The following is a 136479-nucleotide window of genomic DNA, read 5'->3' as shown; positions in this document are numbered from 1 at the left end:
TAAACACAAAGAAATCATATTAAAAGCAGCAAGGCAAAAACAACAAATAACACACAAGGGAATCCCCATCAGGATAACAGCTGATCTCTCAGCAGAAACTCTACAAGCCAGAAGGGAGTGGCAGGACATAATTAAAGTGATGAAGGAGAAAAACCTGCAACCAAGATTACTCTACCCAGCAAGGATCTCATTCAGATTTGATGGAGAAATTAAAATGTTTACAGACAAGCAAAAGCTGAGAGAGTTCAGCACCACCAAACCAGCTTTACAACAAATGCTAAAGGAACTTCTCTAGGCAAGAAACACAACAGAAGGAAAAGAACTACAATAACGAACCCAAAACAATTAAGAAAATGGGAATAGGAACATACATATCAATAATTACCTTAAATGTAAATGGACTAAATGCTCCCACCAAAAGACACAGACTGGCTGAATGGATACAAAAACAAGACCCATATATATGCTGTCTACAAGAGACCCACTTCAGACCTAGAGACACATACAGACTGAAAGTAAGGGGATGGAAAAAGATATTCCATGCAAATGGAAACCAAAAGAAAGCTGGAGTAGCAATTCTCATATCAGACAAAATAGACTTTAAAATAAAGACTACTAGAAGAGACAAAGAAGGACACTACATAATGATCAAGGGATCAATCCAAGAAGAAGATATAACAATTGTAAATATTTATGCACCAAACATAGGAGCACCTCAATACATAAGGGAAATATTAACAGCCATAAAAGGAGAAATCGACAGTAACACAATCATAGTAGGGGACTTTAACACCCCACTTTCACCAATGGACAGGTCATCCAAAATGAAAATAAATAAGGAAACACAAGCTTTAAATGATACATTAAACAAGATGGACTTAATTGATATTTATAGGACATTTCATCCAAAAACAACAGAATACACATTTTTCTCAAGTGCTCATGGAACATTCTCCAGGATAGGTCATATCTTGGGTCACAAATCAAGCCTTGGTAAATTTAAGAAAATTGAAATTGTATCAAGTATCTTTTCCGACCACAATGCTATGAGACTAGATATCAATTACAGGAAAAGAGCTGTAAAACATACAAACACATGGAGGCTAAACAATACACTACTTAATAACGAAGTGATCACTGAAGAAATCAAAGAGGAAATTAAAAAATACCTAGAAACAAATGACAATGGAGACACGACGACCCAAAACCTATGGGATGCAGCAAAAGCAGTTCTAAGAGGGAAGTTTATGGCAATACAATCCCACCTTAAGAAACAGGAAATATCTCGAATAAACAACCTAACCTTGCACCTAAAGCAATTAGAGAAAGAAGAACAAAAACATCCCAAAGTTAGCAGAAGGAAAGAAATCATAAAAATGAGATCAGAAATAAATGAAAAAGAAATGAAGGAAACGATAGCAAAGATCAATAAAACTAAAAGCTGGTTCTTTGAGAAGATAAACAAAATTGATAAACCATTAGCCAGACTCATCAAGAAAAAAAGGGAGAAGACTCAAATCAATAGAATTAGAAATGAAAAAGGAGAAGTAACAACTGACACTGCAGAAATACAAAAGATCATGAGAGATTACTATAAGCAACTCTATGCCAATAAAATGGACAATCTGGAAGAAATGGACAAATTCTTAGAAATGCACAACCTGCCAAGACTGAATCAGGAAGAAATAGAAAAGATGAACAGACCAATCACAAGCACTGAAATTGAAACTGTGATCAAAAATCTTCCAACAAACAAAAGCCCAGGACCAGATGGCTTCACAGGCGAATTCTATCAAGCATTTAGAGAAGAGCTAACACCTATCCTTCTCAAACTCTTCCAAAATATAGCAGAGGGAGGAACACTCCCAAACTCATTCTACGAGGCCACCATCACCTTGATACCAAAACCAGACAAGGATGTCACAAAGAAAGAAAACTACAGGCCAATATCACTGATGAACATAGATGCAAAAATCCTCAACAAAATACTAGCAAACAGAATCCAACAGCACATTAAAAGGATCATACACCATGATCAAGTGGGGTTTATTCCAGGAATGCAAGGATTCTTCAATATACGCAAATCAATCAACGTGATACACCATATTAACAAACTGAAGGAGAAAAACCATATGATCATCTCAATAGATGCAGAGAAAGCTTTTGACAAAATTCAACACCCATTTATGATAAAAACCCTGCAGAAAGTAGGCATAGAGGGAACTTTCCTCAACATAATAAAGGCCATATATGACAAACCCACAGCCAGCATCATCCTCAATGGTGAAAAATTGAAACCATTTCCACTAAGATCAGGAACAAGACAAGGTTGCCCACTCTCACCACTCTTATTCAACATAGTTTTGGAAGTTTTAGCCACAGCAATCAGAGAAGAAAAGGAAATAAAAGGAATCCAAATGGGAAAAGAAGAAGTAAAGCTGTCACTGTTTGCAGATGACATGATACTATACATAGAGAATCCTAAAGATGCTACCAGAAAACTACTAGAGTTAATCAATGAATTTGGTAAAGTAGCAGGATACAAAATTAATGCACAGAAATCTTTGGCATTCCTATATACTAATGATGAAAAATCTGAAAGTGAAATCAAGGAAACACTCCCATTTACCATTGCAACAAAAAGAATAAAATATCTAGGAATAAACCTACCTAAGGAGACAAAAGACCTGTATGCAGAAAATTATAAGACACTGATGAAAGAAATTAAAGATGATACAAATAGATGGAGAGATGTACCATGTTCTTGGATTGGAAGAATCAACATTGTGAAAATGACTCTACTACCCAAAGCAATCTACAGATTCAATGCAATCCCTATCAAACTACCAATGGCATTTTTCACAGAAATAGAACAAAAAATTGCACAATTTGTATGGAAACACAAAAGACCCCGAATAGCCAAAGCAATCTTGAGAACGAAAAATGGAGCTGGAGGAATCAGGCTCCCTGACTTCAGACTACAAGGCTACAGTAATCAAGACAGTATGGTACTGGCACAAAAACAGAAAGATAGATCAATGGAACAGGATAGAAAGCCCAGAGATAAACCCACGGACATATGGTCACCTTATCTTTGATAAAGGAGGCAGGAATGTACAGTGGAGAAAGGACAGTCTCTTCAATAAGTGGTGCTGGGAAAACTGGACAGGGACATGTAAAAGTATGAGATTAGATCACTCCCTAACACCATACACAAAAATAAGCTCAAAATGGATTAAAGACCTAAATGTAAGGCCAGACACTATCAAACTCCTAGAGGAAAACATAGGCAGAACACTCTATGACATAAATCACAGCAAGATCCTTTTTGACCCACCTCCTAGAGAAATGGAAATAAAGACAAAAATAAACACATGGGACCTAATGAAACTTAAAAGCTTTTGCACAGCAAAGAAAACCATAAACAAGACCAAAAGACAACCCTCAGAATGGGAGAAAATATTTGCAAATGAAGCAACTGACAAAGGATTAATCTCCAAAATTTATAAGCAGCTCATGCAGCTCAATAGCAAAAAAACAAACAACCCAATCCAAAAATGGGCAGAAGACCTAAATAGACATTTCTCCACAGAAGATATACAGACAGCCAACAAACACATGAAAGGATGCTCAACATGTTTACTCATTAGAGAAATGCAAATCAAAACTACAATGAGATATCATCTCACACCAGTCAGAATGGCCATCATCAAAAAATCTAGAAACAATAAATGCTGGAGAGGGTGTGGAAAAAAGGGAACACTCTTGCACTGCTGGTGGGAATGTGAATTGGTACAGCCACTATGGAGAACGGTATGGAGGTTCCTTAAAAAACTACAAATAGAACTACCATATGACCCAGCAATCCCACTACTGGGCATATACCCTGAGAAAACCATAATTCAAAAAGAGACATGTACCAAAATGTTCATAGCAGCCCTATTTACAATAGCCCGGAGATGGAAACAACCTAAGTGTCCATCATCGGATGAATGGGTAAAGAAGATGTGGCACATATATACAATGGAATATTACTCAGCCATAAAAAGAAATGAAATTGAGCTATTTGTAATGAGGTGGATGGACCTAGAGTCTGTCATACAGAGTGAAGTAAGTCAGAAAGAGAAAGACAAATACTGTATGCTGACACATATATATGGAATTTAAGAAAAAAAAATGTCATCAAGAACATAGGAGTAAGACAGGAATAAAGACACAGACCTACTAGAGAATGGACTTGAGGATATGGGGAGGAGGAAGGGTAAGCTGTGACAAAGTGAAAGAGCGGCATGGACATATATACACTACCAAACATAAGGTAGATAGCTAGTGGGAAGCAGCCGCATAGCACAGAGAGATCAGCTCGGTTCTTTGTGACTGCCTGGAGGGGTGGGATAGGGAGGGTGGGAGGGAGACGCAAAAGGGAGGGGATATGGGAATAAATGTATATGTATAACTGATTAAATTTGTAAAATTAAAAAATAAATAAATAAATAAAGAAGTTAAAAAAAAAAAAAAAACTAAAAAAAAAGAATTACCATATGATCTAGCAATCCCCCTCCTGGGCACATATCTGGAAAAGATGAAAACTATAATTTGAAAAGATACATGCACCTCAATGTTCATAGCAGCACTATTTACAACAGCCAAGACATGGAAGCAACCTAAGTGTCCATCAACAGATTAATGGATAAAGAAGATGTGGTACATATATATACAATGGAATATTACTCTGCCATAAAAAAGAATTAAATAATGCCATTTGCAAGAACACGGATGGACCTAGAGATTATCATACTAAGTGAAGTAAGTCAGACAGAGAAAGACAAATAGTATATGATATCACTTATTTGTGGAATCTTAAAAATGATACAAGGGCTTCCCTGGTGGCGCAGTGGTTGAGAGTCCGCCTGCTGATGCAGGGGACACGGGTTTGTGCCTCGGTCTGGGAGGATCCCACATGCCGCGGAGCGGCTGGGCCCGTGAGCCATGGCCACTGGGCCTGTGCATCCGGAGCCTGTGCTCTGCAATGGGAGAGGCCACAACAGTGAGAGGCCCACGTACCTCAAAAAAAAAAAAAAAAAAAAAGATACAAATGAACTTACTTACAAAACAGAAACAGACTCACATAGAAAACAAACTTATGGCTACCAAAGGGGAAAGAGGGAATAGAGGAGTAAATTAGGAGTATGGGATTAACATATACACACTGCTATATATAAAATAGTTAACCAACAAGGACCTACTGTATAGCACAGGGACCTATATTCAATATCTTATAACGATCTATAATGGAAAAGAATCTGAAAAAGTATATGAAAATACCCTTAACCTCACCAACTGAATGCCGAAAAGATACCATTTCATTTTCTTAAGACTTGGGTTGGTTGTACACTTGAAACTAATACAACATTGTAAATTAACTATACTTCAATTAAAAAAACCCAAAAAAACAAAACTTGGGTTGTGGGAGACAGACTGTCAAACCACTTACTGGTGAAACTCTGGAGCAGTGAGTAATCTTCCGCCCTAAGGTACAGGAGGTGGTTCTTACAACCACTCTAGAGGGTGACTGCACAAGACTGCTCACATTACGAGCCAGCAAAGCACCTCCCCCAGTGAGCAGGAGCACAAACGGTAGAATGCATCAGAGTGTGTTTGCAGAAGCACTATTTGCAACAGCAAGAAATCAGAAAGGACAGGTCAATGAGTAGGTAAATGTTGGTATATTCATGGAATGGAATACTCTGCAGCAGTTAAATGAATAAACTACATTGTATCAACATGGACAAATCACACCTCAGATTTGTGGGGTTTTTTGTTTTGTTTTGTTTTGTTTTTTGCGGTACGCGGGCCTCTCACTGTTGTGGCCTCTCCCGTTGCAGAGCAAAGGCTCCGGACGCGCAGGCTCAGCGGCCATGACTCAGGCTCAGCCGCTCTGCGGCATGTGGGTTCTTCCTAGACCGGGACACGAACCCGTGTCCCCTGCATCGGCAGGCGGACTCTCAACCACTGGGCCACCAGGGAAGCCCGCGCCTCAAATTTTATTGAATGGAAAAAGCAACTTGCAGAAGGATACCCACCATATAAACTTTATACATTGTTTGAAATATGCAAAATAAGTCTCTGTATCTTTTAGGAATGTAAACTTCTGTCATTAAAATAATACATGGGAATAATGAACATTAAATTCAGGTTAGTGGTTACCGTGGGGGCAAGATTGCAGGATGGGACTGGAGAGGCGGTACAAGGGGCTGCAAGCATATTTTTATTTATTTATTTATTTATTTATTTATTTTGGCTGCTCTGGGTCTTAGTCGCGGCACGTGAGATCTTCCTTGTGGCATGCGGGATCTTTAGTTGTGGCATACAGGCTTCTTAGCTGCAGCATGCAGACTCAGTTGCTGCATGCATGTGGGATCTAATCCCCCAAACAGGGATCAAACCCAGGCGCCCTGCACTGGGAGCCTGGAGTCCATGCAATCATATTTTTAAAGGTAGGGGGTCAGTCATGAGTGTTCATTATTTTAAAACAATTGTATGTATGGAATATTCAATATTAAAACATGTGTATGTTCATACAATACATATATATGTCATATATATATATATATATATATATATATATATATGTATATGGAAACACCAAAATCTCAGGAATTTTTACTGCTGAGTAAGAGGATTGCTGTGGGTGATTTTTACTTTTCTTGTTTACACTTGTATGCATTTTCTAAAAATATCTTCTAGAATGTTCATCTTTCTGATTATCTGAAGACAGTGTTTTTTGATTAAAGGAATGTTCTATCACAAACAGACATGATGTTTCCTTTTCTCCAGCACTGTAACCCTGGCTTCGGTTCACCACTCAGGGCCGAGCAATAGCTCAGCCAGTTTACAAAGGCTCTGCTCCTTCCACACAGCCTCCGCCTGTTTGCTGTGGTTTCTGCACTTTCCACAACCAGGTGGACCTGGGAAATGTTCCCAAGCGTTCCCGAATTCCCTGAGCAGTGGGCTGGGCCACACGCAGAACTTCCTGCTCACAAGGACCTGCCAGCCTGTGGCCAGAAGGGAGAGTGTGCAGGAGCCCTCAGCCCAGAAGAAAGAGGAGACAGTGCGACAGAGAACAGCTTCACTTCGTTATTGGTTACACCGGCTGCAGCTGCTTATGGTGTCTATTTCCCCCAGTACGTGAGACTATAATAGATCCTCTACACTTAAAACTAAACCAGCGTTTCACATGTGTGCTTGTACGCGTGTGCACACACACCAGGAGGAAGTCTAGACTGCTGTCTGACAGGGTGGCCATGAGCCCTGCAGCCTTGAGCTCGCCTGTGCTTCCCTGAGCCGAGGCGTGCCATGAGCACAAATGCGAAGTGGATTTCAGAGACTTGGTGTGACTCAGGATGTAAACGATATCACTCATAACTTTCAAAATATTGATTACATGTTAAATGATGATAGTTTGGATATATTGGCTTAAATAAAATAATTGTCAAAATTAATTCCACCTGTTTATTTTTATTTACATCTTTTCCTTTAAATGTTTCTTGTTATCAGATGTAATGTCACGTGTTTGGCTCATGTTCTAGTTCCACTGGACGGAGCTAGTCTGGAGTGTTAATAATAGTGCAAAGTGCCAGCAGGATCCCTTGTGGGTTGTAAGATCACAGGCTTTTGTTGATATTACCGTTTTGCTTCTCTGTATTTTCAACTATTTTACAATGAACTTTATTACTTAGAAAACAAAAGTAAACCACTTTTGACAATTTCAGGAGAGGATTATTTCAACATAGCACCAGAAGGCTTGTGTCATGGAGTAGGTTCTGCTACGACGGGACAGGTTGGTTGAGGAGGCCACCTGGTCACTTGCTCAAAACAGCCATTCCTGCTTTTCTGGCAGTGTGGCTGACTGAATATTTTATTGCTGAGAGTGTAGTAAAGTTTCTTTTGGCTTCTCAAATTATTACTGTAATGGTATGTAAACTTTTAGGATTATAGTCAATCTGGGAAAATCTTAGTCAAGCTTCTTTCATCTCTGAGCTACAGTGTCTTAGGTTTCCCTGTGGCCTGGCCACCTTGGGTCACCTGGGAATGGGTGGGTCTCTGTGTGCATGGCCTCTATCTGGCACATCACAAGATTCATGTCCTAGTGTCAGATCTGTGAAGAGCCTAACCCTGTCCCCAGCTCGCCCACGTGACTTGCTGGTCACCAAGCATCGTAAGTCCATTCACAGCTTCTCTTTGAAGTTTGCCTCTTCCTTTTAGTGAATTCTCTTGTGACGAGATGAGAAGAATTCTGTGACAAGTCACTTACTGATGCTGGGATAATTTCTCTTGATTCTACTGCTTAACTTTATTGCTTTTGTTTCATATTTGATTGATTTTTTTAATTTGAATTTTCTCACAATTCTTTAATAAATAAATTTAGATATAGTCAAAGAAGGTGCCCTTAATATTTGTCCAAATCAGCATGTGCAATATTTATTTTGCTTCAGTGGAACATTCCAAAAACGTCTTTCCAATTGCAATTAAAAATGGATATTCCTGGACTTCCCTGGTGGCACAGTGGTTAAGAATCCGCCTGACAATTCAGGGGACATGGGTTCGAGCCCTGGTCCGGGAAGATCCCACATGCCGCAGAACAATTAAATCCGTGCACCACAACTACTGAGCCTGCGCTTAGAGCCCGCAAGCCAAAACTACTGAAGCCTGAGTGCCCAGAGCCCATGCTCCACAACAAGAGAAGCCACCGCAATGAGAAGCCTGCGCACCGCAATTAAGAGCAGCCCCCGCTCGCCACAACTACAGAAAGCCTGAGTGCAGCAATGAAGACCCAATGCAGCCAAAAATAAATAAATAAATTTTTGAAAATTAAAAAAAAATTAAGTTGCTCCACATTCTGTATGTAGAGGGCAAAGCTGAAGAATTAAAAGGAAAAAAAAACCCAGCTCTGGAACAATTAAACATCTGTATGTAAAAAAGTGAAACTAGACATAGACCTTACACCTTACACAAAATTTTTTCAAAATGGATCTTAGACCTAAGTGTAAAATACAAAACTGTAAAACTTCTATAGGAAAACAAAGGTGGCCTTGGGTTTAGCAACTCATTTTAGATGCAACACCAAAAGCACAATTCCTGAGAGAAAAAAATCAATAAAAATTATTGACTTTATTAAATTATGGACTTTATTAAAATTAAATGCTTTTGCTCTGTGAAAGACATTGATAAAGGAAAGAAAAAAGTCACAATTAGGAGAAAATATATGCAAATCACATATGAGATAAATCACTTGTATCTGAAATATACAAATAACCCTTAAAACTCAACCAGGAGAAAATAAAACTCCCCAATTAAAAGATGGACAAAAGATCTGAACACACATCTCACCATAGAAGATGTACAGATGCAAAGATGAAAAGATGCCCAGCACCATATGATTAGGGAACTGCAAACTAAAACAACACCTGAGATGCCCCTACGCAGCTGTTAGAATGGCTGAAATTTTAAAAACTGACAGCAACAAATTCTGAAAAGGATGTGGAGCAACAGGAACTCTCATCTGTCACTGGTGGGGATGCAAATGGTGCAGCCACTTCGGAATTCAGTTTGGTGGCTTACAAAACTAAACATACTTTTACCATTCGATCCAGCAATCGCACTCCTTGTTTACCCAAAGGAGTTGAAAACTTATGTCCACACAAAAACCTGCACATGGATGTTTAGAGCATCTTTGTTTATAATCATCAAGAACTGGAAGTCCTCAAGATATTTTTGCCAGGTCAATGGATAAACAACCTCTAGTACATCCCTAGGGTGGAATACTCTTCAGCGATAAAAAGGGATTTGTATCGAGGAATCTGAAATGCATCTCACTAAGTGAAAAGGCAAAACTACAGAGATGCCAAAGAGAGGAGCAGAGAGGGGCAGGACTGAGTAGTGAAGTACAGGGGATTTAAATTTATTTATTTATTCTTGGCTGCATTGGGCCTTCATTGCTGCGCATGGGCTTTCTCTAGTTGCAGTGACCGGGTGCTACTCTTTGTTGTGGTGCTCGGGCTTCTCATTGTGGTAGCTTCTCTTGTTGTGGAGCATGGGTTCTAGGCACATGGGCTCAGTAGTTGTGGCTCAGGGGCTCTAGAGCGCAGGCTCAGTAGTTGTGGCTCACAGGCTTAGTTGTTTCATGGCATGTGGGATCTTCCTGGACAAGAGGTCGAACCCATGTCCCCTGCATTGGCAGGAAGATTCTTAACCACTGTGCCACCAGGGAAGTAACCAGGGGATTTTTAGGGCAGTGAAACTGTTCTGTATAACACTAGAATTGTGGTTATATGACACTATACATTTGTCAAAACCCATAGAACTTTAATGTATGCAAATTAAAGAAAAATCATTTAGGAGGTGGAGGACCCCAGGAAGGAAGGCAGACTGTGACAGGAGAATGTACCTGCCTTACAGTGTGTGAAGCCCCCTCACGGAGGGGCCGGATGAAAGGTGCTGACCTCAGTCACTTTGGAAATGAGTGGGGTCTGTAGGCCTGAAGCCAAAGGATGTGCACACAGCACTGGGCTCTAGTGGTGAAGTTGTTTCCCATGGGGCATGGGTCAACAACCGTCTCCCTGCTGTACACGTGCGCTGGGATTGAACAGGAAAGTACACGGATGGTGGGGGCCGGGAGTCTCACCCCGGAGGAGTGGGAGGTTACAGGCGACCAAGGGGAGAATGATCCGTGGATAACAGATGCTGGTTGGAGACATCAGTGAGAACTCACGTTCGTTTAATGTAGAGACAGGTGGTTACACACAGAAATATTTGTACCGTGTGTGTATGCAAGGTTGGCACGCACATATCTTGTTGTTCTGTCGGCCGAGAGGGCCCAGAGGCTACAACACCCCAGCAACAAAAGCACACCCAGCTAGTTGGTCATCACGTAAACTCTGGTGTGAATAACAGACTCTCCTATTACTCAGAAGATGTAAGGATTTAGAGTCTCCATCGCAGGAATCCAGGACAAAGGCCAGTCAAATTCTTTATTATTCAGCAAACACAGGTGATAGAATTAATAGAGACATTCAAATCGTCATTTATAACTTCCAAATGGTCAGAAGAGAAGTAAACAGACACAGAATATGAGAGACCTAAGAGAAGCTTCTAGTGACAAACTAGAGTCTGAGGCGAATAATGCACTGAACAGGAGCCGGGGAGATTAGACATTCCAGAAGAAAAGGTAAGTGGAGCATCGGGAATGGTAAGAAGCTGAGTGCTTTAAAAAAAAAAAAAAGTTTACTTATTCCTCTTAATTTCTTTGAAATACACAGTACTGTTTAAGATAAAAATTATTACATTTTCTCATGGAGTTTCTTATGTGTGTATATGTATTACCTATGACAACTAAAAGTCACAAAATGGGGGTAGACATAATCCTATACAGTTGTTAGTTTTCCACATTTTAAGTGACATGTTGAAATATGAACTCTGCAAATCTGAAAAAACTTAAAGATGCATATTTGAAACCATAGAGCAAACACTAAAAAAAGGAAAGACATATAATTAAAAGGCCATTACATAAATAAAAATGTAAAAAATATTTAAATAATCAAAGACAAGGCCAGAATAACAAATGAAAAATAAGAGCTTTATTAATTAAGCTATATCAATAATTACATTAAAACACAATTATTTTAGGCACGGTTTGGCTGAATTAATTTTTTAAAAAACCCACAATACTTGGGACTTCCCTGGCGGTCCAGGGGTTAAGACTTAGGCTTCCAATGCAGGGGGTGTGGGTTTGATCCCTGGTCAGGGAGCTAAGATCCCACATGCCTCACGGCCAAAAAACCAAAACATAAAACAGAAGTGATATTGTAACAAATTCAATAAAGACTTAAAAAAAATGGTCCACATCAAAAAAATCTTAAAATAAATAAGTAAATTAATTAATTAAAAAAAAAAAGAAACGGTAAGTGGGCTTGAAGACATAGCAATAGAAACAACCAAGGATACGACATGGAAAGAAAAAATGGAGAGCGCACCAGTGAGGTGGAAAACAATTGCCAGTTACATGTACAATTGGAATCCCTGAAAAAATTCCGGGGGGGTGTGGATTGCTTGAAGAAATAGCAGCCAAATTTTTCAAATTGATGAAAACTATAAACCCACAGATCCAAAGGTGCTCTTTCAACACCAAACACAAGAAAAGGAAAAAAAAAATGGCACTGAGGGCTTCCCTGGTGGCGCAGTGGTTGAGAGTCTGCCTGCCGATGCAGGGGACGCGGGTTCATGCCCCGGTCTGGGAGGATCCCACATGCCGTGGAGCGGCTGGGCCCGTGAGCCATGGCCGCTGAGCCTGCGTGTCTGGAGCCTGTGCTCTGCAATGGGAGAGGCCACAACAGTGAGAGGCCTGCGTACCACAAAAAAAAAAAGACACTGAGGCAATCATAATCAAATTGCTTAAAACCAGTGATAAACAGAAAATCTTAAAAGTGGCCAGAGAAGACACATTGCACACAGAGGCTCAGTGACAAGGAGGAAGGCAGATTTCCTGTTGGAGGGACAGTGGGCAACTTCTGTAAAGTATTGAATGAAGAAAACTGTGTCACCCTAGAATTCTTTACTCAGCCAAAATGTCTTTCAAAAAGAAGGCAAAATAAAGATATTTTCAGATGAAAGCATTCATCACTAATAGATCTGCACCATGAGAAATGGTAAAGGGAGCCCTGCAAGTGGAAGAATCAGGTCCCAGGTGGACTCTGGGCCACAGCTCGGGGGGCATGACCTTGGCGGGGTGTGATCTCACGGGGGCAGGATCTCAGGGGGCATGAGCTGGGGGAGGAGGGGGGAGGGGGGAGGGTGTCCACAGGCAGGGACAGGGGTGGCAGGAGCAGACGTGCTCCCTGGTTCCCCATGGGGGTGGGCGGGAAAGCACTCAGTCATCCCATGAGAACAACAGCACCTCCTGGCACAGCTCACTTCATTGTGCTTCTCAGTTATGGCGTTCCTCACAAATTGAAGGTCTGGGGTGACCCTGCATCCAGCAAGTCTATCAGTTTCATTTTCCGAGCAGCCTTTAATCACTTCATGTCTGTCGTCACATTTGGTAATTCTCACAATGTTTCAGCCTTTCTCATTATTATTATGTTTGTTATGGTATCTGTCATCAGTGATCTTTGATGTCCCTACTACAACTTGTTGAAGGCTCAGAGGATGGTGAGCATTTGGGGGCAATAAAGTATTTGTTAAGTAAGTATGTATGTTGTTTTTTAGACATGATGCTATTGCACACTTAATATACTACAGTATAGTGTAAACATAACTTTTCTATGCACTGGGAAACCAAGAAATCTGTGTCTCGCTTTATTGTGACCTTCGCTTTAATGCGGGGTCTGGAACCAAAGCCGTAGTATCTCCGAGGTCTGCCTGTATAGGTTCTTTTTGTAAATGCCTTTTATTAGTTTGAGGAACTTCTATTCCTAGTTTGCTGGAGGTTTTAATAAGGTTGTTGGGTTTTGTCGAATGCCTTTTCTGAATCTATTGAAATGATTACATGTTTTTGTCTTTTAACTTGTGAATATGTATTACATTTTGTCATTTTAGATGTTGGACCAGCCTTGCATTCCTGGGTTAAATTTCAGTTGGCCATGATTTATTTATATTTATATTTGTGTCATGTGTCGTGTGTGTGTAAATGCAACACACCTAGAACAGCCTCGACAACTCTGAAAAAGAAGACTCAAGTTAGAGGATTGCAATACCTGACTTCAAGACTTGTTATGAAGCTACAGGAATACAGACAGCATGGAGCTGGTGGAAGACGGAGACACAGGTCAGTGGAGCAGAACAGAGTCAGAAACAGATCCTCACACACACGTGCAGTTGATTTTCGACACAGGTATAAAGCAAATTCAGTGAAGAAGGATAATTTTAGCAATAAATAGCACTGGAACGAGAGAATATCCACACAAAAAAATCTCCAAATCTGGCATCACCTACAAAAATTAATTCAAAATTTATCATAAACCAAAACGTACACCTAAAAGTATAAAAATTCTATAAGAAAAGAAAGGAGACTATCATCACGACTCTGGGTGAGACAAAGAATTCTGAGATAAACACCAAAAGTGTGGTACACAAAGGAAACAAGCCAATGAACGGGGCTTTATCCAGACGCGGAGCTTCCGCAGGTTGAGAGGAAGGGGCCGAGCCGCGGCTGGAGGGAGGCTGCAGCCGCACCTCAGGCACGGGCTGGCGCCCCTGCACCCACCTTGGTCCCGAGGGCACAGATGGGAGATACCCCCGCCCTACACGTCGGCCTTGTCTCAGAGTCACCCTCGAATGTCTTCCTCAGCCCACGGAGCCCCACCTGCTCTGCCCACCCCCCAGGTCTGGGCCCCCAGGCCCTCTGGTCTCCTCAGGGGACACAGGGACGACAGCCCGGCCTCCCGTGACTGCAGCCTGCGCTCCCATCCTGGTGCCTCCCCATCGTCTCCCAGGGGACAGTGTGGGTGGCCCAGCACGGCCGGAGACCAAGCCTCGGAGCCAAGGAGGTGAAAGGGACAGCTGTCAGACCCAGGCACCTGCTCTCTGCCCTTCTGCTCCCAGAGCCAAGGCCCCCAGAAAGGCAGGCTGAGGCTTCGGAGTGGTGCTCAGGGGCTGCAGGCCCGGCCCGAGGACCCCCTGATGGCCCGAGGAGCCTGCCGGCCTCTCAGGGTCCTGTTCCCTAAAAGCTAGCTTCCTCCATCGAGGCCTCTTCATGCAAAATCAGTAAGAAGAAAATGGATAAAAGAAAAATGAATCAACAGAAAGACAAGAAAATGGAACGAACACTAAAGTATCTTTCTGGCCCACCTGAAAAAAAACCCCAAGGGATCTATTTGTTTCCGTCCCTCTGTCCCCGTGGATGGCGACACACAGTCACACGTGGGCCGAGTGCCCTGCGCAATCTCTGTGGGCGGCAAGGCCCTGGCAGGCGTCTGCGATCAGGGACCCAGACTTAGAGCAGAAACAGGGCTAAGTGTGCACACACCCGCAGGTACCTGCACTTGCACACACACATGCATGTACAGACACCTGCAGGTACCTGACAATTTGTAACAAGCACCACAGACAGGGGCTTAACAGCAGACGTTCAGCTCCCATTTGGGAGGCTGGCATCCCAGATCCAGCGCAGCTGGGAGGTTTCACTTGGGGGTCACTCCTCCCGGCTTTCAGGAGCTGCCAACCCACCCCACCCCAGGCTCTCTTCCCGTGAGGGCCTTCCTGACCTCATCTTACCCTCATCGCCTCCAAGGGGCCCTGCCTACAAACACCATAACATTGGGGGGCAGGGCTTCCACATATGAATTCTGGGGAGACACGCGCAGACACACATGTGCTCACACACGCACGTGCATGCCCACACGTATGCACCCTCCTACACTGACTGCTGTGTCCTCCTCCTAACAAATGACTGAGAACAAGCCCTTTCCTAAGAAATTCTATCTGGGTGCTATCACCACAGCTGAGCCTGGCCTTAGCCTCCAAAACGCTCCTGAACTTGCAAGAGACTGGGGTCGTGTCAGGGTCTCATAAAAGGGGCAGAACGAACCAGCCTCCTTAACCTCCACGCGGACTCCTTGAAGGACAGGCTGCCTCCGCTGCGAGGGCGCGGACGCAACCCCCAACCCTCAGGCACCGTGTGGTCCTCGGTGACACGACACCCTCAGCCTAATTCGCCAGGAGCCCTTGCGTCCGATGACTGATTTCAGGACAACCGGAGCCGTGACCACAGCGGCAGGTGGCACTGTGACCTACCCCAGTCACAGGACAACTGTGGTCCTGAGCACACAAGCCACGCCGGCCACTCAGAAAACCACGAAGCAAGGACCAGAGTCACAGCACACTCTTGAGTCAGAAACCAGTGTTTCTCAGATGAGATGGATTTCTGCAACAAACGGCGAAAACTGACGCTGTGTTAACGTAAACGCAGCAGTCATGGCTCTGCCACTCAGCCTGCACGGGCTGGACCTCTGCCTGCTTTCCTCCCCTGTAGGCCTGAGGGCTCAGGAGGGCTCTCTGTGAGTGGAACGGGGGTGCAGCTTCAGGTGTAAAGAGCTCAACCAACCAGAGGGAAGCGGGGGCGGTGGAGGGGCTGTGGGTGTGGACGGTGTGGGAGAAAGGTGTGTAGGGCAAGCAGGGCAGCTGGCAACCAGAAAGGACCTCTGGGGGCACCATACGCACAGGGTGCCTGCGTTGAGTTTCGCGCATGCCCCGACCCTCTCCTCCATCTTTCGATAAGATCTGCATTCCTGGCCGAGAATAGAGTGCCCGACTCCAGCACAAAGGGGACCTTCCTGCCTGGGCCCAGTGTCGCCGTGGGCCCTCCTAGACCTGCTCTGTAAGATGGGACAGAACGCCCTGTGGACTCTCCCAGATCTGAGGCCACCCACTCCCTTTGGCTGCCGAGCGGCGGTGCCTTTTGGGAGTGAGCAGACCAAGGATCCCTCCTCAGCAGAAGCCACAACAATAGAAAGTTTCTCAGTCTCAGAAGAAGAAAGGAAGATAGATGAGAGTTCTCGGAGGGAAGCTGACTGCAAACTGATGCAAAAATGGAAACCGATTTTTTTTCTGATTATAAAAATCCTACTATTACTTTACAAGAAGATCAAACAACTGATGAATAGGCTTGATTGCAGACAGAAATCAAGAGGACAGTCCAGGGCTGCCCCTGGCGTGTTCATCAGTTGGAACGAGACTATATCACAGGTGAGCTGAACATGCGTGGAGGTGGGCATTGTCAGCCTGCTAAGGAGTCAGACATTCTAGGAAAATAAATGAATAAATAAAATGAAAGAAGCTCCATGAAGGGAAAGTTTCACCCTTAAGGAAAAAGAACCCAACATACTTGGGATCTGAAAAAAATAAGACAATCCAAAAGGTAATGCCCCACTAAAGACAACCAGGTTAGTGGTCTGAGGCCGAGGCCGGGGTGCGTCTTCTCTGCGCACACGTGCAGCCCTCAGCCACGTGTGCCAGACTCGCAGTAACTGCTCGGAGATACTCTATACAGACCCACAGGAAGGTGTATGCCTTCTGCCGAGGCAACTGGATTTAACGCTTTTTTATATCATTGGCATTTATAACGTGTTCTTGGTTATGCCCGTGCATTTTTGAATCACTGTAAATTCGGGAAGTGCTCTGTCAAGTTTCTTCCGTGTACGAGCTCCCACTTTCCTGGGAAGTGACGAGGCTTTGAAGATCTTCAAGGATTTGTGGACAAGGCGCTCTGAGCCATCAAGGCCGTCAAGGCCCTCGTGGTGCCGCGGCCTCACTCCTCCTCACGATCGGATCTGGGAGGAAACCACCTCTCTTCTCTTATTCTCCCGTCTCCATTAATTGAATCACCTGACCATTCAAGAGCCTGTCCGTGACTCTGTTTGACATGCTCTCTTCCTCTTAATGAACGGGGTGATCTCAACATTCTTCTGCTGTATTTCGTGCCTCAATGTCTTAATAATTTCTGTTGATTTCAACGCTCATCTCCAGCACTGTTGTTTCATATTTCATTATCTAAAATTTCCCCCAGTTCTTTCACAAGTAAATTCAAGGCGGGGGACTTCCCTGGCTGGTCCAGTGGTTAAGACTCCGTGCTTCCAATGCAGGGGGTGTGGGTTCGACCTCCGGTCGGGGAACTAATATCCCACATGCCACACAGCACAGCCAAACGATAAATAAATAAATAAATAAATAAACAAATTTAAGGAGGCAAAAGTCGATGTCCTTCATATTTGTGCAAATCGGGAAGATATAATTTTTTAGTTATATTGAAATATTGCAAAACATCTGTCCAAATGCAGTTAAGATGGCATATTCCTAACTCAGGTCTTCCACAGCCAGATGCCAGGTGATACCCGCAGCTGCCTGTGCTCCTGGCCACAGGGGCGCATAATAGGGAGATACTGGAGTGGGAAGAGGCTGATTGAGTTAAAATGCTTTGTTGTGACAAATCTTACAACACATGTTGAAGAAACCCACTGCTAGGGTCCCTCCTGACACCTGAAGGGGCTTAGGTGAGTGAGGGGTGCCAGGCTCCACACTAAATTGGCACCCTCTCCCAGCCCCCGGCCCCTCGGCAGCTGACCCTGACCCCCCAAGGAGCTGTCATTAACAGCTAACTCCTGTTAATAAGGTGTCATTAACAGCTCCAGGAAATCCTTGTGTCTCTTTTCTAGTCTTCTCCCCAAGAGGGTGGGGTATTTCAGCCTGCATACCTGGTGTCTATTCTGAGTTGCTAACTCTAAATCAGTAACTCCTACATGCAAAGATAATGTGGTCATATCTATTCTCAGGAATATTTCTGTGCTTCCCAAGGGCTTGGAGTATAAGCCCAAGTACAGGTTGCATTTCATACTCTTGAAGAGGGAGGTGGCCCCATTTCCTGGGATGGTGGAATAGAGGGTTCAGGTCAACCCTCTGCTGAGAAATAAAGAGCTGGGAACAGTATCAAGACAAAACCCATACACCTCTTAGAACTCCTACCAAGACAGTGAGGAATTGTGGGGCTAAGGCCCAGAAGAGGGCTCAGTCTGAGAGACGAGTCACCAGGAGTGTCTGTTGATTTGGAGACAGCAGCTGTGAGGCTGAGAAGCTGATCAAAACTTGCTACAGAGCCCAGGGGCTGTGGTAAGAAGGGTGGCCAGTGAACCCTTTAGGTTCGGGTTGAACCCTGGAAGAGCTACACACTAGAGCTAGAGTGAGCAGGAAAGAGAAACGCCCCCGTAAGAAGCAAAGATCAGCTTCAAGCGATCCCAACCCCTGTCAGGATGAAGGTGACCTGACGATTGCCTGTGCTCCTAGCCTGGCAGTCTGCTCCAACAGAAGATAATATCATCAGTGAGTCATCCAATCATCAAGTTCTTTATGATTTCTTAAATATAAAATGTGCAACAGTCAATCAAAAGTAACCAGGCATTATCAGGAAATAAGATGTGATGAAGAAGAACAGGCAATAGAAACAGACCCAACAGAGGTGCAGATAATGGAGCTATTAGACAAGGACTTTAAAAGAAATACACTTGGACTTCCCTGGTGGTGCAGTGGTTAAGAATCCTCCTGACAATGCAGGGGACAAGGGTTTGAGCCCTGGTCCGGGAAGATTCCACATGCTGCGGAGCAACTAAGCCCATGTGCTAAAACTACTGAGCCCGCGAGCCACAACTACTGAGGCTGCATGCCACAATTACTGAAGCTTGCGTGCCTAGAGCCTGTGCTCTGCAACAAGAGAAGCCACCTCAATGAAGAGTAGCTCTCGTTCGCCACAACTAGAGAAAAGCCCGCACACAGCAACAAAGACCCAACACAGCCAAAAATAAATAAATAAATAAATTTATTATTAAAAAAAAAAAGAAATACACTTAATGTACTCAAGGAGTGAAAGGCAAGATTAACAGATGTGGGGAGGGGGAGACCTGGGAACAAAAACAAACAAATGAAAATTCTAAAAGAAATAAATAGAATAACTAAATTCAAGGACTCAATGGATAGTTTTGACAGCAGATCTAAAGATAAAGAGAGAATCGGTGAACCAGAAGGCAGGTCAAAAGAAATTATGTAGATCGAAACAGAGTCAAAGGATATAAAATCTAATAAAAAGCATAAGAGACATGTGGGTACAGTGGAAAGATCAAGCATATTTATTTATTTATTTATTTATTTATTTAAATAAATAAATTGGGTTGGGTCTTCGTTGCTGCATGTGGGCTTTCTGTAGTTGCGGCGAGCCGGGGGCTACTTTTCCTTGCGGTGCATGGGCTTCTCATCGTGGTGGCTTCTCTTGTTGTGGAGCATGGACTCTAGGCACGTGGGCTTCAGTAGTTGTGACATGTGGGCTCAGTAGTTGTGGCACATGGGCTTAGTTGCTCTGTGGCATGTGGGATCTTCCTGGACCAGGGCTTGAACCCGTGTCCCCTGCATTGGCAAGCGGATTCTTAACCACTGCGCCACCAGGGAAGCCCTCAAGCATATTTTTAATTGATTCTAGATGAAGATCAGAGAGTGAGGCATCCAACATATCTGAAGAAATAAGAGCTGAGACTTTCCTGAAACTGATGAAAGATATCAAGCTACAGATTCTAGAAGCACAGTGAGCAACAAAAAGGATAAATACAGGGAAAAACACATCCAGGCACAATATAGTAAACCTGCTGACTGAGAATAAAGAGGAAAGCTTTAAAGTACCCAGGAAGACATGTCATCTTCAAAGGAGTGACAATAAGAGTGACAGAAAGTATGGAAACCAGAAGACAATGGAATAACATCCTCAGAATGCTAACAGAAATAAATGCCAACCTACACATCTATACCCAGTGAAAATGTCCCTGAAAAATAAAGAATGCACAGAAAAATTTCCAGAGAAACAAAACCTGACAGAATCCAGTTTCCTGGATAGAAGTTTGAAAATGCTAGGATTGAAGAGGGACCAAGTTTGATCCCTGGTTGGAGAACTAAGATCCTGCAGCCATGCAGGAAAGAGAGAAAGAAAGGAAGGAAGGAAGGAAGGAAGGAAGCAAAGGACTCAACCAGGTGAATCAGGTAAGTTCAAAAATAACAAGAATGACATAACTTCCAGTGAATCCCAAAGGGCCCTCCACTGTGGCCAGCAGATGTATGGTGGTAACCTGCACCCTCAACTTTGTGGGGTGTCTTAAAATTGACAAATACGGGTGAGAAAATGAGGGGAAAGGCACTTCCAGACCTTCCTTCCCCTCCTCAGGTGTTTTATTCAGCTTTCAATTTTATGTCATTTGGCTGGGCACCACTTGTTTCATTCAGTCTGTGGACACCTGGCCACACCCCTCACCAGCTCCAGTCCCCGCAGGTAACCCTCTCTGGCCTGGCCTTCCCCTCCCGAGTTTCCCTCCATCAGGGATTTCTGTCTGTTCTACTCATTGTTGAATCCTCAGGACCTACAACACAGCCAGGCACACAGGAGTTAATAAATATTTACGAAGAAATGCATTTAGGTGAGGCACGAATTGTTAACATTCAATGACAATATTAGATGAATGAAACATCACCTATAGATTACAAACGTTGCCTTAATTAACAAAGTTGCCACTTCCGAAACCAACTGTCTGTCTGTGTCTGTGTCTGGCTCTCCAGCTCTAGTTGTCGGTGCTCGCAGAATCCCGACACTCAGACTTTGCTCCAAGTCAGAGAACCGACCCGCTGCCCGCCACGTTAATGTCACGGCCCGGGCCCTGCGAGACCTCATCCTCACCGGGTCCGACTTCCGAGGCCCACCTACGGCAAGCGCGGGTCCGCCCATCAGTTCCAGCCGGGCTGGAGGCGGTGAGGGCACCTTGCGGACCACCGCAGGCCCCGCCCCACCCGCAGGCCCCGCCAGCAGGCCCGCCCCTGTCCGCCCGCCCACAGGCCCCGCCCCTAGAGGCCCCGCCCACCGCCTGTTGTCGCGCCGCAACGAGGCCCCGCCCCACCGCTGGTCCTGACACTGCCCCCCGGTCGGAAGTAGGCCGTCTCCCTCCCCGTCAACAGGCCAGGGACGGTTCGTTGTCGTGTCTAGGTCAGTCACTCCCTAGGTGCGTCATCGCGTGGGCCAAACAGACGGCCGACCGGTCCGGGGTCAGTCCTTACCTGCGCCGGTCTTGGTCGGGCCGCGCGTGGACGCACGCCGGGTGCCACTGAGGCCACGCAGCCCGGGGAGACGCGCGCTCGCCAGCGGGGGGCGAGGGGTCCGCTGGGCCGGGGGCACGCCCACTCCGCGGGCCTGTGGGGCGGGTCCTGTCGGGGGCGGGTCCGGTGAGGCGGGTCCGCGCGGGCGGAGGCCGCGGCACCGCCCAGGGAACGTCGGCGCGCTCCGATGACGTCAGGGCGTCCGAGTTCGCCTCTGCGCGTGCGCGCCGCCGCCGGCCGTCCTCCCGGGGCACGCTGGGACCTCCGGCGCGGGGCCCTGGTTCTGCGCCAGGGTGGTCTGCGTTTTGGTGGTCCGCCCTTTGGCGCCGAGCAATCTACACCAGCAAGGGCTGGCTCAGCCAGACTTTCCTTCTCAAATTGAGTAACCCTCGACCTTATTCCCCAAAAGAACTGATCCCCAAGAAGGACAGACAGCCCTGGCAGAGAGCACTGGCCCCGGTGGCGCCCACAGGGTGCTGGGCCTTGGGATGGCCATGTGTCCGCCCTGCAGTCTGTCCCGTTAGGTCACCCGAGTGACCCGGGGGAGCTGGGTGGGCAGCTCCTGTGGGAAAGAGAAGGACATAAGTGGGACAGCACCTCGAGGGCCGCGAGGTCGGGTTGTCACAAGGTCTGGCTGAGACAGTCTAAATGTCAGCTTGTGGAGATTGGTTGAGTAGATTGAATACACTCGAACAGTGACACACAGTGTGCCCACTAAAAGTTAGCTTCCATACATATGTATTCACGTACGTGTATATTCGTGTATACATATCTATTCTTAGGTGAGAAATATAGCAGCTCCCTAATTCATTAGTTTCTTACTGCTACTGTAGTAAGTTGCTACAGACTAGATATTTTACAATTCTGGAGGTCAGAAGTCAGAGATGGGCCTTAGGGGGTTAAAAATCAACGTATCCACAGAATGGTTCCTTCCAGAGGCTCCAGGGGAGAATCTAGTTCTTGACCTTTTCTAGCTTCTAGAGGCTGCCTGTCTCCATCTTCAAAGCGCAGCCACTCCAACCTCTGCTTCCATTGTCACTTCCTCTCTGATTTTGACCCTTCTGCCTCTCTTTTAAGGACCCTCAGGATTACATTGGGCCTATCCAAGTAATCAAGGACAGTACCCCCATCTCAAGATTCTTAACTTTGTCGTATCTGCAGAGACCCCTTTGCCATCTATGGTAACTATTGACAGGTTTGGAGATTAGGATGTGATCATCTTTGGGGGCCATTATTCTGCCTACTATTGCTTATATTTCATTTTTATTTTTAAAACTGTGTATTGCGTGTACAGGAGGAGTAGGGGCAGATATACAGGTGCCAGATCATTTGTCTCTGGAAGATGGGCATTCTTGGGCCTTTCATTTTTTTTCTCTCTCTTCTGGTTTTTCTACAAAAAGCACATACTGCTCCTGTGATAAAAATCATGTTAAAGTTGGTTGGCATGCCAGTGCACCCAGAGGCCTCTTTCTGACCTCTCCCCTCTCCCTGCTGCATCCTCACCCACCCCAGCCTGCAGGAGTTTCTGCCAGAAACCCAGCACCACGCTCATTCTCCTGCATCAGGGTGGGGGAGAGCTGCTGTCTTCACTCGACAACTTGTCAACTTGCACCTGCTCTGCGGGAGCTCATGGTGTTGGGCGGGTGTGGGTGTCTGTGCCTTGGGGGCCCAAACCTGCGAAGCCACTGGTCTCTCCAGGACCCCTGGCCCCACGTTGGTGGCCCTGAACCCCTTACAAACTACACAAGCAAGGACTGGCCCCGCTGGATATTCTCCCCAAGTTGAGTAACCCTTCCTTTATTCCCACAACCAACCAGCCCCCAGGCAACTGGTCAGCTCCCTGAGGTTTCTTTGTTAAATTTAGAGATCTTGGTTGGTTTCAATAACTGACCATCTGGGCCACATGTGCTTTTCTCTTCTGCTGTAAATTCCCGCTTTGATGTTTTAAATTTACCAGTAGTGAGCCTGCGAAACCCTAGGCCGCCAACCTTGACCCCAGTTAAAGCAGAACCCTAGCCGCCTGCCCCCAACCCCCTGCCTCCTCCCCACCTTGCTCTGTGGCCCCAGGTATGCCATGTGCATTCCAACACATGTGAGTAATAAACCTTTTTTTTTCCCCCAGAGTTTCCTAAGGGTCTTTGTTGAAGGCTGCCTTGCAGTCACAAAGGCAAGTCCAGCCACGACACTGGTTATGGCTAGGCCAAGAGGGGCGCAAAACAGGTGTGTTATGAAGCTTTTAACCATCTTCCTACTGGTAGACATTTAGATTGTTTCCAGATCTGGACAGTTGCAAAATGCTGCAAAAAGACATTTTGAACATGTCTCCTAAGCTCATGCATGAATATTCCTCTTGATCGATACACAGAAATGCAGGGGTGTGTAGTGTTTTACATAAGCCAAATGCCATGCTTGTTACCCGAAAAACGTTTTGCCTTGTGGTGAGTGTTGAGCCAAAAGACACAGCCAAGCCAAAGATCCGGAGAAGGAAGGATTATTTCTTGCTGCAAGTAAGGGGAACACGGGATCTTCTCCAAAGCAGTGTCTCCCCGCAGAGTCCAGGGTTTATTTGACTGAAGTCAGGAGGGTCAGAAAAGGTCATCTTCACCCCTTAGATTCCGGTTGGTCTGGTGGTTGCGGCTTCAGGCTAATCGTCACCATTGAAACAGAACCGGGAGTCTTTACAACTGGTACATTATTTTTGCTGTTGTTACTTCTCTTGTCTGATTACAGTCGTTTGTTTCTGCGTTCTTTTGTTCCCTTAAGATCATCAATTACTGAGACCTGTTCAAGGGCAAGCATTGTGGCCCAGCTTAGATCACAAAACGGCTTAGGCCAAAAAATGGCTTCTGTTAAGAAAGCCATGCCTGGTTCTCTCTCCCAGGAAACCTACCGTATCTGCTTACACACTGACGCATTTCATCACAGCCAAGACAGATAGTTTCCATCTTTTCCTGTGTGGCAGCAGAACGAAGTGTCTCAGATATTCGATTTCTGTGCTTTAGGAAACTCCCACGTCCAGCCTGCTGGTGGGAAGGCGTAGAGAAAGCCCCGACGGCCTCTGTCTCCTTGGGGGTGGTCGGGGCTCCCCGCGCCTGCGCCCGCATCTCCGCCTGGCGCCCCCTCCCCGCAAGGTGGCCTGCCCCCGTTCTGGGCGACAAAGTGGAAAATCAAACAGGGACGTCAACTTTTACCCCGGAGTTCAGCGGAAAGCGGCGAAGGCTTAACTGTGGGCGCAGGCTTGGCGCGCGTCTCAGAAAAAGGCCCGGGGCCAAGCCGGGGAGGGATGGAGGGTTGGCGGGCGGGCCCCTCCCGGGGTCTAGTGTCTTCCAGCCGGGGTTCGATGGGCGAGGGCGACCTGGCGCGGGGCTCTGGGCCCGCCCGGCCCCCACTCTCCAAGGCCCCGCCCCAGGACGTGACCCCACCCACTGCCCGGGCGGAAGACGCAGCTCGGCCCTCTGGTCTGCGGTGGACGCCCCGGAGGTAGGTCCGGGGTCGGGGCAGAGCGGGAGCGGGCCGGGGAGGGGGGCGCGGCGGCCCCGCGGCGTTTTGGGGGTCCCCCAGCCGCTGACCGCGTGGCGGACGGTCCCCGGGCCCGAGAAAGCGCGGGAGCCGGGGGCGCGGGGAGCCCTCTCCGCGCGGCATCTGAGCGGCCCGCCTCTCCCTGGAGAGGCCCCGGCCCGACCCCGCGCTGACCTCCGACCCCCGACCCCCGGACACATGCGGAGCCTTGGGCGGGCGTGGGGGGCTGCGGCGGCCCTGGGCGGCCCCGCGCGGACCCCGGCGCGCCCCTGCTCCCCGCCACCCCCCGCGCCTCGCAGAGGTAACCAAGGTGCGCTGGTAGCGGGCGCCGCTCCAGGGAAGGAGAGACGAAGGCGCACCTCCTGTCTTCCGGCACGGTCTTGCGCAGCGGCCTGTCCGGGCACTTGGAAGCATTAATTAGGGGCCGTTGTTGAGATCCTGGACCCGCGACTTGGGTCCTGGGGAGCAGCCCAGCTGGTGGGGGTCCTGATTGCCAGGGAGGCCGTGGGCCGGACATGTGCTTGTTCCTGTCCAGATCAGGCACCCTAACTGGGGGCTTGTGAGGAAGGCTATACACGCGGCATCTTTGCGGGATGTTAACACTTTTTCATGGGTTCTCAAAGGGATCCGTGTCCTCTGGAGGCTAAGACGCCCACAGGCCAACCAAAGGGATACTCTGTGTCTAGTCAAGTCTGGGGGCTTGGGGGGCGCAGCTGCCGGTATCAGTTTCCTACTCTGGAGAGGCGAGTCCCCTAATGTCACACTGGATTCGGGGAGGGAACAGCCCGGGGAACGGTGTCAGGGCCGGAGATCCTCAGGGGCCCCTCCCCTGATCGCTCTCCCGCGACGACTGAGGGTTCTGAGTCAGGATTTGGGTGGCCACACCCTGGGCTGGGGGTGGGTGGCAGGTCTGGTTTTGCTCACGTGCTCTGGCCAGTGGGCTGAGCGGCCTCTCCCTGGGATGGTCCCTCCCTGTGATGGTACAGGAAGTGGCCAGTTACCCGTGCCCTCGTCTCAGTTTCTTAGCAGGCCCCTCTGCTGGGACGTGCACACTTGAATCTGAATCTTACCTGATCCTTGGCCCCAGGGCCCTCCCAGAAGGAATGTAACTAGAGCCTTTGCCTGGGCTGGCCCTCCTCCCCGCTGTGGGCTCGAACCAGCGGGGGCCGGCAGGGGGCATGCCCTCTTCAGCAAGGCCGGGGCTGTGCCAGGCACGGACACAACAAACACGAGTGAAGCATTGTTCTCAGGAATCTGGGGGTTTCGGGGAACCGGGAACATCACATGGTTCTGAGTCATCCTGTCTCCAGAGACCTGGAAAGGCATGGCTTCCAGGCGCGGGTGTTTACTGAACTTTCTGTTCCTCTTGACTGAAAGCCCGCTCCCTGCCCCACTCCCGGGCACCCCCCAGCTCATGGCTGCCGCTGAGTTCCTCTCCTGCTGGCCCCCCCCTTCAGGGCCACAGTCGGCATCCGCCCGGGGCTCTGGTTACTCATTTGTTCAGGCTCTCTGTGTGGCCCTGGTGAGGTTTCAGGACCTGTGACCTCCCATCCCAGACTTGCTGGCCAGAGGCCTCCCTCTTTTCTCAGCCTGCTTGGTGAGCTGGCTTCTTTGTGGGCTGGTCCCTGGGCTGAGCCGGGGTTGGGCAGAGGACGTGCCCTGTCCAGAGTCTCAGCTCCCAGAAGGGGCTCATGGAAGCAGGCACCCCGGGTGGCTACCCATGAATGCACCATCCAGAGCACAGGTCACTGGACCTGGGGTCCCCACCCCACCTTCTCTGTCCTGGCCAGGGCACTTGTGGCTGGCACCCCTCAGGAACTGCCAACTGACCACCTGCCAGGGCTGCTTCAGGGCAGTGAGGCCTCAGGTGCTGGCATCCTGGGCGGGTCTGGCTTTGTGGATGCCGGCCAGGTGGGGCTGTGCGCTGCCTTCCTGTTCTCGGAGGGGAGAAGTAGGCTGAGTCGGCAGGGGCAGTTACCGCAGCACGGCACAGATTGGGGCCCCTGTGCTCTCCTGGCTGGGGTCTGTACACCGTCCGGGCCCACAGGCGCCACCTCCGCCGCACCCCCCCCCCCCCCCCCCCGTCCTTGCTGGCAAGGCAGAGGCAGGGCTTCGGGTGGTGAGCGCCGGTCTCCCCTTCCTCGGGTGGGAGGGGCCCGGGGGGCTGGGGGATGAGAGCAGGCTCTGTCCCCGTGGCCACATCCCCCAGCTCTGCGGTCCGTGGCAGTCTTTGCCCGGGAGCCCTCTCCCATTTCTGCTCCTGGAGGCTGACATGGATAAAGGTGTTGAAGAAGGGAAACGAAGCAGGCAGTGAGGCTGTGGCTTCTGCTGGAATGTCCCCTGGGGTCCTGTTTGGACGTCTTCCGTCCACTGGGTCTCTGGCCTGTCAGACCTTGAGAGTTTGGCTGAAATCCTCTCCTTCTCCCCTGCCTGTGTCTAGGCAACACCTCGCCTCCCACCATGAAGCTCGACATCCAGTGTGAGCAGCTGAGTGACGCCCGGTGGACAGAGCTCCTGCCTCTGATCCAGCAGTACGAGGTGGTCAGGTAGGAGAAGCCATGCCTGCGTCCCCGGGGTCATCACCCCGCAGCGGGTGAGGGCTGCTCCCAGGTCACTTCACTTACAGAAGCATGATGTAAATTTTGTATGATTTTCACGTGCCATAAAGTGTGACTCCTTTTGTATTTTTTTCCAACCGTTCAAATGTAAACCCATTCTGGCCCAGGCCTGGTGGGCAGAGCAACCTGGCCCAGGGTCTCCTCCGCTCGTCCCCTTCCCCTGGGCACGCAGTTGCCGCAGCCGGCTCGTGTGGGCACTGCCTGTCCTCTGCCCCTGCCGGGCTGTGGGCTGGGAATCCAAGTCCAGGCTGACTTCTGCTGTCGAGGCCCTCAAACCCGCAGGTTCCTCAGGGCTCACAAGCAAGAGATGAGTGCCTGCCGGCTTATCTTTTTTTTTTTTTTTTTGGATTTAAAAGTATTTTATTTTTGAATAGGTAAGACATATGGTACACAATTCAAAAAGACACCAAAGGGAATACAGTGAAAAGTCTCTCAGTCCTGTGCCCAGTCCACTCTGTTGCCCTCTGCATCAACTACCCTTGTTTCTAAGAATTTAGCCCACAGGTATAATTCCGTAGATATAATGTGAAATAACATATGCACAAGAATGTTCATTACAGCATTATTTTTAATAGCAAAATTTTTAATAGGAAACAACGGAAATACCCATTCATAGGGGACTGATTAAATAAGTTATGATTTATCTGTTCAATGGAGAAGTATAAAGTTATAAAATAGAATGAGACAGCCCTTTATGTGCAAGTATGTATTAAGTAAAAAAAAGTGCAGAACAGCATGCACAATATGCCATTTGTGTTTCTAATACAAGGAAGTATGTGTATATGCATAAATATCTTGGGAAGGGCGAGCAGGAAGGCGAGGGCTGGGAGGAAGAGCAGTGGGAACAGCGTTTAAGAAGGTGCAGTGCCCGAAGGGTACACTGAGGAATGGTGAGCTCTCCGAAGTACGGCGTGTGCGGCGGAGCGGCAAGGGCGGGGTTAGCAGATATCCAATTCTTTTCCCCCGTGTCAGACAAATAGCAATAGCAGCGTAGGCTTCACTTTGTTGTATAACCTTCCTTTTTCCCTTAATCTATTTTGGAAATCTTACCCAGGCATTTAGAGCCACTTTTTTTTCTTATTAAGGCTCCATAGCAATTAATTGCTTCTAACCTTTGCTATTACAAACAATGCTATAATAAATAACTTCTTACATGTGTCATTTTACTTTTTTTTTTAACATCTTCATTGAAGTATAATTGCTTTACAGTGGTGTGTCAGTTTCTGCTTTATAACAAAGTGAATCAGTTATACATATACATATGTTCCCATATCTCTTCCCTCTTGCGTCTCCCTCCCTCCCACCCTCCCTATCCCACCCCTCTAGGTGGTCACAAAGCACCGAGCTGATCTCCCTGTGCTACGCGGCTGCTTCCCACTAGCTAGCTATTTTACGTTTGGTAGTGTATATATGTCCAAGCCACTCTCTCACTTCGTCCCAGCTTACCCTTCCCCCTCCCCGTATCCTCAAGTCCCTGCTTATCTTTCTTCTTTTGAACTTATTTGAAATAGTTTTATGGAAGGTTTATGGAAGAGTCACAAAGACAGTGCAGGGTCCCCCGTGCCCCGTCGCCTGGGGCGCTGGTCAAAGCGAAGAGCCCAACACGGCTGCCTTGACTCATGTCACTGGCTTTTCTGTGCGTGTCCTCTCCTGTTCCCAGCTCGTGCGGGACCCCCCACGGCATCATGGCCACGTCTCCATGGCCCCTCCTGTCTGTGATGGTCCCTCCGTCCCTCCTTGTCCTTGGCCGCCTGACTCTGGGGTCTGCTCACTGGGGCTCAGGTGAAAGTACCTCTGACGTCTTCTCAGGGTTGAGTCACACGTTTTGGCCGGACAACACAGAAATGACGTTGTGTCCTGCCTGGCGTATCGTATTGTGGGAGGTGTTGTCACAGCAGTGCCACGTGGTCACCCCTAATGGTCGCCGTGACCACCTGATGCGGGGTGCCTGCCACCTCTCAGGGTGACACCCCTTCAGACTCTGCTCATGTCCTGTTTCTCCTGGGACTTTTTGCCTGTTGATCTTCGCAGCTGTTGGGGGGTTTTTTGCCAGAAGTGTTCCTGGGACTCTGCCTCACTGGGGTGTTTACTTTTTTCATTCCTTCCACATTAATCACGTGTCATTCTCTGAGGAAGAGCTGGCTTTCCTTCCACCTGTATTGACTCAGTGGTTCACTTAATCGGTGGATGTGATCCTGGGTCAGGGTCTGGCACGTTCCACGCTGGCCTCTCCGAGCCTCTTCAGCTGGGCTCTGCCCTCGAGCTGCCGCCTCCAGGTTTGGTTTCTCTCCTGGGGGTGGAGGGGCACTTGTGCCCGCTGACCGTGTCCCGGGGAAGATGCGGAGATACACGTCCGTATAGGTGCCAGTATCTTAACAGTTTTCATGAGACGATCCACGCGCTTTTGCTCTTTCATTTTAAGATGTGTTGGTTGTGACCCACCTCGTCGAGTTCTTGGCCCAAGAACGGGTCACAACCTGCTGTGTGAAGTGACTGAGTGTCCGTCTGCAGGCTGGACGACTGTGGCCTCACGGAGGTGCGGTGCAAGGACATCGGTTCTGCGCTCCGGGCCAACCCCTCCCTGACGGAGCTCAGCCTCCGCACCAATGAGCTGGGCGACGGCGGCGTGCACCTGGTGCTCCAGGGCCTGCAGAGCCCCACCTGCAAGATCCAGAAGCTCAGGTGAGCCGTGCTGGCCACTCTTGGGCTCTGGGCCCTGAGGCACACCTGAGCCCTCTCGGGGCCCCCGCCTCACGGGCCCCGCCCCACCCCGCGTCCCCTCCTGCAAGGCCAGCTGCCTGGCCTCCCCGTGGGGGTGTGTGTGGTGGCAGTAGTTCTGTGTCCGCCTTGCTCGGGCTCTGGCAGACGGAGGGGTGGCTCGTCTTGCGTGGGAGCCGCAGCCGGCTCCTGGGGCCCACTGACGGCCACGTGTCCAGCCTCCAGAACTGCTGCCTGACGGAGGCCGGCTGCGGGGTCCTGCCCGGCGTGCTGCGCTCCCTGCCCACCCTGCAGGAGCTGCACCTCAGCAACAACCCGCTGGGCGACGCCGGCCTGCAGCTGCTCTGCGAGGGGCTCCTGGACCCGCAGTGCCACCTGGAGAAGCTGCAGTGAGTGTGCACCCCACCCGGGGCCCCGAGGTGCCCGCGCCCACCCGTCCCCTGGGTTTCGGCTGTCTGCCCTGGGCAAGCCCCCTCCCCAGCTCATCGGCTGCAGGGAGCTTCGAGGAAGGGCTCTTCCCTGAGGCTGGGGCTGTGGCCTCTGAAAGCAGCTGGCAGCTGGCCTGTGACCCCAAGTGAGCACACAGATGGGGTCAGCCACAGAGGGAGGAAGCCGAGCCAGAAAGCCCCAGCTCGGGCTGGGTGTCTTTCTCCTGGGTCTCTGGGCACCCGCCACCTGGGGAGATGGCCCCTCGGCCACTGCCATGCTGTCACCGCCTGGCAGCCGTCCGGTCTCTGCAGGCCTCACGGCTGGGGTGGGAAAGGAGACCCAGACAGGTGCCCCCTGGGCCAGGCCGCGTTCCTGCAGCCGAGGGGCTGACTGCCCGCCCTCTCCCAGGCTGGAGTACTGCAACCTGACAGCCGCGGCCTGTGAGCCCCTGGCCGCGGTGCTCAGGGCCACACAGGACCTGAAGGAGCTCGTGGTGAGCAACAATGACATGGGCGAGGCTGGCATCCGGGCGCTGTGCCGGGGCCTGGCGGACTCTGCCTGCCAGCTGCAGACACTCAAGTAAGTTCCGGGCTGGGGCTGGGGGGCAGGGCGGGGGCTAGGGGGGCGCCCCAGTTCCCAGCGCCTCTCGTGCCCCCAGGCTGGAGAACTGCGGCCTCACGGTGGCCAGCTGTAAGGACCTGTGTGGGATCGTGGCCTCCCAGGCCTCGCTGAACGAGCTGGACCTGGGCAGCAACCCGCTGGGCGATGCAGGCATCGCGGAGCTGTGCCCTGGGCTGCTGCGCCCCAGCTGCCAGCTCAAGATCCTCTGGTGAGCCGGCCTCCGGCTGGGCAGACAAAAACCCGGGGGCGGCAGGACACGTTGGGAGCCTCTCTGTGCTGACGGGGGACTCACCTCCGTAGGCTCTGGGAGTGTGACATCACCGCCAGTGGCTGCAGAGACCTCTGCCGCATCCTCCAGGCCAAGGAGACCTTGAAGGAGCTGAGTCTGGCGGGCAACAGTCTGGGTGACGAGAGCGCCCGGCTGCTGTGCGAGAGCCTGCTGCAGCCGGGCTGCCAGCTGGAGTCCCTGTGGTGAGGGGGCCGCGCGGCGCCAGGGGATGGGAAAGCCCGTGCAGAGGACCCTGGGTGGCCCGGGGGGGACAGCGCCGGGGGCTGGCGAGGTGCAGGTGCCCTCGGGGGGCGGGGGAGGGGGGTGCCAAGGTGGAGCCACCCAAGACGGGCAGAGACTCGGGGGAGGGGGGCTGGCGCTCAGATCCCCAGGGGCCTCCCGGGGCACCCCAGAGGCGTGGGCCCTGGTGGCCCCAGTCCCCGGTTGCCGCCCGCAGGGTGAAGTCCTGCAGCCTCACGGCCGCCTGCTGCCACCACTTCGGCTCGATGCTGACCCAGAACAAGCATCTCCTGGAGCTGCAGCTGAGCAGCAACCAGCTGGGCGACTCGGGCGTCCAGGCACTGTGCCAGGCCTTGGGCCAGCCCGACACCACGCTGAGGGTGCTCTGGTGAGCCTGCTGGGGGGCGCCCCGTCCGCCCGGGCTGAGGGCGGGGACAGCTAAGACTCAAGCCCGCCCCCCCCCCCCAACCTGCTCTCCATGATCTGGCGGCGGCCTGGGCCCTGGTCGCACAGCCACCTGGGGACGCACCCTCCACCTGACCTCGGCCTTGCCCTCCGCCCAGGCTGGGGGACTGTGACGTGACGGACGACGCCTGTGGAGGCCTGGCCTCGCTCCTGCTGACCAATCGCAGCCTGCGCGAGCTGGACCTGAGCAACAATGGCCTGGGTGACCCCGGCGTCCTGCAGCTGCTGGGCAGCCTGGAGCAGTCCAGCTGTGGCCTGGAACAGCTGGTGTGAGTGGCCCTGGGGTGCGGGGGACAGGTGAGGCACACAGGGCGGGGTGGGGGGCGTGGCCGCTACCTCACCCCCTCCCTCCCTGCAGTCTGTACGACATCTACTGGACTGAGGCAGTGGAGGAGCGCCTGCGGGCCCTGGAGGGGAGCAAGCCCGGCCTGCGGATCATCTCCTGACGCCCATCCCCGGACGGCCGTCCTCCCCAGAGGAGTCCTGGCTTTAACCGAGAGAAGAGCTTAAATCAGCTCATTTTTGGGAGAGCATTTTAGGCACTTTATTAAAACGCTTTTCTGGCAGGAGGGGTCTTTGTCCGTTCTCGTGGTCTCCACGAGGCTCTGGTGTCAAGGGGGTGATGTTTTCACGAGCACCCTGCTGCCCAGCGAGCACCACAGACGTAGCAGCCTTAGGCAAGTCAAGTCAGGGGTCCGGGCCTGGTGGCGGGTGTGCCCAGCGGGGTCCTCCGTGGGGGTCCAGTCTGAGCTCCCCAGGTGCTGGCGGGGTCCTGCTCCTTGCGGCCTTGGAGGCCACCCCATCCTACAGGCCTTCACTGCCTCAGGCGTCCCGCCTGCACTAAGGGGCACCAGAACGCGGCCCCTGCCCTCGGGGCCTGGTTCACCTTGGCCAGCAGCGCGCTTGGACCGCCTGTGTGTGGGCCGGAAACCCCAGCTGGGAGCTGCTCCCAGGGCCTGGCCGAGCCTGCCAACGGCTGGCTCCCAAGTGCTCTCCTGGTGGAGGCCGGAGCCCTGTGGACGTAAGGGCAGGGTCCACCCCGTCTCGCTGGCCTCGTCTGGCCGTGGGCGGACAGCGTAGGGGTGACCTGCCCTGAGCAGCACGATCAAGGTGTACACACTGGGCAGCTTTCAGAGGGTTGGCGCCTGGGCAGTAACTTCCTGCCATCACGACAAAGCCCTCCAAGGTACCCAGGGCCCTGGCTTTGTAACACCTTCCTCCAGAAGAGAGCAGGCTCTGTAGAAGATTGGGTGGACCCACCCAGGTCTGGGCGGGAGACGCTCCAGGGGAACCTGCACCCGCTGTGGGCCAGAAACCACTCCTGGGGGCCACGCCTGGGACCAGTGAGCAACGCGGGCCTCCAGCCCTGCAGGGAGAGCGCAGGCCACAGGACGGAGGTAGTCTGGGACCAGAGCGACTGTGAACTCCGTGACGCCGAGAACCCCTGGTGGAGGTGGGCGGACAGGACGCTTGGTGTCTCCGCAGTGGTGGGACAGGTGTCGGCCCTAAACCCAGATCAAAGGTGACACTGGGACGGCAGCAGGTGGGGTGGGGCACACTGAGGCCCTGGGTCACACCCCTGACGTGAGGAAGCCCACGGAAGCCAGAGGCTGAGAAACTCAGCTCAAGGGCACAGCACAAGAGCAGCAGGTGAGGCGGGGTAACAACCGCCCTAGGTTTGAAATTCTCCCCAGAAATAGTTACGGGAAAATAAACTAAGGAAACAAGTCCGCCGAGGCCCTGGCGCTCTGAGAGGCCCTGCCCTTGGAAAGGTCGGGAGTGTCACCCTTGCCCGGAAGTCAGGGCACTTCCCTTTGCCGGTGCATGTCAAGCCTGAAGACAGTGCGCCATCACCCACACCCCGCCCACGACCAGCTCCCTCGGGCCGGCCCGAGGCGCGGATGCAGTAGGAGGCGCCAGGGGGGCCGGTGACTTTCGTGCCTGCTGGTCGTCTGCCAGGACAGGCGTCCAGCCCAAGTGGTTCCCAGCTGCCCTCCAGGCGGCACAGGGTAGGGCAGGGGCGAGGGGCCGTGAGGAGCTGCGGAGCCGCAGGCCGTCACCGTGGCTTTTATTTGTTCTGTTTGCTCGTGGGGGCGACCTCAACCCTGGGCCACAGAGACCCTCCCTCACGACCCGCCCTCCTGACGGCGGGCACCAGGCCTCGGAGTCTCTGACTCGATGTGCGGGCAGCCCTGTCCACGCACCCTCCAGGTTGGAGGGTCAGATGGAGGTTCCCGAGGAAGTGGATCTGCCCTTTCCCAGCCACGCCAGGGCGTCCCTGGACGACTGTCCTTCACACGTGCCGCCAGAAGGTCGTGGGGGACCGGCGGGGCCCAGGGAGCAGAGAGGGGCACCAAGACGCTGCTGCCTGGGCCGGGCCGTCTGGGCACCAAGGCTGGGGGTGGCCGAGGCGGCGGGCTGACTGCACAGAAGGGGGACCAGCCGGCCCAGGGCGAGCCCCAGAGCCTCAGGAGCACACATACACACACACACGCACGCGCCCCACCCCACCGTGTACGCGGGAGAAAAGGGAGATAGAACCTCGAGGGCTGAGGCCTGCTGGAAGGCTCCTGGCAGGAATCCCAGAGGGTGGAGGGCGCCGGGCCTGGGCTCTGCAGGCCCAGCCGCAGCGTCAGTGCGGTGCTGGCACCCCCTCCCTCTCGGCCTCCTCGGACCCTGAGGGGTCGTCGGGCCCTGGTTGGCGCCCGTCCACGCTGCCGTCCGCCCTGCCCTGGTCGTCCCTGCCCTGCTGCTTCTGCCGCCGCGTCTCCTTGTACCTCAGGGTGATGTCCCTGGGGACAGCGGGGGCTGCGTCACCACCGGCCAGCCCACGGAGGTCCCTGGACGCTGCCCCGCAGGGGAGCTCAGAGCCTGGGGTGGGCAGGCAGGACCACCGGGGCCACAGCGCTCACCGCAGGAAGAAGCGCCAGACGGTCCAGGTGAGGGCGAGCACGGAGCCGAGTGTCCAGCACTGGGCGATGTAGAAGGGCAGGGACAGCGTGAGCGTGTGCGGGTCATACTTCACCACGATGAGCAGCTCCGTGACGGTGATGGCCGCCACCAGCCAGGCCTGCTGGCCCAGCTTCTTGTGGAGCTTCCTGCAGAGGGAGGCGGGCGCAGGGGTGAGGCCCGAGAGCGCCCCGCCGTCGCCCCCGCCCCCTCCACGGCCCAGGCCCCGCCCTGGCCCTCACGGGTCGTCCATGAAGTCGTAGATCTCCCGCATGGCCACGCCACCCACGTTGACGAAGAAGACTAGCCGCAGGAGGACCAGGTAGTGCTCGGGGGGCATCCACAGCACGAACTTCAGGTAGAAGGTGTTCAGCTCTGCCAAGAGAAACTGGGGGCAGAGGAGGGTGGAGGGCGCCCGGGGCAGGGAGGGGCGGGGGCGTACAGGAGGCAACAGGCCTTACCACCAGGATGATGCCACACACGGCCAGCCAGCGGCGCAGGCTGGAGGCCGGCTTCCACTCGAAGCGGACCCAGCTGTAGGGCGTGAACTGGAAGACGATCCTCTTCATCTTCCCCCTGGAACCGCGGCCCGTCAGCCCAGGGCAACGCCCGCTGGGCACACTCGCCCCCGGCCCCCCAGGTCTTTTCCTGGACTGTTTCTCTACTTCTTCACAGAGGGAGGTGGCTGGGAAGGGACGATCCCGAGAAGGGCCAGCAGGGAGTAAGAGGAGCGGGCTGGATGGGGACGGGCTGATGTCCCGGCCGCCACGAGGGCAGCACCCAGGGTCACATCCTGGGTGGAGTTTACAGAGGCAAGATCCTCGCCTGTAGCACCTCACGAAAGGACCTCGGGGCGGGGGCGGCCCTGCAGGCCCCACACTGGGGTCAAGGCCTGCGCGGAGCAGGGCGGCTCTCCAGACGTACTTGTAGGTTGGGATGTTCCAGAGGCCCTGCCACTTGTACGTCTTTAGGGACAGCCACTCGAGGGTCTTCATGCCGCAGTAGATGCCCAGCCCGTTGCAGACGAGCACGTCCATGATCCACTGGGGGCGGGAGGGAGGTGGGTGCCACAGGTCCCCAGGTCGAACGGCCCTGGCTGAGGGGACCCCCTGCCGCCTGCTGCCCCCACGTTGTGGCCGGCCGGGACGCAGAGGGCGGCACTTACGTGGTCCCACCAGCACTCGCTGAAGTTGGGCAGTTGATGCTCCAGGCTGTATTCCAGGAACTCAAACATCACGCTCACGATTGTGCACATCCACCAGTCACGGATCATCAGGGTCTGCGGGCCGCCAGGGCGTCAGCCCCCTGCGCGGGATCCCCCAAGGACATCCCGCCCCCGACCCCCGCCCCACTGCCCTCAGGTGGGGCGCGGTGGCAGGGCAGCTGTGGCTCTGGCCGCCCCGAGTTAAGACTTTGAGGGCGGGCCTCCCTGGTGGCGCAAGTGGTTGAGAGTCCGCCTGCCGATGCAGGGGGTACGGGTTCGCGCCCCGGTCTGGGAGGATCCCATATGCCGCGGAGCGGCTGGGCCCGTGAGCCATGGCCGCTGAGCCTGCGCGTCCGGAGCCTGCGCGTCCGGAGCCTGTGCTCCGCAGCGGGGGAGGCCACAACAGTGAGAGGCCCGCATACCGCAAAAAAAAAAAAAAAAAAAAAAAAAAAAAAGACTTTGAGGGCTTCCCTGGTGGCTCAGTGGTTAGGAATCTGCCTGCCAACGCAGGGGACATGGGTTCGAGCCCTGGTCCGGGAAGATCCCACATGCCGGGGAGCAACTAAGCCCGTGAGCCACAGCTACTGAGCCTGTGCTCTAGAGCCCGCGAGCCACAACTACTGAGCCCGTGTGCCACAACTACTGAAGCCCGCGTGCCTAGAGCCCGTGCTCCGCAACAAGAGAAGCTACCGCAACAAGAAGCCCGCGCACCGCAACGAAGAGCAGCCCCCACTCGCCACAAATAGAGAAAGCCCGTGTGCAGCAACGAAGACCCAACGCAGCCAAAAATAAATAAATAAAATAAATAAATTTATTTTTAAAAAAAAGACTTTGAGGCAACTTGCGGGTATGTCGACGACTCGTGTGTCCAGACCTGAGGGTGCCCAGGGCTGGGTGGGATGGGGGCCAGGGGCCCCCCGTGGGTCTCTCCCCTTTGCTCTCCGCCAGCCACCGCAACGCCCAGGACACGCAAGGTTGGGTCAGGCCCCCCAGCTCGGCAGCCCGCCTGTCCTGCACCGTGGCCGCAACCCACCGCACGGCTGGAAAACAGCCCAGAGTTCAGGGCGGCTCCAAAACCAGGTACCCCGCCCAACGAGGAGGTGCCTACCTTCAGGTACCAGCCGATGAAGTGTGCGGGCACAAAGCCATCCAGCTTGTCCTGTGGGGCACAGAGGCAGGCCTCGCGCTCGGTCCACTGTCGTGAGCTGGGAAGGGGCCCCGCCGCAGCCAGAGGCATCCCTGCGTGTGGGCGGCATGGCCCCTGGTACCCTCACCCCATCCAGTCCAGAGTGACTCGGGTCCCAGAAACATCCATGCCTGGGGCAGCGCCGAGCTTCACGCGTGGGAGGTGGTGGGGCCCCCACGTCATGAGGCCGGCCAGCCCCCTCCGGGCACCTACCCAGACGTTGTGGAAGGGGTCGGTCTTGTTGTCTGCATCATAGATGAGGCAGTTTCCCCCGTAGTCCCTCTCCGGCAGCGGGACCCCCAACCTGGGGTCAACGTACTTCAGAAACTGGCGGCCGTCCTGGACGGTCTGCAAGGGCGGTGGCATGTCAGTGGGGCGGGGTTTAGGGTGCGCAGACAGCACCCGCCAACCGCGAGGGGAAGCACTGTCTCAGCATCACCCCCACTTCGGGCCGGGCAGAGCGGGGATGTCCCAAGTCTGAGGACGTCCTCACGCCCCCATGGGACCCCAGGACCATGCCACGTGGCGTCGCAGGGGCACCTCCCGTGGGAGGGCGCTCAGATCACCAGTCTCCCCACCTCTCCTCCCTACGTCCGGTTCGGGGTCCAGACCCCACACCGAGGAACAGCACTGTGGGACACGCTTCTTCACGCAGTGCCCAGAAAGCCTCTCCCAGACACCAACGTTAGCCAAACAGTCCTCCAGCCTTGGCACAAAGTGGGCTTTTGGGGGCGTACCCTGGCAGAAGAGGACCCCCCCCATTCCTCCCTCCAGGCCCCCGCTGGCCGCCAGCTGGGGCCTCTGGTCCACAGGAGGCACCCTGGGACACCCGTCATCAGGACCCTGTCCCCTCGCTCCTGCCCTGAGTACCAGCGAAAGGGCACAGCGGGGAAGAGGCTCTAGGCTGGGGTGCCGAGACGCGGTCCGTGGTGTGTGTGGACAGATGACACTCAGACCTGCATCTTGTCACATGACTGAGGTGACACCACGAACAACTGAGACCCTCCCCCACAACGTGTGCCCTGGTAACACGGGATCTGAGGGCCAGACAGCAGGGCAGAACCCGGCACCGCTGTGTTCCTGAGTCAGGATGGCCCCACGGGCTCTGCTCCAGAGCCAGGTCAGTAGGGGCTCAGATCCCTGGACACTCAACCCTCAGAGAAGTGAAACACAGCACTGTAACAAGTCTCCGTCTCAGGGCATCTGAGGGCTGACGTGACCCAAGGAAGTCAGCTCCGGTCCCAGCTGAGAGCTTGTCACCCAAGCCCAGAGGGCCAGACCATGAACCTCCACTCCAGCAAAGGCCAGGGAGGCCGACTGACCCCTCGTGACATGGCTCTGGGAGAGGACAGCAGCCTGGGCAGGGGGGCCTCCCAGAACCGGCCATTTATAAATCTGCAGACTCAGTGGTCAGGACCCACAGGGCTCCGCGCTGCTGGCCGAGAGAGCCCAGATCTTGGTTCCTAAGAGCATTCGTTCTCCAGTAAAGGAACCAGGCTCCCTGGAGAAATGGCAGATTTCAGGGCTGGGGCAGGGAACCCCCAAGATGGGCCTGGAATGTCTTCTAGCACCAGAAAGGAGGGAGGTGCTCAGAAACAAAACAAAACACCAAGAGCCCACGTACGTGGGGTATGGGAAAGCTCCCAGCAGCCAAGGCTGGAACAACTTGAGCAATGAATTAAGTACTGAACTGTAACCCGAAGTGTAACGCAGATACCTACCCACGAGTCTGCGCTGATGTAAGAAATGACTGATCACATTATTGAGTCAGGGAGAAGAGACAAACCTCCCACACAGAAGGTTTCCCATCGGATTATGGAGCTGCTCTCCGCCCCGCTGCGCAGGGGGGCCTCCCTCCCGAGGGCGAGGCATGGAGGGGACCCGACAGACACACCTCTGCCAGGGGGTCGGGGTCAGCACCGATGGTCAGAATCATGTGTCAAATCACGACAGAAACACCAGACAAACCCCCAGCAACCCTGATACCGAAATCAGAAAAAGACATTCCAGGCAAACTACAGAGAGTGTCTCTTATGAATATGGATGCAACAATCCTCAACAGAATACTAGCAAAGTGAATCCAGCAGTATATACAAAAGGTCATACACCACGACCAAGTGGGCTTTATCCCAGAAATGCTAAGCTGGTTCAAAATGAGAAAATGAATCAACACAAAACATCATGTTAATAAAGGGAAAAAACCACATGATCATCTCACTTGATGCAGAAAAAGCATCCAACCAACAAAATCTAATACCCTCTCATGAAAAAAACACTCAACAAATTAGGAAGAGTGGAGCTTCCTCCACTGACAAGGGGCATCTGGTGAGGGCTGAGGGCTCCCTGCTAAGAAGTGGGGGACGGTGTGAGGCCAGAGACGGACGGACAGACACTCAGGTTGGAAAGGAAGAAGTGAACTCCCCCTATTCCTGCACAGAGACCCCCTCAGGAACCCCCTGAACAGCAGCAGAGCTGTGGGAACGAATGAGCAGGCACAGAGGACCCAGACCGACAGAGCAACAGGCTGCGTTTCCAGATGCCAGGGACCAGCAGACCAACACGAAATCAAGACAGTCCCACTCAGGACAGCATCAGAAAGAGTGAGGTACTTAGGAATACATTTAACAAAGGAAGTGCAAAACATATACTCCGAAAACCACAAAATGTCGCTGAGAGAAATGAAAGACCCACGTAAGGGGAGGGTCCTGTGCTGCAGAGGAGGGGAAAACCTGAGAGAAAGTGTGGGCTTTAGTTAATAATGATTAATTGTAACAAATGTGTCATATTAGTGTAAGATGTTCATAACAGGAGACCCCGGGTGAAGAAACTCTCCGCACTAACTTCACAATCCTGTAAATGTGTCTTAAAATAATAAGTTTATTTTAAATAAATAAAACAAAACATGAACCATTTAAAAAAATCAATCAGAACAAAAGCTGGTCTCCCAAAAAGACACACAAACATCCAACAAGCACATGAGCAGATGTTCAGCATCACCAGCAATCAGGGAAACGCAATCAAAACCACAGGAGAGGAACTTCCTGGTGGCGCAGCGAGTAAGAGTCCACCTGCCAACGCAGGGGACACAGGTTCGAGCCCCAGTCCGGGAAGATCCCACATGCCGCAGAGTGGCTGGGCCCGTGCGCCACAACTACTGAGCCTGCACTCTAGAGCCCGCAAGTAACAACTACTGAGCCCACATGCCACAAATACTGAGCCTGCGTGCCTAGAGCCCGTGCTCCGCAGCAAGAGAAGCCAGGGCAATGAGAAGCCCGCGGACCACAACGAAGAGTAGCCCCTGCTCGCCACAACCAGAGAAAGCCTGCTCACAGCAACAAAGACCCAATGCAGCCAAAAATAAATAAATAAATTTATCTAAAAAAAAAAAAAAGGAAAACCACGAGATATTTTACCACTTCACCACCCTGCCCCCCGCCAAAAAAGGAAAATAACAAGTGTTGGTGAGAATATGGAGAAATTGGAAGCCTGTGCACTGTTGGAGGGATTGTAAAATGCGTACAGCCGCCGTGGAGAATAGTCTGGCAGCTCCTCTAAAGGTTAAACAGAATTACTCAGCAATCCCACTTGTAGGCGTGTCCTCAAAGGAATGGAAAGCAGGGACTGGAACAGGTACTCACACGCCCACGTTCACAGGCACCAAAAGGTGGAGGCAACCCCAGTGTCCATCCATTTGAGTGGATACACAAAATGTGGTTTAAACACACAGTGGAACATTACTCAGCCTTAAAAAGGAAGGAACTTGACACAGGCTACACAGGGTGAACCCTGAGGACATTACGCTCAGTGAAATAATCCAGTCACAGAAGGACAAAACCTGTCTGATTCCACCCACATGAGGTCCCTGGAGGAGTCACATCCACAGAGACAGAAAAGTAGATGGTGGGGCCCAGGGCTGGGGGAGGGGAGAGGGTGAGTGTTTCATGGGGACAGAGTGTCCATTTGGGAAGACAGAACGTTCTGGGGATGATGGTGGGGAAGGTAACACGACCATGTGAATGTGCTTCGTGCCCCGCCCTGTGCACCTAGAGATGACTGAGATGGTAAATTTTATGTTATGTGTATTTTACTGTAGTTAAAAAATACTTTTAATTAAATACACTGCAATAAAACCAAAAAAATTGCACAGTATTCTACATACACACGTGTGTGTGCACACATGCTGTAAAACTGAACTGTGACAAACTCTGTGGAGTGCACTGATATCAATTTCCTGGTTTGATACTGTCTTTTATATATATATATATATATATATATTTTAATTAAAGTATAGTTGACTTACAATATTCTGTTAGTTTCAGGTACACATGCTGTCCTACATTTGTGCAAAATATTGAGGACCTGGGTGAAGGAACACAGGACCTACCTGTACAATTTGTTCACAACTTCCTGTGAATCTACAATCGTTCAAAAACAAAATGTAAAAAGAAATCAACATGAATAAGCAATCTCAGTGTAAAATATAAAACCAGGTAGGTTTTAAAAGAAAGTATAGGAGAAAATCTTAATAAATTGGTGTTGGACAAAGAAGTATTAGATATGACATCAAAAACACAAAAAGAAAAGACATAAGGACCGCCACTGTTAAACAACGAAGGCCCAGCACATCCAGCAAAGGACCTTGTAACCAGGACAATATAAAAAGCTGTCATAACTCAACACTACAAAAACAAACCACCCGATTTTTAAAAAGGGCAAAAAATAAACACTTCACCGAGGAGGATGTTTGTTTCATGGCTCGTAAATGCAGGAGAAGTTGGTCAGCATCATCAGCCACTCTAGAAATGCAATGAAATCCATAAGACACTGGCTAAAATGAAAGATCCTGGTGATGGCAAGTACCGCCAAGGATGAGAGAGGGTGCGGGCGGGACACAGCTGCCCCGGGAGTGAGACACCTCACCTACGACGCAGGAGTCCCTCCTGAGTGTTCATCCGCAAGAAATGAAAGCTCAGGTCCACACAAGAGCCTGTACCTGAGGCTCAGAGCAGCTCCACGCACATCTGCCCCAAACCAGACACAACCCCAGTGTATGGACAGATGGCGTCCCTCCACCAGGAACCCCATCCACGGTAAGGAGGACCGGCTGTAGGTGCGCACGGCTTGGCTGAGTTTCAGAGGCAGTGAAGGCCACGCTCTGCACAACTCCACTCACACGAGACTTTCCAAGAGACAAGTGGTGGTGATGCAGGGACAGATGGCAGCTGCGAGGCCACTGCGAGGCCAGGGCCACGGACGTGGCACCCGAGGGGGCCTGGGGCTCTGTGCCTAACTGTGGTGTCCACACAAACACAAACAGGTGTTACAGCTCCCAGCCCTGCACGCCTACCCGAAATGCAAACCTTCCCACGCGATGATAAATCACTCAGCTGTCACTGACTGTTTTGAGATTGTGAATCCTGAAGACCACCCTCAAAGGCGAGCTGATAAGTCCAGCAGAACAGGAGTATTAATCAGGCAGACATTAGCGGCAACAAATCCTGATCCAAGATTTACTGAGGAGCTAAGTTTCCAACCTCCACCCCAACCCCCTTGCAGAACGTGTGCCAGAAGGGAGAAAAACACACAAAGCCACAGCTGGTCACCTGCAAAACCAGAAACAAGGCCCATGGGGACTGGTCCCGGGCCCACTGCCCACACTCAGAGCGCCTGTGCTGTGGGGTCAGGTGTGCCCCCTGCGAGGGATCAGCCCTGCTCAGATCTGGAGCACCCGCCAGGCGTCCACGTCTGAACCCATCGTCCCCCGGCCACGTGGCAGCTGCGCCCAGAGGTCCAGGCCCGCTGAGAACAGAGACTCTGCCGCAGGCGATGGCTGGCGCCTTCCCACCCCTACAGCCCCTGCCCCCTTTGGGTGGGGTCCAGCCTCCTACCAGAGCCCTGGGGGCCAATGCGCAGAGCGTTCTGTGCCACCTCCACTTTCACAGTTCACCCAACCAACAGACCCGCTTACCTGGAAGAGTATAAAGATGAGCACCAGCTCGTAGACCACACTGACGCAGAGCCAAAACCTCCAGTAGGCTGTACAGACACGGAGAACACAGAGGCATCAGGGGGCGCTGCCCTGCAGCCCGCGGCCCCGCCCCACACAGCTCCCGCACGCACGGCCTCTGCTTGGGGCCCTCAGGTCCCTGGTAGAGACTTCAGAAGCAAGATCTAACTCAGGGCTGAGCACAGTTTCTCTCTGACTGTTCTTCCTCCCTTCTCTTCCATTCCCGTCCCTAATCTTTCCCGCAGCACAGAAGGCCCGCAAACCACCAGATACGAGCAGTGACAGCAAACATCCTTGTCTTGTGTTTCTTAGGGATGCTTCTAACCTTCATCATTAAGTAAGTTTGCAGGGTTTTGGTGGATACCTTTCGTCACGTTGAGAACCTTTTAATTCGAGTATGCTGTGTTTCTATCATGAATGAGTACAAAACTTTATTCTTCTGCATTTACGAGGATCAATTTTTTTCTTTAGTGTTAATGTGATGAATGAAATTAACACATTTCCCAACATTAAACCATCTCTAAATTCCTGGGATGATGATTTGTTTTAGGAAAGTGTCTTAAGTTCCAGTCAGCACTTCTGTCCCTCCGGGGACTACACTTGGCGGTTCTATATTATATACTTTAAAGTTGCTGAGAGAGTTGATCTTAAATGTTCGCACCATAAAAAAAAAAAAAAAGTTGAGATTACATGAGATGACAGAGGGGTTAACTAACCATACTGGAGTTTGCAATACACATGTATCAAACCATCACACAGTACACCTTAAACTTATGTTACGTGTCAATCTTATCTCAATAAAGCTGGAAAAAAGAACGAACGTGTCCCTCAGAACCCCTTTCACTGGCCGGGACTCCTCTCTCTCACCATCTGCTTTCCGTACTCTCAAGTCCCTGGGGGATGAGATAACAGGAAGGGGGAGGTCTAGAACTGTCCTAAAAGCCAACGGTAACTTCTATCTTCCAAGAATCTTCAGAATCCTGTTTAATAAATGCCCAAGGGGAATTCCCTGGTGGTGCAGTGGTAAAGAATCTGCCTGCCAATGCAGGGGACATGGGTTTGATCCCTGGTCCAGGAAGATCCCACATGCCGCAGAGCAACTGAGCCCGTGTGCCACAACTACTGAGGCTGTGCTCTAGAGCCCACGAGCCACAACTACTGAAGCCCGCCCGCCCCAGAGCCCACGCGCCACAAATACTGAGCCCACATGCTGCAACTACTGAAGCGCGCAGACCACAACTACTGAAGCCTGCGCGCCTAGAGCCCGTGCTCCGCAACGAGAAGCCCACGCGCCGCAACGAAGAGTAGCCCCTGCTCGCCGCAACTAGAGAAAGCCCGTGCACAGCAACGAAGACCCAATGCAGCTAAAAAACAAACAAATAATAAATAAAATAAAATAAATAAATAATAAGATATCTGCTTCCCCTATGCTTATGTCTGTAAAGAAAAAAAAAACCCACCAGCCTACTTTTAAAAGCTAATTCACCTTGAATTAAAAAAATAAGCCGTGCTCACAAACTAGAGACACAAGGTTTGGCCACGGCTATTCCACAGCTATTCCAGGTCATCTGGGACAGCGCCACACGCTCTCCCGCCCCCGCTTAGGTGGGGACCCAGGGTACAGGCAGCCGGGCAGGTGAGTGGGAGGGGTGTGAGGCCTGTTGTGCCAGAAGAGGGTGAGAACTGTGCACACGCCAGGCTCTGGGGCCAGCCTGGCACCCTTAGGGCTTGGGCCTAACCCATTTGCCGGGGGAAAAACCGCCCCGGAGACTGACGAGAATCCAACCTCGCACGGGCAGGAAATACACACGTGGTTGAGTTCTTGGGAAGGTGGGCTAACATGTTCCGAGACAACGGACGTAAACAGCCGAGGTGACAGACTTATTCTTCGTGCCCTTGAAGATAGGAAAAACCTGGAAAATTCTCCCTGGTTCGAGGCTGCAGCAGCAGGTCGAGGGCCGTGGAGCAGGGATTTGGGGCGGCCGAGTGTGGCTGCCCAGCTGCGGGGACGGGCACCTCCTCCCATGAAGGCTGTGCTGTCCCTCCCCCGGCCACCCCCACTCGGCTCAGACTCCCCACCACTAGCACCCTGTAGAGCCCACCAGGACCCAGGCCTGCCCCCCACAAGTGGCCAGTGGGCCCTCGTCCCTCCCCACGGCCAGGGTCCCCACACCCCGCTGCAGCTACGGCTCTCCGCGAGCCACCCCGGAGGCTCCTGGTCACGGGCTGCCCCGCTCCCAGACCCGCACCCGTATCTTCTTCCCAAGCACCAACTCCGGCCACCTCGGCAGCACCTGCAACGGCCTTGTCTACTCCAGCTTCTGCAGGGAGCCGCTCACGAGGCAAAGGGGCCCCTTCAGCGGCAGCCCCAGCTGGAGCTGCAGCCAACTCATTTCCAAATAAAGCAACGCCCCACACAGGTCGGCTGTCTGCTCCCCCAGTGGCTACCTGAGCTGGGCCCAGAGGAGGGCGGGAGGCACGCAGAGACCCCAGGGCACCTCCTTTGTGGAGTCCGTTCCTGCCAGTGTGCACACGTAACCTGATTTGAGAGGCTGAGGACTTCCTGCCACTACCAGGTGAACAAGCCATCTGGATGGTGCTCTGGGGCAGGTCCCCACGTGAACTAAGCCGAGACTGGCAGAGAAACAGGGTGTGCGCACAGCAACCAAAGTAAGGAAAGGCAGAGCCATGCTCAGAACGTCAGCTCAGAAGCTGCGGACCTGCTCGCTCCAGAGGGGCTCCGGCCTGACACTCACACCGCTCAGAGCCGCAGACGGAGCTTTCCTGAAGCTGAAGCCCCAGGATGAGGCGGGCAGGGTCCCGTCTGTCCTGCTCGCGGCTTTGTCCAGTGCCGGGGCCGGGTGCCCACGAGAACTTCGCTGCGCCCTCACCCACCGACAGCCTCCGGGGAGTTTCTGGCAGCTCCTGTTCTCCCTTCCAAGTCTGTCGGATGAGCACTGAACACACCTGGCTTCTTACTGTGACTCTCGTGGTTCTGACTCTTCAGCTCACTTTTCCGTTGCTCTGGTTAAGAGTCCACACCCTCCTGAGGCAAGACCGGATGGGCCCACACCCGTGGAGACGGTGGAGAAGGTCCTGCAGCCCCTCCCCAACCCCCAGTGGGGGCCGTGCCCTTCGGCTCAGGAAGCTCACGCTGCCCCGGGGGCAGGGACCACACAGGCTTCACCCAGCACCAACGTCCCCACCAGGCATTAAGGGGGCAGAGCCCCCGGGGGTCTCGCTCACAACCCCCGGCTCGCTGGCCCCTGGGCACATATGCCCCTTCTAGGGGGCAACTGGGTAGCACCCATCAGGAGCCCCAAATGCTCATGCCCTTCATCTGCTACTTCCCCTGGACCTTTGGTCCCATGGATAATCAGACAGGTACACAAAGGTGTACATGTGGAAATTCACTACAGCCTGGTTTATTGCCACGAAATTGGAAACCCCCAAGTATACAATCATACAGGACTGGTTAAGTAAACTGTAGTACATTCAAATGATGATAACAAATGATGATAAACAAGGAGCCATCAAAAATCCAGTTCTCAAATGAAAAATTAACAAGGATGTGCATGTGTTAAGCCTGAGGTGAATACTGCCTGATACAAAACCACACATGCAGTATGATGCCAACTTCTTGTTTTTACACCTGTGTACGTATACACACATACACACGCATTAAATCTTAACGGTGGTTATTTTCGTGAGTGGTTTTTATTTTTATTTAAAAATACTTTTTGTATTTTCCAAATTTTCTACGATAAATACACACCCTTACTGAGACAGAAACTCGTTACTAAATTGAGACCCTTCAGGAAAACTGACCACCCCTGCCCCGGAGCCGGCCCCTCGGGGAGGCTGGAGCCCGGACAGGCTGGGGACCCTCCAGCTGTGAGGGGACGTCCCAGGGGTTGCCAGAAGGCCCCACGACTCCGGCGGGGGGCTGCGAATGGCGCCCTGTGAGCCCCCCAACAGCAGGGGGCACAACCACCAGCTCGAGGCCACGCCAAGCGCACTGGACGGCCCTGGGCGCCTCCGCCTGCAGGGAGACCCCCGTGACTAGCACAGAGAGGGCAGGGATGGGGGAGGAGCGGGGGCAGGGGAGGGTCCCCGGGGGCTAGCGCCCAAAGAGGAGGGGCTTCGAGGTGGCAGTGAAGCCAGCCAGCCAGGAGGGGCCCCAGAGGGGACGGGACACTCACACGCAGCAGCACAGACACAGAGCGACCCTCAGAACAGCAGGGCCACACGGGCACACACAGAGAAAGAAATGGCAAGTTACCTGGATGAGGTCTGGAAAATGGCCCGTCTTTAGCTTGTGTGACTCCAAAACATAAGAAAACCAAAATACTGGCCACAATACCTCTGCAAATAAAGAACAAACAGCCCTCAGTGTGCGGAAGCGCCAAGCTCCGGTCGGCTCCTCCCCGGCGGGAGGTGGGAGGGACCCCCGGGCGCCCACCACGGGGACGGCCCCTGACCCCGTTAGGGCAGAGCCAAGGCTCGGCCGCAGAGAGGCTGGCGGCCCAGCACTGCCGCCCTGGCCCCAGGGGCAGCACCACCCCGGGGAGAAGGCCCTGTCACTGGGCTGGGTCATGTGTACCGTCAAGAGCCACATCACTAAGACGTGTGGCACGTTAAAAACACACAAACAAAAAACCCCTAAAATCCCATACAGGATAATCCAGAGCTCGCTAAAACCCTGAGATGGGAAGGTATTATTAGGGTCACACGGCTTCCCGCTCCAACAAGGCTGGGGCCCCGCTAGCAGCTCTTTCGTCCTGTGGGGCCACCGTATCCAGTCCCAGCAGGAACCCACCAGGAGACAGAGTGAAAGCCATGCAGACACAAACGGTACCCCTGCCCACGACGGAGGAGCAAGGCCGGCCCAGCTCACCCCGCCCATGGGGGACTGTCACGCCACAAGGGTTCACAGTCTCGCGTTCGCAGGCCTGGGTGACTGCACACGAAGCTGCTGTGCACGGACGCACTTCTCACGGGACGCCCGAGGCCGCTGTCCCCAGGAGCAGGTCTGAGGACGTGAAGCCCTGTCTCTGGCACTCAGCGGTGGGGTGGGGTGCAGGCGAGGCTGCCCTGGGGGCAATGGTCACCCTTCCAGGGTCTGGTGAAAGGGCCCCTAGATACCCTCCCGCCCCAAAGGGATGATGTGGGAAAATCTGTCACCCAGAAGGACTTTTAGAGGAAAGCAAATAAATTACACTTTAAAATAATCTTTTAATTTTAGAAAAGTTACAAAGATAGTACAGAATTTCCCACACTCTGTGAGCGTGGGACAGCTGTCACCATCAGTAAACCAACACTGATACAGTAACTGAAGTCCACAGTTTTTTCCTTCAGATTTCTTTACTTTCTATCTAAAGTCCTTTTCCTATTCCAGGACCCCATCCAGGGCCCCACATGACAGTCCTCAAGTCTCCTTAGGCTCCTCTGGCCTGGGACAGGTTCTCAGACTGGCCCTGTTTTGATGGCCTGGACAGTTTTGAGGAACACTGGCCAGGTATTTTGTGGAATGCCCCTTAATGAAGGCTGTCTTTTTTATTAGATCAGGGCTGTAGGATTTTTGGAAGTGAGATCACAGATGTTAAGGACCATCTTCACATCAAATCAAGGGTATACGCCATCAACACGATTCTGATTGTTGGTGCTGACCCTGACCCCCTGGCAGAGGTCGGGTCCCCTCCACGCCTCGCCTTAGGGAGGGAGCCCCCCCGCCACCGCACAGCTGGCAGGGAGCAGCTCTGCAACCTGATGGGAAACCTTCTGTGCAGGAGGTTTGTCTCTGCTCCCCGATTCACTAATGTGTCCGGTGATGTCTTACTCAGCCCAGATGTGTGGGTACCTACATTACACGCTGGGTTATAATTCAATACTTGATTGATTTCGCTGCTCAAATTATTCCAGCTTTGGCCGCAAGGAGCTTTCATTTGGCTCCTGTACTGCTCTGACACGCCCCATCTTTGTGGAGGTTTGTATTGTTGTTTCTGAGCACCTCCCTCCTTTCTGGTGCTAGAAGATGCTCCAGGCCCATCTTGGGGGTTCCCTGTCCCAGCCCTGCAACTGGCCATTTGTCCAGGGAGCCTGGTTCCTTTACTGGAGAACAAATGCTCTTAGGAACCAAGATCTGGGGGCCCGTGTGCTCCTTGCCTCTGGGCCCTCTTGGCCGACAGAGCAACAAGATACGTGTGTGCCAACCTTGCATACACACACGGTACAAATATTTCTGTGTGTAACCACCTGTCTCTACATTAAACGAATGTGAGTTCTCACTGATGTCTCCAACCAGCATCTGTTATCCACGGATCATTCTCCCCTTGGTCGCCTGTAACCTCCCACTCCTCCGGGGTGAGACTCCCGGCCCCCACCATCCGTGTACTTTCCTGTTCAATCCCAGCGCACGTGTACAGCAGGGAGACGGTTGTTGACCCATGCCCCATGGGAAACAACTTCACCACTAGAGCCCAGTGCTGTGTGCATATCCCTTGCCTTCAGGCCTACAGACCCCACTTGTTTCCAAAGTGACTCAGGTCAGCACCTTTTGTATGTTCTCCTGTCACAGTCTGCATTCCTTCCTGGGGTCCTCCACCTCTTAAACGACTTTTTTTTTTTTTTTTTTTTTTAAATTTTTGGCTGCATTGGGTCTTCGTTGCTGCACGAACGCTTTCTCTAGTTGTGGCGAGCGGGGGCTACTCTTCGTTGTGGTACGTGGGTTTCTCATTGCAGTGGCTTCTCTTGCTGCAGGGCACGGGTTCTAGGCGTGCAGGCTTCAGTAGTTGTGGCTCGCAGGCTCTAGAGCGCAGGCTCAGAAGTTGTGGCGCACAGGCTTAGTTGCTCCGCGGCATGTGTGATCTTCCCGGACCAGGGCTCGAACCTCTGTCCCCTCCTCCCCATTGGCAGGAGGATTCTTAACCACTGCACCACCAGGGAAGCCCCTAAATGATTTTTAAGATTTGCATACTTAGGTTTACTCTTTGTGTTGTTCAGTCCTATGGGTTTTGACAAACACACAGGGTCCTGCATTCACCATTACAATATCAACAGAACAGTTTCAAGAGCCTAAACAAATCTCACACTCCATCTATTCATCCCCCCCCTGCCCTGGGAAACCACTGATCTTTCTACCATCACATAGTTTTGCCTTTTCCAGAATGTCACAGCGTTGGACTCATACAGTATGTAGCCTTTTCAGGCTGGCTTCTTTCCCTCAACAATATGCATTTAAGCTTCGTCTCTGTCTCCATGGCTTGATAGCTCATTTCTGTTTATTACTTAATGATATTCCATTGCATGAAGGTACCAGTTTGTTTACCCACTCACCCACTAAGGACATTTTGGTGGCTTCCAAGTTTTGTTGATTGTGAACAAAGCTGCTACAAATGTCCATGTTTTGGTGTGGACTTAAGTTTTCAGCTCTTCTGGGTAACTACCAAGGCGCACAGCTGCTGGATTATGTTTAGTTCTCTGAGAGAGTCTCCAACCATCTTCCAAAGCGGCTGCCCCGTTCATGTTCCTGCCGGTGATGGATGAGAGCTCCTGTTGCTCAGATCCTCGCCAGCGCCTGGTGTTGCCGTGTTTTCAATCCTGGTCACTCGAGCAGGTGTGTAGTAGCGTCTCCTCTCCAAGCTGATGCATGGTGCTGAGCGCGTCCTTTCACGCACCTGTGTCCTCTTTGGTGTCCGTCCAGACCTTCTGCCCGGTTTGTAACTGTGCTGCTGGTTTTCCTACCGCTGAGCTTCAAGAGTTCTTTGCACAGTGCATACAGATACTTCATCAGATGTGTATTTGGCAAATATTTCCCACCAGCCTGTGGCTTGTCTTGTCTTTGTCTCAGCAGTATGTTTTGCAGAGCAGAAGTTTTTAATTTTAATCAAGTCTGACTTATCAGTTTTTTCTTCTATGGATCATGCTTTTGGTGTTCTATCTAAAAAGTCATTGGGACTTCCCTGGCAGTCCAGTGGTTAAGACTCCACACTTCCACTGCAGGGAGCGCGGGTTCGATCCCTGGTCGGGGAACTAAGATCCCACGCGCCTCATGGCGAGGCCAAAAAAAACCGGCATCATCAAACTCAAGGTCACCAGATTTTCTCCCACGTTTTCTTTAAGAAGTTTTATAGTTTTCTATTTTATATTTAGGTCTATAATCCATTTCGAATTCATTATTGTGAAAAGTGTAAGGTCTGTATCTAGATTCTTTTGTTGAAAATTCTCCTTTCTCCACTGACTTGCCTTTGCTCCTCTTTGTGTGGGGCTACTTCTGGGCTCTCTACTTGTCCAGCCTGCTGCCAGCACCACTGTCCTGACCACCACTGCGCAGCTTTACGGTCAGGCTTGAAGCCAGGCAGCGTCAGTCCTCTGCCTCTGTTTTTCAGTATTGTGAATACATTATATTTCTACACATTACAAATATGCAAAATATGTTTATATTGTACATGTATTGATTTATTTACACATTTACACATGCATATGTGTATATATACGTAAACATCCCAATGTCACCAACAGATAATGGATCAAGGAACTGTGGCGTGTCCACACGGTGGACCACCCCGTGGCAATGGACCAGGATGACCGCTGACAGACACGGCAACGTGGGTGTCACAAAACCATCATGCCGAGTGGGAGGGGCCAGACAGAAGGGCGCACGCTGGGTGAGACTGTACAACAGGCAAGAAGGGCCTGTGGGGACGGATCGGTGGTGGCCTGTGGCCAGCAGTGCAGACTGACCACGGCCCTCAGAGGAAGCTCAGCGTGTACCTCCACCTAGTTGTGGCACGTAGATGAGCCGTACGTTTTAATTACGTGCATGTTATATTAAATGACACAACAATAAAGTTGGCCTAGGAAGAAAAATCTACTCCCTTAAAGTGACAGAACTTGTTAGATCCACAATGACACACAAGATGAAACTGAAAGCTTAAGGGAAACGAACCAATTTCCTAGATTTTTAACAATATAAATATTAATTTAAAAAAAAGAAGCGTAACCTTTGAGAAGTATTTTACATATACAAAACCTTCCCCTGAGAGCATCAAAAGCTCTGACATAATAAAAATCAGCAGCCCCAGCGGCCTCCCGAGACCGGGGGTGGGGGACCTCATCACAGCCCAGGCAGATGTGCTGACGTGGGGGGCAGGCTGTGGGCCCCTCTGGGGTCCACGGGGGTGAGAGTGGACTCAGCAGAAATGAACCCACACGCGTATGTGACTGTCCCTGGAAGAAGCCGCAGAGCCTCAGACAGGTGAGTGTGGGGCTCCAGGCTCCTAGGAGTAGGCTCCAGGCACCACCAGCAGCCGTACAGGGCCAGGAGAGCAGCTCCTCTGTGCCCCTGCAGTGGGCGGAGAGGGCCAGAGACGGTGGCTACGATGTCCTGTATCCCCAGAGCACAGAACTTCAGGGCAGAGCAGTGCCTAGGGCCCTCGAATTCCCACCCACCTGCCTTCCCCCGGCCCCGCCTTCAATGAAATCACACAGGGGACCCCAGGGAGAGGACCCAGGTGTCCCTCTTGGTGGCACCTTCTGGCTCACTGTGCCAACCTCTCTTGGGCAGAAACAGCTCAGGAGAAAGGCCAGTGCAGGAAGAAGAGGTGGGGAAGCACCCACCCGGGTCCACAGCTGCTGTCCCGGACGAGGCCAACAAGCCCCCTCGACGTTGGGGGTCTGAGCCCCTGGGCACAGGGCAGGGCCCGGGGCAGCAAGTCTTTGTGACTCGCCTGGCAGGCGTCTGGTGAGTGAGACCCAACCCCTGCCTCGGGCGGCGTCCGGGACACGGCGCGTGGGCCCACTCTTGCTGGGGGGGGCGCCGCTCTTGCCGGGGGTGGCCCACTCTGCCTCGTGACTAGTCTTGCCCTGTGACGTCATAACTGCTCATCTCTAGCCCAACTTCACAGCCACATGGGGACACCTCTTCAGTGTGACCAAGCTCTACTTTTTGGTTCTCCCTGCCTGGCTGTGCCCAGCAGACGCTGCAAACCCTCCATAACCACGTGCTGGCAAACAAATGCACAGGAAAGGCCAAGTTCCAGCTGGAAACCCCCTTGAGGCAGACGAGGGGCTCCATCTCCAGGTCCACAGGCCCAGCGTCCCCCTCAGAGACCCACCCAGAGGGGCCCAAAGAGCAGCCCAGCTCCCTCCTCTGCTCTGGGCTCCGCGACCCCTGCTGCCAGGCCTGCGGTGTGATCACACGGGGCTGGGCAGGGCTGGGCAGCCCGGGCGGGAGGCCTGCGCCTTACAGGGGAGGGTGACACACACCTCCTGGTGTCCTGGACCCAGGTGTCTACACCACAGTCCAGGCGGAGGGTGAGACCCCTGGGTGAGGGTGTACGAGCCCAGCCCACCACCCAAAGCTGACCAACGGTCTCCTGCCACCCCTGTCCCTTCCTGGCCTCCTCTAGCGGTCCCACCAGAGCAGGTGGAGCCTGGGCCCCAGGATCAGAACAGCAACGGGGGCTTCGTGGCACCAGAAAGGGAAAGGTTAGTCCGTCCAGCGTAGAAAATGCACAGAAACGAGTTCTGAAACCAGCTAGTTTTCCCCACGCACTTCTGAGACTGGCCCCAGAATCCATGGGATTCAGGCAAAGGACACAAACCTACCAGCTAGTCTATTTCTGGAGATAATGCTGGAAAGACAGTCTACCCACTTCCTGCCCTGCAGGATGAGATGGACCACCAGACTCCTAAAGCCAGTTTAAAACTTTCAAAAAGTCTTCTAATCAACAGAGTGTAGAAGAATGGTGCTAGCTGATGGGAACCACCCCTGGCCTCACAAAGAGCCCAGACACTCAAATTCACGGTCATTATGATATTGTGATTTATAGCAAGAAATACGTATTTGGTCTTCATCTGTTTCTGGCCAGAGCTCCTAAAACCCCTGGTATTGCCCAAGCGCTGAGGGCTACAAAGGTATCTTTTGTTATGTTAACGAGGTGACTTTTGGACCCCACCACGAATGGGAGCTGGTTGCAAGGGGGCCTAGCAGACAACTGGAGGGCTGGAACTCTCCGCCCTACCCCCAGACCCCTGGGGAGGGGTAAAGATTAAGTCAATCGTCAGTGGCCAGTGATTTAATCAATCACGCCATGTGAGGAGGGCCTCCCTAAACCCCAGCAGCACGGGGGTTCAGAGCCTCCAGGCTGGTGACCGCGTGGACGCTCTGCATCCCATCCCCACACCTTGCCCTATGCGTCTCTCCCATCTAGCTGTTCCTCCATCTTTCTATGATAAACCTTTGATAATAAATAAGTAAAATGCTTCTCTGAGTTCTGTGAGCCGCCCTAGCAAATTAACTGCACCCAAGGAGGAGGCGGTGGGAACCTATGGTTTACAGCCCGGCAGGTGATGACCGCTCTTGCGACTGGAGTCTAAGTGGGGAGGGGATGCAGTCTGGCCGGACCGGGACCGTGGGGCCTGGCGCTGCCTGGGACGGTGTCAGAACTGAGCTGACCTGCGGCACACTCAGGTGGGGCCTGGGGTGCTGAGGGTGGGATGTGTGGGGAAGCCGCCCCGTCGGAACTGACCTGAACCCCTTTAAACCCCTCCCTGGAGCCGCCACAGCACCTTCCGGTTTCTCGCGCGCAAATGCAGCGTGAGCAGCAGGTCCCACGGCAGCCGTGCTGTCGATCCCAGGGATGGGGACGGGCAGAAGAGGGGCTGAAAGTGCCGCACAGCACCCAGGGACCCCACCAGCCGCGTGGAGCGAGGCTGGGCCGGGCCGGTACCTCTTGGTGTTGTAGGCCGTGTCCCGCGGTGTCTCTTCCAGCAGCGTCACGTAGCCCAGCACGCAGGTGAGGATGAAGAGCACGCTCAGGGTGTGGGCCCGCCTGCAACGCAAACAGCCCGCGTCGGTGCACGGAAAGCACGCGTGGGACCGCGGCGCGACGGGCCGCCAGAGGAGCGAGCTCGGCCCTCGACCTCCAGCTCAAGATCCCCAGAGTGCCAGCTACGGCTGCGTGACTCCCAGACGGTCCTGTGCCGGCGCGGCGGCCCGCTCGGGCAGGGAGAGCGGACAGCGCATTGGCTCGAGGCGTCCCGGGCAGGCGGCTCTGGTTCAGAGGGACCAGGCAGCCGGTTAAGTGGGCTCCGGGCACCGAGCAAGATTGCCCCGAGACCAACCTCGTGATTCATGAAGTGCCCATGGCTGAGAGATTCGCCGGGACGACAGCGGAGCACTGGCGGCAGAGAGAGGCCCCAGGGCCGGAGCGAGAAGGGCGCGGGCCGGCCACGGCCGCCTGCCCAGAAGACCGGGCAGTGGGACGGCTGCCCGGTGGGGGTGAGACGTGGGCTCCCCGCTTCCGCCTGCCCACCCTGGCTGGGCCTCCAGAGCTCCGATGTGGGAAAGGGGCGGCGCTCGGCAGGCAGCGGGCGGCCTCTCCTGGAACCAGCACCAGACCGCACGCCGCCCAGTCACATACCCGCCCGGGCCCCTCTGCCTGAACAACCACCTGCAGAGGGGCCAGAGGCCCAGCTTCCGTGTCCGTGGACAGACGATGCAGCCCTGCTTTTCTAAACGAGGGCACCTCCAGCCTTGAAGGGCACCCTGAAGACGAGTGAACAAACACGCGAAAAGCATCGAGCCCAGTACTGGCCTCCCGTCAAAACTCCATGAAACACGCAGTGAAGAAACGAAAAGGCCAGCCACCAGCCGGGAGAAAACATTGATGACACATACACCCGACAAAGGCCTTTGTACCCAGAACACATAAAGAGCTCTTACAACTCAACGATAAAGACGATCTCCCGAAATACGAACAAAAGATTGAACACACACTTCAAAGAAAAAGATCAACAAATGGCCAATACCACACGAAAAGATGTGCAGCATCCCTGGTCGCCGTGGGAGCAGACATGCAGCACAGCAGTCAGCAGCGCCCGCCCCTGGGACGGGACCCCCTGGGACGGGACCACAGACGGCACAAGTGCCTTTGAGGAAGGGTCCTCACGAGGACGCGGACCCACCAACACTCACACATGCCAGGTGGGGCTGCAAAAGGGTGCAGCCGCTTTGAAACAGCTTCCCAGTTTCTTACAAAGTTGAACAGAGTCTACCACCCAAGCCAGCCATTCCTTCCAAGTGTTTACTTGTGAAAAATGAAAGCATATGTCCATTCAAAGACTTGTATGTCGACGTTAACCCCATGCTGACAGCCAGGCATGAAAGCAACCCGCTGTCTGTTTCCACCAACAAGACTCACAGGAGGTGGCGATAGAGCATGGATGGCAGATTGGCGGGGGAGGTGCTGGGGCAGCAGCTTCCAGGATGAGGGAAGGTCCTGCATCCCTACCCCAGTGGTGGGCACCATGTGCAAGGCGTTGGAGTGTGGATATGGACCCTCAAGTGGGTGTGTGCATGGAAAGCAATCGTACCTTGATTCAAGTAATTTTCTAAAAAGCAGGAGTGGGGCTGCATGAGATTAGGCTGGCGCTAGAGACTTGGACCATAGCTAGAGTCCATCCCGACATCCGGCAGACCAGCCCTCTTCTCCATCCTGATTACTCTTGCATATTTACTCTCCCATCTTAACTGTGACATCAGTCTGACAGCTGCCACAAATAATTCTAGTAGGATTCTAATTGGAACTGCACTGAATTTATAAATTAGCCCAGAAAGAACCGATGAGTCACAACGAGATGAGAGTTCCCCACCCACAAGACGCGGAATATCTCTCCATCTATTCAGGTGTCACGCCCTTCACTTAAGTTTTATTTTCTTTGTGAAAACAAGAACAAAAAGTCATGTTCAGATAAGTTAGCTCCAAGTAAAGAAAGCAGAGAGCACACTCTTTTGCCATATTTCACAATACTGGCATTTAAAACTATTAGAAGTGAACAAAACTCCTATTTTAACTATTTTCATACAATTCAATATTAATATATTCACATTTGAGTCCTAGGCCATGAGGGAACTTCAGGAAAATCTCAGCCTTTCCGCTGAACTCTGTAGAGTAAACATTTCAGTGCCCGAGAGATCTGTGGAATAATTACAGCACACAGACTACATTATAAGGTCCTACTTTAGACCTTCACTCCTAAGGTTCTCCGGATGTGGTGACCCAGAAACTGATCCTCTGCCGGACATTAGCCAACACCTACACACAGAGGGACCCAGCTGCCTCTCCTGGGTCTAGGACATGGCCCAACCTTCCCGCCCCGGAGGGGACATCAGATTTTAGCAGGGAGAACAAGAGTCACTGAGAACCCAGCAGGGACCGAGGGCATCTGGATTACGAGGGTGACAACGATAAGGCATGGGCCTGTCACCTTGGCCCCTGAGGCTGGTCAGAGCTGTAAATGGCAGTGTCAGGGTCATGCAGCTCGGTGATGAGGGTCTGGGGTCTGAGCCCTGCTCAGGATGCCTCTAGCCCACCTGTATCACCTCATAAACCCTCACCGTGAGGTGATGAGACCCAGGGCCAGTGGGCCTGAGTGACCCAGACACTAAGCGGCGCAGAGCAGCTACCAGGTGCCGACAAACCCCAATCCTGTCTCCCTGAGCTGTCGTTCCAACACAGCAAGACACACAGAGGTCTGGGTATGGGGACAATGGAACGGGGTGGGGTGGGGTGCAGAATTAGGGAGGGCCTCACGCAGGACACCTGGGGACGCAGGTCCAGGCCAGCAACGCGAGAGCAAAGGGCTGAGGGGCCACCATGGCTGGAGGAGGGGGTCCTGCCCTGGGAGGCCCGGACTCACGTCGGTGGGGCAAGAGCCGCTGCAGAGCCGAGAGCAGATGGGGCTGCCTCGCGACCCTCCAGGGCGGGCAGGAGATGCTGGGAGTGGCTGGCCTGGATCTGCCCAGAAGGTACAGCTGACACTCTGGATGGGACGTGGAGCCCAAGCCGGCTGAGCGTGACTGAGCAGAACCGCTCAGGGCCGGCTGGGTTCAGCTCCAGGCCTGTGTAGACGTGCCTGCTGGGCCGTGGGCGGAGCCACGGGACAGCACCCTTGGCAGGCAGGCCGGCAGGCAGGCAGGCAGGCAGGTCCAGTCCCCTGAGCTCCAGAATGCCCACTGCCTGCCCCAGGGTCACGGTCATGCCTACCCTGGTGAGCATTTTCAGAGGAAAAAAGCAAAAAACAGGAATAAAGTCAGAAATCAAGATGTTAGAATTGGTCCCAAAGGTCCCTGCTTTTCAGCCGCTGCAGCACAGACTCCTCACCAGGCTTCTTTTCAGCTCAAACACCAAGTCTGAGCTCAGATTTCTCCTCAGAAACCATGGAGGCCAGAGGAAGTGGGACAAAATTTGTAAAGCAGTGAAAGAAAAGAAACGTTAAACCAGGATCCCATGTCCAGCAAAAACATCCTTGAGGAACGAAGGTGAACTAAACATGCGTGGATGGAGGACGAAGTAAAGGATCCGGTGCCGGCAGACCTGCTCTAAAAGAATCACTCACTCCAGGAAGGTCTCTAGACAGAAGGGAAGTAAGACTAGAAGGAAACTAGGTGGGCAGGAAGGAAGACGGAGCTGCTGAGATGGGAAGGCTGGGCAGGTCAGGTACTGTCCTCGTGAACACTGTGTGACGGGGGCCACCAGAGCCCAAGGGGAGAGGCCAGACGTACTGAGATGGACTTGATGTGGCAAAGCGAGGATGCTGGGGCTGGAAAAGCTCTGCATGTTCGCTGTGGCCACAGAGACGTGATAAAAACGACAGGTCGGTGGCGCAGGACAGCAGGGGAAGACTCTGTGTCCCTCTCGGATGCCAGAGCTGGGCAACGACCTCTTGCTCCTAGTTCCCAGTGCCCAGGAAGACAAATGCACCGTTTGGTTGAGTGACTAATAGATGACGTGGGGGATCCAGGCACAGGGAGAGATCGGCCGTAAATCCTGTGACTCCAGCCACCGGGCCAGGGTGAGGGCATGAAGACAGCAGGCTCCCTGCCAAGGCGAGCGGAAAATACCCAGTTGTCGGCCCCTGTCTAGAGATGACCGTACTCACATGCCGAGCGGGCAGGGAGGCAGACTGCCAGACCAATCAGAGACGGTGCGAAGATGTGGCTGTGAGACTGAGTGCACAGCGGCGGCTCGGCCAGGGAACGTCAGGACCAGAAGGCCTGTCCCAGGCCTGCGAGAGGCACCTGGGGCCACCGAACCTCCTGGCCTGCTGACCAGCAGGACCAAAAAGGCACCAGCTGGCAAGTCATGCTGCCCTGATGTGGGCGAAGCTGGCAAACCCCAACCCACACTGACTGAGGAACATGGGGCGTCTAAGATCTGCCCCGCAGATTCTCACAGCTACTGTGAGACGTGTTGCTGATGGCAGAGCCCGCGCTCACCAAACGCTCAATGTTGTAAGATGTGAGCATGCAGTGAGCATTTCCAAAATGTTACAACCATCCATCTTGTCCCTGACTCGAAGCGTGGTGACCCAACGGTGATTCACCTATCTTCCACCTATAGGTGGCTATGTCCAGAAGCACCCGCCGGGGCACTAGGTCTCCAAGAGCGTCCAGAACAATTTTCAGAAAAATCGAGCTGCCGCATCTTTGCACTGTGTCTGCCGTCCTGAACGTTTCCACCAGGTGTTCACCAATGAAGACAACCACGACTGGCAGAAGAGGTGGTGTCTGTGCCACCGCAGACCCCAGCGGTCCTCTTGCCCCTTCCCCGAGGTCCAGTTTGGGGCAGCCCAGCCTTGGGCTCCACGGCTGACTCCTAATTCCATACTCTGTGGCTGACAAGTAATAACAAAGAAACTCACAATCCTCATACATGGCCCCCAAGAAGCCCAAGCTCCTTTGGAAACGAAAACTGTAAAAACAAGGTTTTGAACATGCAAGAGTTCTTCCAAGTAATTTTGGAACATATAGGCGTTTCCACAAATACATACTTTTTAGTCTTTATGTTAATTTTTTGGTAACATCCATTAATAAAATTCCCTAAAACTCAAAATAAAGAGTTTTAAAAATCCCAGCACAGCAAGTCAATGATGAGAGACTCAGAAGAAGGTAAGTGGCTGGGCCCTGCAAGTAAAAATAAGTCATTCTCGCCAGGTGAGCATCTGGTTACCTGCCTTGAGGAAACGTGAAGCTTCTTCCCCTGCACAGGTGAGGGCAGAGGCCCGGGACGCAGCAACAACCACACACGCCAGCACCCCACACACCTGCGGTGCGGAGGCTGCAGACACCCGCCCAGGAGGCCCAGGAGGCCGGTACCGGGAACTGGCAGCCCCGCGGCGCGCCCCGCTTGGAGCCTTCCTGGCTCCGTCAGGCCTCCCCACAAGTGAGCGCAGCTACAGCAGGCCTTTCTGTGTCCCCATGGGCAGGGACCCGCGGGCCGCTGCTCTGTGCTTCTAAAGAAACCCGCACGTGCCCTCGTAACCCTCTGGTTTCTGTGAGCACTGCTCAGCACCCCCTCGGCCAACATGCTGAGCCTTCTGAGGCTCCAGTCTTGTGCCAGAACCCAAGTTTCTTGTTTAGTTCTCTGTTGTATCCCCTAGAACAGCAACTGGCACCCCCAAAGTATGCACTGAACGAATGGGAAAGGAAAGCGAGCCTGGGCACCACTCCAGAACCTCAGTCTCCCTCCTGTGGTAACCAGCTGGGCTTTCGGAGGACGGTGCCCTCTGTCCTGAAGTCTGAAGGGGTCCTGTCCCCCGAGCAGGAGACGCCTGGTCCACTCACAGAATGTCTCTAGCTCTGGGGCCACACCCCCGCTGAGGAGGGCACCCCACCCCTCTCCCCCTGGCTCCAGGCCACTGGAGCACAGTATCTTCCCAGAGCAAGGCTGGGTGGCCACCCCCAGCAGCAGCTGCCCACACCCACAGGGAAGATCCCGACCTCGTTAGATGCAGGGATGCCTCCCCCACCACATCCGCTTCCCTGTCTCTCCCGAGTCAGATACAAGCAAGACACCAGTGGCCCCACGTGCACCTCCCAAGGTTTCCAGCTGTGCCGTACCTCGCCGACTGTCCAGTGGCTCCGTCAGGCTCTCCTCCTTTCCTGCTCGCATTTTCTCTGCGGTCCCAGGCTCCCTATCTGAGGAGCTGCTTCCACATGGCATCCTTGCTGCCTACATGTCTGTCTCTCCCATGAGCTTTCTTCGCACCAAAGCCACAAATGTCCCCAGGGCCTACCACGGGATACAACTTTAGGTGGCCGTGAACTGAGTAGCATAGAACGGCCACAGCCCTCCTCCCGAGAAGCACACTTTCTAGCGTATGGGGTTTGTGCCCCTAAGAAGCAAGGAAAGAGATGCTCAGACTGGCGAAGGGTAGCCCGAGGTCACTGAGCCATCAGGTGCACGAGCCACACCTGGGACCTGTTGGTCCAAGACTGCTTTCCTGGACCCTCAAACGCAGAAGTGCCCAACTCGGCCTAAAGCAACATCATGAACTCTTCCAACTCTGCTCCTGGCGGCCCCTCCCTCCCTGACCCCCGCGAAGGGAGACTAGAGGACAGCCTGACCCCGAGGCTTGGCCGGGACCGAGCGGCACAGGGGTCAAAGGGCTGACCTGGCGAGGAGCCACTAAAGAGAGGAAGAGCCTTCCTCTACACTAGTTCGCTCAGCCCCTGGCACGGAGTAAGGTGTCGATATTACCGCCACGTGCCGGGGGAGGAGACGATCATTTCACACGTAATCAGCACCGTCAGCGAAAGGGATCACGACGGAGGGCAGCGGGGGACTGTGGACAGGGAAGGCAGGAAAAGCCTTTCTGAGGTGACTTCGGAGCCAAGTCCTCCCAGGATAGGGGGCAGGGGTCAGAGATAAGGGGCTGGACCACCAGGGAGTCCGGGTCGGGGCTGCAGCGGCAAGCGGCCGGTCCCGGGGTCCTGCGGGCACCCCCAACCCGCACGACGTGGCCACGCCCCTCGCGACCCCAGCCGGCACTGAAGCGAACCACCGTCCCTCACCAGAAGAAGGTGTTGGTGCCGTCGTCGTAGACTTCTGACTCGGTGCTGCGGCGGCCAGCGGCCGGCCCGCTCGCTCGGCCCGTAGCCGCGCCGTCCAGCGGCTCCTCCAGCGAGGCCTTGCCCACGGGCACAGGGGACCCCGGCCGCGGCCCCTCGGCGCCCTTGCGCTCACCCCTCCGCATGACGCCCCGACCCCAGCAGCTCTGCCCCTCGCCTTGACCCCACGCACCAGAGTCACCGCGAGACCGCGCGAAGAGCGCCGGGAAGGGGTCGCGGCGCTCGCTCCGCAGGGTCTCCGGAGAGCAGAGGCGGGGGGCGGCAAGAAAAGGGCGGGCGGTGCATTGTGGGACTTGTAGTCCGAGCGCCTGGGCGCGAGGCACGCTGGGATTCGTAGTCCCCAATGTCGTGCGTTAGAAGCAGTGCTTGCTGGGAGGGATGCCGCCTGGTTGCTAGGTAACCAGCGCGGCAAAGTTGCGGGAAGCGCGAGGTTTCCCTATACTGCTGGGGCGCCCGGGCTGCCCCAGACCCTCCTCCCCCGCGGCCTGCCCCCCCGGCGCGCCACCAGCACTCCCCCGTTTCCCAATACCCTGAGCCCAGGCGTGTTCTCCCCAGTCTCCATTGGGAGCTCCAGACTCTAGCCTGTAGAGTCCTCTTCAGGGCCAGAGAGTAGTTCTTAAGAAAGTAGTAGACATGCTGATCTTGGTTGACTCAAATTATTAATGTAGAGAGAGCCCCCAGCAAAAACATTTAGCTCTGACCCATTTGAAAAAGTCCGGCAGGACTTGCCTGGTGGCACAGTGGTTAAGAATCCGCCTGCCAATGCAGGGGACCCGGGTTCAAGCCCTGGTCTGGGAAGATCCCACATGCCGCAGAGCAACTAAGCCCATGTGCCACAACTACTGAGGCTGCGCTCTAGAGCCCGCGAGCTACAACTACTGAAGCCCGCGAGCCCAGAGCTTGTGCTCCGCAACGAGAAGCCACCACAAGGAGAATCCTGCTCACCGCAATGAAGACACTTGCCGCTACTAGAGAAAGCCTGCGCGCAGCAACGAAGAACCAACGCAGCCAAAAAAAAAAAAAAAAGTCCGGCAGCTGCTCAAAGGGTGAAACATAGTTACCATGTGACCCAGCAATTCGTATATACTCAAGAAATGAAAACATATGTCCATGCAGAACTGGATATTGTCACCTTTAATAATAAAGTAGCCAGTTATTTCACCAGCAAAGGCAGGCTTATTCAGGAATAGCAGAGGAATTGCAGCTCAGTATCTCTGAACCATGGTGGACCACTGGCAAATCCAGAGAACAAGGAGGGGGAACGTGCTATTATAGGGAAAAAGGGGAGCTGGGAGGGGCTGTGATATCCAGCGCCCATTGGAGGAGCTGGGGGTCCAAAGTAAGGAGGCTTCCCATGGGCTGGGCCACTGCAGTCTCTAATTGGCTGGGCTGCCGTGGGAGGAGAGAAGTTTCCTTCGTCCGGCTGGGTGGCCCGTAGAGATAACTTCCTTTCGGAGGGCGGGGGGGGACGGGGGGTCTTTTACTGTTTGCATTTCCAATGAAAATAAATATACCATTCGTTTTGTTTAATTTTAGAACTGCAGTCCTCCAATTTAATCTTATGAAAAACGAGTTTGGGGAGATCAAAAGTTTCCCATAATGGCCATTGTAATTCTGGATTACTTTGGCCCACTTAGTTAAAAAATAGTCATGTAGGGCGGTCCCTAGATTTTAAACATGAAACCAGCTGGAGTCCCCAAAGGAGAGCTGCCCTCAGAGCATTTAGATGGCCAGGATCCCATTTCCCTAAGTCCTCCTGAAAACCCAAGAAAGTTGCTAGAGTCCTAACCCAGATTCCAAAGGGAATAAAACAAAACTCTTAGATCCCAATTAGCTCAGTCCCCAAAAGAGAACCTTGCTATCGTGCACTCCAGAAAACAGCTGAGTACTCACCAAGGATGAAACCACAGCCCTGAAAGGACAAAGCCTCTGTCCTGAATAAAGTTGTAGAGCTCAAAATGCAAAGAGCAGAGCTCAGAATCCGAGAGGAGACTCACCAAACCAAAAGCTGGTGGTGACTCACAGAAGCAATAAGCACAAAGGGCTTGGTGCAATGCCTCAGTCAATTTCATCCCTTGGGGTTTGCCTCCAGACCCCACTACTGACACCACATGTGTCCACCTCAATAATATAAATAGCTAGTTATTTTACCAGCAAAAGTGAGTTTATTCAGGAATAGCAGAGAAATTGCAATATGAGATACGTGAACCATGGTGGACCACAGGCAAATACAGAGAACAAGGAGAGGGAACTTGCTTTTATAGGGAAAAGGGGGATTGGAAGGGGCTTTGATAGTCAGAGTCCACTGGAGGAGCTGGGGGTCCAAAGTAGGGAGGCTTCCCATAGGTTGGGCCACTGCAGTCTCTGATTGGCTGCAATCAGAGTGAAGCCGAGAGAAGTTTTCTTCTTTCTGCTAGATAGTTAATAGAGATGCCTTCCTGTCAGAGGTGTAGGGGGACATCTCTTACTGTTTGGGGGTCATTGACGATGCATTGAGGGCATGAGAGCTTCCCCTACAGGCCTGTCCCCATTCCAGCTTTAGCTGGTTTCTTTAATTAGTTCCACAATGTTCATAGCAGCATAACTCATAATAACCAAAGGGGAAGCAACTTAATGTCCACCAACTGATGAACGCATGCAAAAAAATGTGGTATATCCATACAATGGAAAATTATTCAACTGTAAAAAGGAATGAAGTTTTGACACATGCTACAACATGGGTTGTACATTATGCTTGAAAACGTGCTAAGTGAAAGAAGTCAGTCACAAAAGACTATATACTGGGCTTCCCTGGTGGCGCAGGGGCTAAGAATCCGCCTGCAAATGCAGGAGACACAGGTTCGAGCCCTGGTCCGGGAAGATCCCACATGCCGTGGAGCAACAAAGCCCGTGTACCACAACTACTGAGCCTGTGCTCTACAGCCCGTGCTCCGCAACAAGAGAAGCCACTGCAAAGAGAAGCCCGTGCACTGCAATGAAGAGTAAGTAGCCCCCCGCTCGCCACAACCAGAGAAAGCCCGCACGCAGCAACGAAGACCCAACGCAACCAAAATTAAAGAAATTAATTAATTTTAAGAAAAAGACTATATACTATATGGTCCACTTATATGAGATGTCAATAGGCCAGAATAGGCAAATCATGGACACAGAATAGTGGTCACCACAGGCTGGGAAGGGAATGTGGAGTGACTGCTCAAGGGTACTGGGTTTCTTTTCAGGGACATGAAAACATTCTAAAATTGACTGTGGTGATGGTTGCATGTATCTGTAAGTATACTAAAAACTACTGAACTGTTTACTCTAAATGCAGAGAGTTCCCAACAGCTTCACAAATGGTACCTGTTGTGACCTTTACACCCCCAGGTTCTATTTTTATCTCTGGCTTAAAGAGGAGAAACTGAGGCACAGAAAGTTTGGTAACCCACTGGCCCAGCCTCTTCTTCCCCCTGGAGCCTCTCCCCTGAACCCCTGCACTCTGCAGAGACCCCTGCACCTGCAGCTTTGCTCCTGGGGCCTGACATCTGGGTCTCACCTCCACCTAGTCCCTGACCTAACCACGACGCTTCACCCCAGACACCTTGCAGCCCCCTCACCCCTCCCACTGCAAGACTTGGAGACAGGCCAGAGGGGGAGGGGCAGGGCATCTGCAAGGCCCACCACACTTTGTGGCCCAGGTGGCCAGGTGGCAGGTGTGAAAATTAACAAAGGGAAACCTCATTTAAAATGGAGTCGGGGGCTTCCCTGGTGGCGCAGTGGTTGAGAGTCCGCCTGCCGATGCAGGGGACACGGGTTCGTGCCCCGGTTCAGGAGGATCCCACATGCCGCGGAGCGGCTGGGCCCGTGAGCCATGGCCGCTGAGCCTGCGCAACCGGAGCCTGTGCTCCGCAACGGGAGAGGCCACAACAGTGAGAGGCCCGCGTACCGCAAAAAAAAAAAAAAAGAAAAAAAAGAAAAGAAAATGGAGTCGGGAAACCCTGAAGGGGGAGCTCTCACACACACACACACACGTACCTTACTTCACATTCCTGGGCAGGAAGAAGCTTGCTTTACTACCCAGCAGAAGGAAGTTTTTCTCCTTGTCCAGCAATAGCCAGCCAGAGAGAAGCTACCACCACTCAGCACACGAGAACCCATCACCACCCTGTGCTTTTCTCCGTGGACTTCCGGTTCAAAGCAGCGCCTCCCAATATAACAGTTCCTCTCCTTTGTTCTCCAGACTTGCCTGTGGTTGGCCATAGTCTGTGTTTCCTGAACAGCAGTTCCTCTGCCATTCCCAAATAAACTCATTTCGCTAGTGAAATAACTGGCTATTTCGTTTTAAGGTTGACACAGGTGTGAGGAGTTAGCAGAACAGCTCTGAGGACGTGGCCCGCTGAGGTTCTGAGAACTTGTGGGGCTGCCCCTGGGACCCCATGTGGGGAGGGTCAGAGGCCGTGACCTTCCTCAGCCATGGCGGTGACTGTGGGAAGCCCCAGCGCACTGGAGCAGTTCAGGGGCTTTGACGGTGGCTGATTCTGGCCTTGCTCAGGGATTGCTGGTGTCCCGAGACCACACCTCAAAGAACCAGGTCAAAGGTTACATGGGAGCGGCCTAGTCTCAGATCCCAAGGTTTCCTTAGGCCTGCAGGACACATTTATGGTGGTAAATGGTGAAAATATTGGCAGAAATGCTTTCCAAAAACATTCTTGCAAGGAAGGCAGAGGAAAAGTTGTGAATTTGTAAAAGAACCATGACTATCATTTTCCACTGGAGTGGTAAACCTGCATAGGTGGTGAAGGGTTCCATAGATCTCTGCCCGCCACTCGCACACCTGCCGCCTGGGAGTTTTCTCAGGGTTGATGGAAGGATTTGGGACAACAGGGCTATAAACTCAGCCAAGAACGGCTCTCCGCTCCCTGAGAAAGAAAACAGGTGACTTCCCTGGTGGCGCAGTGGTTAAGACTCCGCGCTCCCAATGCAGGGGGCCCGGGCTGGATCCCTGGTCAGGGAACTAGATCCTCCATGCATGCCACAACTAAGGAGCCTGTGAACCTCAACTAAGGAGCCTGCGAGCCTCAACTAAGGAGCCTGCAAGGCGCAACTAAGGAGCATGCCTGCTGCAACTAAGACCTGGTGCAACCAAATAAAAATAAATGAATGAATAAATAAATAAATAAATGGCATTCACTATTAAAAAGAAAGAAAGAAAACAGGAACTGCTGAAATTTAAGGCCCAGAGGCACTGGTGGGGAGCAGCAGGGAGACAGAAGTGTTCCTGGGGTGAGGACATCAGGGGCCTGGGTCCCCACCCCAATGCCATCCTGGTGTGACAGGCATGGGCCAGCTTCCCGCAGACCGGAGGAGCAGAGGCCCAACCTGGGGGACGGGTCCCTCCTGCAGGGGCCTGAGGCCAGCGAGGTCTATGGCCCAAGAGAGGCCCCGTCAGCCAGAGAAGCCAGAGGGGGGTGGGGTGCCTGGGGCCAGCCTGGAGAGGACTCGGGAGACCCCAACCTCAGCCGCCCTGCCTGTGCTGCCTCCGAGGAGCAGCCTCAGAAAGACCCCAGAGGGTCTTCGGCCACATCCAGGCCACTGGGGTTGGGAGGACAGATTCCCCCCGTGAGGATGAGCCTGGGGCACTCTTGCTAGACTTGTCATTCTGACCTCTTCCTGGGGGAGGCGCCCTAGAGACAGCAGGAATGGGGGGCCTGTGTCCTGCTGCACTTTGGCCCTCAGAGGGAGACGACAGGTGTTCAGGGTTCTCTGGAGGTGGAGGAGGAAGGAAAGGAGAGCAGGGTCCAGGGTTCACAGGGGAGGAGCCGGAGGCCCATGTACACCTCGACTGGAGTTCTCCGCCCAAAACAGGGCAGGGTCAGCCTGCCAACAGCCCGGGGGGGGCCAGGCCACACTGCCTGAAGGGGTGCGGCTTCTTCACAAGATGTACTCAAAACCAAGGCAGAGAGTGAGGCTGAGTCTGAACAAAGTTCCTAATAATAGACTTTAATATGACAACAAAGTGCATTTAATAATATAAAGTTTATAAAAGTGATGTGTGTCAAAGAAAGCAAACTATAGGAAGAAAAGCACAATTCCACCATCCACACGCAAATATAAATATCAAATATAAAAACTACTCTCCTGGTATTTTAATGCATTTTAACTTAGTTGAGATTAAAAAATTGTATATATGTTTACAATCTATGTTTTTTTTCACTTAACAGTATAACATAAGCATTTTCCTATGCTGTCATAAACTCTCTGAAAGCATCATTTTTAATGGCTGCTTAATCAGCATACGAATATACCGTGTTTGCTCAGACATTTCCCTATTATTGATAATCTAGGTGGTTTATAATTTTTGCCTCAAAGGACATAGTAATACATATTTTCAATATTTGGGAGTTTTTCTTAGGATAGTTTAGAAAAAGTTAATTAATGGACCAAAGTATAAACAATTTTTAAGGCTTTAGATTCTTATTGCTGGACTGCTTTCCAAAAGGGCCGCACCCATTTCCTCTCCAGATAGGACTAGATGAGATCTGCCCTTTCCATCCTGCATTGAGAGTAGGGGAGCTTCCACTGTGGGGCGAGGCCGGGGCTCCTCTTCCTGCGCCCCTCCGCCCCCAGGCTGGAGATGCTACGCTGCCTGTGCCCAAGGGGCCACAGGTGCAGGCTCTTGAGCAGCAAGGCTGCTGGATATAATTTAGGTTCCCTCAGACCCTTGGAAGGTGGGAAAGAGAAGAAGAAGTGCTTCTGTGGCATTAAAATTGGGAATGCCAAATAAAGACATTGAAAAAGGGAGCAGCTGTGTAGACACTTGGGGGGAACTAGTGGACTCTTTTCACAGAATGAAAGTGTAAATGCAGACTGTCCTGAGCAGGTTGAGCTGGAGACTGGGGGGAGATGGAGAGTCCAGGAGATGGCTGGTAATAGGGGTCTTGACTTTGGATTACTCATGCTCAAAATCTCTTGCTGACTCTGTTTCCTGAGCTCTAACCCAGCATTTGAGGCTCTCTCACCTGTGGCAGAGGCTGCTGGGTGCCCCCAGGGTCCATCTACCTTCTCCCTTAGGAAAAATGATCATACTTCCCATGCTTCCTTGCAGTAAGGTGTGGCCAGGTGACTGGCCAGGTGACTAACCACATGCAGGATGGAATACCCCTCCTTCATCCTTTGCTCTTCCTGCTGTCTGGAATGTGGATGTGACGTCTGGAGCTTGAGCAGCCATTTTGAACTATGTGATGGGTCCATGTGCTTTCGGTGACCGAGCAACAAGTTAATAGCCAGGCATCTGGTAGGACCGCCTCCAGATGTCATTTATGGGAGAGAGAAGTAAACAGGCTTGTTTAAGCTGCTACTGTTTGGGGTTTTCCGTCACACCAACCTCAATGCATTTGTCCAGATTTGCTCCAGCAGAGTGGCACAGGTTCTGTGCTGCCAGTTCACTCTCTTGTCTTTGCCACTTCGTAGTTCAGTCCCCGCTGAGGTCACAGACTGCCATGGGGTCCTGCAAACAGAAATGTGGGTGGGGCCATGTTATCCCTGGGGGAACCTAGAGCAAACATGTCAACCATGGGTCTACACTGCTGGGTTGCCTGGGCTGCACAATGCTGTATCGTGACATCGGGGTGCCCCCTGTGACACTACGGGTGCCCCCTGCTCTCCTCCAGCTGCCCCCATGCTGCTCAGTGTCTCCGCATGTCTTCCCTCCTGAGCTCCTGCCCTGTGTCCTCAGCTTCCCAGCAGCTGTCAGAGCCTGGATACCCCACCTCCCTAACCTGCAGGACAGTCCCTCTCAAGTGGTCCAGAGCCTCCTCCAGCTGCTGCCCCCCTGGACCTCAGGATGTGGTAGAACTGCCCGCTCAGTCCTTCATTCCCCACCCAGCCCAGCCGGCCACCTGTCCTCAGGACCCCAAGCGCTCCGCCTCCCCGAGCTGGGGTCCACAGAGCAGGGGCTCAGGGAGCTGATTGTTTCTTGCTGGGGTTTGTCTCATCTTCAGTCCCCTAGGCCCGAGTTTCTCCTCTAAGGGAATCAACACTACACTTGAAAGGGTCAGAGGTTGGGTGCTCTGGAAGGGCCTGGGGAAGGTGCGTCCTGAGGTCGGGGAGAGTGAAGGCGAGCAGGGAGCTGCGGTCATCGGACAGGGCTCCGCCCTACCGGATGCCAGTCTAACCCCGTAGCGGAGGGGACACGCCCCTCTGCAGGTGAGGCTAAGAGCCTCGGGGCGGGGGCAAGGGCGGTGTCCCCAGGAAGATGCCCCAGGCCTGGGGGACTGGGGAGTGGGGTGTGCCTTCTGGCCCGCGGGCCACTAGCTCCTCCCCGACGGCGCCGGGCGGCACAGGGACCTGAGGAGGAGGAGGACGAGGAGGGAGGGGAGAGTCCCGCACGGAAGTCGGGAAGGAGCGCTGGGCGGCTTCGCAGCCACACGCGGGTTCCCACCGGCGCTGGGACTGCCGGTCCCTCCGACCCTCCGAGCCCGGCGCCCAGCACCGCCGCCAGCATGCGGGTGAGTCCGCTCCGAGGCCACGCCCACCCGGACAGGGTCCGAGCCGGGGCCCCTCCGACCGGCCCTGCCCCCTCACCTGGAGGGTGCCTGGGGCGGCCGCTGGTGGGGTTCTGTCCAGCCCAGGCCGCGGGGAGGCTGGCCGGGCTGGGATTGCGGCGGGACCGAGGAGGGCGGCCCTTAGAGAGTGAAGGGCTTACAGGGGGAGGGCAAGTCCACCCCCTGGGCCCCGAGCCGGGGTTCTTGGGTCCCTCCGGCCCGGCTCTCAGAGTGTGCGGGGAAGGCATATCCACCCCTGGGCCCTGAGCCAGGAGGAAGACCCCAGACCTGTCGCTCTGCCCTGAGGGGAGAGGGCTGTGGTCTCTAGGGTGGGCTGACCTGGAGATGGGGAGGCCCAGGGTGGCCAGCTGGGTCCTTGGCTCCCTGGGGGTTCTGCCTAGGCAGGGGTGGGAGCCCGCCGAGCGCTACTGGATTCTGATTCTGGGGGCAGAGCAGGAGGCTGTGGGGGCCCTGGGGAGGTAGGCGGGAGAACATCCTGGAAAGACTCCCTTTCTTCCCTCCGCCAGGGAAGAGGTCCGTCTCTGGGGCTGGGGTCAGCCCTTGGGCAGCTGGCGGGGACCCGTGCTGAAGTGGAGAACGAAAGCGGCCTCCCACTCAGCCCCCTCAGGGCGCTCCCAGGTGTGGGCCAAGCAGGCGGCCTCTCACCCTGCCCCTGCCCTTCCAGAGCCAGCTCTGGAGCCCCGGCTGCTAAGGCTGGCATGTGGGCATACGCTGGCCTGACCCCGAGCTCCCCTGGCTGCCCCCTCCTCCCATGCCAGCCCTGTGCTGGAGTGGAAGGGAGGCGGGGCTGGCAAGGGTGGGTGGGGAGGAAGCCCCTGGTTTGACTGAGGCAAGAGAATCAACCCTTGGAAGAAGACTGATGCACACAGCAGAGAACTCTGTGGCCCCAGCTGGATCTCAGCACACCCTTCCCCTGCTCCAGTCCCTTCCATGGCTCCCTGCTGCCCCCAGCTGAAGTCCAGGCTCCCCAGCTGCTGAGAGGCCCTCTGTGGTCTGGCTTCTGCTAACCCCCAGTCTCACCTCCCGGCAACTCCCTTCTTGCCCTTTATGCTTCTGCAGAGCTGAAGTGCTGAGTACTGAGTCCCTGGGAGGTAGCACCGAGCCCCTGGACACCAGTTGCCCGCTGCCCCTCAGGGCCTGTGCACACCACAAGGGCAAGCTCCCCTGCCAAGTAGGCACCTGCTCTCCGGGCCCACGTCCACTTACACTACGCACTCCCTGTGAGGGCTGCACACAGAGCAAGCTGTGTCTGGGGGTGGATGACCGGACACATGAGACACAGGGATGGCAGAAGGGAGGGGGAAGGCAGATGACAGGACTCAGAAGAGGAGGAAGAGGAGGAAGCAGGGGCTTCCCCGGCGGTCCAGCGGCTAGGACTCCTCGCTTCCACTGCAGGGGGTGCGGGTTCAATCCCTGGTTGGGGAGCTAAGATCCCACATGCGAGGGGGCACGGCCAGGGGAAGGGGGCTGGGAAGGGAAGATGAGGAAGCAGAGCCAGCAGGTGGGACATCCGCTGGGGGGTGGGGTCAGAGGCTGGGCGAGCGAGGGCGGGCCTCTCCCTGTTCATGCTGGGCAGTAGGGCAGGAGGGTGCGGAGTGCCAGCAGGGCTGTGGTGTGACTCCTGGCGTGAGACGGGCCGTAGAGAGTGAGGGAGGCCCACGTGTGCCACATGCAGCTGGGGTGATGTCACATGGGTGCTCCCCGTAGCCCGCAGGGCCAGGACTGATGGGAGCTGGGTGGCAGTCGCATTCGCCCCTCTGGTGACCTGGAGGCTGGCCTGGGAAGGGACAGACAGGGGCAGGACTCGCCCAGCTCCGGCTCCCAAGGCTGGGAAGGTCTCCCGGGAGCTGCAGCGTCATAAGAAGTTTCCTCTTGCGGAGCCAGCGGGTGAGCCCGCTGGGACTCCAGTCTGTACCAAGCCCTGGGTGCATGGCCTGCAGGGGTGGGGGCTGGAAGGCCAAAGGGAGGACAACAGAGAGCCGGGTGCCCAGAGCCTGCCCCCCGTCCAAGTGCAGGGACTTGCCGGGGGTCTGCACATGGCAGGGCTGGGATCCCCGAGGCCGAGTGCCAAGGTAGCCCCTGTAGGAACCCTGCAGGAGCCCTGGGGATTGGGAGCCTAATGGGCACACATGGCTTCCTGGGGGTGGGGTCTGATAGACAGGGACGCAGGGGCCCCAGACACCTCGCTTCGGGTGCACCAAGCAGTCTGGTTGGCTGGAGGTGGGGGTGACTTCAGGTGAACCTGGTTCCCATCCGTGAAGGCCTCTTTCCCTGGAGGACAGATGGACAGATGGACAGCCTGATGCTGGAGGCCCAGAGAGGGGCGTTGCATGTGGCAGGTGGCCTGGGGATGGGGCTGGGGAGCCCAGAGTGTACAGGAAGCTGATGCTCAGGACCTGGTCCCTTTGCAGCTGTGGGGTGTGGGGTGGCTAGACCAGGGCTGGGCAGGGGAGACTCAGACCTGGCCGCTCCTGTGACTGCTCGCCCATTGCCCAGGGGTGACCAGGGCAACCCTGAGGGATGCATGTACCTTTGCCCTCGGTGGGGGGTGTCTCCCTGTCTAGTGGCCCGAATCAGTAGTGGGGGTCAGTGCCTGTAGGACACCTCTGGTCCAGATCACACACCATCCTCCAGGGAAGGTTGAGTTCCCCTTTTCCAAGAGGCTCTGGGTAATGTCCCAAAGCTGTGTGATATCTCTGGGGAGGGAGGGGTGTCTGGGACCCCAGAGTGGCACCAAGTCCAGCAGCCTCATTTCTGGGGCTGCCTGAGGGCAGCCTCCCGCTGCCGTCTTGGTGGGTCCCGCACAGGCAGTCTTCCTCAGGCTCCCTCCGGCTGTATCCTGCCAGCGTGGCTTCCCTGTGCCGTCCCTCCCCACCCTGGGGTCCCGTCTTCCCGCTGCTTGTCCTGCCCATTCTTCAGCCTCAGGCCGGTGCTCATGTGAGGGAGTCTCTCCTTTCAGCCTCTGTGGGACTGTCCACCGGGGACCCTCGAAGGGTCCTCCTGCAGGAGGTCCTGGGCCTGGCGAGAGATGGGGCGAGCCCTCATCTTGGATCTGAAGACAAGCACATGAGGATCCGTTTCACTTACGAATTTGTCCAACATGACACTTAGCCCCTAAGGCGGGCAAGTCACAGAACCGGCTACTGGTGACACAAATGTCCCTGGTCCCCATCTACTTGAGACTTTACTCTCTTCCCCGAGACAGAGGCTCCTCAGCCCAGGGCAACCCCCTCCCTGCAGATCTGTCTGAGAACTGAGAATAGCAGCTTTCTCCTCCGGCCCCAAACCTGAGTGCAGATCTGAGGGCTGAGGGTAGCTGGGGTTAGGAGGAGGCGGGGCTGCCAGAGGAGGGGTGACCACTCTCCAGGAAAGTGGGGGCAGTGGGCCTGGCGAGCCCCGCGACCACCAGCGGCAGAATCTCAGTGCCCAGTGTGGGCTGCACTGTGGCACTGGGCCACGAAGACGATGACGGCACTAGCCCCACTAGCCCCGTCTCACTGTGACCTTAGCGTCTGATGCCCTAGAGCCTGCTGTTCTGTGGTTGCAACTGATGCATTTCTTTTTGATTGAGACAATCAAAAGCTTTTGTGATTGAGACAGAGGGGAAAGAGAGGGGCCCCCAGGCCTGGTCCTGGACCCAACACTTCCTGGTGTGTTTGCGGGCGGGGGGTTGGAGTCGAGGTCCAGATTTAGCAAAACAAAAAACAGGCACCTAGTAAATTGAATGTCACATAAACAACAATTTCTTTTTTAGTATAAGTATGTCCCATGCAATAATTGGGACGTACTTTTACTAAAAAGTATCTGTTGTTTTTCTGAAATTCCAATGTGACTGGGTGGCCTATATTTTAGCTGGCAGCCTTCAAGTGCAGCCTGGCTGGAGCAGTCCAGTAAGGCTTTCCTGAGGAGTCAGGAATGCAGTTGGGGAAGAGGAGGGGCAGCCGGTGGGGGGAGAAGCAGGGGCAAAGGCCCGGCCGTGGGCAGGACGGAGAAAACCTGGGTCGGGTGAGGTGCAGTGGGAGACTGAAGGCTTGTGAGCCAGTAAAGGGGCTGGGCCACCCTGGGGTGGTAGTGAGTGGGTGGTGTGCTGGCAGTGAGGGCCATGGTGGGGTGGGTGGCACCCAAACCATTCAGGGCAAGGCAGGGTGCTCCAATGGACACAGCTCTCAGAGTGCTCCCCACACCCTTATCCCGGGGATGATGCAGGGTCCCTGTCCCTCTGGGGTCCCTGTGCTCCCTGGGGAGCTGTCAGCTGGGACAGTGGCTGGGGTCCCTCTCACCGAGCACACAGGCTGGCCAGCCCTGTGCTGGGTCTACAGGGTGCTTCCTGCATGGCGTCAAGCCCCCTAAGGCTGGGGGATGTGGGATCTTGCCTGAGGTCATGCAGCCTTGGTACCCGCTGGGCTCTCGGCTCCAAAGCCAGAGTCTTCCCCCTCACGTCGGCCGCAGAGCTCCCCCTGCATGAACTGCGCTGACTGTCAGCCCTGGGCCCCCACCTCCTGCACCTCCCACCCGCTTCAGCCCAGTGGCTCTTCCAGAGAAGGGGCCCTGGGTCACTTTGTCTCAAGCCCTCAGAGCCTGCTGTTTGCTCACTGGGAGTAAATGAAGCCTAAAGACCCCCCTCCACTCCCCGCCCCCCCTTGCCAACCTGGATGCCAATCCCAGAACCCTCCACTCCACTTGTGCAGTTTTTACAGGTCTGTGAGTTTTCCTAAAGAGTCACAAAGACAGTGCAGGGTCCCCCGTGCCCCGTCGCCTGGGGCGCTGGTCAAAGCGAAGAGCCCGACATGGCCGCCTTGACTCATGTCACCGGCTTTTCCGTGCGTGTCCTCTCCTGTTCCCAGCTCGTGCAGGAGCCCCCCCCCCCCCCGCCACGGCATCATGGCCACGTCTCCACGGCCCCTCCTGTCTGTGATGGTCCCTCCGTCCCTCCTTGTCCTTGGCCGCCTGACTCTGGGGTCCACTCACTCGGGCTCAGGTGAAAGTGCCTCTGACGTCTTCTGCTGAGATGGGTCTAGGGGCTCTAGGGTGGGGATCACGTACTATCGCATCACATGCTGTCAGGAGGTCCCCAACATCTCAATTACATCACCGTGACCTTGACCTTCATCACCTGGGTGGGGGGGCGTCTGCCAGGTTTCTCCTCTGTAGGGTGACTCTTTTTCCCTTTCACGCTTTCTTCATTAGTCACTGAGTCCAGCCCACCCTCGAGAGGGAGGATTCTGCACCACCCCGCGGAGGCAGGAGCACAGAAGGATGTGTGAGGTTTGTTAATGCTGCCGCAACAGTTAACAAAGAATCGGGGAGACTCGGGGGCTTGGCACCATCCGCTTCCTCCTTAAGGTTCTGCCCGCTGGTTTTAGTGTCCATCCATCTGTCCAGGACGTGCCTGCAGCAGTCGCTCCTGCACGGTTCTCACTGGACTTACTTTTAGGAAACTCAGTACCGTGTCACACTGGTCCCCAGCCCTGTGTGCAGTGGCGGCCCTCATGTTCCTGTTGCGTGTGGTCATAGCACAGTGTTTTCATCCACCTGCCTACCGATGGGAATTTGGGTTATTTCCACAATTCTGATATGAAATATGCTGCTGTGAGCACCCTTGTCTGTCTCCAAAGGTGGCTGGCCCGGGGTGTAGTGTCTGGGATGGTCAACTTAGTTTCCCAAATTCCTGCACCAATGTGTGAGCCACAGCAACACATGGGGATTCTGCTGAGTCACCCGGGCTTTTTTTTTTTTGACGTATAGTTGATTTACAACATTATATTAGTTTCAGGTGATTTACAATATTATATTACATTCAGTATTTTTATAGATCACCTGGGCTTTTTTTTTTTTTAATATTTATTTATTTATTATTTATTTTGGCTGCTCCGGGTCTTAGTTGCAGCAGATGGGATCTTCATTGCGGCATGCATGTGGGCTCTAGTTCCCGGAGCAGGGGTCGGACCTGGGCCCCCTGCACTGGGAGCGTGGAGTCTTAGCCACTGGACCACCAGGGAAGTCCCACCCAGGCTTTTTTTTTGGGGGGGGGGCGCACCCAGCGGCATTCGGGATCTCAGTTCCCCGACCAGGGATTGAACCTGGGCCATGGCTGTGAAAGCACTGCATCCTAAACACTAGACAGCCAGGGAACTCCCACACCTGTGTTTTTAGAGCTGTGTGGCCGTAAAATGTTTGCTACCAAATGGTGGAAGGTGGTGCCTCCTTGGTCACCTGGCCTGCGTTTCCAGATGGTTCCCTAGCTCCATGTTTTCACCTTCTGAGTGCCCCTCTTTTGTGAAGTGCGCATTTGCATCTCTGGCCCACTTTAAACTGGGCTGTCTGCCTTCTCTTATGAACCCTGGGAGCTCTTTGTACATGTTTCCAAACAAACCTCTGCTGGCCATGTGTGCTGTAGCCTGAGTGCATGCGCTTAGCCCCACCCGGAACTACCCCTTTGATACCAGAGCACCCAGCCCAGGAGGTGCTTGTCTGCTGCGATGAGCCCCACCCTCTGTCTGCTCTTCACCCCCAGGGAGAAGAGAGCCTCCGGATCCTGGTGGGGACCAAAGGGGACAGCCCCCTGCAGATGGACATCAGTACCACTGAGGTGAGTCTCTGCTCGAATCTCTCCGGCTTGGTCCCACCTACTGCCCCACGCCCCGCACCTGGCCCGCCCTGGTCCCCAGTCCCAGTCCCCACACCTCCTTCTTCTAGACCGAGGCCTCTGAGCCATGGGACTATGTCCTTGTGGCTGATCATTGCACCCAGAGAAACCCCAGGCAGGTCCAGCGGCAGCAGCAGTTCCTGGAAGAGCTCGAGAGGAAGGGCTTCTGCTACAAGGTGGGCGGGCTGAGGGCCTCGCCTGGGCGCAGGGGTCACGGGGGACTGGGCGGATCCCGGGGACTTGTCTGGGGAGGTGGGCTGAGGCCTCGTGCAGGACTTGGAGGGGATAGGCCATTGGCTTTGGATGAAGGGGGCGGGTCCCAATGTGGAGTAGAGGGTCCCATGCTGCCCCCCACCCTCAGGCGAGGGAGGACCAGGCGAAGGTTTTCTTTGGGATCCGAGCTGACAACTGGGTCTTTGACCAGTACCGCAGACTTCTCATGGAGCCTGAGGCTACCGCCCCCAGAGGGGAGCTGGCCAGGCCAACTTCCATCCCAGCCACCACCAGGTGAGAGGCTGGCCCCGAGTGGGTCCAGGAGGATCCATGCCCGCCCACATGCCAGTCCAGACAGGCAGCAAGACTCCCAGGAGTGGTCCCAGGGTGGAGGGCCCAGGGGGCAAGGGTCTGTGAGTCAGTTTCCATGTCTGTAATACGGGAAAACGACAGTTCTCACCTCTTGGAGTGTTTGAAGGTTACATGTGACTATGTCCCCCGGATGCAGAATAGAAACCAGCCTTAAAGGGTGGGCAGAATTTGGAGAGGCTGAGAGGATCCTCCTAGCTGTCCCTCCTAGGCTCTGAGGTCATCTCCCTGGATTCACGTCCTGACTTCTTTCCTCCAGACCAAATGCCCCTCCCTGGACATCTATCCCCTGCTTCCCAGGCACCCAACACCTCCTCTCTCTCCAAGCACCTGCTTCTCCCCACCCCAATCCTCTAGGCCTCCAAGCCAGCCCACCTTCCCTCCCCACAGCCCTCCTCCATCATCTTCCTGGCCCCAGCCCCGGCCCCCTGAACTCATCTGGGGCCCGATCAGGGAGACTAGCGAAGAACACTCCTGGAATTTGGATACGAGGCAGTGGAGAAAGGACTGGCTGGTCTTGGGAGGACACATGAGTAGAGGCATCCTGATGGGGCCTGAGAGGAGCAGGCTGTGGGGAGTGCCCTGGGACACTCAGGGGGCCGTGTCTCATAGGAGGATGTTCCAGAGGAGCAGGATTGTATAGTCAGATGCCCGAATGTGCTGCTTCCTGGCCGTGTGGCCTTGACCAAATTACTCACCCTCTCTGAGCTTCAGTCACCCCATAGGCAAAATGGCTCACAGGGGTGCAAAGAGGATTCGTGCACATAAAGAGTGTGCTCTCGACGTGTGGGGGCTCCAGGTGGGACGGGTGATTGGAGGTGGGAGGTCTGGGAGGGATCTGGGAGAGACTATTGCAGGGCTGAGCATCGGGGCCCTGGGAAGAGAGAGACCACCCTGAGGGAGGCCCACCTTGGAACCATGGCACAGCTAGACCCTGGGAGGATTTAAGGAGGTGGGCTCCCAGATGAGTCCTGGATTCTGGGCTCTGGTCAGGTGGTCAGGGCAGGTGGTCTGGGGGCTCTGCTAGGACACAGAGGGGCCTGGGACCTGGCCAGATAGAGGGCCATCCTGAGCCAGCTCTTGTGTTCCAGAATCCAAGTTGTCAACTTTGTGCTGAACAGCAAGATGGCAGCTGGTGGTAAGGACTGGATGGGCAGGTGGCCTGTGCAGCAGCCCACCAGGAGGGGCAGTCACACGGGGAGAACGGCACAAGGTCCTCCCTCACCCCTCACCCCCTTCTGACCCGAGAATCCCTGTGACCACCAGACACGCTCCAGGATTTGGTGAAGGATGGGGTCTTTGAGGCTGGGTTTCCCCTACACAAGGTGAGTGGAGGGCCGGCTGGGAGAGGACCTGAGGGCAGGACCTGAGGCAAGAAGCTCTCACTGTCTGTCGCCTCTGCTCAGGGGGAGGAAGACCTAAAGAAGAAATGGGCCCGGTGGAGAAACATGTTCCAAACGCAGCCAATTGGTGACATCAGGTACTACTGTCCGCCGCGGACACACCTGCGCCCCCGCAGGCAGGCTGCGCCCCCCGCGGTTACACCCACGCCTCCAGCAAACTGCTGTGCGGGCTCCTATTTAGACGCACATTTAGATGCCCTCAGTACTGACGCTCCTTGCCCGCCCCCGCATGTGGCATGCCTCACGCCGGCGTTGGCGCTGGACGATCACCCCTGGTGGGAGTGGCCCTGACGGGACGGCTGTGCCCCTAGGAACTACTTCGGTGAGAAGGTGGCCCTGTACTTCGCCTGGCTCGGCTGGTACACCTACATGCTGGTGCCCGCCGCGGTGGTGGGCCTCATCATCTTCCTGAGCGGGTTTGCCCATTTCGAAGCCAGCCAGATCAGGTGGGGCGGAGTCAGGCAAGGGACGGCACTGGGGGGTCAGGGAAGGGGCAGGACCGGGGTGGGGGAGGTCACGGAAGGGGCGGGGTTAGGGCGGGGTCGTGAAAGGGAGTGACTGAGGGTGGGGACGAGTCAGGGAATGAGCAGGGACTGGGGTGTGTAGGGTCATGGAGGGGGCGGGGTTTGGGCGGAGTCAGGGGAGGGGGTGGGACTGAGGGGGCTGGGTGGAGTCAGAAAGGGGGCATGACTGGGGTGGGGTCGTGGAGGGGCGGGGTCGTGAAGGGGCGGGACTGGGGCGTGGTGGGTCACGGAAGGGGCGGGACTGGGGTGTGTAGAGTCACAGTAGGGGCAGGGTTGGGGTGGCATTGTGAAGGGGGTGGGACTGAGGGTGGGTGGAGTCAGGGAAGGGGCGGGACTGGGGTGGGGTCATGGAGGGGCGGCGGGATTGGGGCGGGGTCGTGAAGGGGCGGGACTGAGGGTGGGGCGGAGTCAGGGAAGGGGCGGCCTGGGGCGGGGTCCTCCAGGGGCCACAGTAGGGGCCACAGGAAAGCGCCGCCGACAACCCGGTCCCTGCACCCCCAGCAGGGAGATCTGTGAGGCCCACGACGTCTACATGTGCCCTCGAGGCGACCACAACCCCAGGTACCAGCGGCTCTCAGAAACCTGCGCCTTCGCCAAGGTTTGCGCCTGGGGGGCACTACGGCCGCTCGCCCGCGGGGAGGAGGGCCCAGGGGGTCCTCCCAGGGAAGAGAAGGCTGCCCCAGCCCCACGCGCCACTCTCCCCAGCTCACTCACCTCTTTGACAACGAGGGCACCGTGCTGTTCGCCATGTTCATGGCGCTGTGGGGTGAGTCGCTGCGGCACCTGGGGGGCAGCCGAGCTCCACACGCAGCGGGGACACACCGTGAGGCCTCTGCTTTCTCCCGGCTGCAGCCACCGTGTTCCTGGAGTTGTGGAAGCGGGAGCGAGCCCGTGTGGTCCTGCAATGGGACCTGTACGGGTGGGACGAGGACCAGGTGAGGCTGAGCCAGGTGACCAGGTCCAGGGTCCACAAGAGTCTGCTGTGTCTGAGGGGGTCCCCATGTATAAGGCATGGTTCCTGTGGGTGAGGGGTCCCGTGTCTCAGGCGTGTCCGGTGCCGTCCACAGGAGGAAATGGCGCTGGGGCTCATTGCCTGCCCTGACTACCAGCCCCAGCTGCACCAGCACTCCTACATGCGGAGTACCATCATCCTCCTGCTGTCTCTGTTGATGGTACTCCTGGGGCGCCCCTGGTGGGGCTGGAGAGCAGGTGGGGCAGCCCCCTGAGGCCTACCCATCCTGGCCTCCCCGACCCCCGCCAGATCTGCCTGATGATAGGCATGGCCCACATTCTGGTGATCTACCGCGTCCTGGCCGCTGCCCTTTTCAGCTCCGCCTTGCCCTTCCTGGGGGAGCAGGTGACCACGGCCGTGGTGGTGACCGGGGCCCTGGTTCACTATGTGAGCATCCTCGTCATGACCAAGGTAGGGGTCGGGGCAGGGCGAGGGTGCCGGTGGGGCTGAGGCTCTGCTGAGGTCCGAGGTGAGCCCTCCGTCTCCCCTCCCACAGATCAACAAATATGTGGCACTGAAGCTTTGTGACTTTGGTGAGAGGAGGGCCCCCCTGAGCCCCTCTCTGGCTACTGGAGGGAGGATTCAGGGTGGGGATCTTGGAGCCCTGGGGTGGGGGAAGGGGGCCCATGAGAGGGCAGGGGCTCGCACCTGGGAGACAGGTGGGGGTCTCAGGTGTCCCTGAGTTTTCAGGATAGGGACAGGCTGGGCGTGGGCTGTCATCGGGGTGAAGGATGGGGGAGGGACGGCCCCACATCTCATTCCAGAGAAGCCCAGGACCTTCTCAGAGCGAGAGAGCAAGTTCACCATCAAGTTCTTCACTCTGCAGTTCTTTGCTCACTTCTCCTCCCTTATCTACATCGCCTTCATCCTGGGCAGGTAAGGGCCACCTGCTCCCACATGCCTCCCTCTAACTCCTTTCTCCCCACCTTGAAAATGGAAATACCTCTTCTTTTTAATTTTTAAAATAAATCATGCTCAGAACATGTGGAAACCCAGTATAGAAATATGTGAAGGAAGCCCACAGCGACCCCCCAGCTGTCCAATCCTTGTCCTCAGAGATGACACTGTAACTGTTTGTTGGGTCTTCCCAAACTTTTTTACACATTTAAGTACACACACATACACCTATTGACATGAGTGATTTTGTCGTGTAAATAATTGTATCTGCCTTACACTGAAAATGTACTATGGGCATTTTCCGTGTCTGCATGGGTGGTGAGGCTTTGTTTTTAAAAGCATACTATGAGCATTCTTTTGTGGGATGTCCTTGAATTTATTCAACCACTTCAATTGGTGGACATTCGGGTTAATTCCAGTTTTGAGGTTTATAAATAAAGCTGCAGTGGGCATCCCATGTAACACACATGCACATGCATATGCACACACATGCACACACTTCCCCTCACCTTCCTAATTAATGAAATGAACATGTTTGGTTCAATCAACATATCTTTTCTTGTCTTTTCTGAAGAAAATAATTCCTCTATGTGTTCTCTGTGTTTGTTCAAATGTTGTAAGTTACACACATACTGCCAATTAATCCCAAACTCTCTAGCAGAACTTCATTTATTTATTTATTTGCACAATTTGTTTATTCATTTATTTATTTATTTTTGCTGCGTTGGGTCTTCAATGCCGCATGCGGGCTTTCTCTAGTTGTGGCGAGTGGGGGCTACCCTTCGTTGAGGTGCGCGGGCGTCTCATTTCTCATTGCGGTGGCTTCTCTTGTTGCTGAGCATGGGCTCTAAGAGCGCGGGCTTCAGTAGTTGCGGCACACGGGCTCGGTAGTTGTGGCTCGCGGGCTCTAGAGCGCAGGCTCAGTAGTTGTGGCGCATGGGCTTAGTCACTCCATGGCATGTGGGATCTTCCCAGACCAGGGCTCGAACCAGTGTCCCCGGCACTGGCAGGCCGATTTTTAACCACTGCGCCACCAGGTAAGTCCCTCTAGAAGAACTTTAGAAGAAACCAACTCCTGCCAGTATGTTCAAAGACATCATGAGGTCCTTGGAGATGCCCTCGTGGCATCTGTCCCCTTCTCTTGGGGCTGTGCTTGGCCCTTTCATCCTGGGAAGCCCCTTACTCTCTGCTGTGTAGGATCCCAAGTTTTCCAGTGGCTTCCTGTGAAAGGGTACATGGGGAATCATGTGTGCTGAGTTTCCTCTTTACTGGGGGCCTGACTGAGCGTCTACTGGAGAAATAATTCTAAGTTGGATATGGTTTTCCTCAGACTTCCGAAGGATATTTTGGTTTCTGGCTTCCAGTGTTCTGTTCCACAAGTCTGGCATCAATGTTCTTCCAACTCTCTGTGCATCTTCTCACTGTCCCCCATCTTCTGAAGTTTCTCAGCCGTGTGACTTGTTGGCTCTTTTTCATTCGACATGCTTCTCTCCTCCACACGCCAGCTTTCCTCTCTCTGCTGGATGATTTCCACCATCACACAAACATGCTGTCACAGTTCTTTCCGAAAGTCTTCTCATCGGCGTATCTGGTTTCTGGTTCTCCCGCCTCGCCTCGCGCTTCTCCCTCCCCGGTACTCTCACTGCCTCCTGGCACTGACCTTTGCTCTCCTGCTGACCTTTGCTCTCCTGCTGGCCCAGAACCCTGGTCCCTCAGACTCCGCTCTTCCCTTGATCCCCCTCCATAGCCGTCGCCACCCAGGATGTGCCGCACATTTATTTGTTCACTGTCTCTCAGAAATGGCAGCTCCCCAGGGCGGAGAGCAGGGCGCTTGTCCTTTGCTGAATGCACAGCTCCTGCAGCCGGCCAGGTGTGCAGAATCAGTGCTGGTCAAAACCGGGTGCTCACTGGGCCTGGAGCTTCAGGGCCTTCAGTTTTGAGATTTTCTCATGTATCTGATAGCCTCCTGCTTCGGCTCCCTCTCCTCCCTTCTGAGGAATTCTTTTTGTTTGGAAATTGGACCTTCTGAATTGATCATCTACTTTTCTTCGCTTTTTTTCTCCCATTCTTGTTCCAGTTTCTTGGAGTTTTTCTCAACTGTTTTCCAACCCTTCTACTGAACGTTTCGCTTCTGCTTATGTTCTTAATTTCAGAGCACTCCTTTTGACATTTGCAGATTCCTCACAGCCTCCTCTTCATGTCACCTGGACACCAGGGCTTTTCTTGTCTGAGGATGTGGCCTCTTTTTTCCCCTTCTACTCTGGTATTTCTTCTGTTCCTTTCGAGTTTCTTTTATGCTTTTTCTTTGGTTGGTCTCTGATTCTGGTGTTAGAGACACACACACCCCCACCGCCTTAGATGTCTTTTATTCTTGGCCACCTGTCTGTAATTGAGAAAGGCATGTGCCAGTGGCTTTGCTCTGGACCATGTGTCTCCTGTCGGGACCTCTTGCTGTGTCGGTTCCTGAAGGGGAATCCCTGGTCTCCTGCCTGGAGGCAGAAGGATGCCCGTCAGTATGCTGGGAGCCCAGCTGGGGAAGGGACAGTGTGGGGTCTCAGTGTCCATTGGCCCAACCCTGTGATCTGAATCTTTGGTTGTTCAACCCCCAGAAATGTCTTTGTCTTCTTGTGTGTGTGGGTCTTGTGTGTGTGTGTGGGGGGGGTGGATTAGGGGTTGGATAGGAGGCCTAGGGGTTCAGCCGGGCCTGCATCCCATCCAGTGGGTGCCCCCAAGCTACCAGAGGTGCCCAAGTCCTGCGGTGTTCCAGGCTCTTGGACAGGGTTGTGTTGCTGTTCAGATGTCTTCCCTGCCGGCTTAGATCCAGGTTGATGTCTCAAGTGGGCTGCAGGCCTCTCCAGTTCCCTTCCATCTCCGAGGTGATGCCTGGCAGTGGGTGTGAGCAGCCAGCCGTTTTAACTGGGAGTCGGCAGTGCACATTTAAATTGAGAGACATTGCTAAAGCACCCTCCAAAAATGCTGTGCTGACTCACAAAGCCACACAGTGTGTATGTGACCGCACACTCCATGTTGGTCTGATGAACAAAGACTTTTCATCCTTAAAGGTGCGTTATTAAAACCTATTAGTGAGAATTCAGCATCTTTCCAGATATTTTTTGGCCATTAAATTTCTTTTCCTATAAGTTGTTCATATCATCTGAGCATTTTTATAACATCAAGGTCAAGTGGATTCTCTTCTGACTCTATCAGTTTCTTAAAATCATGTCATATTTTACTTTGCTTCTTATTTGACCATTTCTTTGTTGTACAGCTCTTTATTTTTCCTGTTGTTTTTAATTGCCTTTTTTCCCCCTTGCATGTCTTTATCTTATCAAGGTTATCCAGCCTCTCCATGTCAAACTGTCTATTGCATGGAATCTCTTTTGTCCCAGAGACCCTCCATTCTCCCCACACTGGGCTGGTGGCTCTCTGTGCCTCCTGCGTACCTGTCTCCCTGGGACTTCAATCTGCTGCCTTCCTGGGTTAGGACCATCATTTCCTGGACTCCCAAGCCTCCTTCTTTCTTGATTTTTGCTTTCATGTATTTTGATAAGGTATATCGGAGAGGTAAACTCTCTGAATTCATGTATGTCTAAAGGTGTCATGTTCTACTGTTGCACAAGATTGACATGGCTGGGTATAGAAATCTAACTTCAAAACAATTTTCCCTTCTAGAACTTTAAAGACATTGCTCCGTTGTCTTTGAACATGCAAAATAGATGATAAGAAATGTGCAGAAAATCTGATTTTTGTTTCTTCCTAGTTGACCTAGAAGCTTTAGGATCTTCTCTTTAAACAGGGGAACAATCTAGGGTGGGTCTTTTCTTCATGCACTGTGCTGGGCAATTGTTGGCACCTTCCAATGAAAAAGCCCATGTCCTGCTTAGGCTCACTACATTTTCTTCTCCTTTTTTTTTTTTTTTTTTTTTGCAGTACGCGGGCCTCTCACTGTTGTGGCCTCTCCCATTGCGGAGCACAGGCTCTGGACGCGCAGGCTCAGCGGTCATGGCTCACAGGCCGAGCCGCTCCGCAGCATGTGGGATCTTCCCGGACCGGGGCACGAACCTGTGTCCCCTGCATCGGCAGGCGGACTCTTAACCACTGCGCCACCAGGGAAGCCCCATTTTCTTCTTTTTTTCCTTAGGCTTTTTTTTTTTTTTTTTAATTTTTATTGGAGTGTGGTTGCTTTACAATGTTGTGTTAGCCTCCACTGCACAACAAAATGAATCAGCCATACACATACAGATACCCCTTCCCTTTTGGACTTCCCTCACATTTAGGTCACCACAGTGCATTAGGTAGAGTTCCCTGTGCTATACAGTATGTTCCCATCAGCTGTCTATTTTATACATAGTGTCAGTAATGTATATGTGTCAGTCCCAGTCTCCCAATTTCTCCCACTCCACCCCTTTCCCCCTTGGTATCCATACATTTGTTCTCTACGTCTGTGTCTCTGTTTCTGCTTTGCATATAAGATCATCTATACCATTTTTCTAGATTCCACATATATGTGTTATTATATGATATTTTTCTCTTTCTGACTTACTTCACTCTGTATGCCACTCTCTAGGTCCATCCACGTCTCCACAAATGACCGCATTTCATAATATGGCTGAGTACTTTTCCATTGTATATATGTACCACGTCTTCTTTATCCATTCCTCTGTTGATGGACGTTTAGGTTGCTTCCGTGTCCTGGCTATTGTAAATAGAGCTGCTGTGAACATTGGGTTGCATGTGTTTTTTTGAATTGTGGTTTTCTCTGGGTATATGCCCAGTAGTGGGATTGTTGGTTCAGGTGGTAGTTCTATTTTTAGTTTTTTGTGTTTGTTTTCCTTAGGTTTTTAAAAATATTTTTTCCCCTCTGCTCTCTATGGAACGCCTTGTCCTCTTGGGTTTCTTATCTTTTTCTCTCATATATTCCATCTCTGTGTCTTTACATTCCACATCTGGAGAGATTTCCTCCACTTTGTCTTTTTGCTTTTTTTTTTTTTTTAATGTTTATTTATTTATTTACTTGGCTGCACTGGGTCTTAGTTGTGGCACGTGGGATCTTTAGTTGCAGCATGCGAACTCTTAGTTGCGGCATGTGGGATCTAGTTCCCTGACCAGGGATCGAACCCAGGGCCCCTGCATTGGGAGTGTGGAGTCTTAGCCACTGGACCACCAGGGAAGTCCCTGTTTTCTTTTTTTAAGTTTAACAGTTAAAGCCTTAATTTCCAAGAGGGTTTTTATTTTTTTATCCTTTTTTTTATAGTGTCCTTTTCTTGTTTCCATAGATACAGTACTTGATGATATCAATGTTCTTTTTTCCTCTTAAGTTCTCATCTGTTTCCTCATTATCTCATTTCCTAAAGGGTCCATCTTCCTGTTCCTTTATCGTAGTCTTTCTCTTGTACAGCTGGTTTTCCTCGTGCCTGAAGATTTGTAGCTGTCCGTTCATACTGAAGAACAAAGGACTGAGTTGGTTTTCCCTGGCAGGATGGGATATGTCTTTATAATAACTCACGTCTGCTGACACTCACCCATTCTATCCTGAGGGCCTCACATTTATCAGCTCTAATCTGCACAACAGCCCTATGGGGTAGGGACTCTCTAAACCCCATTTCACAGATGAGTAGACCGAGACACAGAAAGGTTAAGAAACTATCTCAGGATTGCAGTCAGCAGGTGGTGGGGCAGATAGAAGCCTGAGTCTGGCTCCTTCTGTCTACTGCCCCTGCATGTGGCATCCCTGGGAAAAGAAGGCAAAAGCCTATGCAGTCACTCATGTTTCTCTGGAGGCGGTTTCTTTTTTGTCATGAAGGTTATCAGTGTGTCTCTTTATAGTTCCTGTTTTTCATGCCGTGCTCAAAACGGCCTCCCCTCAAAACGGCCTCCCCTCCTCAACATTAAAAACATGTTCAGCTGTGATTTCCCTTAGATGCTTATGGTTTCAACATTTTAAACATTTAAGTCTTTGATTCACAACGAATTTGTTTTGCTGCAGGCGGCAAAGGAGGGAAGCCTGTTTGTTGTTTTCCAAGTGAGAGCCAGTTGTCCCCAAACCATTTGTTGACTGTTCCATCGCCACCACCACCCTCCTGTCACACACCAGGTTCCATCACTCACTTGAATGTTTTGGTGTCTCGTGGACTCTGATGATTCTGGTCCAGTTCCTTTCTGTGTAATTATTACTGCTATGCTTTCCTAATTTTCTTTTTCTCTTCTTTTTCACTTTTCCTTTTTTGTAGTTATTTACATGTTTATTCTTCTAGGTGAACTTTAAAATAATGTTTGTCAAACTCCATCAAAATTCTGTGGGATCCATGCCGCGGAGCGGCTGGGCCCGTGAGCCATGGCCGCTGGGCCTGTGCGTCCGGAGCCTGTGCTCCGCAACGGGAGAGGCCACAACAGTGAGAGGCCCACATACCACAAAAAAAAAAAAAAAAAAAAAATTCTGTGGGATTTAGCTTAAGATTGCAGTGAAATTATACATTCTTTTAGGGAGAATTGACATAGATACTGTATTTTCTATTACTGACCACAACTTAGTGGCTTTAAACAACACACATTACATACAGTTCTCGAGGCCAAGAGTCCAAAATGGGTCTCACTGGGCTAAAATCAAGGTGTCAGCAGGGCTGTGTTCTGTCTGCAGGCCCTCGGGGAGAGTCCACACTCTTGTTTTTCTCAGCTTCTAGAGGCTGCCTGGCCCGCTTCCTCCTGTGTCTGCAAAGCCAGCGGCGTCAGGCCGAGTCCTTCTCATCCTGCCAGCTCTCTGGCTCTCATTTAAGGACTCTGGTGATTACAATGGGCACACCCAGAGAATCCAGGATTCTCTCTCCATTTTAAGGTCAGCTGATTAGCAACCTTAATACCAGCTGCCATGTCAGATAACATATTCACAGGTTCCAGGAATTAGGATGTGGTATCTTTGCGGGCCTGACATTCCATCTGTCACAAAAATACAAGCTTAAGTTTTTCTATCGAAGAACAAGGTCTCTCTATTCAAGTCTTGTTTTAATGTTCTTTAGCTGTGTTACAGTTTTCTTCTTATGGGTTCCCCATATTTCCTGTGAATTTCACTCTATTTTATAGTTTTTGCTGCTATCTGCAACAGATATTTCCTCCGGCTACATTTCTCAGTGGTTTTGTTGCACCTGGGAAAGCAAAAGGGAGTTGAGCTTGATATCAATTTTATATCCACTCTGAGCATTTTTCAGTAGATTTATCTGCCCAATCGTTCCGTTGATTTATTTTGGTTTCCCAGATATATAATCGTATTTTCTACAACAAGTTTTTCCTTTGCAAAGTTACGCTGTCCTGGAATAGTAGTTGTCACGAACTGTAACAGGAGCGCTTGCAGGATTTCACCATTGAGCGTGAGCCCAACGTCTGGTTAAATACACCTTTTTTATCATGGAAGTCAGGTGACTTAAACACACAGTAGCCCTGTGTGCACAGTTACCATGGGGAGAAACTGAGGCCCCTCCTCACGGCCTCTTCTGAGCCTGTGAACAGTTGAGAGGTCCCCTGTGGTCCTGCGCACCTGCAGGCCTGTCTGGGTACAAACTGTGCGTCCAGCACCCAGCCTCTGCTCGCCTGCAGGGCGCGTCTCCTTCCTTCCCCTCCGGGCCCCACTGCTCCCCGACTCCCACTCCTGTCCTGCCCCCTCTCTCAGCCTCGCTGCCCTTCCCAGGATCAACGGTAACCCCGGGAAGTCCGTGCGCCTGGCAGGGCTGTGGAAGCTGGAGGAGGTCAGTCTGTCCGGAGGTCTTACTGCCCTCTTCCTGAACTGCCCCAACCCCCTGGTCACCCCCAGGCCCCGTGCCTGACCTCTCACCCTTGCCCCCACAGTGCCATCTCAGCGGCTGCATGATGGACCTGTTCGTGCAGATGGCCATTATCATGGGTCTGAAACAAACGCTCAGCAACTGCATGGAGTACCTGGGCCCGTGAGGACCACCCTCCCTCCCGGGGCGCCACCCTCACCACAGGCAGCACCCGACCCCGCAGGACCCCACCTCCCAGAGCCAGCAGTCCCGAGGGGCCCTCACCCCCCTCCCCGTCCCCCACCTGGTCCTCCTCGCCCGCAGGTGGCTGGCCCACAAGTGTCGCTCGGTGCGAGCCACGTCCCAGGACCCCGAACTCAGGCACTGGCAGCTCAACTACCGCCTGAACCCGGTCAACACCTTCAGCCTGTTCGAGGAGTTCATGGAGATGAGTACGCGCGGCGCAGGGCTGGTGGGCGGAGGGGCGGGCGCCGCGCGGGGGCCCGCGGTGACGACCCCCACCCGCAGTGATCCAGTACGGCTTCACCACCGTCTTCGTGGCCGCCTTCCCGCTCGCCCCGCTGCTGGCGCTCTTCAGCAACCTCGTGGAGATCCGCCTGGACGCCATCAAGATGGTCCGGCTGCAGCGGCGCCTGGTGCCCCGCAAGGCCAAGGACATCGGTCAGGGGCCCGACGGGGCGGCCTGAGGGCGGGCGCTCCAGCCAGCCCCAGCCAGGGGACGGGAGCGGCAGCGGCGAGGCGCGCTGGGGCCACGCCAGTCCCCTTGAAACCACCGCTCTAAGCCATGGGGGCAGGGCTCAGGCCCCAGGAAGAGGCGGGGCTGGCAGGCACCTCGCCGGCCGCTCCCCCTCAGGGGTCCCATTGAAGGGCCAGCAGCCGCCCTGCGGGGGCTGTGCAGAACGGCTTGACTCTCAGGGAGCTGAGGGAGAGGGGTCCAGCAGCTGGGGACAGGGACTGAGAGCAGGTGGCCTTAGTCACCTAGACCGGCCTCGCTGAGGTGGACAGGTGTCAGGGATGAAGCAAGGAGGTGCAGCATTGGACATAGGCACTGGGAGAGAGAAGCGTGAGGGAGGCCTCAGTCTTGGGACCAGTTAAGGGGGTGTGCCCTGGGGAGGGGACCCGGGAGGTGGAGCAGGCCTGGGGGCAGCTGAAAGGTTCAGGCATAAGATGGGGGGCAGAGACCTGAGCCCCTCCCTGTCCGTGTCAAGAAGAGGGGTGCAGGAGAGCGGAGGCCGCTCTCTGTTGGCCTTGGTCCAGGTCTTCCTCATCAGGGACCTGGCCCTGCGGCTGCCACAAGCAGAGGCATGATGAGGCCCTTGACCATCCAGGCTCCCAGCTTTGGGGGATCAACAGAGGTGGGGGGGCGGGGGGCGGGGAGACAGTGCAGGCCTCACCCCCTGCCGTGGCCCAGGGACCTGGCTGCAGGTGCTGGAGATAATCGGCATGCTGGCGGTCATTGCCAACGGGATGGTTATCGCCTTCACATCTGAGTTCATCCCCCGAGTGGTGTACAAGTACCGCTATGGCCCGTGCCGACAGGGGGCCCACCCTGCAGTCGAGTAAGGGGACACTGCCACACAGCCCCTGGGGGAGCCTCAAACTGTCCAGAGACCCCTGGGAAACTGGCCCAATCGTGGCCCAGCCCCAGGGGACCCCAGGGAAGGGCTCGATGCTAACAGTATTGCCTGGGGTGGGCTGCCCTCCCACAGCAACCTGCAGACCCTGGGTGGACCCCGGGAGTGTTGACTGGGACCCCAGTAGGGGATTAACGTCCCAGAACCAGCTGTTTTCTGAGCAAGTGATACTGGAATGGCTCCCCTTCCAAAGGCAGACCCTTAGTGCTCTGCATGCTGTCCTCATCCAGTTCCTCCAGCCCTGCAGGGGGGTAGGTCTCCAGGGGTCTCCCCCAGGAAGGCTGGCAAGGAAGGCAGGTGGTGGCACCTCCAAGTCCCTTCATCCTCCCCCAGGGGCCCCTCTCTCATGTACAGAGATGAAGGGGGGGGGTTTGCTCTGTGACCCACCCTGATGGCCCCCACCGGGCAGGGGTCGGTTACAAGCCAGCACCCCAGAAGCCTGAAGGGACCACACCAAACTCCTCTCCCCCTCCCCCCAGCTGCCTCACGGGCTACGTCAACCACAGCCTGTCCGTGTTCTACACCAAGGACTTCCAGGATCCTGCTGAAATAGAGGGCTCAGAGAATGTGACCGAGTGCAGGTTTGGACCCCCATCCCCTGTGAGCACCCTCTGAACTCCTGACCCCTGACCTCAGGTGCTCCCCACCCCAGGTACCGGGACTATGGCACCGCTCAGAACTCCAACTTCACTGAGCAGTCCTGGTTCCTCCTGGCCATCCGTCTGGCCTTCCTCATCCTCTTCGAGGTGAGCCAACACTGGGGACAGGCCCCAGGGCGGGGCAGCTCTCTCCAGCCCTCCCTGGGCCCCTGCCCCTAAAGTCCCTGCCCAGCGCATCTTGACCTCCCCACGCTGGCCCTCCTCCCAGCACGTGGCCTTATGCGTCAAGCTCATTGCTGCCTGGTTTGTGCCTGATGTGCCTCAGTCGGTGAAGAATGAAGTCCTGAAGAAGAAGCACCAGAGACTTGGGGTGTTGGGGCTGCCGGGGCCTGGGGTGGGGCCTGGTCCTGAGTCCCGAAGTACCAGAGACTCCGGCCTGAGAGCACAGACGTGGGGTGGGCCCGGGGCCGGTGGAGAGGCCGAGACACAGAGCTGCTGCCACCACCGCCCACACCAGCCCCGGCTGTGTGTGTGTGGGGGGGCGGGCTTTAATTAGACCCGCGTATATGTGGGGGTCCTGGGAGCCCCTGTATGTTTGGGGTGTCTGTGAGGCCTGTTCCACCTGTCAGGGCTCAGGCTTGGTACTGCCTGACTTGAACTCTGAGTGACCCCTGCCACCCAGAGAACTGGGGCGGGGTTGGGGGGGGGAGCGGGTCTTCTCATGCCAGTCTCGACAGGAAAACTGGCCCAGTTTCCTGGGCCCCAGATCCTGCCCCACCCCACTGGCTCCCCCCCAACCAGCAGAGTTTTCTCTAATAAAATAAAACTTCTTTGTGTTAATTTCTGGGCTTCCGGCCGATTACGTCTGCCCTCAGGGCTAGCTGGGAAACTGAGGCCGTGATGGGGAGAGGCCCGGAATGTGGTAGCCTCCGCCCTCCTCTGGTTTTCCGTGGGCTTCCAAGTGAGGGGTGACTTACAGAGGCCTTACCCTCCCTGCACCTCGGGTTTAGGAGCGGGAGTCAAGGCAGGCTTCCCAGAGGAAGACAAAGAGCTTGGGAGGAGGGGCAGAACCGCACCAGGTGCTCCTGGGGACGGTGGAATTTCCGAGGAGTTCCTGGGGCACCGAGACTCTCGGGGCTGGTTGGGCCGGTTTGGCCTCTGCCCCCAGGCGCGGCGGCCGCGGCTCCAGGGGGCCGAGCGCAGGACCGTCTTGAACTCCAGCCTGAGGCTCGAAGCAGGACAGTTGGGTCCGCCCTCGCCCCGGCTGCTGGGCGGGGCTGCACCTGCCATCGTCGCTGGGGCTGTCGCTGCTGCGCACCTGGCCCAGGTGAGCCGCTCCACCCTCGCGGCCGCGCAAGCCCCGGGTCTTGGCAGCAGGTGAGTGGCGATTGCGACTCCTACCTGCGGAGGTGAGTGGGGGTCGCCGGCTCCCGGGAGCCAGAACCGGGCCTGGAGCTTGGGGGGCCGAGGCGCCCTTTGCCCCAGGGAGCCTCTGGGCCGTGGCGGGTGCGGTTCCGCAGGAAGCGCCTCGGAGCCGAGCCCGCTGCCCGCGTCGCCGGAAGCCCGAGCTCACCCTCGTTCCGGCCCCTCCGGCCTTGCGGGGGCGAGGGCCGCTCTTCCCGCTCCGCCCGACTTGGCCCTCGGCCAGGAGAGGGAAGAGGAGCGCCGAGGTGCGGAGGGACCCCGCCTCCGTCCCAAAGTCGGAGTCCAGGCCCGAGGCCTCCCAGGGCGCCGGGGGCGGACGGAGAAACCGCCTGCAGCCGCTGCGCACCTGTGTCCGGGCGGAGCTACAGCCGTCCGCGCGCCCCGCCCTTCCGTGCGCGCCCTCGCCCTGCCCGCCCCCGCGCCCCCCAAACGTGCGCGCCCTGCCCGGCTCACCCCACCCGGAGGGCGGGGGTACTAACGCCCCTCCGGGAAGGCGGAGCGCGGGTGTGGGGTATGTGGCGGGCCCGGGGGTGCAGGAGGGGGCCTCTCGGCTCGCGGGGCCACAGCGCTTTGTGCAAGTTCTTTCTTTCGGGACAGATGTCCGGGGATGAAGCACGCGCCAGGCGCAGAGGGGCCGCCGGTCCCAGATGAGGGGGAGTCGCTCAGAGACTGGGATGCTGAGCAGCAAATCAGACGGCTGGGCGCCTGGGGACAAGGCGCGGGCGCGCGCCCGGCGGCCAAGCCGACGCCGATGCTCCGGGGAGGCGGAGGGCCAGCGTGAGGCCGGAGGGTGGGAGGGGCTAGGGCTTCCTAGGAACCGCGCGGGTGCGGCCGAGCGCGGTGGGCGGTGCAGGGGGCGGGCTCGGATTCGGAAGGGCTGTTCTCGAGAGTGCCTGAGGCGACGTGGGATTTCCTGCTCACTTTGTGGAGTGGGCCTGGGGGACAAGGGAGGGTGAGGTTGGACGTTAGCAAAGGGGTGGGGGAGCCCAGTCGCGGCTGTGAGGTGGTGGTGCGGGTGGGCTTGCAGAACGGCAGGCAGTCTGGCAGGAGCTTTGAGAGGCAGCAAAGCAGGTGGGGACATCAGGGAGAACCTAGCTCTTTGCCTCCTGCCTGGGTGCTCCCGGGCAGGACGCTGACTGCTGGCGGCCACTAGCCTGCCCATCAGGTGCTTATGCTACTCACTCAGCCTCAGGGCCCACTGGGGCACCTTGGAGGAGCTGCGGCTCGGTGGGGAAGGGGTGCAGTCAGGACTTCTTCCAGTTCTATTGGACCCTGAGCCCAAGACGCACCATCGTCCAAGGGTCTTGGAGGCCACGGGGGCGGGGGCGTTGAGCAGGGGCCCTTGGACAGGGTCAGATTAAGGATGTAGGAAAGCTGATGCTGCAGTGAGGTTGCTCTGCCCCTGGGGGGTGAAGGCAGGGACAGGGACCACAGGGGACCCTGCCTGATTGCTATGAGCAGTGCCATCAGCCACCAGTGCTGGGCCCTGAGTTCCAGGTCAGTCCGGGATGGTGGTGCGGGGGAGTCTGTTGTGACTTCAGGAGATGTCGGCTCTCCCCCACCTGGGCTCAGAGCTGGGAGCCTTGCTAAGGCCTCCTGTTTGCTTCCTTATCTAGAAGAGGGGGCTTAAGGTCCATGTGATACCCCAGCCCCCTTGTAACTGCTCACCATTTGGGGGCCACACCTGGGAGGTGGACAGTGAGGGGGCCAGAGAGCCCTGCTCAAGGGCCCGTTATTGGTGAGAGTTTCCACAGGAGCCCCACCCATCACCCTGGCAGGTCAGAGGTCAGAGATACATCGGGGCTGCTCACTGGGGCCAGGGGAGCTACGTGGACCCCGCCCCCCCGCCCACCGTCTGGGACCGTAGGGGGTGTCGGGGAAGCAGGCCATACTGCCCAGCTCCTCAGGCGTGTGCAGGACGGCCCTGACTGGGGGTCCGCTGGCCAGGACCCCCACATATCACCGTGGCCCCCCCAGCCCTTCCGCCACCTCCCCGCTTGCCCAGGCCTAGCCTTGGGAAGGGAAGGACGGTGCCGGTGCCGGTGCCGGTGCCGGTGCCGGTGCCGGGGTGGGCTGGGGCGGGCCCTAGAGGAAGGAGCCGCTTGACTCAGAGTTACAGGAAGAGTGGGGCAGGCGGGGCTGGCGGGGAGAACCACCGACTGCCCGCCAGCCCGCTGGGGAGGAGGGTGGGTGCCTGGGTGGGGTTTAGGTTGAGGAGAGGATGTGACTGCAAAGCCAGGAAGCTACGGGGAAAGTTCTTATTAAAACGCACAAACAAAAGCCAGGTCCTTGCCGTGCTTGGCGATGCATCTGGGGCAGCCGTGGTGATTTGGACTGGGCCGGGGGCCCAGCCGAGCAGAGAGTTTGCTCCCAAGCACACGTGAATGACCTCAGTGACGGACATCCCCTCCTCAGGAGGAAAGAGCTGGAACCAGGTGACTTCGTGTCCTCGCTGCTCAGCGTGAGCCTGTGTTCTCGTCCTTGGAAGCCTTTTCCGGCCTGAGCCCTCTCCTCGAAATCAGGCCTGGCTGAGGGGAGGCCCGCAAAGCACGTGGCTTGTGTGTGCACGTGTGTACGTGGTGCGTGTGTGCCAGTGAGAGAGCGAGGGGTGATGGGAGGCTGAGGGTGGGTGTGAGGTGCGGTGTGTGTGGTGTGGGGTGTGCACAGATGCTCATGGTTGTGTGCCAGGTGTGTGGACTGCCAGAGTGTCGGAGGTGTGGGGAGTGTGCACGTGTGCACGGGGACCAAGAGCTTAGTGCAGGCATGTGTGGGGCGTGCAGGGGGTGGGTGTACAACACAGAGACTATACAGAGGACAGGGAGGGTTGCAGCGGAGGGTGTGCAGGGGGACACCTGTTGCCTGGCCATGTGGTTTGGCCTGAATTTCCAGGAGGGTCCAAGGTTGCCTTTCCAGGGGTAGGAGGTCTTCTGAGATTACAGAGGCCAAGGGGCCACTGTAGGAGTTGCCCTGGGACCTGCTGGGCTGGGGGAGGGGGTGCGAGCCGCCCAGCCTCCCATAGCCCTCAGTGGGCTTGTCCTCCTGCTTCAAGGGCCTTCCCGGGACTGCCCTCCACTCCAAAGGACTTCTGGAAGGACCCTCTGCACCAGCCCCCCCGGGAATGAGCCTGATGCTCCACCGATTTCTGAGGAAATTCCAGCCCAGCCAAACCAGGGGCTTCCAGCTGATCACGGGTCCACATCGGGTCACCCATGCCGAAGGAATGGGGGGCAGGCTAAGACTCATCTCTGCAAAGCCTCAGGGGCCCCACGGGTGGGGGGAGGGCCTGAAGGAGCCGGGGCCCTGGTGTGTCCACTTAGCAGGGAGGAGGGGGAGGACTAGGTGCCCGGTAAATACCCGCCGGGCACCAGGGAGGAGGTGCCCAAAGCCCGGCTGCCAAGGAGTCTTCCTCAAAGGCTCTGACACGGGGGCTTCGTGCCCCGCCTTTCAGCCCAGGTCACTGGAGAGCTTTTTGGGTCAAGAGCGTGTGGCTGCTGCCAGTCTGGCCGGGAGTGGTCCCAGACCCCGCGTAGGAGAGAAAGGTCACCTGTGGGCGGGTGGGGGCTTCCCTTGGACAACTAGATGGACAGCGTGGACAAAAGTGTCTGGGTCTGAAGATGACAAATGGGTGGAGGCGCCAGCACAGGACCCAGAAGGAGGGCTGCCCCGTGAGACCAGCCTGACCCCCCGCTCGCCCCTCCTGCCTCGACACCTCGGCCCAGTGCAGCCTCCAGTGCTGGGTTCACGCGTGCGTGGTGCACCCAGGACGGCGTCCAGAACAAAACCCCATGGCTGGGAGTGAGGCTCAGTCAGGCAGGCCAGTCCTCGAGAACCCCGAGCCCCCCGGAGCCTCGGTACAGGCTGAGTGCGGCTGTAGCGCAGCCCCCCGCCTGTATGTGGCAGCCCTGTCCCAGGGGATCTTGGAACGAGGCCAACTCCCAGACTCACGAGGGATGCCGGGAGTGCTGTCCCACCCTGGGCTGTCACGGTGTCCCTGGGGCAGATGACATGCAGTCTAGGCTGTGCCTGGTGCTCTGTGGCCTCCACGCGGCAGCTGGGGCAGAGGCAGTGCTTCAGTGGCCAGAGTTACAGGTTAACTTATCCTGTTCTTGTTTAACTTGCTCCCGGGGATGGCGGCAGCCTCTGACCCGTCCCGGTGCTCTGACTGACTGGCCACAAGGACAGAGAGTGAATCCTGCCCAGCCCTTGAGGGATCAGTCTGCTCGGCCAAGGAGCCCGGGGAGCCGTGGGTGGCACCAGTGTCCAGCCTGCCTCGAGGAGGCCCCGGCCAGACCATGGCAGGTAGACGGTCAGAGAGGGACGGGCACGGGCTCCACTCCCACCTCCTGCCCCTCAGGCTGGCTCCACGCTGCAGTGTGGCCTGGCCTCTCTGCTTGGCCTCAAGCCAGGGGTACAAAGACCTGTTTGCCCCTCCCCTATGGCCCAGGGTCCTGACCCCAGGGTTAGGATGGGCCCGCACCGTCTCCTGCCCAAGGCCTCTAGACTAGGCTCGTGGGGGTCGGTAAAGCCCAGGGATACTGGGAGTGGGCGCTGGTGGGGGGCCATTGGGGGCAGGCTGCTGGGAGACCACACTACCAGGATGATGGCGGTCTTTTATGACTACCGGCTCCGGCTCATCACCCCAATTTAAAGATGAGAAAGTTCAGATCTTGGGGAGGTGAGAAGGCTTGCCTGTAGCCAGGAGTAGAGGGTCCTGGAACCCCCAGCTCCCATACCAGGTGGAAGGTACTGACGCCCAACCCCTGACTCCCCCAAACCACTGGTGTCCAGCAGAGGGGCCGGGGCCTGGGCGTCAGAGCAGTGGGCGACAGGTGCACACAGGAAATGTGTGCTGGCTCACGTCCTGGGTAGACAGGCAGCTAGGCAGGCCCTGCTGAGCTGGGGGGCGGTGCTGGGTCAGCTCAGCCATGACTCCATGCTAACATCTTCTCTGAGGACTGGCAGCCACATGCAGGGCAGGCAGAACACATAAGGACCAGCTGCTGCTGGGGTAAGATGTGCCAGATGCCAGGCCCTGTCCCCCATGGGACTTGTGGACAGACATGGTGTGGTTACCAAGCAGCACATGCCACTGGCCACCTTGGTTTTTTCCTGGCCCACAGACCATCTGTGGACAGTGGGAGGCTGGCATCGTGGGCACAGCTAACCCACTTGGTCCTCTCTCTGCAGGAGCCTGCGACAGGGCCCCTGACTTCCTCTCCCCATCTGGAAACCAGGTCCTGTGGCCTGCCCTGGGCAGTGTGGTCACTCTGAACTGCACGGCCTCGGTGGTCTCTGGGCCCCACTGCCCCTTGCCCTCGGTCCAGTGGCTGAAAGATGGGGTGCTGCTGGGCAATGGAAGCCACTATGACCTCCATGAGGACTCCTGGTAAGAGATTAGGGTGTCCAGGGTCAGGTGACCACGCTGGATATACCCACCCCCAGTGGCCTCTCTGACCTACACCCTGGTCTGTAATCACCTGGACATGGGCTGGGGAGTGACTGGCCAGACACGACACGGGCAGAGTGCCACTCTGGATGCACACTAAGAGTGACTGCAGAAACAGGTGGCCCCTCTAGACACTCACCTTGTAGACCACCCAGGGCCATGGGTGCCAGCAGAGTCCTACAGCCTGAATTACTCATTGACCGTCGGGCCAAGCCTAGGATCTGAGGACCCCCAGGACCCAGACCCAGGATTAGGATGACTGTTTCAAAAGAGATCCACACCCCCTTCATGTTCTGGCCATTTCTCTTAGCTTATGGCCCAAGGACTGCCCAGGAGGCCCAAATCTGCAGCCTCTCTGGGTGAGTCCCAGACAAGTGGGGCTCTGGGGCATCCAGTGATGCTATCGGGCCCCAGGTGAGGGGGTGGGGCCTGGTCTCCCCAGGGTCAAGGCCAACCGGTCAGAGGTGCTTGTGTCCAGTGTCCTGGGGATCAACCTGACCAGTACTGAAGACTTCAGGACCTTCACCTGCTCCGTCCAGAACATCAGCTCCTCATCCTTCACTCTTTGGAGAGCTGGTGAGTGGGGTCCAGTGGGTAGAAGGTAGGAGGGAGGCCTGGGGAGCCTTTAGGCTTGGAGGGTGCTGGGGTGGCTCAGTCAGTGGCTCTGTCCCCAGGCCTGGCTGGACATGTGGCCGCGGTGCTGGCCTCACTTCTGGTCCTGCTGGTCCTGCTCCTGGCAGCGCTGCTATACGTGAAGTGTCGACTCAATGTACTGCTCTGGTACCAAGACACGTATGGGGAGGTGGAGATGAACGGTGCGTGGGGTGCGGATGGATGGGGAGGCGGAGTCAGCCACGGGGCCTCCCTAGGCTCAGCTCTGGGTGGGGGGGATTGGCTCTGCAGGTGGGGGCGAGGAGGCATCCGTCCCTGGAGGGCACTGGCGAGATCCCAGTCCAGGAAAGGGGGGTGTCTCTGTGCAGCCCAGGAGGGCACAGGGCCGGCAGAAGGGAGCCACGGTAGCCTGGTTCCACAGTAGCCTGGTTCCACGGCTCCACTCGGAATCCTGTGCTGAGGAGGGGTCTAAGCGGGGCCCGGAGCCGAGATCTGCTGGGTCTGCGTCTGGGGGGCTGGCCTGGCCCCTGGGGCATAAGGGGGGAGATTTAGGGGGCCCCGAGGGTGGCAAGCCTAGGCCTGGAAAGCGGCCGCGCTGACCCGCCGCCGTCCGCAGACGGGAAGCTCTACGACGCCTACGTCTCCTACAGCGACAGCCCCGAGGACCGGAAGTTCGTGAACTTCATCCTGAAGCCGCAGCTGGAGCGGCGTCGGGGTTACAAGCTCTTTCTGGACGACCGCGACCTCCTGCCGCGCGCGGGTACCGCGGCGTCCTGCCCCTTTCCCCTCGGGCCCAGCCCCGATCCGGGGCGCAGGCCCCGCCCCTGTTCCGGCCCAGACCCCGCCTTTCCAGGGCCACGCCCCTCAAGCCCTACTCCTCCCCGTCCAGGGCCCAGCCGCATCTCTACTCGGGCTCCGCCCGTGTTCCGGCCCAGATCCCGCCTTCCCAGGGCCACGCCCCCTCGGGTCCTCCTCAGGCCCAGGCTAGGGCCCCGCCCCTTCTAGGGCCCCGTCCGCACGGCCCCCGCTGATGACCGGGTTCCCGCAGAGCCGTCGGCCGACCTCCTGGTGAACCTGAGCCGCTGCCGGCGCCTCGTCGTGGTGTTGTCCGACGCCTTCCTCGGCCGGGCCTGGTGCAGTCACAGCTTCCGGTGGGTCCCGCGCGGGGCTGGGTGGGCCCCAACTGCGCCCCCCCTGACGGTGCCGCCCTCGCAGGGAGGGCCTGTGCCGGCTGCTGGAGCTCACGCGCAGACCCATCTTCATCACTTTCGAGGGCCAGCGGCGCGACCCCGCACACCCTGCGCTCCGCCTGCTGCGCCAGCATCGCCACCTGGTGACCCTGCTGCTCTGGAGGCCCGGTTCCGTGGTGCGGAGGGGCAGGGGGCGGGGAGGGAGGGGGCTTGTAGATGGGAGCCCGTGGGTGGAGGTGCCATGGTCAGCCACCCAGAGGAGTGGGCTCTTTGGGGCCAAGGAGACCAGGGTCTTTCCGTGTTGGCACCCCCCCACCCCCCGATTGTTCACGCTCGCTAACTGCCCCACCTTGGCCTCCAGACACCTTCCTCCGATTTTTGGAAAGAGCTACAGTTGGCGTTGCCTCGGAAGGTGCAGTACAGAGCGATGGAGGGAGACCCCCAGACCCGGCTGCAGGACGACAAGGACCCCATGCTGATTGTGCGAGGCCGGGTCCCAGAGGGTCGGACCCTGGACCCGGAGCTGGACCCTGACCCTGAGGGGGACTTGGGTATGCCCACCGGCCCCACCCCTGACCCTGAGAAGCTCAGCCTGAGTTGGAGGGGGGCTGCATAAGGTGGAGCCCCAGAAAAGGTCCAGGTGGCAGGGAGTGCTCCCTGCAGCCCGTGGATGGGCTTAATTCCCAGCACCTCCCACTGCCTCTTTCCATGAAGGTGGTCGGGCTCGGGGCCTGACTGGGAACCTCCAGGACCTCAAATGACACCATGCAGGAGGGGCAGCAGGGAGTGACCCTGGCAGAAGGCAGGCTGTGGGCAGCCCAGCCTCAGGCCTGGCGGTACCCCTCCCCAGGTGTACGAGGGCCTGTCTTTGGGGAGCCAGCAGCTCCACCGCATGCAAGTGGGGTCTCGCTTGGAGAGGGCCAAGGCAGTGAGGTGGATGTGTCGGACCTTGGCTCCCGAAACTACAGTGCCCGCACGGACTTCTATTGCCTGGTGTCGGAGGAGGACGTGTAGCCCCTGCCCCCTGGAGCAGCAGGATCGCCGGGGACAGCTGGGGGCAGGGCTGGGGTGGGTTTTTTCCCACTCAGCAGGACCATGAGCCCTGTCTGCCTGCAGCCCTGGGACCTCGGGGAGGGAGAGTGGCAGAAATAAAGTCCTTTGGAATCCTGCCCAGGTCTCGGCCTCTCCTCCCCCGGGGCAGGAAGCGGGTATGCAGTGTCCTGAGCAGAACACCCCACCCTTCACTTACGTCTCAGGCACTCCAGGGCCCTGGATCCCTCCCTTTTTTTGCTCCATGGCCACCTGGTCACCGCACCTGGGTGTCCACTCAAGCCCACTCACTCCCCATCTTCATCCTGAGCCAGCTCAGGCATAGCTCTTGCAGCGGCCTCCTCAGGTCTCCCTGCTTGGGGCCGTGACTATTCCCAGTCCCACTCTGATCCAGACAGTCCCTGGGGGGGCAGTCCCCTTAGAGACTTCAGGTTCTGAGCTTTGCAGAAAAAGCCTGTTGTAAAAATATCAGTGGGAACTTTACAACCCAAGGGCCTGGCTTGGTGAGATGGAGAGAGGTCCCAGAACCTACTGGACCCCAAGCCTCAGACAGCATGAGTATACCTGTCAGGGCACCTCCAGGCCCAGGAAGTCAGGGCAGGGAGCGGTGTTGGATGTATCTGTCGCGTGAGCACAGCCCGGGAGGGCAGCACCGAGGCCAGGAGGAGTCACAGCTGCCCCGGAAGTGCCCGTTCCTCTGCACACAAGGTCCCCAGCTCTGCTGCTTCTGCGTCTCACTTAGCTTGAGGCTGCCTCTGCTGTCTGCCCCATCTCCTCCATTCGCTCTGCCAGCTCTCCTGCTGCTGGACACGCCCTCCTCCCTGTCCTGGGTCTCCTGACCTGGAGAGGCCTGTGTATGGGCCCAGGGGGGAGTGTCCTAAGGGGCAGGCATGGTTGCTCTTGGGGACATGGCTGAGTCCTTGGGTCCGACCCCCAAGTCTGACCGACCGAAGAAGCATGAGGGGCTGTGGCTGCTGTGTTCACGGCCACCTTTATTCCCTTCGCTGGCTGTCCCGAGGCACTGCTGGGCTACAGCCAGTGCCACCTCTGCCAGTGTGACCTGGCCACCATCCCATGCATCAGAGCAGCCTCAAGCCCTGCCCCACCCCCTGCCCTGCAGAAGCCAATTCCCCAGCCGCAAGCCCCTGTCCCCTCCCCCGTGGCCCAGGCCTTCAAGTTGCACGTGGATGGGGCTCCAGCGAGAGCCCCTGGGCCATCATCAACCTTCTCCTCCAGGCCAGCTGGCGAGCAGCCCCGAGCTGAGCCCTTCCCTCGGAGGCGGGTCACATCGCATTCTCCTTCTCCAAGGGAGGCTTCGCCTACGGGCCCAGGAAGTCCTCCTTTCGGTAGCCCTTCTGCAGTGGAGAGGGGCCTGGAGTCAGGGCGCTGCTGCTCCGCATCCCGTCCCCCTGGGTGTGCTGGAAGTGGGCCCCTGGTCTTACGGGTGCCCTGGGCCACGTGGGTTTCCATGTCCTTCCCTGCCGTCCTGTGCCCACGTCCCACACTCACAGCCCCGCCTGCCCTGGACCGTGGGAACATACCGCCCGGAAGTCTCGGTGGAGCTTGCTGTACTGCCACAGGTTGGCCAAGAGGCTGGAGGCTGCCCGGGAGGACTTCTCACTGTCAGGGCTGGGGGGGTAGAGGGCAGGGGTCGGTGGGGTGACGGGCTTGGCCAGAAGGCAGGGCAAGCTGGGGGGGCAGGGTGGGCACGGGGTTCGGGCCCTGACCTGTCCCGCTTCTTCTTGATGAAGAACAGCTTGTGGAGCCCGTCGAAGTAGAGCAGGTCTCGGGCGGCCACGGGACTGGCCACCACCAAGTTGTTGAGGATGGCTATGATGTTCACCAGCACATCGGTGGGGGGAGTGCACTCAGCCGGGCTGCCAGGCAGCTTCTCGATCAGGTGGCTCACCACCTTGGTGGCTGCCAGCAGGTTGGGGCGGTCAGTCTCCATTGCCCGCCCCCTGCCCCGCCCCCTCGGCACCCGCCATCCCGGGCTCCCCCAGGGAGCTGGTGCGCCGGTCTGTCCACCAGCTCTGGCTTCCCAGAAGCCGGCCCGAGGAGCAGCAGCACAGACAGAGTCCAGGCCCGCGCCCGGCCCCCAGGGGAGGCAGAACCCAGGCTTCGGGACGGCTGGACTCACACAGCTCATCCTTGTTTCTGGCGTTCCGAGACAGGTTTCGGATGAGGCCGGTCAGTGAGCGCAGCTGGTGGTGGTCAGCGGTCCGAACTCGGTCCAGCAGCGGGTTCAGGATGCGTTCCTGCTCCAGAGCCAGCCGGCTCAGCACGCCCGCCCACTGCCGGCAGGAGAGGGGCTGGTGAGAACGGTGCTGGCGCCCCGTGGAGGCCCCAGGTCTGCTCCCTGCCGGCCCAACCCTCCCGGCACCTTCCTTAAACTCAGTGCAGACCCCGGGGGCCGGAGGTGGCATCCTCCAGCCGCATCCTGCCTGCCTTCCTCTCTCGCTCTGAAGTTCTGGCCCCCCGATGCACCGTAAAGTCCGGGAGAGCAGACTCCTGTCCCCGTTCACCCCTTGCGTCCCCAGTGCCTCGCGCCCCGGTGCGTGGCCAGGTGTGGTCCCAGGCCACCTCACCCTGCGGTCGCCTGCGGTGATGTTCTGCAGTGCGCCGGCTGCCGCTTCCGTCGTGTGCCGGTTGAGCTCACAGCGCTGCAGCAGCCGGTTGTACAGTGCCACGACCTGGGGGCTCCACAGCCACTCCAGGCCCTTGGGGTCCTTAGACACCTCGGTGAAGGTGAGCGCGTCGGCCGTGAGGGACAGCTGGGCAGGAGGGCGTGGAGAGTCAGCCAAGGTCACCCGGGATCCCTGCTTCCGCCTGCCCCCCTGCCCAGGCCCGCACCCACCTCTCGGAGCCGCCGGCTCTGTGGCGTGAAGCAGCCCACTGCCTCGCCTGGCAGCGCCCCTGCCACATCCCGGCGGCCTCGGCCCTCCAGCCGCTGCAGGGCCGACGGTGGCATCTCGTCGTACAGGCGGTAGGACAGGTTCCTGAGCACGCACACGGCGTTCTCCACGCTCTGTGGACAGAGGGCAGACCTTGGTCAGAGCAGGCTGGAGCCCCTCGGGCCCCGGGGCGCTGGCTGACCCTCACCTTGTCCTCGCACTTGCCCACGTCCAGGGCATGGTTGATATAGGTGACCAGGGAGTCCACCAGCCCGTGGCACTCACGCATCTTCTGGCGAGTGGCCTGGGAGGCCGAGCTGAGGTTCCTTTGGATGGAGGCAGATCAGAGACCCCCACTGGGACCGCAGGCAGAGCCCACCCCACAGGGACCCACCCAAGGCTGAGATTCTGAGCACCAATCCCCTCGTCCCCCGAGCTGGGCTCTGCCCCTCGGCACCTCCACATGCCCATCCCCCATCCACTTCTCGAAGTGTCCGGGGCTCCGGGGAGGTTACAAATATCAGATCAAATCCCTGATTTAAAGAAATCTGAGCCTGCAGCCCCCAGTCTGTTGACATCTGGCCGGGGGCCACACCTGGCGGCCCGTTCCACTCCTGCGTCAGCGCCTCTGCCTCGCTGTCCACTTCTCCCAGACACGCCCCCCACCCCGGTGGCCCCGCCTTGCCATTCAGACCTCAGATCCTAACGCCCCTTCTCTGGGCCTCCCCTGCGTGCTGCCCATCGCACCTGAGGAAGCCCGTGGCGTTGTAGAAGATCTCCGCTTCCGAGGCATTCTGCTGGGTGAGGGGCGGTCCCCCGGCCCCTGAGAAGGGGCCCAGCACCAGGTCTGTGAGCTGCTCCAGCGTGTCTCGGGCCAGGCGGTCCTTCAGGTGGTCACTGGAGGACAAGTTCCACAGGATCCCTGTGGCAGGTGGTTCCGAGGCCGTGGTCAGGGACGGCCCTCCAGCCCCTCCGCCTCTTCCGGGGATTGTACCCAGAGCCCTGCCTGGCGCTTCGAGCCTCACCCAAGAGCCTCGCTGGGGAGAGCCTGAGTGTGACGTGTAGGGTCACGGGGCTGCAACAGCGCAGAGAGGAGGACGCGTGGGGACACGGGGCCTGGGGCTGGAGTCCAGCTCCAAAGAGACATGCCACAGGGATGGCCGTGGGGACCGAGGGAAGGGTGGCAGAGCGGCGGCTGGGGAGCAGGGCCACCTGTGACATTCTTGCGCAGCTCGTCGTCCTGCTCACGCAGCGAACGCAGCAGCTCGAAGATGCCGTTCTCCTCCACCAGGGCCAGCTTGTTGTCCGCGTTGTCGTAGACAAGGTTGCGCATGGCACCTGTGGCGTGGCGCTGCACCTCCTGGTTGGCGTGGTTGAAGAGCTTCACCAGCCTAGCCACAGCCTGCAGGCTGCGGGCCTGTGGGCATAGCCACACGGGTGTTAGCGCTTGTGCACCCGCTGCATAGGTGTGTGTAAACGTATGCAAGTGTATATGGATGTGTGAGTACATATGCAGGTGTATGGAGATGTGTGCAGGTGTGTGCAGAGGTGTGCAGAAACATGCAGATGTGTGCAACTGTGTGCAGGTATGTGCAGGTATATAGAGACGTGTGCATACACATACAGGTGTATGGAGATGTATGCAGGTGTGTGAAGATGTGTGCAAATGTGTGCAGAAGCCTGCAGGTGTATAGAGATGTGTGCATACTCATTCAGGTGTATGGAGATGTGTGCAGAGGTGTGCAGATGCATGCAAAGGTGTGCAAAGGTGTGCAAGTGTGTGCAAGTACATAGAGACATGTGCATAGGCATACAGGTGTATGGAGATGTACGTGGGTGTGTGCAGATGCGTGCAAATGTGTGCAGAAGCGTGGTGTGTGCAGGTGTATTCAGATTTGTGCAAGTCAGTCCCTCCTGCCCCTCCTCTGCTGAGGAGGCCCTGGGCAGATGGGGTCTGCCCAGGCAGCTTGGGGATCAGTGAGGGGTGGTCAGGGACCAGACAGAGGACAGTGAGTGAAGGGGGGCCCATGAGGGTGGTAAGCAGGGGTGGTCACCTGCTTCTTGGCTGCTGTGTCACTGTAGCACTTGTGCTGAATGTAGGCTGCTCCCAGCACCTGCAGGTTGGGATCTGAGGCCATGAGGTACTTGACTGCCGAGGGCAGGTCAATGTCATCAAAGCTGCAGAGAAAAGAGACAGGTCAGGCTGAGCCTGGGGACAGACCAGGGTTATGGCAGAAGCCCTCTCCCCAAGCCAGGCCCAGCTCACCCGCTGCTGAGCCTCTGCAAAGTGCGGTGGCCACCGTAGCTGTCCAGCCCACGCGTGTCCGGCAGGTGGCCCGAGTCGCCCAGGCTGAGGCTGAGGCTGCGCACAGATGGCGCCTGGGTCACGGGCTCCAGGACGCCCCCTGGCACTCCCCCAGCCCCCACACGGCTGCGGTGGCCGCCCTGGAACCGCTGCAGGGTCCGCATGGCGGGGGCACGGATGATCCGGCTGGGCGGCTCCTCGGCAGCCTCCGGCCAGCCCAGGCCCCCAGCCCGGCTAGAGCTGGAGCTGGCCTGGCGCTCAGAGGCAGAGGCCCTGTAGGCGGAGGTGGCCGCCGGCTCCAGCCACTCCTCCACCACTCCGTAGCGGTCATCCGGGCCCCCGGCCCCCAGGCTGAGTGAGCGCAGGGACAAGGTGTCGTGATCCGCCCGGCTCCCCACGCCGCCATGCTCGTGGAAGGACGTAGGCCGGGTGGGCGGGGGCGCGGCGGGCCGGGCACCCCCATACCCTGCGGCTCCAAGGGCACTGCCCCCGCTCTGGGCTGAGCTCAGCCTTCGACCGGAGCTCAGGTCCATGACTGAGCGGGAGGCCCAGGAGACAGGGCTGTAGGTGGGCCTGGCGATGCGCCGGAAGGTCTGTGGGGCAGAGAGGGGAGGGCAGTGAGGGCCGCTGGGCTTCCTGACGCTGGAGTCCCCAGAGCCCCCAGAACCTCCCTCACGGGACTCCAGGCTGTCACTCACCGAGGTGTCCCCGCTCCGGCCCTGGGAGCGGGAGCTGAAACCGGCCTGCAAGGTGTGGTACTGAGCCCGGCACGCGCCTGCAGACAGGGACAGAGCAGCCTGGCTGGGCCAATGGCAAGGCACTAGCCTCCTGCCTCCCTTCCTGCCCTGAGCCCTGGTGGGGAGGCCAGTGGACTCTGGGGCAGGTGCCTTGGCTTCTGGTCCCTGCCGTCGCCCTGTCATCCCTCCCACAGCCCCCATCCCTTCCAGCTGTGCACCTCAGCGGGGGACGGGTGTGCTCACCCTGCTGACCTCCCGGCTACCTAGTGTGCTAGGGCCTCCTTCCTCAGCTCCCCGATCCCTGCCAGGGCACAACGCCTGGCCACCGCCCCCAGGAAGCCACACTGACCTCCTGGGAGCCCATCCTGTGCTGTTGGTCACTCGCCGCAGACACACAGTCTCCCGAGCCACACCCACCCTTAGCCACACACAAACCGGGGGCACCGGCGCCAGCCCACCTGCATGGCAAGTGGACAGACGGGCAGGTGGGTGGAGGGTGGAGGGTGGAGAGATGGGGGGAGGGCGGGTTGGACCATTGGAAGGATGGGTGGTTGGATGAACAGACTGACCGGTGTGTGAAGGGGTATCTAAGCCGGGAGGATGGAGGGACGGATGGATGCTGAAGGGAACAACTGAATGAATATGTGGATGACAGGTGGCACGGTGTGATTAGTCAGGTGTATAGGAAGAGCTGAGAACACCCGGAGAAGAGTTGGGCAAAGGTCAAACCAAGGCAGAGCAGTGGGAACAGACTGGGGGGGCATCACCTGGGCAATGCCAGGGGCGGGGTCTTTGGGTGGGGAGGGTATTCCTGGAGTGGTCAGCCTCTGCTAGAGTCCCTGCTGTGGCCACATCTGGAGGGGGAAGAGTCCCATCCCCCGAAGGCCAGGGTAGAGTGACTTGGCTGAAGGGATTCAGGGTGAGGGTGAAGGGAAGGGGGGGCCTTGGACCCTCCCACAACCTCTGCCTCAGTTAGGTCTGGGGGGACTCCCCCACCCAGCACGCTCCCCAGACAGGCCCTGGTTAATGAGGCTTCTGGGCAGGGGCTATTAACCCTTTGACGCTAGTGAGGCCCAGCCTTGGGGGGGGCACGGCCCCCTCCCCCAAATTATAATCCTCTTTCCCCTAATTGCCAGGGTAGCCAGGGTGGTAATTAACCCCTCCCTGCTCCCTCCTCTACCCCACGACCCCTGGGCACCCAACTTGGCCACCAGCAAGGCTGAGGCCCAGGGAGGGGAGGATGCAGGAATCCAGGCAGCCCTGGCGGCCCCTGTACTGGCTGACCCGCTTATCCCCCGACCAGCAGCTGGCGGCCAGCACTGGGAAAGGCCCTCTGAAGGTCACGCGAGCCACTGTGGAGCGGGGTCTTGACCCCTGACATCCTGGAGGCTCCTCTTACTGTCTGACCTTGGTTCCTGTGGCTGCAGCTGGCAAGGGAGGAAATTTCTAGAAGTGCCCTGAACTTGCGCACACTCACGCACACGCACACACACACTCACGTACACCCGTGCACGTGCCCCATGCACAAACCGGGGTTCCTACACAGGGGGCTGCCTGGCCCTGAGGGGCATTCCCCCACCCGCTACTCTCACGGTGAGTAGCCGGGTCACCCCAGCAGGGCCCGCCCCCCGCAATTCCGCAGGGAGACCCTGGCCCAGACAGGCCGTGGCTCTCCTCCAGGAGTTCCAGACCCCGCCCCTCACCTTTCTGTCTGCTCATTCCCGTGGGGCATGGGGGCTGGACGCTAGAGTCCGGGCGTCTGTGTCTCTGCGTTTGTGTCTCCAGGGGAGTGACGTGTGTGTCTGCGTGTCTCTGAGACCGTGTGTGAGCCCGTGGGATGTGGGACCGGACGCGTGCATGTTCTGGGTTTGCCCGCAGAGACGGACCCGGCCGGCCATGTGCCACTTCTCCCGTGCCCGCCCTGGGGGGTGGTGGGAGGCTCAGGGCCCGGTGGGCAGGTGAGGCCCAACCCGACTGGCAGGGAGGACCCCGGGGTCCCTGCCAGGAGATGGAGGCCTCACCTCTGGCTTCTCCTACGCCTGGAGGGGTAGGGTGGTGACTCAAGGCGGGCCTGGGTGAGTCAGGGAGCTGAGTCCGGAGTGGCCCCACCGCGGCCTCCGGCCCTCGCACCACCACGCCCGCCAAGGCCACCTCCACCCACCACCCACCGTGGGCACCCGGCCAGCGTCTGCTTACCTGTGGCCGCCCTGGCCGCGCCATCGGGCTGGGCCGGCCCGTTCTGCCAAGGCTGCTGACCCAGCTGCAGGAGGCGAGCGCGGACCTGCTCCTGGACACGAGCTGCACGCAGCCTCTCGGCCTCCGGCCCTTCGGTGCCCCGGCGGTCCAGCTGCAGGTCCGAGGGCAGCGCCAGGGAGCACACACCCATCTCGGGCTGCAGGGCCGACAGCAGGAAGTTACCGTCCTGCATGGCGGCGGGCACGGGGCCGAATCTGCCTGGCCTGGGCCCGGTCGCCACCTCCAGCGCGATTTGTCTCTGCTGTCTCTTCCCGCGCGGCCCTGTCCCTGAAGTCCCCTCCCTGCTGGCCTCACCCAGGGCTGGCCCGGAGACCGACGCCGCCCAGCCCTGAGCTCAGCTAGGGGCGGGGACACCTGGGCCAGGTGGGAGGGAGGGGCTACCGCCCGCTTAAGGTGGAATTTGGGCGGAAGAACAGGCCCTGCGTGTTCCCCCTCCTGCCCATCCCAGGACAGGGCAGAAGGGGTCCGGGCCCTTCTTTGTTCCCAGCCTGTCCTTTGGGATAGGCCACAGCTGCTCCTTTGGGCCTACTGTTCTGAGCATTAGGGAAAGGTGGAGGGAGGCCACCTCGGGGAGTCTGAGGGTGGGAGCTCCCCCTCCCTGGGGAGCTGGGGGCTCCAGGTAACTCCAAGGACCAGGCACTGCAGCCATGAGGTTGGAGTGAGGCCTAGCAGGGGTCAGGTGCTAAGGGACAGAGTTGAGGATAAAAGGCTTGGAGTGGAGCTTTAGGGTGGAAGGGGGCTCTATGAGGCCCTCGTCCCTGGTCCTTGGTGCCCAAGAGACCCCAGAAGCAAGAGGCGAGACGGGCCCACCCCAGGCTCATGACCCTCCAGATCTCCATCCTGCAGACTCTGGAAGTGCCCCCAGCCCCCAGCCTCTGCAGAGGCCTCCAAAGGGCTGGCTAGCCCTCCTGGGCTCCCGTCCCCCACCAGGCTGTGGAGGTGGGAGGCCTCTTCCAACCCATGAGTCAAGGCTCAGCTCAGCAGAGGCAGGCGGGGCTGCCCCAGGGGGTTGACTCAGAGGGGCCCTCCTGCCCTGGCTGGGGGCACAGGATCTGACGTGCTCCAGGGAGAACCAGGAGTCCAGGCGAGCAGAGTCAGAGTTGTGTGGGGAGGGAGGCCCAGCAGTCGGAGGTGGGGGCGAAAGGGCCAGGCTTAGCAGCGCTCGTCCCAAGATGGTCTCCCTGGAGCGCCACTGACAGCTGGACCAGCACGCTCCAAGGCCTCCCGTGTAGGCCTGGCTTGGATCCAGGACAGGCCCCTGGCGGACTGAGTGGGGGCTGAGCCCAGGAGGGCTGGAGGCCTGCGGGCTGAGTGGCCTCATGTACCTCCTTGGGTTCCCCTGGAAAAGTCGCCCTGGGGCCACGCTCACAGGCCTTCTCTCCCATGGGAGGCCCTGACCCCAGGCCCTGGCCCCCCTGAAGGCAGGGGACGTGAGCCCAGGTGGGAATGGTGGCTGGGGGCAGTGGCCTGGGGGCGAGGCGGGGTCAGGGTCAGAAGGCAGCCCTAGGGGTGAGGTCAGGGCTGGGGAGGGGACTGGGAGTGGGAGTCAGAGGTCAACGTTGGGGGTGAGAGAGGGAGGGGAGGGTCCCCGGAAAGGACAAGGTGAACCCTGGGGTGGAGCCTCCCGGCTCAGGGAATGTGCACAGTTGGCGACCTACCCTGCTGGTGGTCCAGATACTGCCGGCCCCCGGGCTCATTCCAGAGGCCTCTGCTGCCGGCTGAGGAGTCCTGGGCTGCATCCCGGGCCCAGCACTGCCGTCAGGGCCTCAGTGTGGGACAGGACTGCTGGGGCACCGGGAGGGCGGGGTGGGAACGCCCGCACGTTCAGCGAGCTCATCAGACTGGTTGCTTCCCTGAGAGACGTGTTTTGTGTGGGAAAATCCCGGGATACAAGTTTGTACAGCGCTGAGCGCGCCTGGAGGCCCGCCCTTCACTCGAGTCCGCCTGGGCCCACCTGGCAGGGCAGCAGGCCTCGAGGGGCAGACTGCAGGTGGGGTCCAGAGGCCCTGGGTGGTGGGACAGGGCCGCAGAGGGATGGACGGGGCTTTAGTGGGGTCGGAGCCACGGGATGGAGAGGAGGCGCCAGGCAGATACCCTCTAGGTCCGGTTTTCCACAGCTTGCGGGGTCCTCAGGGCCAGTTCTGCGGGGCTTCCCCCTCCTCTTGGCGGGGAGGGCTGCGGGGGCCCCCAGGCTGTGCAGAGCCTCCCTGAGGACCTGTGGACCCCTCCACCTCCCCACCTTGGATCTCCTGCCTTTGTGGCTCAGTGTCCAGGGAAACCCTGGGGATCCCGGGTGAGATTTCTCTAACCACTGCAGGGCCTGAGGGACTGGCTGTGGCTTGAAACCTGTGTCCACCGGAAGCTCAGAGCCCAGTCCAGCCCCTGCGGCCACGTCCTCCCTGAGAGCCCCCGCTTCCTGGAGCCAGTGTGTAGGGAGAGAGCACGAGAAGGATTCTGTGCCGGCTTAAGGGTGAACTTCCTGGGGGTGGGGACTCTGTGGCAGATGGGGGAAGATTCACCCAGGGAGCTTAGAAAACAGGCGGTAGGTCCTGGGAGTCTGCGTTGGTGCACTTCCGGGTTTGAGATCCCGGGACCTGAGGGCCTGCAAGGGTGAGTGATGCTCTTACTTGGGAGGTGGGGGGATGGGGGAGCCTGGACTCTGCCCTGGGGCATGGGAAGGAAGGGCTATGGGGGCCCAAGAGGGGCAGGTTAGCATTTACAACCCTGACAGCTTAGAGGTCGGGCTGGGGTGATTACTGGAGGAGGGGGACCCCAGGCCGTTGTTACACAAGTCTCTGGAGGAGGGGTAGGGGATGGGGGGCGATATGGGGTGGTTTTCAGGGACGAGGGCCAGAGTAGGGGGCGGGTGGAAGGACGGACGTCCCCCTAGTGCTGGCTTTGGTGACCTGGGAGGCACTCACTGTGAAGGCCTTGGCTAGGGGCTGCCCGGTGTGTGCGGCCGGGGCTGGAGGAGGGGTACAGAGGGCGCCCCACCCCACCTCGGTGGGGAGTCTGGAGGGGGGCTATTAGGGGGCGGGAATGGAGGAGAAAAGCTTGAAGATGTGGACAGCAAAATAATATTCCAAACAAGATTCAGGAGCGCGCTGGAGCACAGAGAAATTATAGGTAGATCGCCCGGGGCCACGGAGCCTGCAGGGGGCGGGATGGATCAGCGCTAGGTGGCGCGCCAGGCGTGAGGGCGCGGCGCGCCGGCAGGGGGCCGGGGAGATGCGGGTCTTGCTGCTCGGGCTCCGGCCGTGCGCGTCCCGGCGCTTCCTGTCAGCAAACTCGCGAACCTTCCCACGTCCCGAGGGCTGGGCTCCCGCCAAACCCAGCCCAGCCCAGCCCAGGGTTAGGGTTAGGGTTAGGATCCCTCCTCCATGAAGCCTACCTGGACTTGCGCATCGGGCGCTGCCCCGGATCCCCCTGGGGCGGGGCATCCTCTGCGCCCCCTGGCGCCTCGCCCCTTTGGCGGGGAAGGTCGCCAAGGGTTACAGCCCCACCGCCACCCGTCCACCCCCTCCCCTCAGGTCGTCCGTCCACCTTACCGGTTCTGCGCTCTTCCATGTGCTCGCTGGCGCTGCTCTGGGGCAGGTGTGTGACCAAGACAGACGCAGCTTCTCGCGGGAGCGCTCCTTCTGGGGTCAGGGGGGACACAGACACAGCGGTCCGCACGCAATGATGCTGGTCTGGATGGCGGGGCAGCTGGGAGCCTCTGGGACAGAGGGGGCACCTTGCAGAGGCCCCAGAGAGGACCCTAAAGGGAACGGGGTGGCCGGAGCCCATGGTTGGGGGGTGCTCCAGCAGGGGAGGAGGATGAATTGACTAAGGGGGACTGGGGAGGTGGTGGCGGGTCCCCTGGTGGCCTGGACCAGGAGGGCCCCAGGGCAGGGAGGTGGAGAGAATGCTGCGTCCCGTCCCTGGAGGGGTGCAGGCTGGTGCTTCCTCCCTCCTGAGGCCTGTCTCGGGTCCTGGAGAAGCTCGTCACCACTCATGGGCACTGTCTGCGAGGGCTCGGCGGTGGAGGCTGGGTGGTGGGTGCTCTGTTCGCATTCTGTCCTGATCTTCACAGGAGCGTTGGGAGGCAGGCTGCGATGTGGCTCCAGTTTACAGACCGGCAAACAGGTTCCCCAGGCTAAATAAGTTTCCACAAGTTACGAAGCAAGTGAGGGTGTGTAGGGAAAGGTCTCCCTGAGCGGGACAGGGCTGAGCTTGGGGACTGGCGCTGGCTGGTGGGTGGGCGTCTTGGTAGTCCCCCAGCTAGGTCTGGGCCGCTTCCTCCACTGAGGTTAAGAGGGGGCTTTGTTTGCCTTCCTCCCGGTGGTTTAGCTTTAGTCTTGTTCTCAAAGGGGTTCCCGCTCCCCTGGGCCCTTTCCCATCGCCGCCCGAGGAGCCCTTTGCTCTCACCATCTGCTCGGCTCCGAGACCTGCTGTTGCCTTTTTGGTTGAACAGCATCAGAACTGGGTAACCTTTCAGGCTCCAGCTTCCTTTCCCGAAGGACCTCCGTCCCCTGGAGCTGTCAGAGCCGGCCCAACCCGGGGGCCGTGGGTGTGGTGGGGGGCAACCAGGGATCTTGTCAGTGTCTGGATTTTGGCCATTCTTATAGGTGTGTAGAGGTATCTCGTTCTTTTATCATATGCATTTCTCCGATGACACAGGATGTGGAGCGTCTTTTCATGGGCTCATTTGCCATCTGTATATCTTCTCCAGTGAGGGGTCTATTAAGGTCATTTGACCATTTTGCAGTTGGGTTACTCATTTTATTGTTGAGTTTTAAGAGTTCTTTCTATATTTGGGGTAACAGTCATTTCTCAGATGTGTCGTTTGCAAATATTTTCTCCTAGTCTGTGATTTATCTTCTCATTCTTTTGACATTGTCTTTTGCAGAGAAGAAGTTTTTCATTTTAATGAAGTTCTGCTTATCAATTCTTTCTTTCATGGATCAGCCTTTGGTGTTGTGTCCACAGAGTGATCACCACACCCAAGGTCATCTAGGTTTTCTCCTGTGCTATCTTCTAGGAATTTTATAGTTTTGTGTTTTACATTTAGGTCTATGATTGATCTTGAGTTATTTTTTTGTAAAGGGTGTAAGGTCTGGGTCTAGATTCATTTTTTGCATGTGGATGTCCAGTGGTACCAGCACCATTTGTTGCAAAGACCATCTTCGCTCCATTGTATTGCCTTTGCTCCTTTGTCAAAGATCAGTTGACTGCATTTATGTGGGTCTATTTCTGAGCTCTCTCTTCTGCCCCACTGATCTATTTTGTCTAATCTTTTGCCCATACCACACTGTCTCGATTGCTGTAGCTCTATAGTAAACCTTGAAGTTGGATACTATCAGTCTTCCAAGTTTATTCTTCTTGAGTGTTATGCTGGCTATTCTGGGTCTTTTGCCTCTCCAGAAAAGAATCAGTTAGTTGATTGGTGGGGTTTTGATTAGGATTGCATTGAATTTATAGATCAAGTTGGGAAAAACTGACATCGTGACAATATTGAGTCTTCCCATCCATCAACATGGACTGTCTCGCCATTGAGTTAGGTCTTTGATTTCTTTCATCACAGTTTTGTAGTTTTCCTCATATAGATCTTATACATATTTTGTTAGATTTTTACCTATTTATTTTTTTTGGTGGTAATGTAAATGGTATTGTGTTTTAAATTTCAAATTCCAATAGTTCATTGCTAGTATATAGGAAAGCAATTGACTTCTGTATATTAACCTTGTATCCTGCAACCTTGCTATAACTGATTATTATTTTTAAATATTTATTTATTTTGGCTGTGCCACGTCTTAGCTGCGGCATGCGGACTCTTAGTTGCAGCATGCGTGTGGGATCTAGTTCCCTGAACGGGGATCGAACCCGGGCCCCCTGCATTGGGAGCGCAGAATCTTACCCACTGGACAACCAGGGAAGTCCTTATAATTGATTATTAGATCCAGAAGTTTCTTTTTTCTTTTCCTTTTTTTTTTTTTTTTTTTTGGCTAATTCTTTTGAATTTTCTCCATAGATGATTATGTCATCTGCAAACTAAAACAATGTTATTTCTTCCTCCTCAATCTGTATACTTTTTATTTCCTTTTCTTGTTTTGTTGCATTAACTAGTACTTCCAGTATAATATTGAAAAGAAGTGATGAGAAGGGTTTATCATTGATTTCTAAAAATGTCTTCAAATGTCGCCTCAGACCTCCTCCCGTTCCCCATCTGTGTCCTTGGCAGCCTCATCAGCACCTCAGGGCTTTGCTGGGATGTCACCTTCTCAGGTCAGGCTTTTTCTTTAATAAAAATTTTGCCCATATTTTCTTCTAGAATTTTTTTTTTTTTTTAAATTTTTGGCTGCGTTGGGTCTTCGTTGCTGCAAGTGGGCTTTCTCTAGTTGTGGTGAGCAGGGGCTACTCTTTGTTGTGGTGCACAGGCTTCTCATTGTGGTGGCTTCTCTTGTTGTGGAGCACAGGCTCTAGATGTGCGGGCTTCAGCACTTATGGCACGTGGGCTCAGTAGTTGTGGCTCGCGGGCTCTAGAGCGCAGCCTCAGTAGTTGTGGCGCACAGGCTTAGTTGCTCCACGGCATGTGGGATCTTCCCGGACCAGGGCTCGAACCCGTGTCCCCTGCACTGGCAGGTGGATTCTTTAACCACCGCACCGCCAGGGAAGCCTGGTCAGGTTTTTTCTGACCACTGTTTACAACGGCAGCCACGCTCAGACTCACTATTCTCTTTCCGGCTTTACTTTTCTTTACAAGCGCTGCCACCAGCTAAGATACTGGACATGTCTTTACTGTGTCTGTTGTCTGCTCCTCCTCACGCTTCACTAGAATGTAAGTTCTACAAGGCAGGGATTCTTGTCTGCTTTGTTCACCACTTCTTCCACAGTGCCTGGCACATAGTGGGTGCTCAATAAATAGTTGTTAAGATGGATTAATAAATTATGGTATACGTGTAGTCCAGATTAGATGAAATGTTGTCTGAAATTTTTTTCTGCTTCCAGAGGTAATTATTTTTCTGATGTGCATGCTTCCCCTACCTGTTACATTCCCCCCGCCCCAATTTTTTGGAGTATATATTCTTAATTCCAGTGCTAGTTCTTTTCTTGTTACTAACATCTGTATCTGGGGATCACTTCTTCTGAACTAGATACTTAGGGAGGAGTGGGCAGTATGAGCTGGGGCATCTGGTAACCTCTGAGTAGGTGTGTGGCAGGTTAGCTGTGTCCTCCACCCTGTGGGCACCAGCAGGACTCACGTCACAAGTGACTTAGTGTTCACAGACACCCGCTGGCTGCCCTGGTCAGCAGCCACAGAGCTGAATGCCCTGGGCCATCTCTAGGGTCTTCTCAGGGCCCGACTGGAGTGTGCATCTGGTTTCTCTTTCCCTGAAATCCTCCCTGCTGCCCTGTGTTCATGGCGAGGTAAATCTTGTGAGGATTGTCTGGAGCGCTGGGTGGACGTGCTGCTTTCCCACAGAACGAGGCAGTACAGAGTAGCAGCCCCAAAGATGTCCACGCCCTAATCCCCAGAGCCTGTGGCTGTCACCTCCATGCCAAGAGGGACTTCGCAGATTAAGGAAAGGATGTTGCTTGGGATGGAGCAATTATCCTCGGTTATGTGGGTGGGTCCGGGGTCATCCCAGGGGTCCTTATAAGAGGGAGGCAGGAGGGTCAGAGCCAGAGAAGGAGATGTGATGATGGTAGTAGAGATGTGAGAGACAGGGAGAGTGATATGAAAATGGTAAGCTGCTGGCTTTGAGGATGGAGGAAGAGGCCATGAGCAAGGAAATCCAGGTGGCTTCTAGGAGCTGGGAAAGGAGGGAAGCAGATTCAGTCCTAAAGCCCCCAGAAGGGGGTGCAGGCCTGTGGAAACCTCGATTTTAGGACTTCGGACCTCCAGAGTTGTAAGACAGGAAATTCCATTTTGTTTGTGGAAACCTGTTACAGCAGCTGCAAGGAACTCGTATGGGCAGGCGCGCCCGGTGCCAGGCAGAGCACTGGCCTCCCTGCCATGCCTGGGACCCCAGGGAAGGGCGGGCCCTCGACAGCATCATCCAGCCCATCTGACTCTCCAGGGGGCTCCTGACCCTGGACTTCCACGAGACAAGTCAAGCAAACCCCCCATTACGTTTAAACCAGTGTGCATTGGGTTTTCCATTTATGGCAACTGAGTCCTAACTATACCCCCAACCTGGTCGTAGCATGTCACCCGCCACCCCGGGGTGCCTAGTGCTCCCACATCTTTGAGGAGGATGGGGCAGGGCTGACATCCAAGGTCTGTTTTCACAACAAAGGGGACTAAGCAGACGGTCGAATATTCTTTGCTCGCAGGTGGAAAGGCCTCATGCCACGCTGGTGACTGGCGGCTCCGCACACAGGCTGGTGAGGAAGGGTCCAAAACCCCCTTGCCTTCAGGGCCCGATACAGAAGCTCAAAGGGAAAGTGCGGGAAGAGGTGAGTGGTCTCGAGGGTGGAGAAAGGTGCGGTCAGCATGGCGGCTGCAGCTCAAGTCAGGAAAGGGAGTCAGCAGCAGGCACAGTGCCCAGGCCCACCTCTGCCCTCCCAAGAGAATCAGGCCCAGAGGATGAGTCAGAACTAAAAAAAATATTTCATTTCATTCTGAATAAAAAACGGAACAGACAGAACTCTTGGAAATCCTGAAACAATGTCATTGCTACAGCAAAATTTCACAGAAATCATCGCACAGGGCGTGGGGGGCAAGCCCAGGCCCCGCCGGCTAAGATGGCCGCCTCTCTGGGGGGGGTGCACAGAGGGGGCAGCAGCCTGGGGGGCCAGAGAGGGGCAGGCACGGGTGGTGGCTGTGCCCCTGGATGAGCCCTGCTGGGTCCCCAGGGTCCAGGCTCAGAGCCTGGCCTCCAGCTGCCACGGCAGGACGGCAGCCGGGGCTGGCAGGGGTCGCTGGTCCTCAAGAGGCCTCCTTGCGGGCGGCCTTGCGGCTGCGCACGCCCCACATACCCCGCTTGGAGTGGAAGTGGTGGTAGAAGTTCCGCACTCGGAGCCGCTCCACCTCCAGCCCTGCCTGCAGGACCCTGGGTGCGGAGGGCGAGTCAGGGCTGCCCCTCAGCCCAGAGGACCTTTGGGGGGGTGACCAAGACTTGGGGTGTGGGGGTGAGTGGGGCTGCTCTGATTCTTCAAGACCCTGCAGGGGGAGGGCTGCCCCTGAGACTACAGAACCCTGCGGGTGGGATGGGGTGGAAGAGGTCACGGCCCTGGTCCAGGGGCTGGGCTGTCAGGGCTTCCACTACTGTCCAAGCCCAGTAGGAGGAGAGGGACCCAGGAGAGGCCTGTAGGGTCTGGGGGCAGAACGGGTTCAAGGGCTTCCCTGAGTCTGCAGGTTCCTGGAGCTGGGAAGGGGTTTTGGGGAGTGGGGTGGGGTCCAAGGATCTCTCTAGGCCTAGATCTGGGGGTCGGAGGAGGAGGAAAGCAGAGTCCCGTCAGCATGTGTGGCCCCTCCCACCCAGAGGAGGAGGATATGGAAGTCTCAGTCTCTGCTGGGGGGAGGTGGTCACCTGTCCAAAAGCTCCCAGTCCTCGCCTCCCCACTGGTCCCGGAACTCCTCAGTGTTCATGCCTCCAATGCGGTCGAAGTCGGACTTGTAGATCCCAAAGAGGCCGAAGCCGTTCACCTCCCAGTAACCTGGCGGGGATGGGGTGCCCTTCAGATACAAGGTCCTGCAAGCCCTTCCTCAGGAGGGCTCTTGGGGTCACTCCGATGTGTTGGTCCTAACCTGGGAGGCCTGTGCACGACTTGGGTGTTGGAGAAGGTTCCTAGGGGCCAAGCATGACCCTGGGGTTACTGGGGGGAGGACTTGGGGTCCTGGGCACTCTGGGGTTCCTAGAGGCCACAAGGGGTCCCAGGCGTTATAAGGGGCATTGATGGGGCCCTAGGCCTCCCTTGCGGGTTGGGAGGCCCCCGGGGGCCTGGGTTTTGCCCTGGCATGGGTGGGACCCCTGATGTTACCGAGGGGCATTCAGGGCATTACCGTGAGGGTCCCCTGGCGAGCTCCCGCAGCCCAGCCGCATGACCACAGGCGCAAAGGCCAGCTTGCCCTCCACGCAGTGCTTGCGGATGCCATCCAGGATGCTGGGGGGGAAGTGAATGTGCAGGTCGCAGAGGAAAACGATGCTGCTGGCATCCTGGAGACAGCGGGGAGGTCTGAGCCTCGCTCTCTCCTCCGGAAGGGTCTCCCCCCGCCAGACCATCTCATTCTCTCCACCCGCACCATCCTGCCCACGCACCTCCACCGCGGCCACTCCAGCTTGCAACCCCGCGGAGCGCTCAAAGTTCCCGGTTCGCCTTAGGTATTGGTATCTGAGGGAGGAAGGGGATATGGGGTGGGAAATCACAGCCACCCATTTCTGGGGGAAGGCGGGGCAGGAAAACCCACGCCTGTCCGGGAGGAGGGAAGATGTGCTTGACCCTCCCCGGTAGGTGGGGGGCACTGTTACCTGGGCAGTGGCGCCGTGCGGAGGGCCCGCTCCACATCCATGTCCTCGCTCTCAAAGTCCACCAGGATGACACTGAAGCGAGAGTCCCCTGTACGGACGTGCAGCGCAGCCATGTCGGCCAGGAACTGTACCACCCAGCGTGCCTGGTTCTTCACTGGAGGAGGATGGGGATACTGAACCCACCTGGACCCGACCTGGCGGTACCCTGCCCAGGACCAGTGGCACTCCCCGCCTCCCCGTAAGGCCTGCTGGAAAAGCCCCCCCCGCCCCGCCACCCCGCAATCCCAGGTGGCTGGCCGGCCAGCCCCACTCCCACGCACCTGGCACGATGAAGTGCACCATCACATCCTGGCGCCAGGCCAGGCGCAGTGGCCGGCACAGCTCCGGGCGGCCGTCGGGGTGCGCGGAGGCGGCTGGGGAGGCAGCTGGAGCGGGCTCGGGACTCTCCCCGTCTCCATCTGTGTCGCCGGCACGTGCCCGGGGCAGGCGCAGGAAGACGTACTCAGACAGGCGCAGCCGGCGCCCGCCGCGCTCCTGGAGCTCCAGCTCCAGGAGGAAACGGCTTCCCCGCGCAGAGTCCCGGCGCTTCTCCACGTTCACGATGCGCAGAAGAGCGAACCGCCTGCGGGGCGGGACCCAGTCAGCCCCCTCGGGCTCCCGGGCTCCGAAGCTGCGGCCACGCCTCCAACCCCATTCTTCCCACAAGCCGCCCCCAGCCGCAGAAATGAGGCGGCCACTCACGTGACTTGGGGTGGGGCGCCGCACGTCCCCCCGTCCCCCACCACACCTCAAGGCCTGCTGGGGAGCTCCCTTCTCAGAAGGCAGGCCCACATGCTGGGGCTCCCTCACCGTGGGGCAGCCCACAAGGGAGGCGTCCCCAAGCCCAGGCTAGTCCTCTCCTTGGTGCCACCACTCCTGTCCACAGCTGCACGCTCAGAAACCTTTAGGAGCGCCCACTGCCCACAGGCCGAGATTCAGACGTCTGAATTCTAAGCCGGTAAACGGTATCTACCTTGTGGCCTCAATACCCCCTCAGGTTAGATAAGCAAGCTTCCTCTTCCCGTGGGGTCTTTGCCCTAGGTGTCCCCTGCCTGGATGCTCATCCCAGGCTCCCCGCCCTCCTCTCCAAGGTCCTGGGTGCCTCCTCTGAGAAGCCTCCTTTTTGCCCCTCAGCACCAGCGCAGGGGCTGCCCTGATTTCTGGGGAAGAAGCCTCCAGGCCTTCCGCAGCTGGCTCTTCCCCAGCCCTGGCCTGGGAAGATAGGGCCCCGCCCTTGACTAGGTCACTCTCCCTTTTGCCGCACGCCCCCCCCCACCTTTGCAGCCAGTATCCCTCACCCTCAGAGCCTACCTGTGTGACCTCCCAGGGGTCTAGGTTCCTCCCTTCACCCCTTGCCCATCCCCACCATGCTCTCCTCAAGTATCAGGGACTTTCTGCCCCAAATGCTCTGGGTCTGTGCTCTTGCTCCTTGGGGCTACCCACACCCTTGCACGGCTCAGGGAAGGTGGGGCTGCAGCCATGACCTTTCTGCTGGACAGACCCCCTCATGCCTGTGGGACGAGGAGCTGCTCTCAGGAAGCTCAAAGCCAAGTGCAGGGTTGCCTTCTCAGCCACCTAGAATCAATCTACCCCAGCCCCTGCCAAGGGTCCAGGCCATCCCATCGCTGCCCTGGACCAAGCCTGTCAGTCATGGGCTCCCTCTTCCACCCCCTCCTCTCCAACACAGCCACGTGCTTGTCTACGATCCAGATGGGCCAAACCTGTGTCCTGCTCTAAACTGTGTATCAGAGGCAAGAAGAAAGACTCCTGCACCTGGCCTTCAAGGCCCACGAGGCCTGTCCTCTGCCCACCAGCCTCCTGGCCAGCCTTTGCCTGTCTCTGCAGGTCCTGCCCCTACTTAAGGGCTCAGCACAGCTCTGAGAACCCCTCAGGGCCCCCCCTCAGGTCAAATTGGGGCCCCCACTCTCCAACCCCCATACCTGCTTGGGGTGGAGACAAGACTGGATTCCTGGGGCCTGGGTGAGACCAGAAGGGCCAGTGGGGCAGGAACCCTGAGCCCTACCCTGAGGACCAAGACCCCAGCCAGCGAGGTGCCAGTGGGGAGAGGGATCCAGGGGTTCTTAGCTTGACCTTCGTGCGTGTCTCTATCTGGAAGAGAGACCTGGGTGGCTCAGACCCATCCTCAGGTGCAGGTCCAAGGTGATAGGTGTGGGGTTTGGAGGTGCAGGACAGGGGAGCCAGCCCTGGGTGTTGGGTGAAAGGCTCCTAGCACAGGACAGGGGCCCTGAGCAGTAAGGGGCCCCAGAAGCGTGAGAAGACACTTCGGGGGGGGGGGGCATGTACCATTCCCAGAGCAGTGCCCCGTTAAACCCTGGGGAAGTCTGAGGGTCCCATGGAGGCCAAGGCCGTCCCGTTCCATGCGCGCCCCTCCCTCGTACCCTCCATGGCGCGCGTTGAGCCGCTCCATGTACTGCGCCACCACATCCACGGCCTCGGCCTCCGGCAGCTGCAGATTCCCCGACACGTTGCAGCGCAGGTCGTTCCAGTCCGAGCGCAGCATCTCGAAGTCCACGTTGCCCACGCTGAACGTGCGCTGCCAGTTGATAGCGTCCTCGCGCCAGCGGCTGCGCACCGGGCCGGCCTTCTCTTCGCTGTCCTCCGACGCAGCCTCTTCGCCCTGCGCCCCTTCCTCGTCGTCCCCTTCCTCCTCTTCCTCATTCTCCCTAGGCAGCTGTGGCCTGGACACCTGGGACAAGCTCAGGAAGGAGGTCACGGGCTGCACTTCGGACGAAGAGTTCGAGTCCGCGGTGGGGGCCGTGAGTCCCGGCTCGCGTGCCTGGCCCTCTCGGCTCCCCTGGGTGGCCGGCGCCGGGGCCGGGGGCCTCAGCTTTGCAGCCTGGGGACCGCCGGTCCTGCGGCCTCGAGCCCGGGGTGGGCGTGGGCGCGTGCGCAGCTGCACCCTGGGTAGGGGTCTGGGGCGCAGGAAGACGCCAGGGAAAGGTGGCCGGGGAGGGCCGCGTGGGCTGAGCGGCGCCGGGGCCCGGGGCAGGGCCCGCAGTCCCGGCCGCACCCGCGTGACATACACCTTCGGGGGCCGCTCGGCCGCAGCTGCTGGGCGGGGGGGAGGGGCACGGCCCCAGAGGAGGGGAAGCGGGCGGGCGGCCCAGCTCAGCGCCCGCGAGCGCCGGGGGGTCGGCCGGCCCAGGGGGGCGGGAGGCGTTGGCAGGGCGGGAGTGGCCGGGGCCTCGGTGGGGGCCGCGGGGACGGGGAGCCGGCGGCCGCCCTGCGTTCGGGGCGCCTCAGTGGTGGCCTCTAGACCGTCAAGCAGCTCCCCGTCGTCCTCGTCGTCCAGGAAGTCTGTGGGCAGCGCGGGTGAGCTGCCGCTCCAGGGCGGGCCCAGCTGAGGGGGTGGGGGGCGCGGGGGGCACTCACCGTCTGGGTTGAGGAAGAGAAAGGCTCGGCGCTGCACCTCCTCCTCTTCGTCTTCCTCCCCCTCCTCCCGGTCCATCTTCATGTATTTGTAGAACCCAAACCTGGGGCCGGGGCGAGGCGTCAGAGACCAGGCTCGGCCGAGGCCCCGCCCACTCTTCCTTGGGCACCACCCACCCACCTTTCCAGATACAGCGGCGACTCTCGGTAGAAGCACTTGTTGTCCGTCTCCATGTGAGTCAGGCGTGTGTGGTCATTGGGATAAACGAAGGACAGGTACACCTGGGGCGGGCAGAGGGCTCAGGCTGGGGAGTCTTCCAGAGGTCCTGGAGGAGGCTCCGGGGACCCTGGGAAGAGGGAGGCCTGGGTCTCAGGGAAGACCTTGGTGAGGGGCACTTACAAACTGTAGTCCCTGGTATCTTGCGATGGGAAAGTCCTTGACGACGTAGGTGGGGGCATAGGCACAGGGCTCCAGCACATTCTCCAGACTCCAGGGCTCCACCCGAGGCGCTACGGGAGGCGTGGTCACATTGTGACCTGGAACCCCTGCCCCGCCCCGCCCCCCACCCCACCCCGGGGGGCCTCCTCTCACTGAGGAAGAAGGTGTCTCGGGGATCGGGCCGCAACATGTCGGCTCTGGGCTCCTCCTGCAGCAGGCGCCCCCCAACGTGGCTGGCTGGAGACTGGGGCACATGGGCCACGTGGTCCATCTTCAGGGCTGACTCATCTAGGGGCAGAGGATGTGTGGGGACCCCAGGAGTTCCTAGAGATCCCTCCTCACCCATATCCAGACAGCACCCCAAAGAGACCGCGCATCAGGAGCCCTCCCCTTTCCCCACGGAGGCACTGGGCTCCGCACCTGTATACAGGGAGATGTGAGCAGAGCCTATGACGTCGAACTTCAGACCCGGCAGGAAGGCTCGCCACTGGGGGTTGGAGAGGGTGGTCAGGACCAAAGGATGGGGGTCAAGGTGGGAACACAGCTGGGTCAGGGAGGAGTGAATCTTCCCTGACGAGGGGCTGGGGAACTAGTAGGGGCAACCCCTACGCAGGAAGCTTGGGGTGGGGGGGGTGGATGGGAGAGCGGTCCTGAGAAGGCACAGCAGGGAAGCTGGAGAGGCCCAGAAGGCTGGGGTCCCTGGAGGCAGGTGAGGATGCCTTTCCTGACATCCTGGGTGCTTCTGGACCTTCTGATTATGGCCTCTGCCCCCACCTCCCCCCGGTTCTGCAGCCACTGCCCTTCTGGAGGTCAGAGCTGGCCCCCCAGCTCCTCGCTGGACCTCCCCATCCCCACTTCCCCCACTTCTGTGGCTGTGCCTTCCCAGTCTCCCTTGCAGACTCTCCCTCCCTCACTGCTCTCATGTTGGGCTTCCTGGGGGCTGTCCCAGGCCCTCTTCCCTTCCCAGCTCATCCTGGGCCCTTAGTCACCACCTCGACTTCCACAAGATCACCCCAAATCTGCATTTGCAGTCTGGACCCTCTGCTAAGCTGAGCTGGGGTGATGCGCACCACACACAAACCAGACACCTGCAATCTCCCACCACTCCCTAGCCCACCCTGGTCATCACCCCACACTCAGCCAGGCTCAGGCTCTCAGTTGCTGGGCATCTCCCCCCGCCCCCCAGCCCCCACCGGGACCTTCCACTTCTTCCATTCCCACCTCCCTGGTTCAGGATGGATGGCCACCCACGAAAATCCCTCCCAACAGGCAGTGGCCAGAGGGTTTTCCCTGAAACGCAGATCCAGTTGCCTCATCCTCAGGAGGAAGCCCTGCTGGATCTGGCCACCAGACTGCTTGGAGTTCCAGAAGACTCCAGGTGGCTCCATTCCTCTGCTGTTCTCGAGACCTGGAATTCATCTTTGCACCCCAGATTCTCTCCCCGCTGGTCTCCCTGTGAATGTCTCTCATCTGTCAAGAATCTGCTCAAGGGTCACTTCTTCTGTGAGCACAAGCCCCGTCCCTGAGCATCTGCTTTGTCAGCTAGATGGGAAGCTTCTCTGGGGGGGCGGGCGGGGTCCACACCGTTGTCCGGCGGGGAGTGGCCGGAAAGAGGAGGGCAGGGCAGGGGAGGTGGGGTCTCCAGAAGCCCTCAGAGGGCAGCCGCACTCACGCCCACTTCCACGTGGTCCGAGCCGCGGTCGTCCTGCTTGTGCAGTAGCTCAAAGTAGTACCTCCGGGAGGCCATGAGCCTGGGGACAGGAGGAGTGAGGGGGCGGGCCCGCCATGCCCCGGAAGCCCAAAACAGATGGGGAGCCTACAGGAGGTGGGGCTTGAGGGGGCAGCATAGCAGCAGCAGCTTCACGCATGCACGTGTCACCCAGTCCTCACACACACACAGGTATACACTCATGCACACACTCCCACAGTCACTCACCGCCTGGGCTTGGACACCTGGGAGCTGAACTTGGTGAATTCTCCGGGTGCCGTCCACTCCGAGCCAGTCTGGAGGGTAACAGAGAAGGGGCAGGGGCTCACCCTCTCCTTGGGGCACCAGCCCCATCCAGTCCCCACTCCTGAGAAGCTGGAGGGGACACGTGACCAAGCCGCAGGAGGCCCACGAAGACAAGGGGTGTGGATGGAAGGGCTGGGCTGCGCGTGGGGGTACCTTGCCCACAAAGGCCACCAGCTGGGCGCCCGCCGGGCTCTCGGTTGGGCTCAGCCAGAACTCAGAGTTGTCATCCGAAGCCACGGAGAACTGGACATCTCCTAGGCCACAGGACAAGGCTCAGGGGTCGGTGGGGGCTTCGTGACACCCTGCCCCCCCACACCCCCGTCCCCGCACCATCTCTTGCCGGGTGGATGAAGCCGAAAATCCGGAGGCCGTAGTTCTTCCACTTGGGGGACACAGCCAGCTTCTTCACGGTGGTGCGAGTCTGGGGGGGCAGCGGCCTCTGACGTCAAGGCCCCCGCCCACCTGCGGGCCAGCCACCCCCAACCCCAGCACTCACATGAGGGAAGAGCGGGAAGTGCAAGTTCCTCCGCAGATGGCCCACGGCGCCCCCGCACCAGTCCTCGAACACGTGCAGGTTCACCTGCCCCTTGTACTGGGGGTGGGAGGAGGCCTTACCTTCTGCACAGCTGCCCCCGGCCCTCCCCAAGGCCGAGCCGCTGAGCAGAGCTCACCTCCTCCCGCCACGAGGGCGCCTGATGGGTGAGGTTCAGTGACAGTGGCCTTCCAGCCCCCCCGGGAAACAGCGCGTCTGGGTCCCGACCTTCAGGCTACGGGAGAGAAAGGGCACCAGGGTCAAAGCTGAGAAATGTGAGGGCAGGAAGAAGTCACACTCACTCTCACACACACACACACACACACACCACCACCCCCACCACCCCCACCACCCCCACCACCCCAGGCTCAGGCACAGTGCATGACACAGCCCGCCACACACGCCGGTTCACTTCACAGAGATCCCTTCCACATGTAGCCACGAAGCCCTGACTCCATCATGCCCCGGCCATGCACACCCACCCGAGCAGACCCTTAGCCACCCCACGTGCACCAGACGCGTCCACCCGGGCTGGGGCCGCGCTCCGTGCTGGACAGTGTGCTGCCGTGTCCTCCACGCACACGGCCTGCAGGTCCTGAGGCCACTGGCACAGGAGTGGCCTTGGGTCTCGTGTGTGCTGTGGTGGTCTTCCCCGCAGCCCTGCTCACCACCCGCTCCTCCTCAAGGCTCTCGCCGGAGTCCTCTGCCCTCTGTGTGGACAGTGCAGCCCGGATGCCCCGGCCGTCCGTCACACCACTCAGCTTCTCACCATCTGTGGGCGGCACAGGAGGCGTGACTGGGGTCCAGGCTCTCCAAGGCCACCGCCCCTGCCGCTGGGGTCAGCTGGGGGCAGGATGGCCAGTAGTCTCCACTGAAGCCCTCCCTCCCCATGTCTGCCCCTTCGTGCTACCCGATGCCCCACCCTACAGCTGGAAGTGCTCTCGGCTGGGCCCTTCTCCCACATCCCACCTCCGTGGGGACGGCCCCTGCCTGAGTCCCCCACTGGCATGAGGGAGAAGTTATGTGTGTGCACGTGCTAGCATATATGCACACACACACACACCCTTGGGGCTGTTGTCATCAGTGACTCTGCCTCCAGGAAGGCCCCCAGGATTGCTCTGTGCCCTCAGCACTTTTCCTGTGTGCTGGAGTGTTTGGTGTCTGACTCCTTTACCAGAACTGAGAGCCAAGGGTTAGTGCTGGAGTTTGTTGTCAGGTGAGCTGGCACTGTGGTCTTGAGGCTACGCCAGCCCCGGCCCATGGCACGTGTGCCACCTGCTGCCCTTGAGGCCAGGGTTCAGAACCAAAGGAGCCCTGGTACCCACCTGGGCGGAGGAGGGATTGGCACACTGGTCCAGCTTCCAGAGGACATGGGGCCAAGGCGGCCCCGGAGGGAGACTGTCCCCCTGGGGATCCCTTCTGTGGATATCGCTAGAGCTTGGCACCCCCCTAACTCCCCACGCCTGGGGCAGACCACCTCCAGACCCCTGCCTCCCTCAGCTTCCCAGAGCTCCTCCCGAAGCTGTGGGCCTGGGGTTCCATACCCTGGGGTCTGAGCCTCCGAAGGTGAGGCTTCACTGCACGCCATGTCTGCCTCCCCTGGTGCTCCCATCCGGGGACCCCCAGTTCAGGAACCCCTCTCCTCCAGGGCCAAGCCTGGGCTTCAAAGTCTATGCCCGTCCCTCGATCCAGACCCCAGGAGCTAGATCCCCGGACTGACACAGTTGGCCTGGGCCCTTTCTCTGGGGGAGGGGGCTGCCCGTGGTCTCGTGCCTGTCAGACTCTGGTGGTGCCTGCGCCCTTGCTTCTCCCCCTCAGTCACTGTCCTCTGTCCAGCTGGGAGGTGAGCCCCTAAGAGGCTCCCGGCCAAGTCCCCACAGCCTGGCCCTGATGCTCCCTGCCCACAAGGTAACTCTGTGGGTATTGGGAACCTTCCACAGTGGGGTCCCAACCCAGGATGCCATCACTGTCCTGCAGGAGCTGAGCCCCAGCACAGCGAGATCCACACGGGCCTCCTGCCTCCTGGCTGCCAGCACCTCTGCCTGCACAGGCTGCTGGACCCCGGGAAGGTAGCCTTTCTGGTGGGAGTGAACACAGTGCTGACAGGACAGTCAGAAAGGCCTCAGACATGTCCAGCTGCTCAGCTTCCCACAAGCCCTGCCCTGGTGGGAGCACAGGTAGCGGGACAGGAGGCGGGGCTGCAGCCCCGGGGGCTAGAGCCCCGGCTGGGTCTGCTCCTGGCAGGAGCTGCTTGAGGGTTTGATCTTCCATAACCCTGAACAGCTCCTGCCCACCCAGGAGCAGCAAGGACAGCTTCCTCGCTGGTCCAGCTGAGAGCAGAGGAGGCCTCAGAAGTGGGGTTCCCACACCTCCGCCCCCTCCCAGTTGCTGAGTTAGGCTCCCCGGCTGCTTGGGAAGTCAGGCTAGGGAGGACTGTGGTTGCTCAGAAAACCACAAGGCAGCTGAGCAGGAGGCTGGTTATGTTCTGTGTCACTGGGTCACGCTCCGGGGTCCTGCCTTATTTGATGGTAGCTGGGGGGCCTCTATGAGGGACTGAACAGTGCTGGGGGCCCCTAGAGGGTGTGGTAGCTGTGAGATGCGTGGACTCTGGGGGTGGGGTGGGTTGGGACAAGCCTCTGACCCCTGGCCTGGGGTGTCTGTAGTGCAAGCTGTGGGACTGAACAGGGAACTCTGGACCCCTTGGTGGAGTGGCCCAGGACTTCATGGGTCAAGATCATTGTTCTGAGTCTTCGGGAAGCAAGATTCTCACCACCCATCCTAAGGACACTTTGCTTCCTTGAGAAGGGCCAGGAGCAGCTTGGCTGGGACTGTCCCTGCCCTGAGGTGCCTCCTTCTCTCTCTCATCATCGCCCCCCCGCCCCCCCCCCACCGCACTCTGGTCCTCCTCCTCCAAGTGTGTGTCAAAAGTCACCACCTCCAAGAGGCCCTCTAGGAACCCCCTAGCTAAAGTGGCAGGACTCCTCCCCAACTCTTGCCCACATCGCTCACCAGGACCTGATTTGTGGGTTCACTGTCTGTCCCCACCGGAGCGTGAGCTCGAGGAGCCTGGGAGAGCTCACTCCAGGCAGTTCGGAGCTCCCCAGGCTGGATCCCTATCCCCATGCCTCACCCTGCCTCAACACACAAGCATCTCAGTCCCTGATCACAGGTTTACCTAGGGCACCTCCTCCAGGAAGCGTTCCAACTGCAAGGGTCAGCTCCCTCCCGCCAGCCCCCTCTCTCTCCGTCCTGAGGTTGGGTCGCTGCCCCTCCCCAGCAGATGCGAAAACCGAGGCTCTGCTAAGCAGGCACGTGTCGGAGGCGCAGCCAGACTTGGCCTCTCGGAAATCCCAGCATGCAGGGCCCGGTAGCGGAGATCTCCCCAAGAGCCCACCGTTAACCCCGTCACTCACTACCCACTCCAGGCCAGACCCCGGCGTCCGCCGGGGTTTGGGGACGCTCCCCAAGAGGGTCGCGCACGTCACTGCTGACGTCATCGGCGTTCTGGCCGGGCTAAGCCGAACCGCGCCCCCTGCCCCAATGTCGCCGAGCTGGGAAGGGCGGACGGGGTCTCCGGGCGGGTCTGACCCACGCCGAGGCCTGGGCGCGATGGGAGGGCCCGGGACCGGCACTGCTCGCGACCCTCACCGCCCCCCGCCCCCAGGGCGCGCGCCCCCTCCCGTACCTCGCCCGTAGCCCAGCCGCTGGCGCAGCGCGCGGCCCTGGCGCACCAGGCTCAGGTGCACGTACGTGAGCCACGCGGCGCAGGTGAGCAGCACCAGCAGCAGCAGCAGCTTGATCTGTTTGCGGATCTTCTTCACCGGGAACCACGGCATCGCGGCCGTCTCCGTCCCGGGCCGCGCTCAGCGGCGCCGCCGCGGCCCCCCGCTCCAGCGCGCCCCGCGCCGCGTCCCCCGGCCCTGCATGGCCCTTTGTTCGCCGCCCGCGGCCCCAGGGTGCGGCCGCGGCCCCGGGCTGCCCTTGGCCGAGGGCACGGGGTGGGCGGCGGAGCGGCTGCCGGCGGTGTCCCCGCCCGGCCCCGCCTGGCCGCTCGGGCTCCAAGCTCCTGGGGGGCCTCGGCGGGACGGAGCAGCATCCACGCTGCGGTGCTACCCACCGTGAAACGGGCCCGGCCACCGCGCCGCGCGAGCCAATCCGGGCCCGGCCAGCCTGCGGAGAGCCAATCCACGGCGCGGGGGGCGGGGCCGGAGTGTTAGGGTGTGCCCGGCGCTGGTCTCCACGCAACGCGCGCGCATCCACCTGAGCGCGCCGGCCCGCGCAGCGCGGGGACGCGGGGTCCTGGGGATGCGGAGGACCCGGGGTGCGGTGTATGGGGAGGTGTGAAGGACCGGGGACAGGGGTCAAGGGGCAGAGAATGCACGAGACAAGGAGTGGTGCGTAGGACCGGGGGACATAGGGACCCGGGGTCACGGGGTGCAGTGATGGAGGCCGCGGGAGGAGCAGGCTATGGGTCGGGGGACAGTGGGAACACGGGGAACAAGGGTGTAGGGACGCGTGATGGGGAGACACTAGGAGCTTGGGGAACGTGAGGGGAAGGATGCGGGCAGCTTGGGCTTGCAGTTGGAGTAAGCCTTCTGCTAACAACGCGGCCAGGAGGAATGGGGCTCAGACAACGTGGGGAGAAGAGAAAGGAAGTTTGGGGGAGAGACATAAGGGGGTAGGTGATGATGGTAGGTCAGGGGGGCTGGGGGCGCGTGTGTGCACAGGCTCCATGCAGGCAAGACTGAGGAGGGTCTCAAAAGCACCTGGCTTCACCCTGAGGGGCATGAGCAGCTACCAGAGGACTTAGCGTGGAGGGCCAGGGTCTGACCTGGCTGCCAGGTGGACAGTGGCAGCAGAGGGGCGAGCTGACGGCCTCCACTGAGGGCAGGGTGAAGATGGAGAGGAGGTGCCCCGGCTGTCTGGAAGGGGGCAGGAGGGAACCTAGCCCTCCCATTTCTGACCTGAGCCTGGAGTCTGAGGTGTGGCTTTTGCTGAGCTGGAGGTGGGAGGGGAGTGTGGGCTGATGCTGAACTGTGCCCACTTGGTTCCCATTCCTTCCTGGGCCACCGCCACCTCTGCCTGCCCTGTTGTCTCCTCCAGCCCTCCCTCTGCCCAGCTGCCAGGCTGACTCCTCTCTCTGTCCCTTCGTCCATCCATTAAAGTTTTCCGTTATTGTGTAACGAGCCACCCAGCATCAGGGTTGTAAAGCAACTGTTAAGCTCCTGGAGTCTGTGGTTCGGGACTTTCGACAGGGCCCCGCAGGACAGCTCTCCTCTGCCCCAGGATGTCTTGGGCCTCAGGTGGGAAGACGTGACCAGCTGGGGGCGGCGACTCCGGTGGCCGGGCTGGACTCATCTGGAGACTTCTGCACCCTCGTGTCAGGGCCTTGGCAGGGATGGTTGGGCTTGGCCAGGATGATTAACCAGAGCACCAGGGTATGGCCACTCCAGGGCAGTGGCCTCTGGGCTCCAGCAAACAGGGCAAAGCACCTGGAGAGTCACGGCATGCCAATTCTGCCACACGCTGTCATAGGCCACCCAGCCTTGAGAGGAGGGGACGTGGACCCCACCTCATCTTGTCAAGATCATCCAGGAAGTTGCAGCCTTAACACTGCCACACTATCCTTTTCTCCCTTTTATTTTTACCTCGGGGCATAGAATCAAGTTCGCCACTTTCCACCATTCTGTCGATCTGTCATCTGTCCTGTGAGCAACACCTACATCTCTTCAAACCTTCCCCCACCCCATTCTTGTTCTTTCCCCTTCTCCAATCCACTTTCCATGTCCATGTTATCTGCACATTCATTAAGATATACATCACATCGTGTGTATTTTAAACATTATATCAATAGTTTTGTGCTGTAAATCTCACTGTGTTTCTCCAAACCTCATATATACAAATGTATATCTCCATGTTGCCGTGTGTGCACTGCTTTCCCTCTGCCCCCTGGTCCTCCACCATGTGCCCATTCAGCCAATAGATACCTAGGGTCCTTGTGAGCCAGACACTTAAGGGGCACAATAACTAACAAGGCAGATACGGTCCCTCCTTTCATGGAGTTTCTATTTTCCTAGGCAAAGGCACATGTGAACAAGCAATAGTTTCCAATGGTGACAAGTGCTGTGAAGACAATAAAGCAAGATGATGGCCTAGAGAGGTGAGGGGGAGGGTTTCTTCTTCCTCTTTTTTTTTTTTCAAATGTTGGGGTTTTTAATTTTAATTGTATTTAATTAATTAATTTATTTTGGCTGCGTTGGGTCTTCGTTGCTGCGCGGGCTTTCTCTAGTTGCAGCGAGTGGCGGACTACTCTTCATTGCGGTGCGCGGGCTTCTCGTTGCTGTGTCTTCTCTTGTTGCAGAGCACGGGCTCTAGGCGCGCAGGCTTCAGTAGTTGTGGCTTGCGGGCTCTAGAGCTCAGGCTCAGTAGTTGTGGCACATGTGCTTAGTTGCTCTGTGGCAATGTGGGATCTTCCCAGACCAGGGATCAAACCCATGTCCCCTGCATTGATTCTTAGCCACTGCACCACCAGGGAAGTCCAGGGGGAGGGTTTCTTCTGCTGGAGTGATCACTAGAGGTTCACTGTTTTGGGAAGTGACATCTGATCTGAAACATAAACGAAATCTTTAGAAAGCAAGCATCAGAAAGTGGGTGCCAGGGACTTCCCCGGCGGTGCAGTGGTTAAGGCTCTGTGCTTCCAATGCAGGGGATGTGGGTTTGATCCCTGGTCAGGGAACTAAGATCCCACATACCGCGCAGCGCGGCCAAAATAAGTAAATAAATAAATATTTAGATTGTCTTTAAAAATGCAAAAAAAAAAAAAAAGAGAAAACATTAAAGAACATTAAAAAAAAAAAGGAAAGTGTGTGCCAGGAGGAAAGTGTTGGGGACATTCTGCCTGGAAGGGTCCAGAAGGTCTCTTTTGGCCTGGAGGCCAGCAGGTGGATGGAGGGCAGGGGGCAGAGAGTGAGTGAGAGGCAGGTTGCCTCTGCTGGACACGGCTGCTCCTTCAGTGACCACGTGTGGCCACGACAGCCTTTTCAGAGAGTAGCAGCCACCACCCACTGCTGTGTCTCCAACTTCACACAAGTTCCTCTTTTGCCCAACTCTGACCCAAACCATACAGGGAAGGGGATCTTGGGAAACGTATTCCCAGCTTAACAACAGAATCCCTAGCAGAGAGGCTCCTTGACAACTCGGCACACACACACACTTCTACTTTTTTTTTTTTTTTTTTGGCTGCTTTGGGTCTTTGTTGCTGTGCAGGGGCTTTCTCTTGTTGCGGCAAGCAGGGGCTACTCTTCGTTGTGGTGCGCGGGCTTCTCATTGCGGTGGCTTCTCTTGTTGTGGAGCATGGGCTCTAGGCACGCGGGCTTCAGTAGTTGCCACATGTGGGCTCATTAGTTGTGGCACGTGAGCTTAGTTGCTCTGCGGCATGTGGTATCTTCCCGGACCAGGGATCAAACCCATGTCCCCTGCATTGACAGGCGGATTCTTAACCACTGTGCTACCAGGGAAGTCCCACACACTTCTACTTTAAACCATTCTTAACTTCCAAATAAAAACAAAGGCAAAATCATGCTTCTGCTTAATATGATGCAAGTATCCTGGCTAAAAAGAGGCTAATCTCTCCAGAAGAAACTGATGGACGTTTCACATCACTTTATCCATCTTTGGGCGGTACTGACTCTGACTGAATATGTTCTCTTTAAGAATGTTGGACACTTGAACGCTCTCAGAGAGAGTGTGTGGGCATTAATAACAAACACTGGGATGTGAGGTCAACTATTGCTAACACACGTTAGACAGAAGGGGTGGGAGAGGAACAGGGAGGAAGGAGGGCGGGTGGAACTGGTACAGGTGTTACCTCGTGTGAAGGTAAGGATGAGGTTCTCGTTACCACGGCAGCCACGTGGCGGTAGCCGGCGCCTTCTTCCCCTGCCCACTCCACGTTCCCTGTGTCCTCAGCCAGCACCTCAGCTGCTCATGGTTCTTTGTCTGATGGAGTGACCCCAAGGGTCTATGCCTGTTTTGGGTGGTTCTAGTTTTCTGTTGGTGTTTACTCCAGGACCAAGGGGCACTCAGAGACACCCTAGAGTCTCCTGCCTTCCAGACATCGCCTGCTTACCCAGCTCTGTCATGAAAACTCAGCCCCCCTCTGTGACCCTCATCCCCACCGGCGCAGTGAGCTTCTGTCGATTCCCTGGTGTGAAGAGCCCCCAGTGGCCAGGTGGCTGTCAGCTGCAGTCTGATATGCCCCCTGGTGGATGCGCTCTAGGGCTTGCCCGGGACTGAGGGGATTCTAGGATGTGGGACATTCAGTTTTAAACCTAGGAAAGTCCCGGCAAACCAGGATAGCTAGTCACCCTAATGCACCCCTCCCTTGGAATCTGAGACCACTGGACAAGCAGAGCCCAGAGTTGCAGGGATGGGAAGCAAACGTTTCACTGGGGGACCCTTTGGGATAGTAGAACACTGCCATTCCTGTCTCTTGAGAGCTGGTCCCGTGGATCTTGGCTGTGTGAGACACCGTAGGTTGCTGATTGAGAGCATTAACCCACCTCCATAGTCAAGTCTCCCAAAGGCCACTCCACCCTCTGTCCACGTTCTACCAGGCTGGCTGCTTCGGGGAGACGGGAACATGCAGGACCGGTGGACTCCATGAGCATGGACCCACGGATGCAGTTCACTTGCTGTGAGGTGAGTGGCTGGTCAGGAGTCATGCCGTGTGGAGGGTGGCGTGGGTGGATGCAGCTTTCTGTGAGCCCACGGGGAGTGGTTCTGGCAGAAGCACTGCAGGCAGGGAAGGTACATCCATACCCCGAGGAAGTGTCTATTCTCCGACGAACGAGGTGCTGTCCCCAAGCCACTGCCTCTGGGAGGGAAGGGGGGCTAGTGCTGGTCTCTGCTTGTGGCAGTTGGGCTCACGGCAGTGACAGCAGCCAGATAAGCCCTGGTGGGTGGATGTCCAAGTTGTGACGCCGTGTGGAGCCTCCCTCCCCCCGCCTCGGCCACTTGGCTCATAAACCGGCTGGCCAAGGGTGAGGGGTGCCGGGGAAAGAGGCTGACGTGCCCTCAGAATGGGCCACCTTGTCCTCCTGATGGTAAGGCCCTCCTCGGCTGAGGCAGCCCTCGTGCGACACAAATTCTTTATACTTTGTTCAAACCCAGAGAAGTCCGTCTGCATACCTTTCCCCAGATGTCCTTGTCACCAGTTTTCCAATCACGTCCCTTCCTAGTGTCCGAGCATCCAGCCAGCTGGAGAGCTAGTCACTGCCCGT

The 136479-nt window shown here is 56.5% G+C and overlaps 6 protein-coding genes and 1 long non-coding RNA gene across 15 annotated transcripts; 4 read left to right on the top strand and 3 right to left on the bottom strand.

Annotated features, from left to right (window-relative positions):
- The first annotated feature begins 21535 nt into the window (after positions 1 to 21535).
- On the top strand, positions 21536 to 33110 carry RNH1 (ribonuclease/angiogenin inhibitor 1). Of its 5 annotated transcripts, XM_060104787.1 has the most exons (11): positions 24950 to 25146; positions 27364 to 27467; positions 27626 to 27731; positions 30315 to 30485; positions 30740 to 30910; positions 31359 to 31529; positions 31609 to 31779; positions 31872 to 32042; positions 32297 to 32467; positions 32643 to 32813; positions 32903 to 33110. In XM_060104787.1, exons 1-11 carry the CDS (start codon positions 24950 to 24952, stop codon positions 32988 to 32990), a joined length of 1692 nt encoding a protein of 563 aa, XP_059960770.1. In that variant the 3' UTR covers positions 32991 to 33110. The 5 variants fall into 5 exon arrangements, with proteins under 5 accessions (XP_059960769.1, XP_059960770.1, XP_059960768.1 ...); XM_060104786.1 differs by lacking the exons at positions 24950 to 25146; positions 27364 to 27467 and adding an exon at positions 21536 to 21556; XM_060104785.1 differs by lacking the exon at positions 27364 to 27467 and having other exon boundaries at positions 25059 to 25146.
- On the bottom strand, positions 32907 to 63086 carry PTDSS2 (phosphatidylserine synthase 2). 2 transcript variants are annotated; one of them, XM_060104788.1, is made up of 12 exons: positions 62750 to 63086; positions 55623 to 55724; positions 48173 to 48255; positions 43852 to 43919; positions 38097 to 38231; positions 37806 to 37856; positions 36659 to 36772; positions 36418 to 36536; positions 35955 to 36069; positions 35736 to 35881; positions 35457 to 35642; positions 32907 to 35336 (listed from the first exon to the last, which is right to left on the bottom strand). In XM_060104788.1, the coding sequence occupies exons 1-12, from the start codon at positions 62929 to 62931 to the stop codon at positions 35177 to 35179; spliced, it is 1461 nt and encodes a 486-aa protein (XP_059960771.1). In that variant the 5' UTR covers positions 62932 to 63086; the 3' UTR covers positions 32907 to 35176. The 2 variants fall into 2 exon arrangements, with proteins under 2 accessions (XP_059960771.1, XP_059960772.1); XM_060104789.1 differs by lacking the exons at positions 43852 to 43919; positions 48173 to 48255; positions 55623 to 55724 and having other exon boundaries at positions 62750 to 62916.
- A 13047-nt stretch (positions 63087 to 76133) lies between these two features.
- Positions 76134 to 92971, top strand: ANO9 (anoctamin 9). Its single transcript, XM_060103638.1, has 23 exons — positions 76134 to 76253; positions 77861 to 77935; positions 78043 to 78168; positions 78354 to 78499; positions 79648 to 79712; positions 79841 to 79899; positions 79981 to 80054; positions 80289 to 80423; positions 81003 to 81099; positions 81207 to 81267; positions 81354 to 81436; positions 81569 to 81673; positions 81763 to 81924; positions 82010 to 82046; positions 82278 to 82389; positions 90089 to 90146; positions 90247 to 90344; positions 90486 to 90613; positions 90690 to 90842; positions 91594 to 91741; positions 92296 to 92397; positions 92469 to 92562; positions 92684 to 92971. The coding sequence occupies exons 1-23, from the start codon at positions 76134 to 76136 to the stop codon at positions 92969 to 92971; spliced, it is 2526 nt and encodes an 841-aa protein (XP_059959621.1).
- A 1889-nt stretch (positions 92972 to 94860) lies between these two features.
- SIGIRR (single Ig and TIR domain containing) lies at positions 94861 to 102251 on the top strand. 4 transcript variants are annotated; one of them, XM_060105062.1, is made up of 11 exons: positions 94861 to 95337; positions 96890 to 97031; positions 97978 to 98139; positions 99028 to 99226; positions 99729 to 99862; positions 99961 to 100101; positions 100515 to 100658; positions 100947 to 101049; positions 101114 to 101264; positions 101450 to 101639; positions 101939 to 102251. In XM_060105062.1, exons 3-11 carry the CDS (start codon positions 98133 to 98135, stop codon positions 102100 to 102102), a joined length of 1233 nt encoding a protein of 410 aa, XP_059961045.1. In that variant the 5' UTR covers positions 94861 to 95337; positions 96890 to 97031; positions 97978 to 98132; the 3' UTR covers positions 102103 to 102251. The 4 variants fall into 4 exon arrangements, with proteins under 4 accessions (XP_059961045.1, XP_059961043.1, XP_059961044.1 ...); XM_060105061.1 differs by lacking the exon at positions 94861 to 95337 and adding an exon at positions 96236 to 96275; XM_060105059.1 differs by lacking the exon at positions 94861 to 95337 and adding an exon at positions 96238 to 96301.
- A 1105-nt stretch (positions 102252 to 103356) lies between these two features.
- PKP3 (plakophilin 3) lies at positions 103357 to 112069 on the bottom strand. The gene is made up of 14 exons (XM_060104365.1): positions 111989 to 112069; positions 110271 to 110466; positions 108036 to 108112; positions 107299 to 107930; positions 107087 to 107210; positions 106245 to 106449; positions 105780 to 105954; positions 105241 to 105358; positions 104996 to 105166; positions 104727 to 104912; positions 104279 to 104432; positions 103866 to 104058; positions 103680 to 103767; positions 103357 to 103493 (listed from the first exon to the last, which is right to left on the bottom strand). Exons 1-14 carry the CDS (start codon positions 112067 to 112069, stop codon positions 103458 to 103460), a joined length of 2436 nt encoding a protein of 811 aa, XP_059960348.1. The 3' UTR covers positions 103357 to 103457.
- A 683-nt stretch (positions 112070 to 112752) lies between these two features.
- LOC132493635 (uncharacterized) lies at positions 112753 to 120703 on the top strand. The gene is made up of 3 exons (XR_009533008.1): positions 112753 to 112940; positions 118647 to 118769; positions 120518 to 120703. It is a non-coding gene; the product is annotated as an uncharacterized LOC132493635 (long non-coding RNA).
- On the bottom strand, positions 118954 to 131034 carry B4GALNT4 (beta-1,4-N-acetyl-galactosaminyltransferase 4). The gene is made up of 20 exons (XM_060104366.1): positions 130884 to 131034; positions 127867 to 127970; positions 127338 to 127433; positions 127163 to 127258; positions 126997 to 127087; positions 126820 to 126920; positions 126589 to 126656; positions 126325 to 126403; positions 125073 to 125139; positions 124806 to 124940; positions 124614 to 124723; positions 124395 to 124495; positions 124217 to 124317; positions 123223 to 124141; positions 121105 to 121406; positions 120785 to 120938; positions 120575 to 120647; positions 120319 to 120472; positions 119846 to 119972; positions 118954 to 119365 (listed from the first exon to the last, which is right to left on the bottom strand). The coding sequence occupies exons 1-20, from the start codon at positions 131032 to 131034 to the stop codon at positions 119242 to 119244; spliced, it is 3153 nt and encodes a 1050-aa protein (XP_059960349.1). The 3' UTR covers positions 118954 to 119241.
- Positions 131035 to 136479: the final 5445 nt, after the last annotated feature.

This window comes from Mesoplodon densirostris, chromosome 7 (genome assembly GCF_025265405.1).
Source record: "Mesoplodon densirostris isolate mMesDen1 chromosome 7, mMesDen1 primary haplotype, whole genome shotgun sequence".
NCBI classification, from domain to species: domain Eukaryota; kingdom Metazoa; phylum Chordata; class Mammalia; order Artiodactyla; family Ziphiidae; genus Mesoplodon; species Mesoplodon densirostris.
This window is presented reverse-complemented; position numbering and strand designations above follow the sequence as displayed.

Excerpts from the sequence above, each read along its gene's own strand:
- RNH1 (XM_060104787.1), top strand. The coding sequence starts at position 24,950 with ATGGAGGGTTGGCGGGCGGGCCCCTCCCGGGGTCTAGTGTCTTCCAGC. Across the intron at positions 27,732-30,314 it reads CAGCAGTACGAGGTGGTCAG|GCTGGACGACTGTGGCCTCA; the intron begins GTAGGAGAAGCC and ends GTCCGTCTGCAG. Across the intron at positions 30,911-31,358 it reads TGCCACCTGGAGAAGCTGCA|GCTGGAGTACTGCAACCTGA; the intron begins GTGAGTGTGCAC and ends GCCCTCTCCCAG.
- PTDSS2 (XM_060104788.1), bottom strand. The coding sequence starts at position 62,931 with ATGCGGAGGGGTGAGCGCAAGGGCGCCGAGGGGCCGCGGCCGGGGTCC. Across the intron at positions 37,857-38,096 it reads ACCCCTTCCACAACGTCTGG|GACAAGCTGGATGGCTTTGT; the intron begins GTAGGTGCCCGG and ends TGTGCCCCACAG. Across the intron at positions 36,773-37,805 it reads TCATCGGCTGGTACCTGAAG|ACCCTGATGATCCGTGACTG; the intron begins GTAGGCACCTCC and ends GGCGGCCCGCAG.
- ANO9 (XM_060103638.1), top strand. The coding sequence starts at position 76,134 with ATGGCCGCCTTGACTCATGTCACCGGCTTTTCCGTGCGTGTCCTCTCC. Across the intron at positions 77,936-78,042 it reads TGGACATCAGTACCACTGAG|ACCGAGGCCTCTGAGCCATG; the intron begins GTGAGTCTCTGC and ends TCCTTCTTCTAG. Across the intron at positions 90,345-90,485 it reads TGCATGGAGTACCTGGGCCC|GTGGCTGGCCCACAAGTGTC; the intron begins GTGAGGACCACC and ends CCTCGCCCGCAG.
- SIGIRR (XM_060105062.1), top strand. Across the intron at positions 99,863-99,960 it reads CTTCACTCTTTGGAGAGCTG|GCCTGGCTGGACATGTGGCC; the intron begins GTGAGTGGGGTC and ends CTCTGTCCCCAG. Across the intron at positions 101,265-101,449 it reads TCTGGAGGCCCGGTTCCGTG|ACACCTTCCTCCGATTTTTG; the intron begins GTGCGGAGGGGC and ends CTTGGCCTCCAG.
- PKP3 (XM_060104365.1), bottom strand. The coding sequence starts at position 112,069 with ATGCAGCCCAGGACTCCTCAGCCGGCAGCAGAGGCCTCTGGAATGAGC. Across the intron at positions 105,359-105,779 it reads AACGCCACGGGCTTCCTCAG|GAACCTCAGCTCGGCCTCCC; the intron begins GTGCGATGGGCA and ends CTCCATCCAAAG. Across the intron at positions 104,913-104,995 it reads AGAGCCGGCGGCTCCGAGAG|CTGTCCCTCACGGCCGACGC; the intron begins GTGGGTGCGGGC and ends CCTCCTGCCCAG.
- B4GALNT4 (XM_060104366.1), bottom strand. The coding sequence starts at position 131,034 with ATGCCGTGGTTCCCGGTGAAGAAGATCCGCAAACAGATCAAGCTGCTG. Across the intron at positions 127,971-130,883 it reads GCGGCTGGGCTACGGGCGAG|ATGGTGAGAAGCTGAGTGGT; the intron begins GTACGGGAGGGG and ends TGCCGCCCACAG. Across the intron at positions 120,939-121,104 it reads GGTGCACTTCATCGTGCCAG|TGAAGAACCAGGCACGCTGG; the intron begins GTGCGTGGGAGT and ends ATCCTCCTCCAG.